The sequence below is a fragment of the Struthio camelus genome, chromosome 3 (genome assembly GCF_040807025.1).
Source record: "Struthio camelus isolate bStrCam1 chromosome 3, bStrCam1.hap1, whole genome shotgun sequence".
Lineage (NCBI taxonomy): Eukaryota > Metazoa > Chordata > Aves > Struthioniformes > Struthionidae > Struthio > Struthio camelus.
In genome coordinates, this window is record NC_090944.1 from 75824432 (window position 1) to 75968610 (window position 144179).

The following is a 144179-nucleotide window of genomic DNA, read 5'->3' on the forward strand; positions in this document are numbered from 1 at the left end:
GTCACAAACGCCTTCAAAATTTCCAGCTATTTTCTGGATGATCTAGAACTTTTCTGTTTGTTACTGGTGATTAACAGTCCCTTTTTCTCTCTAGTACAAGGTTTTGAAACCAAACTGTGGGATTCCTGTGGTAGAAGAAGTGCTACATTGTGGCTGGGGCGCTGGGCTGGGGATGGTGTCTCTGCGTCCTCGCATTTAGATTTGTTGTGCACTTAGTTGACAAGTCCCTGAATACTCTATATTTATCACTAGATCTCCATGAACACAAACCAAGTGAGAATAACATCCCTTGAAAATATTTATCTGAGTATCCAAAATAGACTACATAATTTTAAATTCATATAAGACCCTAAAATAAAAAATATATATTCATAAAAGAAATGCATAGGTAAAGAAAAATAACTACACCTCCTTTACTAAGGGATATTGTGTGATGACTGGCTGATTTTGGTGTAGAAGGAAAATCAACCCTTGGGAGGACATGGCACTACTGGAGAGAGTCCAGCAGAGGGCTACAAAGATGATTAGAGGGCTGGAGCACCTCTCCTATGAAGAAAGACTGCAAGAGCTGGGACTGTTCAGCCTGGAGAAGAGAAGATTGAGAGGTGATCTCACCAACGTGTACAAGTACCTGAAGGGGGGATGTCAAGAGGATGAGGCCAGTCTCTTCTCCGTGGTGCCCAGCAACAGCACAAGAGGCAACGGGCACAAACTGAACCACAGGAAGTTCCATCTGAAGCTGAGGAGAAACTTCTTCACTGTGAGGGTGACGGAGCGCTGGAACAGGTTGCCCAGAGAGGTAGTGGAGTCTCCTTCCCTGGAGAGATTCAAAACCCATCTGGATGTGATCCTGGGCAATACGCTAGAGCATATGGAGGACCCTGCTTGAGCAGGGATGTTGGACTAGATGATCTCCAGAGGTCCCTTCCAAGCTAAACGATTCTGTGATTCTGTGACAACAGGTTTTTGGAAACTGTCTTCCCAAGTATATTGACTGTTGTAAGAAGCATTTTGTCTGGCTTGATATTGCCAGCTTTGATCAGTCCTGATGGGAACTGAGTGGCAGCGTTTACCCCTTGTGATGTTTGGCGACAGTATTTCTCCATTCTTTTCAGATCCATATCTACATGTATGTGCATCATTTTCACACCTTCCTTCTCTGGATTTACGCTGTGGTTGGACCAGTCAGTGTTTAACATGTGGTCTTCAGTAACGTGCTGCAGCTTTTTCTTGTTATTGGAGATAGTCTGCAGTGTTATACTTTTCAGTCTTCCTTCTGGACAGAAAGGTCAATCAACCCTGTCTGCTGTTCTCTCAACTTTGCTCATTTTGTTATCGGATTTGTAGGGCAGGGGACAGGGCCACCTACAGCATGGCTCAGGGCAGGCGTGGGTGCCCTGGCCTGAGCTTGAATGCAGTCCCTGGGCCATGGGCAGAGAGTGCCTGGGTCGCTGGATTGGTGGGGCTGGCCAGGACAAGGGTGCTGATGGATGCACTCAGGGCCCTTGCCACAGTCCTAGCTGTTTTCCTTTCTCGTATATGTCTTTTAAAGGGGGAGGGAAAAGACAACCTTTCTGCCAAACTCTCCTGGTCTCTGGTCTTTGGGTTTCTATGACAAGGGCTACTTGGATGCTGAGCTGCTTGACTAATTCTATCTCTTCACTTGAATTTAGTCTCAGTAGTTCACTGTCCATCACTGGATGATCATTCGCTTTCCTTCAACTCAATTATCACTTGTTATACAACCTTCAGATGAACTCTCCAAACTACCAAAGCAGCTAGACAAAACACTAAACAACATCCTTATTCAATTCTTTCAGTGGAGCAAAGACTGATTACTTCTTGATATAAGACAAGCCTTTTACAATCTCTTGCTTCAGTGCTGTATTTTATTTGTCAGGTTGTTTGTGTGTTAATAAAGAAACTTTCTTATGAAGAATGCTGGCATTTTGCAGTTCCTTTATTGGTGTTTTTCATGAAGGGTCAGCATTAACAAATACAGCAAAAAACAGAGATGTCTAATGTCTAATAATTGTCCATGCTGCTCATTCAGATTCTGCTCCAGTCACTAGTGTGGCAGTGTTCTTTTTTGAGTTGAGAAGAATTTGCTTTGGGTGTCTCAGTGGGTATCTGCAGTTTTCCTCATGGGCAGCTGTCAGCTGTCCTTTGGCCTACAAGGCTAGAAGAGAACCTGGTCACATCAACATTGCAAAAGGGACGGAGAGAGAAATTTTATTTCACTAGCTCAGTGATGCACCTTGGGTACCTGTAATACAGTCTCTGATGTGACACAGTTGCTTTTAGATGGAAATGTGTTTTTTCCAAATTCACGTGGGTGAAATTGCAGGAAATTGAATGTCATTTCACAATCCAATTGAATTGCCATGAATGGATTCTGTTAATGCTCTGGATAACCTAGCCTGGCCTATGACTAATATCAGAGAAGACCAAACTCTTCATCTGCTTTCAGGCAGTCTATTGAGAGGTGTCTGCTGAGATACAAAGTGCTGAGATAGTAAGGCAGTGGGTATGCTCAGATACAAGGTCTGAACACGTGTGGGTTCTTTTCTGAATAGACATTGATTTTTGGCTTTAAGAATAGCCTCTGGATGGTGTAAAAGATAGTATTGGCTTATCCACTGAGATCCAAAACGTTATTCCTTTTACGCCTTCCTGAATAGGGGAAACAAGTGGAAGAGAAATGGTCGAGAGAACCAGGAAGTGTATCCATCAGGATATCAATTTCCTGGTATCTTCACAGAAGAGCAACTGAACAACAATAACAATTAAAAACCCACTTCCAGCATCAGTTAATAACTCGGCAGTGAATTAGGAGTCCATAAATTCTAGTTATTTTCCCAAATAGCATCTAAACTGCAATGTGAACAGTCCAAGCCAGCTTGCCTTTTGATACTTCAGTTCCACAAGACTGCTTTGCTTACTGGAAAACTCTAGACTTGTTGCTTTTCTCAGTTTACCATCATATGACATGTCCACAGTAAATAACAGAAACATCTAGATGCACTGCCAGTGCATCTATTCCACAAACACGCTCTTTCTTTGCCATCTTTTACTGGCTTCTTTCTCCCCTTATCAGAAACATTGTTTTCTTTTTTCCTTGGTACCTCCTGTGTTTCTTTATTCCTAATAGAACCTATTTTATTTTAATGACAGTTAAAAGGGTATCTCAGCTTGCTACCTGGTAGAGAACAAAACCTCTCCTTACTTACAGTCTCCCATCATCAGATTTATTTTGTTGTATAAGCACATCCTTTTATTAAGGACATTACTAGCCTGCGCTGTTTCCCCTTTATTTATCATTGATTGACTTGGTTATTTAGTGACAAATATCATATGATGAGTCTACTGAGGTTTACTGAAGCTGAAAAGCAGTAGTCAATTTGTTTACTGCCTTAGGAAAATGCTTTATTTACGTTTCACTTTACACAGCTTTCTTGGTAAAACAAAACGTGCACACACACACAAAGAAAGAAAACAGTAGGAAATCATTAGTTGGTACTGACAGGTCAGTGCATTGAGATTCTTCCTATAGATTCAAGACTTCCTGTATCCTTAAAGATAAAGGGTGGCATAATTGCATGTTTTTTCATGGTGTTACTGTCTAAATAGAAAGTATTTATATAAATATGGTAATTTATTGCTGGATAGTGCTGCAAATACTCTCAGAAATCGTAGCAGTGGGCATATTTAAGTACTGGTTATAAGCATATATACATATATTTTCCAGAAATTGGGAGCTGACCCACCATCCTGCCACTAAGTCAATATGGCCATCTATACATTTTTATTTCAGCTCAATTTTCAGATCATTGAAGTATTTGCCAACAAGATACTTCTCTCCAGCAGGTGGAAAATTATTCTCTGAATAAAGTGACATCATGCTGTGCCTCCCGTAGAATCCTTGGACTGTATAAGGAAGCTATAATATTGTCATTAAAAATGTTCCCACAATTCAGCACCCGATTTTCCAGTTTTCATTTAATTTTCTGAAATTGTGACTTTACTCAAAAGTATATTTGAGTGGCAAAGAGTTGCTACACATTGCAAGACTTGCAGTGGTGGTGTTTGGGTGCAGAGATTAGTTTTATTTTTTGGAATGGACATCTCTGAGAAATTGCAATGTTTGTGAATGAAAATATGCATTTTTTTGCTTCTTTGTATGGCGTCTGAAAGAGTACTTTTAAAAAACAGTAATTTTTGCTAGAGACTTTAATGCATTTTGGATTAGGCCCTTCACTTGTGAATGTAATGTATATTTGCAGATGATAAACATTTTATTTGACCTATCATTTGGTTGCAGATTGCCCTATGCAAAACCGCTGCAGAACAAATCTGCTATTGGAAACAGTGGTGTTGTAGCATTTCTTCTAAACAGAAGCATGTTTAATGGTCAATAAAATGAGCTCTTGGCAGACATTCAATTTGATGATTAAAGAATTCCTGCCTTTACAATAACAATGTTATAGTAGAAAATAGCATTAGGAAACTGACCGCACTGATTGGTTTGCCGTGAGTCATAGCTATGCAATTATGGCTCTGCAATTGCCCAGGCATGACATCATAAAGCAAACTGTCATAATACAGACTTAAAAATTATTTTTAAAAATTATAGTTAGCTACTTTAAAAAAGGTCAGTAACCTGTGAGTATCCTGTGCGCTGCATGTCTGTTACATGGTTAGACTATGTATTGGCAAGGTGAGGTTTCCATTGTAAGCCTTGTCAATCCTTTTGCTGAAATAGCCTTTACTAAGGTGAAAAAAGAAAATAGAAGAAAAGAGAAGAAAAAAAAAGAAAAGAAAAGATAAGATAAAGAAAAAGAAAAATAAAAAGTAAAAGTAAAAGAAAAATCACTGGATGGGAGACCTGTGTGATCTCTTTTTGGGGCAGAATGTTTTCTGTGGACCTAGCTTTTATCCGCTCTTCATCAAAGGCCATGAAAATCTGAAGTATGTGGCTAGCTATAGTTGACTGCTTTTGCCATTGCTCTGCCTACTGACAGCTCAGAGCACTAACAGAACCGGTGTCTGATGGTATCTTCCAATATACTTCTAATTCCTATGCGGGGCTTCTAATTGCCTCCTGTTGACTAAATCCTGCGGTGCCAAGCAGCATTAACTGCTGCATGCTGCACCAGCTTTCTAGTGACTGCTTGTTCCCTGAATATGCCCTATGACATTATAAACAAGCAAAGAGTTACTTTATTCAAACCGAACAAAGAACTATATTAGAGTAAAGGAAAACACCATTATCTCTTAACTCCTCTTTCCATCTTCACCGCAAGCTTCTTCAGTCTACTGCCTGCCTGCCTTCTTGTTTTAAGAAAATGTTATGAATAGGCTCACGTTCTTGATCTGATGTATTTCATATGGACATAGATATCAGTATTAGGGCACATTTTCTTCATTTTCATTCTTTTAGCATATTCTGAGCAGTTTCATCTTCTTTTCTGTAGTCAATCCCTGGAATTTTTGTTATGTGTATCTTAGAGTCTTTTTAAGTAGTCTGCACTAGCCAGTGACAAGTCTGAGAAATATGAACACCAAACAAACACAATAGCTAAGATTTACTTACCCTCTCTCTTCTGTCATTGTTCAAAAAAAATGTCAGTACTGCACTTCTTTACCATGGAACGAATTAAAAGTCAAAGGGAAACAACTTTCTAATCCAATGCACAATCCTGTGATTCTGAGAGGAAAAAAAGGTCTTCCTTTTAGACCAAGTGTGGAAGTCAACCTGCTGAAGCTTTTCATAAAAAAGTGAGAGACAGACCATGGTAAAAACCATCCTAAAATTCTGATGCTCTGAGGATAAGAAATATTGATATCATGGATAAATATCTTAACTACCAGTCTATGGCGCCTGCATCTCTTTATGTTCTGTTAACCCACTTTTCTAATAAGCTGTTCACAAGCTGGGGCAGAGCTTGTGCTATTCACGTGTTCTCTAGTTTTGACTCTGCCCATAAAAAGCCTTTCCAACAAAACATTCATCAAAACCTGGTGTACTTCTGTAGAATGGCTCAGCTTTGACAAATTGATTTCTGATAGCAAAAGAAAAATGAAACTTGGAAAAATCTCTGCTATCCATAATCAGCAACTTTTTCAATGTCTATCTCCAGCATCCAAAATGAAGCCTTTTTTGTTCGTTCAAACAGTACTGGTTTCTTCATCCTTCTTGGATCTAAAAGAGTCTGAGACAAAAGGTTTTTGTGGACTTTCTGTAATGAAAAGATAAGACAGTAGAAGGAGTCAGCTTATTTTCTTTTTTAGAAAAGAAAAAAAAAGGCACTCCATAAACAGGATGCAAAAGCAGAGTCCAAGCCTTACTCCCTGCTTAGTATTGAGAAAAACAAATGTCAAACCTTGGGACCAGCAAATACACGTCCTTTCACGCGGTGCCTCTGTCTCGAGACAGTGAGAAGAAGCAGTGGCAGAAGGAAGGCATTATATCTTGCTGCTAAGGTGGACTTCACAGAGTTTGGAGGTTTGGAGCCCTGAATTTCTCACTTTGTGTCGTAATTAGTAGACTGGGCTTCTGATTTTTGCCTTTTTCTTCTAGAAGTTGTAATTGTGATGCTAATTCGTTGTCTCAGACTTAATGGGCCTGTCTAAAGGCCTGCAGTTAATTCCTATTTATCTACAGGTAAAGAGATATCCGTATGTGTTTATACCATTTATATTACCATGCATTTTCTTGTAGGATCAGCATATCATCAAAGAGCATGCTGTGCTTTGTCAGTACATTTTTCCTTCCTCATTTTTGTGGTTAGTGAGGTGCCTTCTCTGGTGCATGAAAGTTCATCCCCGATCTACCTGGATGATATTTTTATCACAGCCCTCTAAGTAACCTATCCCTTTTTTATGCTTTAGCCTTGGTTCATTAACTTTTCACCTGGGGAATGTAGTAAACAGAGAAAAATCAATTCTGACTCAATCCAGCTCTCTAAACTTTCTGGAGTTCTTGTTCAACACTGAAACCATGACCCTGGAGACTCCTCTTTCATAGAGAATATATATTAACTTTGTCAGTCAGTCTGATTAAATCTCCCTCTCTCTCTTTCTCTCATGTCTTCTAGGCTCTTCTTAGCCCCTTTTTATGCCAGTCCTTACTGAAATGAGATATAGCAGAGCTACACCAGTTCTACCCTTAGGAGATGGCTGCAGATATTACTTGATTGATGGCTACTTTATTTTCCTTCTGAATTTGTTTTTACTCTCTTCACCTTCTCCTCTTTCCCTGAAACCTGTGCTATGCTCAGGTAGGAAACAGGAAACAGTGAGCAGGTCCCATTAAAAATTCACATAATGCTCCTCTGCAGCAGTAAGAACTACAGTATCCCTTATTCTGAAGTAGAAACTACCTGAGGCAGTGAGTGCTATGGTTTTAAAGGAAGTCTGAATGAGACAATACATAGGAGCTGCAAGACCAGAGGTAACTAAAGCTTCTCCCAAATACAGCACATTAGAATGGAATTTCTAAGACTTTCAAAGCAGAGGAATAACCTTTTCCTGCCTTGCTTTGTGTTCTATTCCACATAAAAAAGGCACAAGACAGAAAAACCCCAACAAAACACTGGTAGCAAAGCTTACTCAACAAATATTTAAACTTGTTAAAACTTACAGGCAAGAAAGTATTGAAATATTAATCTCATGTACAGAATGAAGCTATCTTCCAAATGGCAGTAGCCTTGACATAAGGAATGCCACCTTACATTGTGTTAGAAACCATTTTTTACTCTAGTCCATTTGCCTCACACTGTTCCCCAGGACAGGCAAAACTCAAATACAGTAGTTTGGATATCAGTATAGCATAGTCCAGGTTAACTAGCTCTTACAGAGGTGCACAATAACAGTTCATTACTGCTTCTAGTATGTGGACCGTCTTGGAGGTTAGTATATGGCCATGTCCTGTAATGTGTAGACAAACCCCTAACATACAGATGTTTGAAAATTTGTGTATTTACTGCATACCAAAGATTCTAGGAGGTTCATTCTGATCTAAACAATATCGTTTGCTGACTTCAAATAGAAAATGGGCCAATTTTACAAACTATCTCTGAATTCTCTATATGGTAAGTCCAATTCATGGGTAAATGGAGACTAAATTGCAGCTTGGGCATTAGAAAATCCTTTGTAAAAGTGAAAACTGTCAAGTTTCAGAATGTCTTTGGCTCTTAGAGGAGAAGTTCTGTGCTACAAATCTTCTTAATCTGAATGCAATACTGCTCTGGGGGGGATTCCCTATAAACTGATGGATTTATTTAAGACATCTGTGACCTATCAACTCCACCTTTCCTTCCTCATTAGTTTTTTATTCTTAGCCTATTAATTTCTTAAAATGGCAAAATATGCCAAAATGGAAAACATGAAGTTGTAGGGCCATAACTTCTGAGTTTGTCTGATAGCAACGTCGAATTTAGACACACTGTGGGAGACCAGATGACAATTGCTGTATTGTCTTTGATCTGATGGAGATAACATGGGGAATGCACAAGAGGAAAACTTGGAGACTTTTCCACCATCAGCAAACCTGAGTTAAAGGGCAGGGAAATGGACATTTTCCTAGGGAGATGGTTCCTTTGCATCCTATAACTCATTCCATAAGTACAGGCACAAACTGATTGCTACAGTAAAAGAGGCCAATAGGTCTATTCAGTTGACCGTATTTCTACTAGCAGTCAATGCCAGAAGTTTTGGAGGAAGTAGTAGACCCTACATTATCTACCTAACCGTGCAATAATATACCATAAGGAGAAATTTCTTCCTGACTCCAGCTGGTGATCAGCCTATGTTCTGAATCTATATCTTCTAGTATTTTACGTTTTGGTTCTTATCGACAATATCTAATTATTGGAAAGCAAACACATCCACTAATGTTAAATGCACCTCTGAAACACCATGCAGCCTGTCTTGGATTTTTTTATTATTTTTATTATAATATTACAGATGGTCCTAGTGTAGAATTTTCACACCTTAAAAGCTTTTTTAATAAACATCTGATGCCAAAGGCAGCACTGGAATAGCAGGTGTAGCTTTGTGTTTGCTTTTTCTGTATTTTAATCATGATTGTGAGCTAGAGATAAGAGCCGTTGTTTATAATACTGTAAAGGAGGAAAGACAAAACACTGTAAGATACAATTGATAAATCTGTATTTACAATATAATACAAATTATTTATTCTCTTCTCCCAGGATGGAAGTGTTAATATTAAGATGTGCTGTGTATGTATAGAATTGATGTTTTCTAATGAAGGCACTACTGGTATGTATTATTAGTGTGGCTTATTTTGTGTTCTCAGTAAATAACTTAAGTTACCATTGTATTTATTAGTTTCATGACCTAGCACTTCTTTTCATTGTAACTTAGCTTTAATCATTTCCCTAGGTGACCAAAACAGGTGACGGTTGAAAGAATGATCCATTAAGTAAGAGATGCACCATATAATACTGGAAATTTGAAGATATTTTAAGACCATGATTATGTCCTGGAGCTGACAGCGAGTGCAAATTTTACTGAAAGTTTTCACTCTAGAGTCCTCCTTTTTCTTCCATTTCCCCCTTATTTCCACATACAGCACATCTACTCCTAAGGAAAGTGGAACATGTTCATGCAAGACATCATGAGATGACAGTACAGAATACAGTTTCCAGCGTTGTTTTTTTATTAGCAGTAGCTTCCAAGCAAGATCTACAAACCCTAAAGAACTTGGAAGACAGAGATAAAGAAGGAAAGTTTGGAAGAAGAACCCATGAGTCAATCTGTATGCTCAGAACTAGAAAGATAGCAACAGCTGCAATGTGTCTGTTGGTGAGTTTATATTCTCCTTCTCTTTACCAAGACTCCACTTTCTGGAGTCTTGCCATGTTATTTACTCAGCATGTTAAACAAAATATGGTGCTAACGGGCAATCTGGTGAGACTCACATCAGAGAACAGAGACCGGTTAACAGGAAAGCATGAGTATGTATAGGAATAGTGCAAGTGGATGTGTGACGAGACTTTAGTTTCTTGGCCTGTGTAAGGGTTTCAGGCCTGAACATGAACTGTAAGACTGAGAAAACAGAGGCAAAGTTTTCAGTTTCTCTTTATAAATAGTCAATGAAGAAGTAAAACAGATAATTACACCAGAAACACTGCAGCAGTTGACAAACCTATTTTGATTAGTTTGGCTTAGAACAGGAAGTGCGTTAACAACCTGATTTTAAGATAAGACACAGAAGGAGAAATAGTTGCTTATGGTATTGAACTGAGTAATCTGCCATTAACCTACAACTTAGAATATGACAAAATATTCCTTTACATTTGCAGGACTCTAACTAGAGGGATACTTTAACCAGAAAAAATATTTAACCAAAGGAAAATGCCTCCAATTAGCAAAAGCAGATAATCTGTTCAGGTTAGGGGACAAAAATCCCCCATAAGAACTCAGAATTAAATTTGCTAGCAATGGAGAATGGCATAATCTCCCCTGCTAACGCTGTAACTGTCTTACACTGGCAGCACATGAAGGTTTTATATCTTCATTGAATAAGTCGTCTTTCATGAACTGAACAGATAGACTGAGTATGCTTGTACTTCATAACAGGCTGACAGATTTTCGTTGGTCACATTTACATCTGTGCAGTAGTTTCATATATATAGGTGAAAGATTTTATTTCAGCTAGTTTATGGAGAAGGCGTTAACGCAATCCTCACAACAATAATAACCCTTTTAGACTGGAGAAATATTTACCAAAGGCTGAGTCTAGACATTGTGGGCAAACACAGTCTAACAGGAGATTTAAAAAACAAGAGATTTTCTTTAGAGATTATAGTATCACAATCAGAAGAACAATATGAACGTTTAGCAGTAGTGCATGACAATATACAGTGTTAGTTCGAGAATGGGAGGAGAACAAGTACTGCAGGCTCCATACAGATAAACTAAAGCCACGAAGAATGAAGGTCCCTCGTATCAGATGCTTGCGAAATAATGCTGACCTCTGAGAAAGAGTCTTTAAAAATATACCCACATCAAATTGTGGGAGTTCATTAATGTCTAGAGACAGCTAGCTATCATGCGAAATTCAGATCTGTCAAAAGTCTATGAATGGAGCTGGTCAGGAATTTTTCAACAAATTGTTTTTTGTTAGAAAATGCCAGTTCACTGCAATCCAAGCTTTCCTTGGAAACATGGGCTATAACCAGGCTTGCCCTACTCACCTTGCTTGTGTGCTATGGGATGGGGCTCATGTTGGTGAGGATGCCAGCTCTACCTGTCGTGTTATCATGCAGGTCTCCTAGCTCCCTATCCCTTAGGGAACGGCTGGTCCTTGCTGATCCCTGACAGCTCAGACGGGGGTCAAGGCGAGACCCTCAGCTTAAAAGCAGCTCCCAAGGAAAGGAGAGACAGGCCTTGCTGAGGCTTCTTCTAGATTTCTTCCCAAGAGCTGTCTCCAAGGTCTCCAGCTACACCCTCTCTCCGTTGGCCCTGAGCTCTGACAGCCAAACCTCAGGGGTGGGCTGGGGTAGAAGGTGTACGCAGGGTCATGGCACATGTTCAGCTAGGCATATAGGAGGGGCAATCTTAAGTGGAGTATAGGCTTGAACCTAGATTTTCTTTAAAATGTCCTCTAATCACTAGAATGTTGGTAATTATGGGAATAGTTTATCTTTTTATCTAAAATGTTATGAAGGTCTGCAATCACATACCACACTGGAATAAAAAAGCCCCTCATAGGGCAACTGACTCTTTAATGAATAGTGTATTCTAACCAGCCTTAACTGAACCTTGAGAGAGTTAACACCCAAGATATGTCAGGGGACTGGTCATCAATTCAGCATCTGTCATTTAAAAGAGTAAAGAATATGGAGTACCTTCAGGCAATAGAGGAGCTACCACCAGGCTGTGATGCTTCAGAAGGAAACCCAAGAATAGTAATGCTATGAATCCAGTAGCTCGTTTGGTATATAGCCCTAACAGAAAAGGAAGTTGTATAAGTTTAGCTACAAAAGGTATCGGCTTTGGTCTGGGAAGAGAACACTGCAACCTGCACCTTTGGGTACAAGATAGATATAAAATTCAACAACTATGAAGTGTTTGGAAGAAGGCACTTTTGTGATCATTCACAAAACTTCAAAATACCCTGACACTCTAGGGCCGAGACACAAAAATAAGAAAAAATTTTCTGGACAGCCACTGCAGAAAGCAGCTACACTTAGCGGAACATACCTTTTAGAGTGCAATGCTGATGTTTCCTAAGAATTGGGAAAAGAGTTTATCAGCATGGCACAGTTCCTTCATGTTTCTGAAAAGGAGTTCAGTGCAATCTGGTAATACTTGAAGCAGGACTCAGTGTATCCAAGAAGCAGTTGATGCTGTGGGGTAGGTCAGGTTGCAAGAAGTGCTGAAAAAGTCAGTACTCTCCCTTATTGGAGGGTACCTGCAAGTGGTAGGCATGCAAAAAGCAAGTCAGGTCTGTTCACTTTAATAACAGGATAGTCACAATCAACTGCTACTTTTATTTCTGGGAAGACAATTTGGCAAAGAATGCAATCAGGAAATTGAAGGCATGCTATCTTCACACAATGAGCCGCAGTACACTTCAGGAGAATTCAGATAACTGACTGCCAAATAATAGGAGAGCAGAGCCAGTAGTGAAGAAAGAAAGAGACTGATGGAAAAGATGAAACAAGGAGGGATAGTGTCACCTGGCAATGTGTAACCATTGCAACCCTCCTTCCCATGCTCCTTCTGAGCATGGAAATTCAGGGCAAAGGTTGATGAGTTGGAGGACAAAATCCTGCTTTTCATAGTCTTTGCTGCTCTTCTGCAAAGGAGTAATAGACAGCAGAAGCAGCTCAGGGAATGCAGCAGCAAAAAGATCGCCCACTGCAACAAAAGCACTAAGTATCCAGGACTAGGATTTGCAAGTGAGCAGGTCTAAGCACAGTCAAAAACAACTGCAAAAGCAGTTTCAAAAGGCAAGACTTCACATTGTTTGGGCCATTTACCATAGTAGATATCTACAGGCCACTGTAGCTCAAAGAAGTGCTGAAAAAGGTTCTGAACAAACATAGAAACTGCAGATATCCAGCATGTCCACATAAAAAGGTAAACAGCCTATGACCTGCAGGACACAAACACGTTGTCTCGCCTACCGCTGTCTTGACTTTGATAAGAGAGTCTGAAGCCATGTGAACAACAGATTGTCACACAAGGCTGCAAGGAAACAAAAATGGAAGAAAGTCCCTTAACAATAGCAAACAAAAATGAGGATTCTGGTTTGACTACCATCACATTTGAAAGATAGGAGTCCCAGAAGACTTCAAGAGAGTTACCGATCTGTATATTGCTTTACCCACTTATGTACTATTTAATTGACTAAGGAGATACCATTTCAGAACTAGAAGTGCTTGAAAGCAAGAAGAACTGAAAACCTTAGTGCTGAGGTTACTTTAAAATTCAGGTCCTAGTTCCTATGTCAGCTGTGTATTAAAATCCCTAAAACTCCTTTAGTCTGGAACTATCCTCCTGAAGTAACCATGGGGCCCACCGAAGTTGAAAAGTGTTTGCACAAAAGATGTAGCAGCAACAAAATACCTAAAGTGAAAAAGCACAGCTGGACGGTGGCCAGAACATCTGCACAGGGCTGGCAGGTGTGACACAAAACTGAGAGCTTTCCTGCAGTTCCCTAGAGCCACAACTGGAGGCTGAGCTGTGATATCTAAGAAAACCCTGTACCTGTACATTTAAGCAGCTGAATTATTCTCTAAATTCCATTGTCTGTATTGACCACATTGCCATCCACTGTAGTGAGACTTTAGGTGCCTAAAAGTACCTCTTCTAATCTTCAGCTAAACCCTCCTCCCTTCTGCACCTACGCCCAGGCGGGTGTCTTTTGACCTGCAGAGATTCTCAGTAGCTGGCTGGACTGTGCTACCCTTCTGGAAGCAAGAGTTTAGGAAGGTCTATGCCATGGTAGAGTGTCTTGGAAAGCAAAACAAAACAAAACAAAAACCTAAGAACACAAACATGATCCTGACTACTGATAATCAAGGCAACCTAGTGCCAATCAGTATTAACAAAATGTCCCTAAATCCTGCTTTCAAATTCAGGTGTGTCTCTGTAGTGAGAAGACAGACATGTTAGTTGCCAGAAAGGCTTTCAAAGCACAGATTCAATGCCAATTTTTTTTTCTCACTTTTGTAAGTATTGCCAGAAAATTTTCATTGCAAAAATAGAGTAGAAAGCCTACTTTGTGAAATCTCTAGGGTGAAACTTCTGCTGTTTTTTCCTTCTGTTTTATTAATGGTCTTAAATATGGCTAATAATTACTATTCTTTTGAAAATATTAAATCATTTGGAGGAACAACGAAAGCAGTGAATTCACTATTGTGGAAAAGCAGATGATAATATAGGCAATATATGGTTGCTGTTGTGTTTCATGTTTTCTTTAACAATCTTATGAACCTTCCACAACATTTCTGAAGATACCATTTTGACTGCTTTTGTTTCTTATGCAATGCATTGACATTTATAGATCATTTTTTCTCAGTGAAAAGGGAAGTAGTTTGTTGTGATTTTTGTCTAAGTTGCCAAGTATTTGTTCATTAAATTGTTTTCCACTTTAAAGATGTGTAAGTAGCAAAGTAACAGATTTGTTAATATGCTTCTGACTAATAATACAATAACAAAAATATTGCCAGAATTACTCTCCCTGAAAATAGGAAATATTTGTAGTGTTATTACCATCATCCAGAAACATGAAGGAAGAAGGGCCACATTGTTGTTGTAGCAGTGCTTAGCCTCTTGAATATCGTGGAAGATTTAGTGAAAGAGCTGTTTTGCATTTCAGGGCTGTGCTAAGAAAATGTGGAGCTCTAAGCAGAGTATTATGTAAGTATCCCTACTGGCTTCATGTACAGAGCCCTGCCTTTCCTTTCCATCACCTAAGGGACCCATAGTTTATCTTAGAAAATCCTCAGCAGCTGACGTGTGTGTATAGCTGTGTAGCCCAGGCTGACTGCACATCTTTGCAAAGGAAGGTCCGTTTTGGGTTGGTGCCAGCAGAAGTCCAGCATCTTGAGTTTTCAAAAAAGGCCATGTCCTTCCCTATGCATAGCACAGTTCACACATTCTCCACTAGAGCTTCAGGCAGAATATGGTACGTTCTTCTGATAGAGAATACTTTACACACACAAGCATCTTCAAAGTTTGATTTGGAGGTTAAAAAATCAAAATCGTTCATTGAAAATCAAAATATTCCTTGCAGAGGTTCTGCCTCCTCTGTGTCTCCCACTTTCCTCCTGCTCTAGTATAAATCAAATGTTTCTCAACCCTACTATCTTCGATGGATGGGGTACGCTGCCTAGTTTACATGTCCTGTGAGCCATTGTCTTGATCCCTGTTTGCAGAGTCACGGCTACTGAAGTAGAAAAATATTCTGTTTTTCTCTGTTGCTAACTGCACTGTGCTCAGTTTATGGTTCCAACCAGTTCACATTTTTTCCACTCTTGGCCTGTGTTTTTTTGACTTGCTGTGACCAATAAAAATGCTTGTTCTCCTGAATGAAGACTTAAACTGGTGACATCTGTAATTCTACAAAATGGAGTTCCAGGTTTGGGCCGTAAATATGTATGTATGCATGCATGTATGTATAAATATTCATTTATGTATATTTATATTTATTATATATATTTAGCTGTATATAAAGCATTGTCTTCATTTTTGACAGATTTTTTTAACAGTTGAACCTCTTTTGTTTTCTAAGTTGCAGGAGAAATAATGTCAACTTCCAAAGGAAAAAATGCTTTCATAACCCATTCTGACAGATTTTGAGCAAGTGTATGTTTTGTGAGAGAGTATGGGTTGATTCATGGCCGACTAGAAGAGAAAGGAGCTCTGAGTTGGCTGTCTTGCACATGATAAGATTCGCACATGATACGACATTATAAGATTTTTTTTTAGTTCATGTAGGTCTATGCTCAAAGTGGAATTCATTTTAACATTGAAGTGGACACGTGGAAAATATGCCTTGTACAACCCATTTTCTACTGTGTCCTCCTCTTTTCTCTTGAAAAAAGAAAATGTGCGTGAACTAAAATTGTCAGGCTTTCCATATCTCTAACCCTAGCAGGAAAATGCTCACACTAGTGGATGCATCACCCTCTTCCTTTCTGTTGAAGGTGAAATTATTCACCATTCAAAAATGTTTTCTAGCAGCAGCAAGCTGTGGCTGCTGCTCTTGCTGCTTTATTGACTGTTAAGACACCTTTGAGTATGGTTGAGAGAGTGGTGAAAAAATAGAAACATTATTGTGTAATCAATTTAGTGTGTCGCAAGGTGATAATAGAATTGTAACTTACAGCAGCATTTTGTTCTCACAAATCATAAATGTTTCTTAAAGGAAAAAAACAGCACACAGACTCGCTCGTGATTTGCAATACTACTTTTAAATTCCTTGATGTTTTTTTTTAAGTGTATTTACTTCACTGATAGCTCTGAGTGACTGCCGGATCTAACCTATGTTGATTGCTTGTCCTCAGTATAAACTCCTTCCTGGGGCTAACATCTTTCCTGATACGCCCTGTCAACTTTTGGGTTAGATCGACTTGGGATATGGATCTCCTGTTGTCTTATCTCTACCTATCAGATAATTAATTAACCTCTCTGGTAAGCTTTGTATTCTTCTCAGTCTTTGATGGATCTTATAGTTTATCAGAATTGCAATTCATTAATATTGCAGACTCTTCAGTTAAGACTGTGTCCTCAGGGCTCCAAGGTTTTTCTTGCACAGTGTATGCAAGAAAAGAAATACGATCCTGTTTCTCAAATGAGCAAGTAGTGAATCAATGTTCCTGTCCTTTCTTGCATGCTTACTCCCTAATTTCCTTTTCTCGTTACTGCAGCTATTGATGCCTGTAACTTTGTTATGCTTGCCTATTTTTATTCCTACTGTTCTGTTTAGTTTGACTCTGCCATAGAAAATGTTCTCAGAACATTGGCTACTTTTATATAATTGTGTTAACTTTTATCAGCTTTTTGTATACTTTGCATAGGAGTTGAAAGCCTGAGCTGCTGTGATCTTTTGAAGTGATACTTGTTGCATGCTGGAATTTAGGTATATGTACTAAGCAGGCTGAGGTAGCAATTTAGATATATTTTCCAGCAGAGATTAATGACCCTTAAAGCGTCAGCTTTGCCATTGAAGTTTAGTGATTTGAAGTCAGCATGGGGATGATTCTTAGTCTTGCAAGCCTGTTCTGCTAGGTCTTTTCTCAGCTGAATTTCAATTTACTTAGTGATAGAAATAGATATAAATATCAGAAACTATCCTCTGAGAGGCCAGGCCAGGGTGTCAATCACTCTGGAAAAACAAGTAGCCCTTTTCTACACGCTTGAAAGAAACCTACATTTTTATTGGTGTTAAAAAGCTGGCACTTTTCATGTTTTGTGTATTTGTAATTTGTGTTCACCTTTTCAGCTGTTAACAAAAAAAGCTATCATCCTATGAGAAAAAATGTTCTTCTGGAATTTTCTAGCTCACTTTAAACTAGAAATACCATCAAGTACTGCGAGTGACATTTTGCCTGCAATGAAATTGGTGACTAAAGGAGTCCCACTGGAGCTCAGTGGGGCTAGCATTTCAACCGAAATGAAATCAGGTGGCCCACGTCCACTTCTGAACAGTGTTTTAGACCCAGTGATTCCAGCTGACATCCTGCTTTCTCTGTTCATATCTGTAACTCTTTCAAGTTCACTTTTCACTGCGGATGACAAGAATAAAAGTAGGCAGCCTTTTCTTGTGCTACAAGAATAGCAGCAGAAGCTTTGCATAGAAGCTTGAAAAACTTATCTTCTCCATGTGTATGCTTTTAGCAGATGTCAAACCCTTCATTTACACTATTTAGTTTAACAGCTGGGCAGAGTTTCCAAACGATCTACTGGTATGCAATGATATCAGTAGATGGCTGGGAATTTCCATAACCATGAATATCTACAATTGCAGTCCACTTAATATTCTCTGTAATCCTTAAGAGGAACGTAATGTTCCCAATTAAGTTGAGCGTTTATATGTACTGTGTAACATGGCCGACCATTCATATGTTGAATTCTTTAGAAGTAGTAAACCTGGATTGTACATTACAATGTGATATGACTCCCAGCTGTATGCTGCCTATTTTTTGGCACTTGGCACCACACATTTTTTTCCATTGGTTCAGATGACAGGCAGAGCCTGTCTGAGGCAAAAACGAAACAATTTCCAACTGGTGGGCTTGATAGTGCAGATGACATTAAATAATTAACAAGTTCTCTTTCAGAACCATGCCTCGTGCTTTAATTAATATCGCTTCTTAAAATAAGAAGTTGTTTACCATTGCTGCTTCTGCAAGCTGAGTGCTGCTTGCAAAAAACATCTGAGACATGACTATGCCCAGGGGATTGCTTTCACTTCATTGTTTATAATAACTACAAAGAGCTGCAAAAGCTCATCTCGCCATGAGGCGTCCTGACAATCTGCCAGTTTAGTCACCAATAATAATGAGACTGGCACAAGCAATAAGCTCAGTGCTAATCTAATGAGGGCCTGTTTCAATCGCCCATTGATATTAAGGCAGCTGCTAAGCACCCAGTGTTTAGGACATACAAACAAGAGGTATGCCTCCAACCAGTTGAAGGGTAATTACCCCCTCAGTATGGCTTAATGGGTATCCAGAAGCTGTGTCACTTTGTTTTCTTTCCCTCTCCCCTCTCAGAGAGTTCATTGAGACAAACCCCACTCAGTCGATGGCATAAATCTGATGGGGTCATCCATCTATGCCGCACTGGAGAAAAGGCTCAATTAGTGCTCCAGTGAGTGCCCATGCAGATATGAACGTGCATGTGATTTTCAGCCCTGTGTTTACAGCACCCGTGTGATGTCACTTCCTTCACTTAGTTCCTGCCGTGAATGCAATTATGAGCAGATGGGCAAATGACATGATTCCACTGCTAATGAACTTCCCTACTGGGGAAGAGGACAGTGCATTACCCTTTTGTACTTCAGACTCTTAATTATCATTCTTACTGTTTTTTTTCCTCAGCATAATTATTACACATCTTGGAATTTTAAATTCTTTTGCATAGAATTAACTAATTCCTTTCTGGTCAGGAAAGTTCTGAGAAAGTAATAGAACAAAGGTTTTTATTTTTCTATTCCTAAATGGCAACAATAATGTTTAAATATACAGATCAAAGAGAACAATAAATCTGTGCTAGCCTTTATTTGTAAATGCCATTTTCCTCCTTCCGCTGTTCCTATTCCCTTCATTTCCAATGCTTTTTTTTTTTTACTCAGCCTTTGCAGATGAAGAACTCGTAATAGTGTGGTTCATACATCAGTTTAGCTATGTCTAGAAGAACGAGTAGGAAGCTACTGATTTAGAAAGGATTAAATAGCATTTCTACTATGCTGAAGCACAAGCAAAATGAAACCTAAAAAAGGTTTATGCCTAGGTTCTAAATTTTATAGTTCACAGTAGTAAATTGATAAAAATGCATTATGTCACCACTAAAACACATATCTCAACATGAACATATCATAAAAGGAGTGATGCTAAGCATCTAATTATAGATCCCCTTTCCCCCATCTTCAGAAATAGAGTGCTGAGAGGGAAGACGGGACATCTTGCACTTCTGAGAAAAAAATTTCAGTAATTCCATCATCCCAGTTTACATCTCTTCTTCATTTTGGAAAGGCGCAGCCATATTTTCGGTAAGTATTTGCACAAACTCTATTTATAGTCCAGTGTGTGGCAATACCCAAATGCAAATTTGAAAAGAGAGTATCAGCTTTTTAGATCCAGCCAGTGACCTATTGCTTCTCTACACTGCTGCCTGTGAGCACTATGAAGTACATAAATTGGACTTTTTAGTTTCCCGCTATTTGTATGGCAGCAGTGATATATAAATCTTTATGTCATCTTTCAATCTTAGATTGTTATTGTGCAGCTAGTGACTCAGTGTTACTTTAATCACCTAAATGAGGTGTCTAAGAAAGCAAGTTAGTCTCTCAAGAATATTTCCTCTTTGTCACAGCAAGACAGAGAATGTGTCTTCTATAGAGTATGTCGGAGCATTTCAGTTAGACGTCTTAAAGGTAAACACTATCAAAGACTGTATCAGTTTTCTGATACTGAAAGGATGTAAAAAAGGAATAAAGAGGTCTATTATGTCATAATGGAGACTGTGATTGACTTTTTAGTACTGAGAAGCAATTAAGAGTTAATATCCCAATATATTACGTAAGTGCACTGAATTTTAAAAGGCTTAGAGAAAGAAGAAGAAAAAGAAACAAAAACAAAAAACTTGAGCAGTATCTGCTAACATTGGACTCACTTTTGTGAAACTATTAAGTTTTGGTGCTGCAACTTTCCAGGAGCACAAAGGAGCTTACGTATTCAAAGTACCACAAATTGTTAATGGTTTCCACTGAAACAGATGGCAACATTATGATCATTTTTGCAATTAATGCTGACTGCAGATTGTTCTTGAGGCTGCAGTCATAGTTCTCCATCTCCTGTGTTACCACAATAGTATGCAGTAGCAGAATTAATTCTGGTAACCTCTTCTTCCCCAACCTATTGAAAATGACTAATATAATTGGGAGATGGTATGAATTGCCTCCTGCTACTCGCAAACTAAGGATCTTGCAAATGAAGAGATGTCCTTCTGCTGTAACCTCGAAATTCACAGAAGACGTGGTCTCCTTTTTGTCCCAGATGATAAAATTGGTGATTAGAAATCTAAGCAAATCTTAAAGGTTTTCTTTCTGGAACGGACTATATGGCTGCATATGTTTGGCAAAATTGCAGTTCTCATTTATTGAATAAGGGAATATTTTCTGTCCATTTATTTGGTTTCTCAGTACTCTTTTCATTCCTAGCTAATCTGAGCAGATATTGTCATCTTTTTGCTGAATGCAATACTCTCACATGCTGTGACATTGAAACTGTCTTTTTAATATCCTTTTTCCACATGTCCAGCAAACTCTGTATGTACCAGAGACCTGCAGCAGGGAATACTGTAATTCCTTTGAAAATAAATATAAAGTGTCACAACCCTTTTTCCTCTTGGAACTAGTATGGTGGAAGATGAAAAGTGTGGGGGTTGTTCTGTAATGAATCTAGTTGGAAAAAGAATCAGTGCCCTAGCCTTCAAAAACAACTGTGAAATTTCTTGTGTCTTGGAGGGGAAATGTGAGGGGAGCAGGCAGGAATGTGCTGCATGCTGGTAGCACAGCCTAACTTCTGTCGTCAGAATAAACAACCTGAAGATAAAGCAGTGCAAAGACTTTTCCAGAATAGCTGGAGAATGATCAGAAGTTGATGAGAACAAAATAAAGGCATGAAAGGATTGCAGTGGACCTCTGCTTTGGCCCAGGTTGGTTGTTTTAGTCAGCAGCGGTGCCTCATCCCCCTCCCCACATCCCCTCACACACATAGATGCCCACAGCAGGCAGCAGGGGAAGCCGCAGTCCCCAAAGGAGTCAAGCTCCGCACTGCCCAGATCAGAAGGAGCTTTCCAGAGTTTCAAGTGTCAGGTTAGCAGAGTCTAAATGCTTGTTTTTTCCAAGGGTGGGATTGTTTTGATGTCAGTGGAGCTAGGAATCCTTTATAGAGTGATATCACACTAACAAGCTGTTAATTGTTCAGTTTTTTGGATACATAATTTGTTGTGTTGGGAAAATGTTCTTTCTTTTTTCCCTCAGCATTAGAGCACAGACTGTTGAATGACTTTGCTGTACAGATGAAGCCTTTGTTTTCTGGGAATCGTTCTAATAAAATAGATAATTTATAACAATGTTACAAAATGATTTTACCATTCATGAGCCATAGTAGGAGGCAAGCATGCTGCATGTTTGTAAACAATGGACATTTTAATAACAGGAAAGTAGTTTTAAGAGGATTGTATTATTACTGCAAGAGAACAACTGAGATTTAATCTACAATGCTGAATATCAAATGCTGTAAATTTCAGACTGAAAAAAGGTCACAGATAAACTCTTTTGGGCTGAGCATTACTGAAATGATAAAAGATGTAATGCGTTGAACTCTACCATGTACCTTGAAGATATCTGTTGAAAGATGTTGGACGATGTTTCAAAGTTGACAAAGATATACTCATTTGCGGCTAAAAAATGATACCTTGTTCAGTTTTATTTCTGCTACATAAGAAATATGTTAGCTAAAATAAAGTCAATAAAAACACTTCTAGAAAACGCAGCTAGAAATCTCATGTGGTCCATGAAGGCTTATTGTGACAGCCATAGAAAATGCCAGTCAAGCTTTATATTAGTATCTGCTTTCAGAAATCTGAGTGTTAATCAAACTCTAGATTATAGGGTTGTGATTTAAGTGAAACAGATGGAGCATTGGGAAAGATAGATCAAAATATACAGATGAAATTTGGTTAACCTACTGCATTTATAAATATTGAAACTGTTATATGGATTATGGAAAGAAGTTTGGAGGATGCACAAGAAATCTCATTAACATCTGCCTTTTTTGCTCTTAGGAGATACAGGCTAAAGAACCTTTTGTTTAGTCTGAGTGTGAACTGATCACTGATACTGTACATGGAAACCATATGTACTGTATACACTATATTTAGAATCATACATGTATACACGATACACTAATAGGGCTTTCCATTTAAATGAAATCAACGAAATAAATCTTCAGCAGACATACGAGAAGGGCAAACAGAAATGAAAATGAGGGAAAAAGAGTCCCTAGAGAAACATCGCGTAATCTCTTTGCATTGAGTTCATTCATCTGTGCAATGGGTGGGCTTATATCTACCACATACAAATTGTACTGCTCTTTTCATTAATATTTGCGAAAAAGCTGTGACATTCTCTCATTTAAGAGATATGCAAGTACCTGGTGTGTTATTTATCTGTCAGCTATTGACATTCATAACGTATAGTGCTTCAGTTTTCCCCTTCCTCCTTGAAGTGATGTCTTATTTATGATAGAAAAATAGAGCTGTATTTCAGGAGGTCATCTGGCTTATCTCTGCAGCTGAGGAAACAATCTGCTTTTTCCGTATAACCCAAGACAAATGTTTGTTCTGTTTGTCTTAGAGATCTTTAATGTTATAGATGTCACTACCCCTTCAATCTGCCTTAGTGCTTATCTAGCCGTAAAAGTAGAATCTTTTCCTTAATATCTAAATATCCATTGCCGCCTGGTTCATTCCATCTTGTCTTGTGCACCATCTTCTCGGGACCTCTAATCGTTCTGATTGCTGTCCACTGGAGTCTGTCCAGTTGCTCAGCGTCTTTGTTGAAGTGAGATCAGCAAAACTGTAAGTGGAATTTTAGTAGAGGCTTTACCAAGTAAAATAAAGCAAAAAGTAGACTTACTGGTTGTCTGCTTGTACATGTATCCTCTGTGCGATAGCTTGGGAAAACATTTTTGACTCTTATTCAGCTCATGATCGACTCTAAGGGCTAGAGTCTTTTACAGAACTTCTACCTACCAACTGTTATGCAGCCAATATTCACAGTTGACTATTCCTGACTAAGCGTAGTATCTTGCATTTCGGCCTTGATATTTCTTATTAAGAGAACACTGTAAGGTAGGAAATTTAAGTTCTGAGAAAAGGTCAGATATCCCTTTCCTTGTATAATAGTAGATTTTTCTTTCAGTTAGCACATACTGCTTGCTTTCATTATTTTTGCCAGTGGAACTGTTCTTTCATACGTTTATTGACTACAAAAGGAGTTGGCTAAATACAAATATTGCATAGCAAGGTCAGCATTCAAAACCTGATGAGCTTGAAACTACTCAAAGAAGAAAAAGTAGCCAAAAGACAGCAGTAGTGAAGTGTTAGTTACCTTTTCTTAAGACTGAAATAACTAACTGCAGTGTTCTAAAATTAGAGAAATGAGCTGACTGTAGGGAAGAGATTCATCACACAGCCTTTAAAATATATTGTACTACCATTTCTATTTATTATTAGTGGGTATTAGGAGACTGACAGTGTTAAAAAATCACAATATCTAGTGTTAATGGAACATTTTTAACCGTTTGGCCTTATCTTTGGTTAGCTGGCAAAATATATAGGCATATAATACTGGTTAGCTATTTCTGCATGGAAAATACATCCTTTAAGCCTACCATGTGAAACACTGATGTAACCAGAGCAGTCAATCAAATATGAAATGGAGCTGTACAAAGAAGTAATTAATTCAGACAGTAATAGACAGGAGGAAAGGCTTGCATCCTGAAGTAGGGAGATTACTAGCCATAGCAACATAAACAAACACTTTTTGATGCATTTATTTTCCAGTTATATTAGATTATTAACCAAACAGTGAAACAGATGAGGATATAGATTATATTGTATTTGGCTTATTTTCAGAACAACATTTTTTGTTGTTGATTTCTCTTCCAATGACTTTCTTGTCTAAAAGAAATGGCTTCACAATCCAGTCATTGTACACATGTACACAGTTAGCAGACTCCTCACTGCTGGATTCCTGTGCTGTTATAGTGAGTTTGACTAAACTTAGTGGAAAAAGAAACCTAATAAAATGCATTTGCACTGAAAAGTGCTACATATATTCTGGAAGAACTTCTATTTGGTTTGCATTCTTTCATTTTTTAAAACAGTCATCTTCTGCAGGAACTCTGCTCTTAAATTTCACACTGTGCTGGAGAGAGATATCAGCAGTAAAGCTTTTGTGTGCTTGTCAAATGCATTAATATGTTTTGCCAATTTACAAAACAAAATATAATTTTGTGAAAACTGTTCACCAGGAAATGGAGAGAAAAAATGTTGATTAACTAAAGGAACTGTATTTTTTTCAAGGAGATATGATACTTTCTAGAGAAACCAAGAAAAATGACTATTTCTTTTTGCTGGTGTACAGAGGATTGGGTTCATCTCCAGATTAGGAAAAATTCTGGAGATGTGATATCTGCCTGAGTGCATTGGAAATCCATATCTCAGAAAATGCACTCATCAACAATAAGCATTCAAAATAATGTGGAAAACTTCTCACCTTTTCTTTGTTAGCTACATAAACTGCACTGTTTTTGAGAAACAAGCTGCTTCTTGGACATATTCCTGTTAGGTTCTTTTTTTAACTGACCATAGCTTTGTTTCTGTAATCCTACTCTTCTGAAGCCAACAGGAACTTAATTATCAGTTGTAGCTGGAGTGAGGCCAAATGAATTTAGGACTCTGATTTTAAGTACAAAAATGCTCTGGAGTATTTTATGCAAAATCATCACTTACTCATCTGCATTTTTTGTAATATTACATCTCCTATGTTTTTAATAGTAAAGAAACTTTAATTGTCTTGGGATATGAGCTAGTAGGTAATTTTTGTTCTGTGATCCTAGTTAGAGAAAGCACTAACTAGGTGCGTGGTTTAGTTTCCATTGTGGTTCCCTTCCATGGATTTGCTCACTCTGGGTCTTTATTAGTTTCTTACCTTAAAAGCTCCACTTGTCATCTCAGGGATATTATCCCGCTACATGTGGCCAGCCTTCATAATCACCACAATGATGAGTCTTCTTTTTCAACTAATTTATTGTCACGGAACTTTTGTTCTTCTGCTAACACAAGGGAATTATTCATGGATTTTGAAGGCAGAACAGTGCAATGTTAGGACTACAATGTTTTAACGTAGTTGGAAAATGAAGGCTTACTTGCCCCTGCTTTGAATTCCACAACAATCTCTCTTCCATTATATGTTTTAATGGTAGCCCAATCAGAAAGAAAGAGATCGCATGGTTCATAACACATGGCACTGACAAAATAAATATCCTTGGAAACGTAAGTCTCATATGAGTCCAATAAGTTTGTTTTTCTGCATGGTCAAGTTTGTTACTTTTAAAGTTTACATGTAAGCTGCCAGTATATAATTGTAGATGTACAAGTAGACGTTCAGGCCTGCTTTTCATTAGACAATTCAATTATTTCTTTTTAATCTCCATCTGTAGCGTACATTCATTACCAGTAGTCAGTACACCGAAGCATACTAGAGCCAATTTTTTGCTCTTGCTAGGCACTGTGTTATTTTTAGCACCGAGAAATACATTGTATTAAGTAACATTTGTCAAAGTTCAGGAGCTAACACTGTATATCATATCTTCACTGCATCTCTTACTCTCACTGAAAGGGTGAAAAACAAGAAGTTCCTTCCAAGCTCTGCAGCAAGCTTGTGGTACTACTTTGGACAAGGCATTTAAACTTGGCCAGTGTTCCTGTTTCTAGGGTTAGTATGATTTTCCTTCTTATAATTCCTGGTTCTAGTTTCCTTTTCAGCCAGGGTGTGAGTCATCCCTTTCCTTAGGTCACTAACACAATGTACTATGGCTGCTATGCAGTTCCTTTGTGTATAAGGCTGAGGAGAAATCCTTCAATGAGGTTGCTATGGCAAAAGGCAGTCCCTGCTCTGTATTGTTAACATTTCAATGTGAATGCCATCCATGAACTCTGCTTTTTATCTTCATTTGTATAATCAGTGACTAGTTTACTGTGACTACAGTCTCAACAAAGTATTTAGACTTTGCACACTTCTTTTAGAGTCAGGCTACACCTTTGCAATCTTCAATTCCATGTAGCGGTATCTTCAAAAGAAGGGAACATTTATGGGCACCTTTCTCAGTAGTGAAGGGGGAGTAGAAGCAGTTGGTATTTTTCTTCTGTGGGTACTAAATCTCTATTTGACCAGCACATTTTCTAAGCATCTGCACTATTAGATAGCATATCTAATTTAGTGGTGTGATAAGCCGGCAAAGGCAGTTACAGCTACTAGCAGTGTGTTGTTTCATATCAATGTATTTCAGTCTCTGCCTGTGGACTGATGAGGGCCTGGTTGTATCCCAAAGGTGACACTATATCCAGAAGGAGAGCAGAAGTAAGTTGACTGCATCATTAGGCAGAAGGCCCTGTCATTCACCTGATGAAGCAGCACTGACAGCCCTGTTTGCTACTTTTGTACATGAAGATGAAGTAGCAGGAGGGTTGCTGGTGACAGGAATGGAGTGACGGGAGATTTTTCTTGTAGGTAAGACTTGTTGCAAAGGTTACTTTTGACATCTAGGGAGAGCTAGAGTTAGCAGAGTTCAGTGCAGCCAAAATCAGTGCAGAAGGCAACAAAGAGAAAATATTCAAGAATTCACACTGAATGATTTGAAAATGGGAAAATCTAAGAATAAAACAATTAATTTAAACATCAGTAAACTAAAAAATTAAAAAACTTTATTAGCTCATGTATTGGATCGGTATGATATTTCACTTCTACGCTTTCTGCCTATGCGCTAGTCTTTACTATGCATGGAGAAAAGGGACCATAACCCTTGTTGAGGCTGCTGGGACCTTCCGGCAACGGAACAGTTTTCAACATGATTTAAGTTGAGAGAGATGAATTTACCTGTAACTTGTCTCCATTTCCCTGTTAATCAGATGACACCGAAAAGTACTGCATATTAGACTAACTGGTCTAACTCTTTTCTAGTATGTTGCTAACTGACAGTTACATGTTGCAGTCCTTATAAATGTTAGCGCTTTCAGGTCTCATTGAATTAAAAGGGACTTCACAGTGATAGTACTGAGATTTCATAGTAAAATGAAAAATTCTGAAGGCAATATTTTATGGTATATGTTATAGCTGGTCACATCTCTCTATACGTATAAAGGCAATAGCTTTCTGTTGTACTGTCCTATTTAAAATGAGAAAATATATGATCAGATTTGCCACAGTGAATATACCACGAAGGTGATGAAATGATTTAGATCAGGCTCTATATGCAGCCCTCAGCTCTAGAGAGAGATAAAGTTTTTTTGGTATCAACAAAACAAAACCAAGGTTCTTAATTTAGAGCGCTAGTGCATCTGGTTAATATTTTTCTTTTCTCCCAATCTGGGATTCTCGAGGAATGGAAAAAAGCCACATCTACAAAATCAAATGTTGTGTAAAGAACAGCGAAACGTTTAAAAATCCCTACAGTTCTATTTCCTGTCCATTTCCTCTTCCAGTTCATTTTCATGAAAAAAAAAGGCACTGCTGTAGTTCTTAGTTTTTTCAACACCTACTAACTGGTTTAAGCTGATCCTTTTTATAATATCTACATAACAAATGGCATGAATAGTTGAAAACCAATCAAATTTAAAAGTCTGACCAATAGGAGATGAGAACTACCATACTGGGTCATCCCAAGTATCCTGTCTGTTTCTGACTTGGGCCGATAGCTTATACTTATGGAAAAGAGTAGGACATGCAGAACTTGTAGAGTAATCCTTCTCTTCTTGTGCTCTCCAAGCATTTGGCCATCAATAGTTCCTTGGCTTTCAGAGACAGATGTTTTATATTCTAAACTATTGTGTTTAACAGTCACCTGTCAATTTTACCTTGCTTCCTGCCAATAAGATTCATCACTGGTAGAATAATTTCATATCTTGAGATACCACTTTGCTAGGCTGAGAAAAGGGTAGCTAACCAATTCATCTGGCAGCAATGACCCGAAAACAAAGATCTTCCTTTGGTATAGCATGGACATCATCCAGACTATGAAAAATGGCAGACGTAGTAAATAATGCAAAGTAGTCAAAGAGGAGATGGCTATGTTATTCCTGCCCTTTCAAAGATGCATCAGCTAAGCTTGCACTAGAAGCTTCTCCTACCCCAGCTCTAGCTCTAATAACAGTTATAGGTTACTCTATAATTAATTTTAACACAGATGCAGTCTGTAAAACTCATATTCAGCTCTCCAAAGGTTGTTCAAATTCAAGATTCTAGTTCTGGGCCCCTGTCTAGTCATGCTACCTGTTAGGGAAATTTGGAAGTTAGTAAAAGTTAAACAGTCTTTTGTATGTTTCTGCTCTTGTCCATTTAAGTACTTTCAGTGTTGCATAGCTATCAGGTAAAATGAGTCTGCAGAGCAATGAAAGGAGAAAATCCATTCTGTATAATAAACGACCAACCCCTGTTAAGACATTTATTATATCGTCACTTGTGAGGAGATACTGGACAGTGTATGTGTCATAACAGAAGGATCATCCATCTTGTATCCTTGTCCATATATAGCTATGAAGTATTTAGGTGTGTACTTACACATCCACATTCATATAATGAGAGATGAAAACCTTGGCTCACAAGGGACTTTTCAAGCCAACAAGTCCATTCCCTACTGCATAGCAAGACTGTGCACATTCCCTAAACCTCTCTGGGTGATGTTATCCATTTAATCTTGAAGACCTCCAGTGAAGATGATGACAAAACCTCCCTCTGCAGCTTATTCCATAGAGCTTAGATAGTTCTTATAAATATTTTTTTAAATTTAATATACATATTCCTTGCTGCACCTTCCCAGTAAACCTTGCACTTCTCAATAAGAGAAGACCAAGCAAGAATAATTGCTCCCTGTCCCTTTTGATACATCCCTAGCACATTTAATCAGTTATCATGTGTCCCCATAGTCTTTTTTTTTTTTTTCGTTTTTCTAAATGGTTTCTTGTAGGGCTTGTTTTGTAAATGTGTAATCAGTTTTTGTTTTTCTTTGAACTGCCTAATTTGTCTGTCATTTTTCAAATGTGATATCTAAAACCGAATGTAGGACTCCAGTGGATGCTTAATAAGCACAAAGTAGAATAGAGTAATTAACTCACTTGTTTTTTAGATTTATTGCTCTTCACACAGTCTAATACACTGCAGTATTTACTTTCTCTCCACTCTTATTTGGTGTGAAAATGCTGCTTGTCTGCCTCATAAGCAATTCATCATCCACCACAAATTCCTGTCCAGGTGCACTGCAACCTACCTGGTTACTCCCATTGCCTCCTATATTTGAACAATCGATTATTTTTTGCCCTGTGAACTTGACTTATATTTTGTCCCTACTGAAGATGATTTTTTAGTTAATTCCAGTTCTCAAAGCTAGTAAGACACCTCTGTATGTATCCTCCAAAGAGTTTATTGTCTCTTCCCAGCTTCAGTTCAGCTGTGGTTTAGTGTGTGTTCTGCCATATCCCACAAAGGGGCTAATGAAAGTATTCAATAATACTGGACCTAGAATGGAACCCATGCGCAAACTTTCTTATCATTCGTGTCAGTACAAGACCAGATGCGTTATTAGTTACTTCCAATGTTTGACTTGCTTTGGTCAATTGAGACACATTTCATTCCTCCAGTGTTCCTGTTGACTTCAGACGAAGTACTTGTAAAATAAAGTAAGTTCAGTGTAACTTGTTAATTCCTTTTTTTTATTGTTGGTAATCAGCTGAATAAAGAAAATGGTACAGCCTTAAGCTGGTCATTCTGTCAAAGCATCCCTAATGTGGATCCTAACAGGTAGACTTCTGAGTCATGTTAATTTCTAAGCAGAATCAAAAGTTCATGGAACTCTGTAGCTTGCTAAAACAAGGTATGAGACTGAATTTCTGATTCTTTTGTGTGTGTGTGTCAAGGAGAAAGTGTGGCTGGGGGAAGAGGACAAATTTGGAGGAATGTGATAAAAAAAAGTACACGTTGGCAAGTTTTCAACCTTCTGTTTGTTCAAAGATGGCAGGTGTGTTGCTTGGGAATTTCCATGTGGCCCAAAGGTAAAAACTGGATTGATTTCACTTGTACTTTGTACTCATTTTCTTTCTAAAAGATTGCTTATAAATTTTAATCCTTATGAAGAGAGATAGGTCATGAAATATCCTGTGTTGTACTAAAATCCTTAAAGGTGTTCATCCTTTTGGCATACTTTCTTTTTTTACTTTTGCAGGAATGTTAGGAGGCGAGTGGGTTTTTCCCTTGGCCAGCCAATAAAATAAGTCATATTGTGTTATTGTTAGTAAAACTTTTAAAATAAATGATCCTATAATGAAGAAAGTATGTCACAAGCACTTTTGGAATGCGTTTAGTGTTCAGTTGCCTCTGCAGTCTTCATGCTGTAATGTCTAAAATCTTATGGGTATGATAAAGGCATCAAAAGCAATGTCCAGCCTGCAGTTCTGCAATTGCGTGGCGTTTCTATCTGATAAAGGTCTATGAAAATTAGGGAACACCACAGGCATGGAAGAGAACCTAGAGGCAATTCTCCATCTTCTTGTTGTGAGCTAGGGTTATATTAAATTATGCCAATTGATCAAATACATGAAGAGGAATCTAAAAACTTTTATTATAGATTATAAATGTGTGTAAACCCTATTGAAGTAGAAAGTTTTCCTAATGCTTAACTTAACATATTTGCAAACAGTGAAATTCTAACTGCTTATACTTCCAGTGACTATAGAGGACAATTAACCAGTGGCCAAGGGTCACTTTTATTTGCTTGTGTAAACATAGATTCATGTTCATAATTTTAAACATCTATTTTAAAAATTACCTGTAGAATCTTTAGTGAAAGTATTGTGAGAGAATGATTAGATTTTGAATTTATGCTTCCATTCCTTCGGGTTCATAATTCAGTGATTCTGAAGACAAGTAAAAAGAAGTATGATGCCATTTTTGCTGGTGAGAATGTATATTTAAATATTTGTACTTTTCTTCTGCTAGTCTGAATCCAATAGTACATTGTGCTGACCTTCTGTACAAGTCTTATGTGGCAAACAAATTGTAAAACCTTCTTATAAAACAGACGGACCGTACACTGGCCTCTGTTTGGGGATGAGACCAAGCAAACAAAAGAGTATTTATTTTATTTTATTTTTCAGTGAGGTAGTTTTGAAGGTGTAATATTCTAAGTGACAGTAAGTTTATATGTACATTCCCTGGGGTAGGGGAGCTTAGAAAACCATTTGATGCATCCTAAATTTTATGCTATCTCTTCTCTCTTTTTTTTTTTTTTTTTTGGATACTATACTAAGTGTATAGGTCAGAAGTGAAATGGTAAATTGTTTTATGTTTTTTGTAGTCTGGCTGCTGTCAAACAGAGTGCATTCTTTAGATTCTTTGCATACAGCATCTCAGCCCCAGTCTCACTGAGCTGAAGTTATTGAAGCTCTGCTGAAATAAGTGTAAAGGAGAGGGTACTTAAGTTGAAATTTAACAGCAAGTTTCATATTATCATGTAGCAGGATGAAAGATTCAGAAAATGAAATCAGTGAAAGGTGGACACTTAACTATCTCTAAGGTTTGGTCTTCATTTCTCTAAGCCTCACTGGAAATACTACTACATGCTCAGGCTCCTTCTGCCTTGTCTATCTAAACTGTAAGCTCTGGCACTCTCTCTTATGCAGCACCTAAAACTGAGAGATCCTTGTCCTGACCACAAAAATTGATACAGATGTTTGGCTCCTCCAAGTTTACTTGAATTTCCAGGCTGGAATTCTTCTCACATCCACTGAATTCTGACAGCTTACTAAGGATATCATTCATCTGGTTGGCTTATGCTGAGAAGAATTTTGTTATTAGTTATATAAGATTATATGTTAGCATGAGTGTCAATAATAATTGACAAAAGAAGGTTTCCTCGGTTAGTTTTCCAAGAGAAGTCCAAATCAGCCTTCAGAAGGATTTAAGCACCAATGCTCTTTATAATGAGTGAGGAGACAGGTGTTGACTTCAGCAGTCTCTATTTAGACCACTATTATTTCCTGAGTTATTTATTCAGTACCACCAGCTTCATTTAAACAACAACAGAAAAACTCAGGAAACGTTTCTCCAAAGTGTGAGTACCTTTTCAAACTTTTGAAAGTGGAGTTTTGGCTTCTAATGCAACAAGGAATTTTCTGAAAATATAATTTCCAGTCCTTAAACTATTGAACATAGACATATTGTTAATTGTGTATCACACGCACTCAAAAAGAAGAATGTAAGTAGCTTATCATATGGATGTCACCTGGGAGTCTATTGTGGAGCCAAGATTTGGATTTAAATATCCTTGAACACAAAATTGTTTCCACTTTCCTGACCATTTCTTTTATTAAAATATATATATGTATATAAAATGTGATCTGTATTTTATAGCATTCACAGTGCTTTTGTCCTAGTAAACAGCCAGAAGAACTGTAATATCAAAACCCACAAGCCTTAGTGTTTGCTTATGCTTGAATTTGTTTATGTCACTTTTTTATATAGCTTAAAATGATCTGCAGCCCAGTTCCTAAGGCTTGTTGAAGCTTGCAGTACAGTCATCAGAGAGAAGTATCATTAAAAAGCAGACAAGTACAGAAGCCTCTGAAAGTTTTCTCTGAAGAGAAATAAAGTATATTTTTCCAAATGCCACTTCTTGCTGTGAAGATCAACTTTTCTCTGAGCAGCAGTTTCAAATTCTTTACTAGTTTATCTATAATTGATGAAAAACACTACCAAGCAATCATCTTTTTGGTGTCTTCTAGGTATCCCCAGGCAGTTTGCTGTGACCAACAGGCCTTTTTCAGTCCTAAAAAGCTACTTCTTAAAATAGTAAAAGTCAAATTAAAATAATATTGATTTGTCAATTATATAACTTTTTTTACATAAATGAAAGCTTTCCAAGTCCTTCTCTTCCTAAATTTTCTAGTAAGCTGCCATGTTATTTCAGTGATATGATAGCTATATTCAGTGCTGAACATCACTGTTGTCAAATGTACTGATAGTTCCTCTGATGTCGGTGACAGAGAGATTGTGTCTTGACGGTAAGGAAAGCAGATGCCTTGGGCATGTTGAAACTGAGAAATTAGATTCCCCTAGGAGAGCAACCATGTGAGAACTCTGAGCAGTTACCTCCCAAGTAGGAACTGGTGAGCTGATTTATAAAAAATGAGAACTGACACCTTTGCTTAAAATGAGAGCCAAGCACACAGAATAGTTTGCAGAAATGTATATGTATTTTTTTTAATATATATAATTACGTTCATCTGTTTACGTTCTTCTGCTTTCCTCTAGGTAGATTTAGCATGGACATATACTAAAGAAGAGCTCCTCAGTATGCTGCTTTGGATACAGATGGATTGAAGGTACAGGTGACCTTAAGTTCACTCTTGTGTTTCTATATCAAGAAATTTGATTAAATATGCAAGCATCCACAGCTTTACTACTCCATCAAGCTTTCCAAAATGTACTTAATGTTTCAGTAATTGCTTGAAAGTGGTGGGTATTCTGGTTCTAATCCAGCAAACCTTGGGAGCCTGCATGTAGCTCTCAGCTGGCCCTGGGGATGACTCTGGGTCCTGGAGCTGAGCAAAGGCTGAGGGGTTTGGCTGGAGTGGCTGCTGGAGTGTCCAGCAGCATGAGGCTGCAGAGATTGTCGTTCTGCTTGTGCAAGAGAGAATGAAGAGGCTGTGTGTTCTCTTCACCTGTTATTTGGTCCAAAATCAGATTAAAGACAGATTCCACCTCTTTAATCTGCTCTGCAGACTTCTGTTTTTCCTACTAGCTCCGTTCATTTCTAGCATTGCATAGTTCAAAGAGGGGACATTAACCGTAATATTTATATTGCTCTTCATAAAAGATTGTTTTGCACAGATCAGTATCCTTTACTCTGCAGCATATTATCAAGCTTCCCAAAGCATAAAAAAATATTTTTTAAAAATTTATTTAGTTTTTTTTCTGGTAAATTAAATTAAAGGCTTGTTAAAATTTTATGCCATGGTGATTACTTTAGTACTTTTCAGGGGCAGGGGGAGGCACAGATTCTATTCCAAAGTCTTCTTAAGAGAGAAACCAGGTTTCTGCCATTTGAGTCTATCCGCCTTTGCTTGTCTGCTTCAGGAATTAAGGCAACTTCTAATTGTTCTCAATCAGGAATCTTATCTGGCAGATAGAAGTATTCCACAACTGCAGCAAATTTAGCATATTTCCATAAAGTATTTGGTACTGATGACTTCAAAAATGATTACAATGAGTTGCACAGACCACTTGTGTGAACCAGCAGAGTTCAATGTCATTAAATTTGATGACAGATCTATTTGAATAGAATTAGTTTATTTTAGGCTTATTGATATCTCTTATTTTCATGCTACAACATGACAGAACATGAATCTGAAGTACAAAAGATGAAAACACATAGACTCGTCTTATTGACTCAGTTCCGTGACCTTGTAAATAGGAGTGGGCCTTACAGATTGTGACCAAAGGATCTAAAGCAGATGTAATTATTTTAGTAAAAAGCATTGCTGACTGGAGGCAGTATATTTCCTGTTTCGGGTCAACATTTTAAGCGTTTTCAGAAAAGTGAGGAGTCTTTGTTTAGAAGTAAAATCTGATATAAGAGATATAAGCACATGCCACGTGTACTGTGATGTTTCAGACATTGGGAGAGAGACAGAAAAATGGGAAAGAAATGAGAGGGGAAAGAAATGAGAGAGGAAAGAAATGAAGCTTATAGCGAAGGCAGAGGATAACCCATATCTATGTTATTTGTTGTACATAAGCCATGGGAAGACTATTCAAAGTGAGAGAAAAATGTAAGAAAGAATTAGTTTTCCCAGAAAAATAACATACTGAGGAGATTACGTTGTGAAGAGTGAAACACTGGCTAGAAATAAACCTGTTTTGGTGGTGAATATTAATTTACTGTTATTATTCTAAAATATTTCCAGTGAATCTTGTTTCTTAGGTTCTGTTTCTGAAATTTTTAAAATGAACATCAGAATAGTTTTCCGTGGCTTGGCATGTTTCTGAATACCCTCCTAGGACTCCATCCAAAGAGCATCCGTGTATCAGCTGTAAAGCAGGACTGTATGTTGTTGTGAAAAATCTGACTTTAGAGTTGTTCATGAGAAATGACTGAAGTACACTACAGAAAGCATCTCTCAGAATTTTTTAAGTGAACAACCATAGTTCTGCAATAAAGTGGTTTTAGTTTCAGACACGAATAAAAAAGATGATGAGTGAATCTCAGAAACTTAACTTGGAAAATGGAGGAATTAAAAGATTAGTGCTATATGAGTCTCTTTTTCCATCCTGGCAAGCCTGGGATTCCTTCACTTGTTATTGGGTACAGGCTATGAGAGAAAGTGTATAATGTGCAAAAAGGGCTAATAAACATGGAAAATAATTAGAATTAAGTGCATATCTGTATCTCATAGAAAGAGATGGGATTATTTTCTTTATTTTAATGTTTTCAAATGTAGCTTAGGAAGTTATAGCTGGGAAAATACATACTGACTGGCTCTTATCTCAGGGAATAGAAACTCAGTTTAGAAAAACTTTAAAAACTCTAAGCTTTTAATCTTCATGAATCTAGTTTGGTTTCCACAAAATCACTGGAAAAAAAGTCTTCCATTGCCTGTACAGAGTATAGCCTTAAGTCTCTAGAGCTTAACTTCTTCACATTGTTTCCTTTCATTGCTCTACCTTTTTCACAGCAGTTACTTTTCTCATACTTCCTTAATTCTTTTGCAATTTAAATAGTGGCTAAGAAGGATATTATCCAGTCAAACAGCTTACCTGAGCAAGAGTATTATTTAGCATGTTTATTCTTTCCTTCAAATTTTGAAACTATAAAAATATTTAAAGATTGATATAAAGAATCAAATGTAAGTATCTGATTCAAGAACCTGGGAGCTATAAGAGATTTGAACTATTTCAGCTGGAATCTGAATGTGACTTTTGATATTTTATCATTTCAATTTTTTTAATGATGCAATTTTTTATTTTTTTAGAATTATTTTAAATCATAATCAAATAAAGTGAACCAATACTTAAGGATTGTCTCAATTTTAACATCAGAAACATGATGATTCTAGGTATAGATTTGCATTCATCACTGTGTGTGTTTGTGAAGGCTGAGGAAGTACATCACGATACATCAATTTTTTTCAGGCAAGCTTGTCAATAGCAAGAAAACTTAAGAGTCTTAGTTTTCCTTATTGCTAAATGCATTCTCTTAAAGGGTTTTTCTTTTCTTAAAAGAATGATTAAGGGAAGACAGAAAGATTTTTGAAGCACAGTGAGTGAAGGAAAAGTGCAAAGAGGCAAAACTATAAGAAAGTGCTATCTGTACAATAGGGACACAGTATTTTAAGGATGGGCTTCCACTTTCCTCAGCTTTTCAGGAGGATGAGAGTACACGTGTTCCTATCCATGATGCATGCATTCTGTCCACAAACCCACAAACCTCTAGAGCTGTGGAGCATCTGAAACTCCTTCCCCACTGCTAATACATTTTATTAAATTTATTTTGTTTAAAAAAAAAGATATTGAGATCTACGCCCTCTAGGTGGGAGTGTTATTCAATTGGGGCAAAAATTGTACCCTTTTACAGATAAACCCAAACAAAGGCGAATCTCTGTCCTTGTTTGTGTGTTATTTTAAACAATGTATGATGAATTCTCTTGTTTCTCTTATCTGAGAGAGTTAAGATTATGTAAGGGAAAAAAGTAGCTGCAAGCACAGAATTAAGCCAGTTGGAAAGTCCTTATTCAGCCATAAAAACTTTAGACCAACAGCAGCAAGACAGCTGTGTTGAAAACAAGTATGTACGCTCACCCAAGTTCTGCCTTTGAGGTGGGTGTCTCCCAACAGGTAAGGGAGATGGAAATAAGGAGTCACTGCTGTTTCCATTAGGATCTCATAGGATTTCTGATGTGTTTGTACAATGTAGCATTGGCAAAGCAAATAATTACTTCCTGATTTTTCATTTTCCTTTTTTCGTACCAAGCTCCTGTACAGATCTGTGATACAGCAGAGAGTGCCCGCAGAAGGTTTTCAGAGACAGGGGAGAATACACTACTATGGCCATCTCCTTCACTTTTTTTTAATCTAGGAAACATTCTCTCCTGGACGTTTTTCTCTACACTTTTTCCCTTTCAGCACAGTCTCAGTGTAAAAAGCCTGAGATCTTCAGCTTCTTGATGTTTGAAATATGTAATAGAATGATGTAAAAAGTGGATAAACATCTGAAAAAAAGTTTTCAGAAGACAATTGGCTGAAGTTCTCAAACACTGCATTATGGAAATTTATTTCTGGGAGAGAGCAATTTCCAACTGGGCTGCTGCAGGAAATTAACCCCTAAATTAATCATTAAGTCTGTTCCTGTGATCGGAGGCCCCAACTTTCCCTCTGGATCTGCACTAATTCAAGCTGGCTGCAGCATGAGCCAATTTTCATCAGCAGCTGAATTGTCCCAGCTTAACTTGTGACAATTGCCATCTTTCAGGTGCAGCTTCAGCTATGCAGGAGAAGGAAAAATGGATTTTTCTCATCTTTCCAGGATCCTCAGCCTGGCTAGCAAAGAAATAGAGGAGACTTGGCTGAATCTGCTCTACTAACCTTTTGCAGTTCAGCTTTTCCCTAATATCTAACCAATCCTCAAGAACATTTTCGCTGTCTATTGGCCCTTGTAACCCAGATTCCAGGAACTATATCTGTTAAGAAGTAGAGGCTGCTTTACTTCACAGTCTCAATTACCCTTAGAGAAGACAGACATGATCTGCTTCTCTGTTACCTGCCTTATGTGGGCATCTAATGGCCAGAGCTAATATCACTGGGAAAATCCCTTAGGAAAACAAAGCAACAGGCATCTCAGTCAGGAAGTAACTCGTCACCTTTGTTGTTACTCATCAATAATTGCCTGACTCCTGAGACAGCCTGACAGCCTGTAATGACCTGTTCCAGGAAGGACATTATTATCTGGCACCATTAGCATTAGCGCTGGGTATGGCAGATGCCATCTACAAGGATACAGAGCCAGATACGTACAGAAGGGCAGGGAGTTAAAGGGGAGTTTAACTTTTATGCTTTGTGAAGTAGAAGAGCAGATTCTCTTGGAAACCCCTTTTAGAGAGCCTTGATCCTTCTCCTTTCTCTTACTTTTAAGAAAGAGGGAAAAAGCAAAACTTAAAATCAATGTGCTAAACTAGACATAGTAATAGTGAAAATGGTCTAGTCACATTTTTCTGCAAAGCTGCAGCTGAAATATTCGTGTTTCATGAAAATTTTAAAGGATCTGTTTTGTACTGAAGATATGTGTTGTTGCTTAGTAATGAATGCAATCAATAATGCATGTATTGACAGAACATATGAAAGTGAACTTACCTGCAGTTAAATTCGGAATGGATGCTTACAGCTGGAGAGCTATCCTTTCAAATGTTTCCCGAGGTCTTCATAATAAATCAGGGCATGTGAATTTCTAATTGTATTTAAGCCTGAGAACACAGTGTTTTGCGAATTGTGTTACAGGGTATTTTCAGTTTTGTTTTTAAGTACAGGTAACCATATGTGCGGGAGCCTCTTAGCTGTATAGTCTCATGAATTTCACCACTGGCTCGGATATAGCAATAATAAACTTTGCCAAATCACAAAAGGCCTAAGTGTGACAGAATAAAGCAGGAGAATATTGATTTGCCTTGGGCATTTTGTTTAAACTCCTACAGTAGGCAGTACTTACAGCATTTGAGGATTTCAAATGTTGTCTTTCAGAATATACAGTATTTTGACTTTATTGAAAGAAAGAAAGGATTCTCTTTGTGGGTTCTTGATAGAGAAGAGGGAGAGGAAAGAGAGAAGAGAAGGCACGCAAGGGAAGGCAAAGGGAAACAAGGGAAAAGATGGGAAAGGAACTAAGGGGAGAGGGGAGGGGAAAGGAGAGGAAAGTAGAGAAGAGGAGAGATCTGTATGCTGTCACTTTTTTCAAAATCATCTTTGCAAGGAAATCTTATTATGACCACAGCTTCTGCTTAATAACTGTTCGCTGCTCTGTCTCATTAGTCACTATTATTTCTCTGTTATTTAATACAGAGATCTCCTTTCCTGTCTCCTTTTTTTTTGGGGGTGGTGGTGGTGGTGGTGGTGGTGGTGGTGGAAGGAGGCTAAGCAAAGTAGAACTGGGAGCTTTTCTTTTTTCTTATTACAGAAAACTACAAATCTTCCTCATAAAAAGCATTTTCAGTTGAGGACTGTTTCTATAAACACTGCTTTCAAAACCAACTAATTCATAAAATATCTCAACAGAATCTTTCCTAGAATACCTCATCTCTCAATACTGAACAAAGCTTTTAAACTTGTTCCTATTTATTGATTGTGTCAGTGTTCCTAAATTAAATTTAGTAATAACTTCAGAACTTTAAGGAGAATATGGAACATTTTCCTTAAAATTGAACATATATTAATGACTATTTTAGAATTTTTAAAAGAAATATTGAAAGGTTATTCTAAATCAAACTAAAATCAGGATCCCAGATTGCTCTTAGGAAAGAGGGAGGAAGCATTAAAAAATTCCAGAATCTTGGTCTTAGAATTATTAACCTCCAGTGTTATATGCTCAAGTCATATTCATAGGTGTTGGTTTCCCTGCCGAAGTTTACCTCTTGATTGTATAGAGTTACTATTCACTGTGCTAGATGCACTACTTGTTTTTAAAGGCTAAACCATGGCCTTTGCCTTTTGCCCGTTCAAGAAAATGTAAGAGAACAGTAAAAATGTACCAGAAACTTATTTTCTTTGTGTTTACACAGAAACGCATAGTAAATAATATCTTTGCTACATGTGGTAGCTAATGATACTAAAATAAATATTAAATTGGGCCAAATTTCACTGGCATATGGGATCTTGAACAAAATTCAAGCATCTACAGAGGTCATTTTTAAGACACTACCTTTTTTGTAATTGCTGTTGCCTTTTCAGGCAATAATTTCAGACAGTAATTGCTATTGCCTTTTTTGCTTTTGTGTAAAGCAAAGTGCAAATACAAAAAAAAGTCCACAGTGCAAAGTTCAGAAAAAGGTGAAGGACTTCAGAAAATAGATCTTGAATTGAAATATGAAACATCATGATGATATGAAGAGATGCAAAAATGCTATTGATGAATAGACATGCTGAATCAAATTCCAGTGTCAGTGGTAGGAACTTAAACATCAGAATCCTTTTCTGTGATAACTATTTTCCTTCCAGGAAAGGCAGATACCCCATCATTTTACTACTGTGGTGCCATGGTCAAAATCTAATACAAATTCAACAGGCAACTTTTTTTTTTTTTTTAATTAAAATTGATTGGTTGTTCTGGCTGTCCCTCAATAAAACTTGCAAATACTGGAGGGCAAATATACTGGTTACAGTGCAAGTCATCCTGTTGAAATTGATTCCTATTAACAATTCAGTGGAGTGAAGAAGACTTCATAAGGAAGCTGTAGAAGTCTAAATTTCCTGGGAGTAAATATTCTGTTTGGTAATAAACACAGGATCAAGTAGAAAAATAAGGATGTTGTTTCTGTATCTCTTAAAATACTTTAAACAAGCACTTTAACTTCCCTGTGGAAATAAAATGTTATAGCCTTAATACTGAGAAGTTCTTTAAAGACATGCACATTAAACACAGCAAAATGAATTTATTTCTTATAAGAACATGTACAGGTTTTTCTCTTTAAGAGAAGTGACTTCTTTCCATTGAAAACATGTTTCATTTTAGAATCTACTGATAGTTTTTGAACCAGCCTCCGGGCACTTTGGACTTCAGTAGTGTCTCAAAGGACTGTCTAATTTAACAAATATGTTAACCATAATTCACCACTCTTTCTGATCATAAAGTGGAACTCTCTGTTTATTCTGGTTTTAGGTCTACCTAAGTTAGAAGGCGTATAGGTTAAAATACCCAGCTGCTGTCTACGCTATTGCTTCTTTGTCTTATGGATCATAGGAACAAGTAATGACTGCCTCCTGCACAGTGGGCTTTTCTGCATGTGTGGCACCCCCCGCTGCATGCTGGCTGCCTCGACCCACGCATGGGCTACAAGAATAGTGAGGGCCACAAGGGTAGGTGTTCTCAGGTTATTTCCAGACTACTGGCTAAACTGTAACAGGTGCCAACCATTTCATTAGCTACTGTTGCAAGTAGATAGGATTGGGACTGTTACCTATTTAAAGGTAAGCATGTGTGTATTTGCACATTGCCCTTGCAGGACTTTGCAGACAGCTCGTACTTGCATGTTTTACCTTCCTCCTGCAATAGTCTAGAAGCATGTATGCAGTCGGTTAGTTGAACTAAGGTGCTGGTGGCTTGCTAGGCCACAGTAGCTCAGTCATTTGTGGTCCACTGCCCCAAACTACAGACCTGAGAGACAAGGATTGCAAGTGGAAATAGAAAGACCACATAGCAAGACAGTGGCAAGAGAAAGATCTCACCAGGGCTTTTCCTGACTCCCGTCTCTATTTTGCCAGATCTGTTCTTATCTGTCATTATTACTTGTTTTAATATGTATTTCTAGAATATTTAAAGTAGAAATAGTAGACATTTTTCCAGATCTATCCGACAGATTGGGAGGGAGAGAGAGAAAGCAAGTCATAGAAGTTATGGGAAGGTTCTCTAGCAAATTATGGATTTAATGTTAACATGTAGCGGAGAACAGAAAAGGGTGGGAAGTGATGGTTAGAAAGTGTACTGAAATACATGGAACAAACAAGTATATATAGGAAAAAAATAATCTATGGAAATGCTGTGGACACAGAAAAAGGAAAAAGGCAATGGGGATTAGGTGGGGAATTACAGTAACAAGATCCTGTAGTAGCTAATTGAGATGACACAGGAATAATAACTGAGAAGCCAAGACAGAAACACCACAGTGCCGTAGTAGTTTATTAACATATGGGAGAGAATTTGTCTGAGCTATTAAGTTCCAGCTGTAATAAATTCTAAGGGCAGTGAATCCTCAATTAATTTTTCCAGAAAGCCTTAGAGGGGCTTCAGGGCTTGTCCAGATCATTAGGATTGCTTTACAGGCACATAACAAAAAGATTATGAAGACGACAATTTTCCAAGTAATCCAAGACCAATTCAGTGCCAGTTCAGGCAAGAGCTGAATATTAATAGCTCCTAAATACTAAAAGAATTGATTCTTTTCCTCCTTCCAGCTCAGAAAAAAGATCCAAAATCATAAATGTTTTAAAAACACCCTTCTTTGTTTTTCTAACCACAAAAAAACAACATGTTCAACTATGAGCACTTAAACTGTCTGCAATAATAATGCACGTTCAAATGGGGGCAAAGGGTGTTTTCTCTCTCCATGCACAATTGTGTTTTGCACATGCTAGTTGGATGTTTAAGTATCTTGTTATATATGTAATCAGTCATGTAAGTAATCACCGCTGACTGCTCCTCGTCTATGCATACAGCTGTTTGTGTGCTACATTAAAAAGTTAAAAAATAGTTATAACTTTGAATAGCCCTGGGATGCCTATTGTGCCACAGCTAATGATACAAACATACAGCTCAGACTTGTAAGAATATTCAGTGTTATTACCTTAGGTTACGGCGCAGAGGAAAGACTTCAGAAGAATTTGTCTGAGGTGACCTTTTAAAAAGCAGTGACCTTTGTCACGTAAGGAGATTATTCACAATTTTCCAGCAATTTCTCTGCTATTTAAAGCAAAAGCATGCCTTTCACGCAGTTCTAGGGTACCCTACCAGTGCTCCAGGCTCAGCAGTTTCAATATTTCTCTTGTCCATGGAAGTTCCCTTTTGAGTTATAAACAGCAGCCATATCATCTGGAGCACTATCTTGATATCATTTACATGTTTTACAAGACATATTGTGAATGTATTTTCCCTTCCTCAGCCCTCCCTCATTATTCTCAGACAAGACCTACAGAACTCTGTTAGTAATTTCTAGAGATGGGAGCGGATTTGAACATTGGTGCCAGGCTAATAAAAGCTTGCGTCGTATTTTTTTAACACAAACAAACGTATTTCTCTAACCGCAGAAAACCTTCACAGATGTTAGCTGCTCATGGTATTTATGCAAAAATCTGGGGTCTACAGGGTACAAGGAGTCGATACCTAACTGCTAGCCTGGAACAACGCTGACATTTAGGACAGTCTGTCCTAGGTCTGCTCCTTGTATACTAGCTCTCCCTCCTATTTTAAGCAGCAAAACAGAGCAGAAATGCTGATATTTTAGCAGAAGCCACTGATAATACCTGCCTTGAATTTCTGGTACGATGGAGTAAGTGAGGGTAAAGCTACGTTTACTGTCTGTCTGCAGCAAAAGGATTAAAGCAGGCTCCACAGAGCTGCTGTTCCCCTTGCTGTGGCTGTGTATTAGACACGGGGGTAGACAGGGGCTCCGACTCTACCCTTCTCTCCCTCCCGTTGGTGCTCTTAGAGAGGTGATGCTGGAGTGCAGGAAGAGGGAATGGGAAAGCTTCTGATCTCCAATGATTATGCACATCTGTACTGTTTACTCAGGGCTCATAGCAAAGTTATGACTGCAACCTGACTTTGGAAGATCTTCCCGTATCTCTGTCAGAATATGTTGCTACAAGTTAAAGCTGGAGAAGAAAAGGTAAGGAATTCAGCAAATAAGGGGCAGATGGCCAGTTAGAGCCTACCAAGAGAACAGATTGTCAGTTTAGAAACTCTCTTCTGGAAAGTTACAAGCTGATAGAAAATGATCTGCTCCTTGTAATTTGTAAAACGACGTATCAAGTTCTAGCTGTAACTAACAATTCACTTTCTGTAACATAAAAATTATTTATAAACATCTCTTCAGATGAATGATACTATCAACAAACATTATTTTTGACTATTAAAGGAAAACAAACAAAAATGCTGGGAAGAAGGCATAACATGCATGTATATCAGTAATTATGGAAGATGCTGATTGTTTGTCTAATCATATTTACCAAATTCTTGGTAACTAGAATCCCTTTATCTTCTCTCTCATGGCACTACTTCACTGCAAACTCTGACGTTGGGCAAGGTTCAGTGAACTACTGGAGAAAATTAAATGGTTATCCAAAATATCCTTTTTAAGCTCACAAAAGGCAGGTTAAATTTGTGCATATTAATTTTTGTTCTGAGATTTGAGGTTTGTCTGGAGACTTAGTAAAATGTCAGAATGAGCTGCCGTTGTTTTTCTCCTTTCTTGTACGATCAAAACCAAAAACATCGTACTTCTGAAGTTGAGGCAGGTTCTTTTCTTATGGCAAAGTGTCTCTTACATGACAAAAATCCAGCAAACTGCATAATGCATTTGCTACATTTTAATAAACTTGCACTGATTTTGCCAATAGTAAAAATTTTATTCACACAGTTCTAATTGTAGTATACCAAAACAAAGTGCAATCTGTCGTCTTCGTTTCCAGTGTGCTTCTTACAGAAAAGGCAATTTTGAACTTCGAACTATGTTGTATAACCTAATATAAGCATGTAGAGAATGAATCAATGAAAGCATCTTTTTCATTTTATGCATGAATTTAATCTGCTAATATTTGCTTTTGTGCTCTATGTCAAGTCAAAGAGTCATAGTTATCTTTTTCTTGATAGCTGTGAAGCATGCACATTATCACATTAATTTCTAACACAGTTCAATTACATTTTTAGGTCCTGATGTCCTTATTTGTATCTATAGGACTAATCTTTTATATTTAATCTTGAACACAAAGCTACAGAATCTGTGGAGAAAGCCACATGAGCTGGGAAAGAAGAGACCTTTTCTTTCTGCAATCCAATTGTCATTAATTAGCAGGTCCTGTGGCTGCTCTAGAAAATAGGCAGTGAGTCTGTGTAGGTGTGCATTTCCCAGTCAAGATAGTACTCTAAAAACATGCCCCACTTGCAGGCTTTCCAAATGACAGTGTTAGAGGCCTCTCTAGCTTTGAAAGCAGGACACATTTTGGTCTAAGTAACTTGACCGAAATCTCCCAGTAAGAAGGACCAACGTTTTGTGTGGACAATGAAGAGAAATAGTTTTGGCTTACTGTTGGCAAAATGAGTTCATGCAACTAAACTTACCTGATATTCACCACATGAAGAAGATACTGATTCGTCAGTTATCTTTGACTTGTTCTGAGGCTTTTAAATAATAGAGGTTTCAAACTCATGGAAACGGTATTAAGAAATCCAAATCAAAGTCAGGCACTTAAATGTTTATTGTACTCCAAGTTTTACGGGTGGTCCCTTAGGGGAAGATATTTGGGGGGCATGTATCAACATATATTGTGTTTGCCTGCCTTTGTTTATGTATACGCATTCACACATAAACATACATACATACGTCTGTAGCAATCAGTGAGCTGACCCACAAGCCAGTATAAATAATATCAGCACTTTATTAGGCGTGGACTACTGCAACTTTTTCAGTTCCATTTTGACCACACAGTTGAAGAATACAGAGAGACTCCAAACAATCTTGAGAAATGTTATTTACTATAACCGCAAGACAAGTTTATATATGACATTACAACGCACTATGGGTTGTTAAATAGTTGGGGGGCATTTCCAAGAAAAAAAAGATTAACGAGCAGCAAATACTGAATAAATGGAGCTGTACTTAGACTCCAAATCTCAGTTTACACTTAGGATATACTGTAATAGTCTAAACTTGTCATGCAGCCATGAAAGTGCTAAAAGCTTTCAAAAATAAACATATCCAGATGACGGAAGCCACTTTATCCCAAGGGTAATGGATCTTCGTATTAAATACAGTAACATATCTATAATAAAATGTATGGAATATGATATTTCCAGAACCATTTACAGCACACTGTGTAAAGGTGTGTGAGGAAGCTATAAATACCTCAGTCTTGATAGATGAGCTTTTGCAGAATCAGGGCCTCAGTTACTGCTTTTGCTGTGTGCCTGTTTTGTAGGTGTAAACACCCTGGAGGTGGAGGATATTCACATCTGAACTAATTGTAAGCTTGCCAAAAAATGTTCTTTGGGAATTCTGTTTTAATTGCTTTTTTGAACTCTTGTCCAAGGAGTTGTTCTCACCTTGTTCCTTGTGTATTGTTGCCATTTACCATTAATGGGAGTCCTGTACCTAGAGTGAAGGGAGCATAGCTGTTTGGCTCCATTTAGGTAGTTTCTGCTCTTGCTAGAAGCACCATTTTTTTGATACAGATTCTGAGGTCATTTCCGGGTATGTGCTCACTCCTTGTCAAAGCAAAGTCCTGCTCAGAATGTTCTGGTAATTTTAGTTGTTCACTTTTCATGTTGCTATGACTATTTCATCTTTATATTTAAAGTGCTGTATTTCTGTGGAAAGCGGCTATATAAAAATAGCATTACCGAACTCAGCTCTACCTCCTCTAGGTATTTGGAGCTGCTGACCAACATAAAGTGTTTTTAGTTTCACTTCTTTTAGCCCTGCAGAACCAACACAGGTAAGACTGTGTCTGAGAAAATGTATTTATTCTATAGATCTGCTAAAACATTTCAAATATTTTTAACTTTAAGCATTTGCATCAAAACTAAAAACAAAGAAAATCCTCTTTGATCAAGAATGGAACAGGGAACTACTCTGGACTAGTGTGTATTAATATACTATACCAATGCAAAATTACATTTAGCCTTCCTTCACTCCCTGCTGTGTGATTACTTATGTCTTCATAGCTCAGATAGTTTTTTATTACAAGAATTCTCCTGTTCACAAATTCTTTGGGGTTTAGATACTTGCTGCTGCTGTCTGCAAATCAAAGGGCCCATAAAAAAGATTCTTCTGAATCCACCAGTTACTCCTGTCTGATTTACAGATGGGAGCCTTTGTCAGTCTTTGGGGCACTTCTCTGTGTGAAATGTCTTCTCTGAGCATCTGGACATTCTCCATTTGGGATATCTCTTTTCTAGTAAAAGCTGTACTTTAGGATCCTAGGCTATGTCATCAGTTAAGGTAAACTGAGACCACTGTCTTGACTTCGCTGAAGAAGAATCTGACCCAGAGACTACACTTTTCTACAGTTATCAGCATGTTATGCACTCAAATAATGTATTAAATAATATCTGAATGTCACTGGAGAGAAGAAACCTGTTAAGTGAAATAAGTTGCAATGATCTGACTTGCTCAAATTCAAAGGAAACTGTAGAAGTATCTGACATTTAAAGTTAAGCTTTCAGGTACAGAACCCACATTTCTTCAGATCGTCCTAATTCTCACTGACCTTGGCAATCCCACAGGGGCTATATTTTCCTGTGGATGAGCTATTTTAGAACAAGCACCCTGGTGCATTGAGCACATTTTTAATAGCAGACTTACGGCTATACCTGCCATTTCTCTTTTTGCAAACCAGTCTTTAAAAATAGTTATTGTTAAAAATAATATGCATAACAGTCAGGACACTCTTTTTTCTGTCCTAACTTTGTGAGTAAACAAAATATATTTTATTTTTTCCTAATCTGCTGTAGCTCCCTGGGGTCTTAGGCTATGGAGGCTGCAGCAATGCCCAGGCATCAGGTAAAGTGGAAGACCATGAGCAAGCTTGATTAGCCATTTCCTGTACATATAAGCAAGATTCCTTTTGCTCTGTGATCACTGAGACAAAGACAGTCGTTTGGGAAAATAAAGAAAAAATATCTCCCTCCCCATAGACCTTGATGAGGTTCTTTTTTCTCTACTGTCGTGGGTGGATGATTCATAGAACTAGCTCTCAAAGCGTATACTGAGAACTGTGTGGCACTGGAATCCTTAAAAGTGCTAGCATGTTTCTAGGCAAGTGCAGGGTCTGTGCCAAGAAAATCCACTGCAAAGGCAATGATTAGAAACATATTTACAGATTGGAATGAATTTTTAATGAGTATCTTAACACTTCTGTCAGACGCTATATAGGATCCTCTCTGGAAATTCTTACTATTCAATAACACTGACTACTCTGAGTTTTAAAGAGGAAGCGCACGCAGAATCATATGTCTGGCATCTTCTTGCACCCTAATATTACTGAAAATAACTCAAGTTTTGGCAATCATGACAGATGATACAGTATAGTGGAAAAAATGATATACAGTATGGTAAAGAAAGAGCCAGAGGAGCTAGAAGAAAAAAGAATCAAGCTTTGAGGAAAGTCAAAGAGTGCAAAAAATGTGAGAGAGATAAATTTAGAAAGCTGACAGGCCATCAGCACAACAGTATGGAAAGGAAGGGTGAAAAATGACACTTGGAAGATCTGGCCATAACAGCCATAATAAAATGCACAAATGGGCATTCTTCCCATACAGTCTTTCTCCTTCTAACACTCGAGCTCTGCATGTCAAGGCCATGTAGTTACGGTAGTTTAAAAAAACAAAGAAAGCCTAGTTAAACTAAAGCCTGCTCAAGTATATGATATATCTCCCTCAAATGGAGAATTGCACTGTGTAGCAATTTCATCTGAGTGAGTGAGAGTCAAAAGGGAAAAAATGAAATGAGAAGGAAATGAAGCTAAGTAATTGGAGGAAAAAGAGATGTCATGAATTGGAAATGAGTTTTGCTTTGAGGTGCTGACTCAGATGCATAGCTTTCCATAAAAGCTACAGTAAGAATAAAAATAGAGCAGAATTTTACTTATGAATAATAATAAAAAAGACTTTTATTTGCTTCATGTGCTTCAGATACCCAATTCTTCTGCTTATGAATAGGAAAATAGAAAATCTGTGCAATCCTTCTTTTAGATTTTGAGCTTTAGTCTCAAACCTAAAATCTGCAAATAGGAAATGAAATATAAAATATCAAGCTTTCTTTCTTTCTTTCTTTCTTTATAATAATTCAGAAGGATGGCCAAAGAAATATAATTTAAACAGAAAATGGGACATCACCTATAGTCATCTTTATACAGACGATCAAATGGATGCATACCAGACCCTTTCTCAGGCTTCATTTAATAAATTTGTCAAAATAGAGGAGTACACATCAATGCTAAAGGAAACAGTCAAATGCATTTTAAAGGGAAGTAGTTGGGCATTGGTACTTGCTATCTTTTGCCATATTCTTCAGAATGTTAGGATTTCTTGCCCTGCTTTTACAGTCTGGAATATGTTTGCAGTATTTTCTTTGTTTATTTGTTTCCAGTTTCTAACTCTTCTCTTCCGGAGTTAACTATTTGTTTTTCCATTTTCTAGATATTGTCTCTCCAGCCCTTTCTACATTACTTTTCAAACTTCTTTCTAGTTTCTCTCACCACTAAATACCTTATTCTATCTCTCTGCCACTTTTACCATCCTAATCACAGGTCCTGTTGCACAAAGGATGCTAAGACAGATTCACATGCATAGTTATTTTAGATTTATAACAAGACTTAGAGCTGGTGGCATACAGGACTGTTACAGTAACAGTTATAAAGGAGTGAGGGGGCAGAGATTTGGAGGAAAGGAGGAGGGGAGAGAGTAAGGGGGAGAAAGGGAGAGAGAGGAGGAAAAAAAAGAGAAAAGAAAGAAAAGAGAAAAGAAAAACTGACCAGGAAAGAGCCCTGATGGGATCCTCATGCAGAGCAGAGATGAATGTCCCCATCTGGGTACCTTTTCCTGTGCAGCTAAGGCACAGGGGGACCTAAGGCACCATGCAGCAGTCCTATGTCATTCTTCCCAAAATATTTAGACCATTCTATGTCTAAAGGGTCAAAGGGCTGTTTGCCCCAGAAGACACACTTATTTTTTGACTTTAGGAGGTTGCAAGACTCTGTAGAGGTCCTGCTCTTGAAGACCACTAGGAATTCTGGCAAAGCAGAATATCTTCCAGGTATTGTTGACTTTCTGTCACGTCATCATTTTTTGATGTTTTTAAGATGGGTGTTTCTAAGGAGCTTTTTCCATGAGCTCCCACAGCATTTTTTTTTTTTGTTCCAGAGCTTACAGCCTGAGTTCCAATGATTCAACATAGCTCCATTGTCCTAGGTGCAAGACAATTTCCTTGAACTATGTAGGAACATTAGTTAACATGCCAAAAAGTACATGCATCAGGAGTTTACTTTAAGCTGTATTCCTCAAACACTACTTCAGACCTTCTCCACAGATGGTTTTGGAATAATTTCTTCTTCTGAAGTGGAATCCGTGTTGGATGTAGACATGAGAACGCTTTCTTCCTGGCATTTCTCTAAAATACCATGTAAGGGGACGCACACAGACAAACACAATCAGAGCACTAATTGATTAGCGAGAGGAGCATTTCAGTTTCAGTGTTGTCTCGTGCTAGCTGTCTCATTCCTTGTTCTCCTTTTCTTTTCAGTATGTATACTTTATAATAGAGATCCAGTGGAGCTGGGTATTATATTGTCAAGAAATCATTCATGTACTGGGAAACACAGCTCGGAGATAAATCTACAGAATTATGGTTGTCCCAAACAAGAGTGACAGAGGATTCTGAAATGTGGAGACAGCTTATAACCATTTGCCATAAAATCTAGTTAACCAAAGTTCCTTCTCACCACAACCAAGGTGCTGGGATGCTGCAAAATTGCAGTTCTATTTTTGGCTGACTCAGAGCAGGGATTTGAATTAATGTATTCTGCCTAGAACACCTGGAAAAGCAGGTCACATAGTCATTTTTATGCTTTTCTTTTGCCTGATGAATATTTTTAAAGTCTGTGAAAAATGTTATGGGAATGAGGAAGACCTACCTCTACCAAAATATTTGAGACTGCCTTGGTAAGCTCTATGCGCTGTAAATGATCAGATCCAAGAGTAAACGATCATACACCAAGAGTTTTGCATATTGACCTAATGCATTTCATACCTTCCATAACTTCACAGAGCCCTGGGTTATTAGATAAAAAGGTAAAATCAGGATACATTTTACTGATCTAAAATGTGACTTCTCTATCTTTATTTCAAGTATGCCAAAATAAAAAATGCTGTTTCAGATTGAACAAAATATTTTCCATGAACCCCAAATGACTGGACTTTCCTTTCAACAAAAGGGAAAAAGAATTATACCTGCCAGAATGAAAAAAAAAAAAAAGACCTAAAATGAAATATTTACATTTCAATTCAGCCTTCGGATAAAAGGATGCATCTCTTGAATGGCTGTAATATGTAGGTCTGGTTTGAAGAGCTGCTGAATATCTCCTCTCTAATTGACTTTAACTCAGGTGCACCAGTAAAGGCTGAGGTACTCTGCTGTTCTGAGAATCACCTCTGGAACATTAAAAAGCTGGAGGCACAAATGTCAGCAAGTTTAAGCAAACAAAGAGAGAGTTATGCTAATTTACACTAGAAAGAGCTCAATATAGTGTTTGTTGCCAGGCTCAGAGATGTGTTGCAAGGTTTTGTTACCTCTTATTTCCTTTTTTACAGTAAAGTAACACAGCTAATAATACTCAAGTCACCTTGTGAGTCGTATTCATAGAGTAACAATTACAAAACCAAATGCTCTGTGGCTTTTGTCATTCTAAAGTAATTACTCAATATTAATAACCCCAAAGGTACCTGAGAAACGTACCTTTACAGAAAAATATGTCATAACTATCACGGAGGAATTCAAACTTTAAAACCAATATATCCATAGGATAAGATCTGCCTTCAGTAATACCTAATTCAAAATTTGGACCTACTGCTCTGAATCTATACTTGTACAGAAATAGAAATAAATGACTGTGTTTGAGTGTATCAATGCAGCTTATTGCCAATTTATGTGTCTGATTAGAGGGAGAAAACTATCTACCCAAAATAATCTACCGGACCTCCTAAAATCACAACAGTGAATATAAACGGCACTGAAGAATATGACACAAATTAGCAATGAAATGTGGAGAAATTCCTGTAATGGAAAAATTAGGAATAGTGACATAGGAGGTGTTGCAAGAAGAAGGGAGAGCAGGCATAAATTTAGGAAATGATTTTACAATTCTTGCTGTGACAAGTATGTCTTTTGCCTTTTCTGCAGACACATATATTTCAGTGTTAGGAGATATATCCAGCTCTGCATGACACTTAGGTCACCCATTATATACAGAGGAAGAGTTACCTGCATACATTTTAATTCAAAGAAGGGAGTGAAGGGTACAGAGGATATTGGCTAGTATCGAATCCTGAAAGCTCTAATCTACCTGTTCATTTAATGGAGAGTTGCTCATGTGTGGAGGGCACTGGGAAGTGCATGTACTACTGAAAAAGATGTTGAGGATTCAGGAACACAAGAGAATTGATGCTAATGAAGATGACAGCTTGAGTGTCTGGCTGCTGCATAACGGCAGACTACAACTGCTTAAATATCCTGAGTTAAAGCCTTGTCTTATAAACTGTGTTGGACAAATATGAGACAGACTCTGCATGCAATGTGATGTTGGCATCTCCAGAAAAAAATGTCTGAATAATTGAATCTAAAAGATCAGAAGAGAGCTACTTTAAAGCACTCATGACTTTGTGGACGACTTTGAAATGCAATCTGTTAGGACATAAAGTTGCATAAATACTTCTAATCAAATAGAGTCTGTATATCTCTTCCTTGATTTTTCTTAATTAACAAAGGAAAATTGAATGAAGATTTTAATAAACCCCAGACTCTCTCAGCTCTTTCCTTTACCCTAAAGAGACAATCAAGGGTAGATGGAGAAAGTCAAGACTCCTCAGTTCGTTTGCCTTCCCAGCATTAGTTTCCTGACGGTATCTTATTTAAGTTCGAAATGTTTGAGTATGGATATTTTTCTGGTGCCCTGTGTTATAATTTCCATTTTTTATGTCCTGCTTCTTCTCTTTCTATTGTGATTTTTGCTTTTTTCCTTCCTTTTACCTTTTTATGTACGCAAATGCTTATTCAGATTCCTGGAGACAAAAGCTATTCCTGCAGTTTGCCAAAGAGATACTGGTTAAGTCTGTCAGAAAAATTTGTCTCTAGCAGCCTAAAACTAGGCATTACCATTCCCCAGGCTCACTTTGCATCATTTAAGAAACATAGCCTAAATTCTGAGATTATCTGAGACTTCTTTTGTGCGGGAAGGGGGGGGGGGGCACTGGGAGAATATGTCTGAATATGGCTCCATCTATTTGCTGCTCCCTTAGGAAGAAAACACTCAGTTCTTGTCAGATCTCCCTAGAAGTGCTCATTACCAGGCAAAGTTAATGATGAAAACAATATGCAGTTTTTCTGGCAAAATGAAAGGTGATGCTGTTGATTACAAAGTGGGAAACTTTCTTTAAAAAAGAAAGCTAAATGTAAAGAATACAATTTTGATTAATGTTTCCACTGGGGACATTCCTTAGCTCCTACAGGGTCAATTTCCCATCTTCTCCAATAGTTGGCTAGCCTTAGAGAGTTATTACAGTTATCGCTTTTTCTTCACCTAAAATTAATTTGCCCTTTCTAGTTCTTCTCTCTTAGCTTATTTGAGGGTTAATTACACATTTGCCCACACATATACAATTGAAGCATCATCTGAACCATCTAAAACTACATTTGTCTTAATTGAAGCCAAAAAGTCTTGAAGCCTTCTCTTTCTTATGGACTGAGATGGAATATGGGAGTATTCTCTGCTCTCCCTTGTGTTTTCTCATCAGATCTCCCTTCTCTCTCTCTCTAGCTCTCTCTTTTTTTTTTGGTCAAATTAGTAATCTCGTTTTAGGATATAGACCAATTATGGCTGATATGTGTAAATATATATATATATATCCCCTCACTTTAAGTAGCTTGATTACTAATTTCAAATAATTTCTTTGTGTCTTGTGTCTGCTTTTTTTCCAAAAAAGGAAATGAAGGAATGAAGGAAACCTCTGGAAAGTACATTTCTGTTACTGTTCATAATTACCACACTTTTTCTAGTTTCAGGTTTTCTCACAGTTACCATATTCTCAAGACTCTAGAAAAGTGTATCAATCCTCTAATCTTTAGGAATATTCGTTATACAGACATCTTTACTTGACCTCATAATTCTGGATTTCCACATACTTATCAAGGCTAACTCTAAACTATAGAACTTGGAAATGACTTTCAGAAATTGGATATGACTTCAAAATAGCTTTCAGATCTGTGCTTGCATTTATAATATGCCCTGATTGCATGTGAGAATGAAGGTTAGTTTTACACCACCCCGATCTTTTTTTCCTTCTTCTCTGCTGCACACATTAGTTAACTCTGCAACCCAAGCACATGGTATTTGGGGAACCGCAGCATTCTCTGCTTGATACCCTGGCTGGTTAATTGATGATTACAGAGATGATTCTGTTCCATTTGTTCTTTCCCATTCCTGCTTACCTTCCTCCTCCTCTTTTATGCTCTCTAAAATAACTTGCTATTTGACAGTAAGATTACTCATCTGGTTTGTAGGATGAGTGTTCACTTTCTGCTACAAAACAGGCGTAGCACTGCTATTGAGTGTATTGCTATTGCAATATTGTTTATTTTGGATTTGTGGCTATTTCTGCACTGAAAACTTCAAAAGGTCAGCTTTGTCCCAGTACGAAGTAGGAAAACTTTTGAAATCACAACCTGGAAAAACTTTTTCTTGCCCATTTCTATTTTTACGTTACTTTTTTTTCTCTCTTAAGCCTTTGGGGGCAACTAATCTGAGGTCAAAGGCTCAAATAATCCATTGACACAACCATTGCCAGCTGCCTCTTCTGCTAAGCTCACCAGATGTGAAGTTCAAACCACATGACTGAAGATCGAAATAAAGCTTTAGACTCTCATCGAGTAAATAATAGAACATAAAAAGTCTCATTCACAAACCTGGATTACGCATTGTTCACCTTAACCACCTCAGATGTGAGGCCGTTAATCGCAATAATTCAAGGAACCCACCCCAAAGAGTGGAAAAGCCCGAAGTTTTTCATAATCACTGATAGAAGAAATTGTACTTCATCAACTTAATCATGCATTACAGAGAGTAAATGATAAAAAATTCAAACCAGCTAGGCCATGGCAAATCATGGCCTATATATATGGCAAATATATAAAACACAAAAATGCTGATTATGTGCATACAGAATGAATTTAAAAGCGTATCAGAAATGAAACATAAATATGTAATATTAGAAGTAAAAATTGTTTCGAAGAAACACTAGCAGGGAATTTTTTTATTAGGATGGGAATTTCATCTATTTTACTGAAGTCCAGTAACCAATTGTTGAGAAGGATTCAGCCATCTGTAGATGGCAACCTGTGCATGCCTCGTCCTAATCAAGGCAAGGTTCATAATCACTTGTTTATGTTTGTAAGATTTTATTAGAGTCTGAATAAGAGAAAAATTATGTTGACTACTTTGGCTTTAGCTGTTTCTTCTAATCTTTTGCCTTTAGAAGGCCCAAACACTTCTGTAATTCTGCTTAGACTAAGTAAAGAAAAATATATCTAAGCTGCTTGTCTTAGTTACTCATAATGCTAAACTGCTACTCATATTCTTTGCTTATTTTATCAGTAATGGCTATTTTCTACTGTTTCCTATATTATACTGTACTAAGTACTATATCCAGGCATATTGAAAGAGACAGAGTTAAAATAAAGTCTTCAGAATGTGCATAAAGTTGAGCAGGTTTTCTTGTCTCTCAAAGCCTTTAGGATAGTAGAAGCTAGATCATTACCATCCATTTTATCAATTACTGAATAGGAAAATCATTCAGTTTTATGAAAGATGTAGCTGGAGACTGCTGAGGCATAAATGTGCTGAAGAACTAGCTCACCCATCATTATTTCAGAGAAGGAAATCAGTCACATAACTTGGGTGGGAGGAAGGGAAAGGAAGGCAGAAATTGATGGTAGAAATAAGATAGAATTTAGAAGGAACCTGCCAAAATTTTGCAGAAAGTATATCATGTTTGTTCTACAGGAAAAGGCCAGGGTATTCAATGACGTCTTCACCTCTTTACTGGTAAGATCACATTGCAGGAATCCCAGGACCCTGAGACGAGAGGGAAAGTCTGGAACAAGGAAGATTTACCCTTGGTGGAGGAGGTTAGGGAACATTTAAACAAACCTGACATTTGCAAGTCCATGGGACCTGGTAGGATGTCCTCATAAGAGCTGAGGGAACTGGGAGATGTCATTGTGAAGCCGTTCTCAATTACCTTGGAAAGGTGAAGCCGTTCTCAATTACCTTGGAAAGGCCATAACAATCAGGGGAAGTTCCTAAGGATTGGAAGGAAGCAAATGTCACTCCTATTTGCAAGAGGGCAAGAAGCAGGAACCATAGAGGCCTGTCAGCCTCACCTCGATCCCTGGGAAGCTGAGGGAGGAAATCTTCCTGAAAACTATTTCCAAAAATACGAAGGACAAGAGTGTGACTGGGAGTAGTCAGCGTGGATGTACAACAGGAAAATCGTGCTTGACCAACCTAATAGCCTTCTACAATGAAACACCTGTGGCTGAAGGGAGGGTAGTTGATATTGTTTACATTGACGTTAGCAAGGCTTTTGAGACTGTAGCATCCATAGCATCCTCATTGAAAATCTGATGAAATAGGGACTGGATAAGTGGACACTGAGGTCCTGGATAGGCTGAAAGGGTTGTTTTGATCAGCAGGATAAAGCCCAGTTGGAGGCCAATCACTTGTGGTGTACCCCAGGGGCTGAGACTGGAGTCAATGCTGTTTAACATCTTCATTTATGACCTGGATGCTGGAACAGAGTGCACCCTCAGCAAGCTTTTAGATGACACAAAATCTGGAGGAGTGCTTAATATGCCACGTGGTTGCTTTGCCATTTAGAGGCTGGAGAAATGGGCCAACAGGAATCTCATGAAGTTCAACAAAGGGAAATGCAAAGTCCTGCATCTGAGGAGGAATAACTCATTGTATTAGGACAAGCTGGGGGCCAAGCGACTGGAAAGCAGCTTTGCAGAGAAGGACCTGGTGTCCTGGTGGACACCAAGTTGAACATGAGCCAGCAATATGCTCTTGTGGCAAAAAAGACCAGTGATGACCCAGGCTGCATTAAGAACCTGCGCTGGCAGCAGGTCAAGGGAGGTGATCCTTTCACTCTGCTCAGCCCTGGTGAGGCCACCTCTGGAGTGGTGCACCCAAATCTGGGCTCCCCAGTGGAAGAGAGGCATGGACCCACTGGAATGCGTGTAGTGAAGGGCCACAAAGATCGTTAAGGGACTGGAGCATCCCTTGTACAAGGAGGGAGGATCTTATCAACATATATAAATACCTGATGGGGGGAGGAGAAGATGGAGTCTCTCTTCTCAGTGGCACACAGTGACAGGAAAACAGCCAGGACAATGAGCATAAACTTAAATATATGATATTCTGTTTAAACATAAGAAAAAGCTTTTTTTACTGTGAGGGTGGTGGAACCTTGAGCAGGTTGCCTAGAGAGGTTGTAGAGTCTCCCTCCTTGTCCATTCAAAGCCTGAATGGACATGGCTCTGAGCAACCTGCTCTAGCTGACTATGCTTTCAGCAGAGGTTTTGGACTAGACGATCTCCAGAGGCTCCTTCCAGCCTCGGCGACTCTGATTCTATGTTCAAAGGTGCTAGTTATAAGCAGAACCCTGGCTCTAGGTGTCTATACACAGACATATGAGAGACTGATCTCAGCCAGAAAAACAGTTTCAACCTAAATCTTGCACAATCTGAGTTTTAAAAATGAGCTTTGCTCAGAAGGTTTTTAGAATGCAGTAGAAGTAGTTCCTAAATTCTGGGAAGAGATTAGCAAAATTATGTTGGAATTTCACAGAAACAATGCAACAGATAAATAGTGCTATTCGATGTTATTTCTGGTTTATAGCTTGGTGTTGTACCCTGTCTAGAAACTGTTCAGAATATGTTAGGAGACCTTCATCTTCATCTTCTGTTTCCTTTAAGCCAACAATTTCAGTTTTCAAAAACTGTTGAAGCTGAGCATCCTTCCTCATTTCCCGGGTCTTATTTATCTCTTCCAAAGTTTCACATTATGAACAGCTTTTAGTGATCATTTATATTGCATATATATTCCATTTTACTCTCCTTATAAGCATGTATTTTCTTTTCTTATATAGAAAGCATATAATCTATTTCCCCTTTCCTTCTCTTCACACACACACAGAGCAGTGTCTTGTGCCATTTTTTATGTTTGAAATCCAAAAGTAATGCATTCATATGAACAGCTGGGTAACTTCCATGCTGCATGCAAATCAGTTAATAAAGTAACAAGCCCCTGAAAAAATGGGACAAAAACCTACAATAATTCAAACTGTAGATCTGATACAAACCTCTTATTGTTCAGAAAATTGTGTTCATTGTCTTTTTTTTTAGAAAATTCATTACAAGAATTTAAAAAGGAGATGTATTCTTTTGCATTGTGGCATGTTCAGGAACTCCATTTTTATGCTGTAACTGTATTCAGCTGGGAACGTGCAGTGAACCAGCAGGACAAGGTTCATTTCAGAAACTTGGCAAAGTAGGACAGTGTCCTACCAATGACAAAGGAAAAAAAAATTTAAAGAGGTATGCTTCCATTTTTCTATCTTCTTGTGTGTTTGTTCATATTATGATGTAAAGATGTAAATTTAAGATAAGTGCTGGCCAGAAAAAATAAAACTGAACATAAAAATAATGCTTTCTAATGCACAAAGCTTATTTCATATGATGGAAGTAGGGGTGGGGTATGGACTTTCTACTAGTTGGGCAAATTGATAGGACATTCAAGATTACATGTACAGCAACTTAGAATGATACTAAAGAAAACGGTGATGTTACAATTCATCCTTTCACCTTAGCACCGAAAATGATGCAGCTTCTCTGAGTTAATTCAAACATAATTTGAATATTGGTTAAAATCCAGACAAGTCAAAGAACTGAAACTAATCAGCCAGTCATTCCTATTAAGTAAGGATTTTCCTGGATATCCAGAAAGGGTGGCATCTAAAACAATTGGTTACTTTTGAAAAATTCTTTTGAAATGCTGAAATGCTCTGCTTACGTGCTGCCTTCCAGGTCTCTGTAAGACGTGCAGTCTGCTTCACGGCTCTGATACAAGCATGGGTTCCAGCTTCATCAGACTTGTTTCTAGCAGATAGGTTTAACATTGACATCATCAGCAATGATATTGATACATCACACCCAAATGGTCAGATATCCCATGCACTTCGGAAATTATCCTGACCTAAAACTGCTGATGTCACAATTAAGACTTTAAGATTTTTAATTTTTAAATCTCAAATTGAGGGCTATCATAGATTCACCTCCTCTGTAGCATGACATGTACACAAACTCAGGCATGCATAAGCAGCAGTGAATTTTTTAAGCAAAATCCAAGGTGCTAACAGAAACTTAATATGATGTCCATGACTCACGTTGCAGTTTACTGACAGCGTCATTTTTAAAGGCCTGGTTTATGGAGGTCTCATTTAATCACCTTACCTTTTCTATATTTCGGTAGGTGGCTTTGCTTTTCTTGTCTGATTCCTGAGGAGGGACTCTTAGCTTGGACTCATTCCTTCCAAGTTCATACATTGCACTAAAATGGATTAGGAAACTAGCTGCCCCCAGCTTTCTGTCTCATCCTGCTTCCCTAGTAGCCAATGAATAGACATGACGCTTTTAGATAGTGATTCAGGTCTCAGGTGAACTATGAACATATTGTTTAAATGCCTTAAGTTAAGCAGGGAAGGCTCAGACCTTATTGACTGAGTTACAGGAGAGGCAGCTAGCCCTTTGGAAATGAGCCCTGGTGAATGACTAACTATATACTTATACAGTATGTCATACAGCTACATCATTAACCAGAGGAAGAAACCTGCTTTGGTTCTGCAAAACATTTCGAGTTGAAAAAGAATAATATTTTGGCAAGAATTACCTTAAGGTCAAAGTATTCCTTTCCACTATAATTGTATATTTGCAGTGGTATTGCCTACGCTCATGCCTAAGGACTTTCTAACTAGTAGTGCATATTCAGTGGCAGGAGAATTCATCTCATGTTGAATGTTGAAAAATAAATACGCTAAGTGTAAGATATTCGCCCTTTACAGCCAGTGAAGAGGCATTTACAGATGGCCTTGCATCTCATCAGTTTTAAGTATCTATTTTAGCATGAAACCAGTGGCCTTTTGGAAATAAAAGTGTCTCCCCAAGAAAGGAAGAATTTGATTAAGAAATCCATGGGCAACCTGCTTATATACAGACAACTAACTTTCAGATGTCTATATGAAGTAAGATGCATCCAATAATAGCTGTTTGTACTTTAAGAGCTCATAACCTGAGGGGGAATTTGGAAGTGAGATCTGAGCTCCTGATATCTTATTCCCACAAGTTCATAGCATCATTGTAATTTGTGAATACCTTCTAGCAGTGGCAAAATCGATGATATTCGTCATGTATTGGCTGATCATTCCCAAATTATGGATTTTTATTCCTAAATGTTCTCACCTTTTGTGTTTGTGTCATGCATCTTAGGAGTAATGATATTTGTCCGTGGGTAGCTTTTCTGTCTCACTAAAATTTGGTGTGTTAATGTTGATGGCCTTTTTTTGCATTCCAATAAGAAGGCATGATGCATGTAGACATACAATAATGGGATATAGCTGATATTCTAAAAATCATCTTATGAAGAGCACTGCAGTACTCAAAGTACAGGGCTTAGATTGTTGAAAATTTTACCAAAGGGTTGCATAGAAAAGTGAGACAATCTAGTGAAAACATACCAGAAGGTATTCTTTTTCAGCTTTTGCTATTCTTTTTATTTCAGTTTATTTTTCATCAAACCTGCCAGCAGGTTGAGGGAGGGAATCCTCCACCTCTACTCAGCCCTGGTGAGGCCACACCTGGAGCACTATGTGCAGTTCTGGGCTCCCCAGTACAAGAGAGACGTGGCACTACTGGGAAGAGTCCAGCGGAGGGCTACAAAGATTAGGGAACTGGAGCGTCTCTCCTATGAAGAAAGGCTGAGAGAGCTGGGACTGTTCAGCCTGGAGAAGAGAAGACTGAGGGGGGCTCTGATCAATGTGTACAAGTATCTGAAGGGAGGATGTGAAGAGGATGAGGCCAGTCTCTTCTCCGTGGTGCCCAGCAACAGGACAAGAGGCAATGGGCCCAAAGTGAAACACAGGAAATTCCATCTGAATATAAGGAAAAACTTTCCTGAGAGGGTAACTGAGCACTGGAACAGGTTGCCCATAGAGGCTGTGGAGTCTTCTTCCCTGGAGATATTCAAAACCTGCCTGGATGCAATCCTGCTCCAGATGCTCTAGATGACCCTGTTTGAGCAGGGGGGGTTGGACTAGATGATCTCCAGAGGTCCTGCCCAACCTTGGCCATTCTGTGATTCTGTGAAATCACCATGAAAAATTAAAAGAATACTTTAAGTTTATATTCTATGTTTCTGTACTTGCCGCTCCAAAGAGATATTTTACAAAGTAATGGTTTAACTCATTTATTAAAACTAACTCTGCCACCTGCACTTTACTGTGGAGTAGAGTCTAGCAAATAATTTACTGTTGTGGTGGATTTTGTTTGTAGGTATTTTTAAGTGGCTATCACGTTTCTGTAAACCTAGATCATTCACAGTTCATCCTAGAGAGGAGAGACAGGGAAGTGTGCAGATGAAATACCTCCGTAAGCAGAGGCTGTGGAGAGGATCTGCTGCTGTGGAGCAGAAACAGTAGCTTGGGGTGGAGATGAAGTTTAAGGCTTGCATGATGGGGCAAGTTTGGATGTCGTGATTAGAAGGTGAAATCCTCATTCTGATGAAATAGACAAGAAAAGTGCTATTTAGTTGGAGTAAAAATTACTCCTTGCAAATATCGGTTCCGAAGTAGAAAAGTCTTCTGGCTGTATTAGTTTTTTTTTTTTTTTTTTTGGACAGGGTTTGTTTACTGAATAAATGTATTGAATCAGATTTACTGTCTCTTGAATCCTTTCCGGCCAACGTTTAGTTTATTTCCTGTTTTGAGTATACAATACACCAGGTGCATGCAACAATCTGCTTTAAAACAGCAACATCAAAACCCTTCTGGATTTTCTGATTTTCTATCTCTAGACTAATTTGGGAATTTGGAAAAAATATAAGAAAAACCTGTGGTTTTCTTCCAAAAAACCAAAAAGATAACCTTAAAAGAAAGAGGAGAAAAAACCAAAACAACCTCCTCGCCAAAAAAACAACGGAACATAGGTCTTACATCAGCAATTTCAATTACGAGCAAAAAATGAGGTGGTTTGTCAATAAATATAAGCAATAAACTGATGGGAGTGATAATGAATTAATAGAGTGTTTAATTAATATGGAATTTGAGTTAGCAGATAGGGGCATATATAGCTGAGTGCTGAAGATCAGTAAAGCAATTAATTGAATTTAATAAATATCTGGGAGTCTCAAAAGTTCAGGAAGCTGGTATGGTAGTTGACTATCTGACTGGGTATGGCATATTAATAAACAGATATAGCATCTTTCTGTTTCAAATCTGAAGATAAGAAGAAATTCACATGAGCACTGGCAGTGGCTCCTGCTGATTCTTTTGACACTACAGCATTTAGAGTTAAGCCAACCTCCCTGCTGCTTTGCAATGCAAACCGAATGGGAAAATTAAGGGTAAATTACCACCAGCACGCATGATATTGTAGGCAGTCTCAAAATCTGCTCCTGGATGCAAGATCAAAGCATTTTACTTTCAGCAGATGTAACAGGAGGCCATTATGAACACTTGTCTAATGAACCGTGTCCAGCTCCATGAACCATATCCAATCGTGCAGGTTTTGAAAATACTGTGCAGAAGAGTTTGCTGCAGTTACGTCCAAGATGGGATTTTTCTCCCTATAATATTCCTTTTCATTCCTTGAATCTTCACCAGCCTGAACCTTGCTGACTTACTCCAAGAAAATGCGTAAAGATTATTGAGTGTGAGCGTGGGGATACAGGGTAGTATACGCACTACAACTGTTGTGGAGATCTTTATCTGGAACACTGTGCTTCTGCTTCCAGTACCTCCCTAGGGAAAGACCCCTCCAATTTATCAAAACTACAGTGGGAATGAGCAGCCCCGGGTTCTTCTCTGAGATCCCCTTTGGCTGAGCATTTTTATTATAATATGCAGAATTATCTCGTTAAACTACTGTTTCTGCTATAGGCATTTGTTAAACTCCTCTTCTATACAAAGCAGATAAAACACATTTTGGGACATGTAGCTGTGCTCTCACAGAAAGCCTTTACATAGATAACACATACAAGAGTCTATGGCGAGGATTGCGCTGTGCTCTGAGGTTGTATCAGACATTTTTGTTTTTTTACCCCAGCAGGGTGGACTGTTAATCAGTTTTTCTTCACTAAGAAATATGATCAAAGTTCAGAGTTAATTTCTCCAAACAGTTGAATGGGCAAGGCTTGTTGTTCTGAAAGGGGCCCACGTTTGCTCTTCTTGTACCAATTTCAGGTTCACTGCACACTGACAGGCCCATATCTGCATGAGAATGTCACCTCGGCGGCTTGCCGTAGCCCATCACTGCGGCACAGCCGTGGCATCAGCTCGGCTTTGCAACGAGGGTATTGTTCGGTGTTGGAAAATCCCTCCCTCCTGCTGAGGAGTGGCTCCTTGTCAGCCCATGAATTTTACTCCACCAGCCAAGTTCAGTCTGCAAATGACATCCTGCATCACTGCACCCCGCAAAAGTCTGCAGCCCCCAGGATGTGCATCTGTCTGCCTGTGGCAGCTGCCTGGGGCTGGTGTGATGATGCTTGGCAAGTTCAGCTGACTCCAACTGGCCTCGTACCTGAATTATCTCCTGTCAAGCATCAAGTCAAGTATGAGTGAAACTGCAAATGGGAGTCTATTAACGGTTCACGTTTCTCCACTGGAATGCCACAGATTAGAGAGGTTTTCAAAAGACACTGCTGAATACGGAGCTCTGTAATGCATCATCTTTTCCTCTATGATAATAGAACTTTGTCTTTAGTCAGGTAAATGTTCTTTTCTTGCAATGAGGTCCGAGGCCTTGCAGCTGCAGCCTGTTGAACTATGGGCAGAGCTGAGTGTGAAGAAAGAGACAGATAACTTTCATCATGGATCGACTGTTTGCAAGATAAAACTGCAATATTTTATAGATTTATCATGTGAAAAATTTCATATGAATAAAATGGAGAGTATTATTTCACTACTTTATTACAGTTCTCAGGTTAACTGCACTTTTAGCTTCTTTATGGCTCAGAAGTATCCCTTTATTTTGTCCTGTAAATGAGAGCTGCATTTCTGTAAGGTTACCTTCTTTTTTAAGCAGGAAAACATGTGGACAGTATGCGTGCTAGATGAGCTGCAAGAAAGGCCTTTTCTGAGTTGCGAAGTCCCGTAATATCATTTGTATTTTGTTTGATTTTTAGTAGAGATGTCTAGGAATTGTGAAGTTATGGTAAATTAACAAAAATGAACATACTTTTGGAATTCTCTGGTACTGTGTGAAGCATTAGAAAGACAATGGGGAACAATTCCTTGGCCACAGTCAGGTGGTGAGATTATGAAGAGAAAAGGGAGAAATTCTTTTTTTAAGGCTTAGATTCTTTCAGAATTACTCTTTTAGAATATCTAAAAATCTGCAGGGCTAGAATACATTATGTGTATGTATATTTGTCCGTGTTTGTACAATGTTTAGTATGTTTCTTTTTATGGCACACATGCAGATATGTGACATGAATACGTAATGCACTCTGTTATGGTCCATGTACACACGCACGCAGAAATGCAGTTTTTTGCTTTGTGTTTTTCCTGATGAGTGAAAGGAGCTTTTTTTTTAAAAAAAAAAAAAAAAAGAGAGAAAAAAAAGAGAAAAGAAAGCTGGACAAAGATAATAATAATTCATTTTACTTTATCTCAAATTTCTTTTATTTCATTTTTTAGAGAATGACAAATGCCCAGATATCAAATATCCTCAAATAAAGCTACATCGAGAATTTCCTATTAGTCATGAATTACTTGCAGAAATAATAGGCTTTCATTTTGAAAAGCCATAAAATGCATCATTTCGCTGCAAGGTGAAGACTGAACAGGACATAAAGGTGATATTGACACCAAAAGCCCTTTGTCCTCTCCAGCCTTTCAGTGGGAAAAACTGCATGACCCCTTTGTACTAGGTGCTTTCTCTTCCATATTTGCATTCAGAATTTGGATCAGAGAATTGACTTTTTGCTAATCCCCAAGGTACATTTCTACAGAAATGAAATGCCTAATAATTTGCATGGGAAAGATGTTTTAAAAGAACGTACAAAGTGATGAATATTTAGAAAATCATTGCTTTATAATGGTCTGGGTGCCATCCAGTTATTTTTAATGTTGATGTCTTAAATTAAACAGCTCTCTCTTAAATTTCAGATAAGCCCGTGCCAGAACCCTTAACTTGGATACTCTTTACATTCAGAGCTTTGGGAGGTCAGATTTTCATTCCCATATCCAAATGCGGCTTGACAGTTTGGGAATCTGTCTATGTATAACTTTTGGTTTCTATTTGGTACTGGAGATGCTCCATGAGTCTGTGTGTTAAAAACTGCAAAGTGCATTTTGTGTGGGGGACAGATGTCCCTCTCTCTCATCTGTTTGCCTCTTTTTTGAAATGTTCTCCCTGTTGCAATTTTAAAGAACAGTGATGCAGGATGACATAGGAAGGCTGTTAAATCTTGATGATACTCTTTTCAGGTGGAAGCCCCTTTGGATAAAATATTGACTTCTGTTCAGGATAAAGCAGTTTGACAAGTCATAACTCCAGAGAGTTGGCAACCAAGCAACAGATCAACTGCTGGAAAACTCTGATCTCCTAGTGATGCTCATTTGGGAACCTTCTGGCAGGGAATTCTCTGAGGGTTGGTGAGTCCAAAAGGAAGAAACTAGCATCAGAAATCTTAAAATAAAGACCAACAGGAGAGAGAAGGGGGAAATGAAGGGATTTTTGTGGTTGTTGTTGTTTTAGTTTGGGAGGGAGGGGGGATTGAGAGGGAGACTCCACATCTTGAAAGAAGTCCTTATATAAGGTCATGGATCCTTGGAAGAGTCTGACCAATGCCCACTAGTTGTAATTCTTGAAGGTTTGGAAGAAATTGAGATATTGAGTGCATTTCTTATTTTTCATTGCTCTTTATAAGTTTAATTCAGATACCTCAGCTCAGACACTTAGTGTCATTTGAGAAATCCTGGGTTATCTATCTGGGACATCTATGTGGGGCTGATATATATATCACAGGACCCAAAGGGCTTACCTACTCCCCTTTTTTTGGAACAGCAGCAGGAGATGTCACAAAATGTGCAAGGATGTTTCAAATGGCACTAGACACCTGTATTTATGCAAATGAATCCTGCCCTATATATCTTGGTCTAGCTGAATTTAAATGTGATTAGCTTGAGCTGTGCAAACCTGGTGAACCTTTTTTTACTACCGTAGAAACTCGGTTCTACCTCCTTGAGGAGATTAGCTGTATAATAATGTTGCTCACAAAGGATGGATCCCAAAGGAAACCCATTTTTAAATTGTGGTACTGATTCAAGACACCAGGGTACCTGGGTCGTGATGTTCAATTTCTGCAAAAGAGCAAAGAACCTAGGCAGTGTGCCAAAGATGCCATTAATGAAACTCTGATCTCTGAAATCTAGATATTGAGCACTGCTCTAATTCAATCTAACCAAAATGTTCATTTGAACCTAGTGCAGATACTACTACATGCTATATGCTACACTCTTAACATCTGACAACCTTATATTTTTATTTTTTTGCCATGAATGCCTAAACTACATTTTAATTCTTTATTTCTTTTATTTTATATTTATTAGATGTATTTATTTTTCTCTAAAATGCAACTCATTCTGTTCATTGTTTGACAGCAAGCAGTGAATAAATTATCACATAAGACTTTAGAAGTGGTGTAAAATGATCTCAAATTCGTGCATAATTTCTTACTATGATAAGGCATATCTAAGGAGTAGAATGTAAAATAAAAGAAATTGAAAGAGTAGGGTGTTGTAGAGGGGAAGGGGCTGACCTACACATTTTTTAAAATATATTCTCAAAAGACAGCTGTAAAAGGATATAAAATAATGAACATTTTCACAGAGAACAGAAAGAAAAAAACTGGTTGTTGAAAATTTCAAGTAATAATATTTATTTGTCCCAAAATGTATATTTTTGTTTTTCCAGCAGTATTAATGGTCTAACGGAGGAATGAACTTTCCAGATAAACTACACCTTTCTTGTATCCTTAGACCATCACAACTGTAACTGCTTTACTATTACAAGCATTTTAAATTGATAAATTGAATACTTATGAACCATTTCAATAACTTATGAAGAGCTATGAAAGCTAGAGAGAGAAATTTTGGAAATATAGTATAAAATCAGTGATGGAGGACTCCTTAGGATGGCAAGAATAATTAATTTCTAAGTCCTAAATAATCCTGAAAGATCAGGAGAGTTATCAGTATAATTCATTGAATACATTAGAAAAGATGTTGTAAAATACATGAGAAAGATATATTGTAATGAATACTAGATGCATGCCTGCTTGTAAGTTAAATTCAGATAGCTGTTCTTCAAAAAAAAAAGTTCTATTGCATGACCCTAGTTTATGCAGAATGTGAATAAGGGATTGTTAAACCAATGTATTTTTAGTGTATCTGAAATATCTTATGAGACTGCTTTTATATTTCTAAAGATAGACTCATAATACTAAATTTATCAATGGTTATTGTGCTACATTGATATTATCAGAAGCTAGTATAGCTGATCATTCAGTATATAATGAAATGCATAGCAATTTAGAGTTACATTTATAAATATAAGGGCCTGAAAATACCATTAGGGAAATGAGTCTCACCTTTTGTACAATGTTAGTTGGAGAACTTTACCAAAGAAATTCTGAATCATGTCTATAAACTGTGAACAGAATATTTTAACAAGTTATGTAGTCCTGATTTAAAGTGATAGAAATTCTATCACATCTTTTGATAGATTACGCCAGAATTTAATTATCCTCCAAGTGGAAAAATATATGTATTTACTTCTGGTTTGACTGTGTCTAGGTTTGAAAATCTGATGTAATTATGCCTTTTTATATCGTATTAAAGATCTCCTTCCTCTTTTAAAACCTCTTTCTAGCATAGGTGCTTTCAGAGCCTGATAAACTTCTTTAACGGGCAAATAGAATAGATTGATTTGTTGATTTTTTCCCTTTGAAGTCATATTTTATTTTTCTGCCAAATATTTGTCATGTTTCGTGAATTTTGAGTGATATTTGTCCCGAATTTTTCGTAACTTCTGAATTTTATTCTAATTTCTCTACGTCTGTTTTGAAATGAATCTTCAAATTGCTCAAACCTATCAGAAGAGTCTAAATGTTGTTAATAATAGTCTCACTAATTTCATTTACAGAACTAATACTACGTAAGTGTGGAAGGTCACATTTACTTTGTAGCAAAAGCATTGGTCTGAAAGCCTCCCAGTTATAGGCAATAGCTACCCTCTTCTAAATGAGGATTTCATTTTCTACATTTAGATATATGACATGGACTGCACAAAAGCCTATTGTTCACTAAGCCTAAGGAACTCAGTTTGGTCTATCAAATTGATCCACATTCATCATTACCTATCATTCCTGTTCTCCTGTTGTACATATTGAGCAACAATATAGCCTATTATTCATCACTGGAGAATAATGTGCAATTTGACAAGAGAAAGAATGGCTGAAAAGTCACTTCAGCAATGATATTTCCAAAACATTCCTACTGGTCTCATGGAATATAAATATCTTTGGCAGATGATCAGATGATCAGGTAGTCAGAAAGTTTAGATTAAATAAGGAAAGATGGACTGTATTTCTTCTTAAAAGAGTACAATGCAAGGAGGTCATAAGAGATTGTTCTCTTTCCTCCTGGAGGAACACAGCTATCATGTAGGAAGGAAAGAACGCAGTGAGCCTTGGCTCCATTGCATTATGTATTAATAAATGTCTTTGGAAAAAACAGAATAGTTGGCAATGAACAAAGGCTGCTCAGCTCTGTATGACTGAGTTGCTCCAGGAAATGTTTTTCTGTCTCTTCTCAGTCTCAGACAGCTCTAGCTGGTACAGAGTAACCTGGCTAATTTATTGGCTTTTCTGTTTAGAATTGACTAAACTGTAAAATGCAGTTTAAAAAGCCTAATCTCTACTGTGTCATTCTGCTCTGTTATTGATGAAATTCTACATGGGTAAACATAGGACATCATCCTATTCCAGTGGATACAAAGGAGGAAAAAAAGAAGAGAAAGAAAAGAAAAATATTAAAGAAAGAGGAAAAGAAAGTTTAGCTAGCAGAGATATCCAAGCTATTCAATGATCTCAGTGACCTCAGCCTGGAAGTCCTTCCTGGACCTTTTGTGTCTTGAAAGGACTGCAAATTGTATGTGAAAGAGCAGTGCTCATGGAAAACAAAGGCTGAAAAGTGGTCTTCCAGGAGGAAAGTAGTTTTAAAGGATTCCTTTATCTGTGACTTTTAAAGATAGATGGAATCTCTTTCTGCACATTAATTACAAATGGAAAGCTAATTCACCTTGGTGATGGTACTATTGTGAAGCAGTTGCCTATGAAAACAGAAGAGGTCACCCGCAGGAGACAAATTTAGGTGCCTGAATAATAACAAAGCCATATCTGAACACCAAATTGCTGTAGAGTGCTTTAGATTTGTATCTGTGATGTATTAATACCATCAGTGCAGGCTCTATGGCTTGTCCAACACCAGCCCGCTAGCCTGAAACAGAAAAGGCAAAACACCCAGCACCAGTGGTTGTCCTGAAAAGGCACATTAATCCTCTCAGCAAGGCAGCCCAACGCATCCGTGGATTTCTAACTGACACAAGAAGAATGACCGAGTGTCTGTTGTACAGCTGTTTCACTCTCTCATTGCAAGTAGCATAACTCAAATTTATTTGGATGTCTAGTAATGCTGCCCTGTGGGATTTTTGATGGTTTCTTTTCCAATAGTTCCCCAGCTGCGACAGGGGCTAACTGAATCTTGCATAGGTCCAGGGTATGTTTGAAATAGCTTTTACTCCTACTTTTAAAGGATAGTAAAATTCTCCATGAATACAGAGTTCATGGAGACCTGATTCATACTCTGCTACATTTTGGTTACAGAAGATGTCTTCACTTTCTAAGTCCTGCCAAGTTCGGACTAAATGCTGCTTACGTCTTCAATGGCACCCTGCTTTTTCATTGCTCTCTTTGTTTACCTTACCATTATGTTTGCTTGTTTTGCTGAAGAACTGCTCTGCACTGCCGTTGTATATTGTAGCTCTTCCTTATTTTATTGCTAACCCCAGCACTATGCATAAAGGACTGCTCCACAATGAATAATTAATCTGACAAAGTTAGCCTTTTCAGATAGATTTCCTTTAATGCCTTTGTTACACAAAAGTATTTTTGGAATGTGACTGAATTTTACACTGTATTAACCATGCATTTATATGACTATTCGCTATTTATAGTCGTCAGAATGTGCTGGTTACTTGTGAGAGACTAGCTAAGTTACATGTTATTGTTTCTGTTTTGTATTTGGCTGTGTGCACAAAAATTGGCAGCCAAGTGCTTGTGTGTGCATGCGCAGAGCCAAATTTCTGCGCTGGCAAAGTTCCACGGTTGCATGGCCAGAGAATTAGGCCCTTCGAATTCAGTTTCTGTGACTCTTTGTACAGAGTTTAACATTTACTCTCCATTAACGTTTATGCCTGATCAGCATGAGTGGAAAGAAATACATGCACAGCCAAACACATTTGTCTTAAAATTTGGTTAAGTAGTCATGGACAATTGCTTGAAACAATAAGCCTTCTTCTCATTTGTCATCAGTGATCATTTGTATTAATATTAGAATTGTGACTTTTTCTTGTGTCCAGGATTGATTATGTAGTGAGGCATCTTAACTTTTATTGAAATGCTAATCCGTAAAGTGGTGTTTAAAATCAGTGCTCTTCCCTTTAAAGCTGGCATTCTCTTGCAGATAATGACTGACTGTGGATATGTACTTGAGTTCAACAATAACTATTAAAGCTTTCAGAGAGCTCTAGAGTTGTAACTGATTTTCTTTTAATAGTGACACACACCATCTTACATTGTTTGTTCATATTCAGCACCCCTTTCAAACACTAATTACTCTATAAAAAACAACCTTGCCAGATGGATCAATCATTATCCCTACCTTTGAGGTAAGTCTAGAAAGATATCTTCAGAGTAAGTTTTTCATTTCAGTTGTCTCAATTTGGAGCTCATTTCATAACACCTGGATGTCTTTATGTCTACTCATTTGTTCATCCCAAAATGGAAGCTCTCCCTATATGAAAACTCTTTGATGTTCTGTGGCTCTAAAGTGATGGCTCTGAATCAGTTGGAGAAGCTGATTTTGCACATGCCTCAAGGATTAGCAAAACCGGACAAAACTAAGATATTTACGATTCCCAGTTCTGGGCTCAGCTTTATGTGTATTATGCCTGTCCCATAATGTGATCTATCCAGTTTTAATGCAATTTTTGTTCTGCTGAGTATACAATTAAATTACATGAAGTGTACATATATCAGAGAAATTAGAAGCATTGTACAGTAGTACCAAATTTATTCATGACATGGCAGGTGGTTACTATTACTGTTTTTCCATTACATAGTCCCATTTAAAGCAGATATCTTCTTCTTGTAACTTACTTCCCTGGCTATATATATTCAAATACCTCATCAATGGCAAAGAATTTATGCATTAACAGTTGTGAAAGGGAAAAAAGACTGTCCAAGATTTTCAAAAGTGGTTTCAGGTGTGTAGTTTGAGGAGCTTGGTTGTCACTGTATGAGTGTTTAAGATTCCTAAAAGTCTTGTGAAGTACCTGTAACTGAATATCCAAAATAGAACCCACCTCTCTTCCCCATAACTGTTATTCACTTTAGGAAACTGTGATATTGAGCTATACATCTAATCTAACCTACCTATGTATGTATGTGTCTGGGATGTACGGATGCCATTCTAATCACTTTGGTCTGAATGACTGCTCTGACATTGTCATAGTAAGAAGATCTCGTTAACCTACCAATATAAGGGCTGGTAAATACATATTTAGTAGGCTGTAACTGTGTCAGCTTTTACGTTGCTTGCATTACTTGATATATAATAGTATTCTTGAGGCAAGATACACACCTTTGCTGAGGCATCTTATTTCAGTAGAAAATGTTTCCACTTTTGTCCCCCAGGATAAAGACAGAATGGTCTGACCCCAGTGGGGTATCTCTGAGGTAACCTGAGGAGTTTCTAACTGCGGTACTTTTAGGGCAAATATTAGAGTGATTTACATGAGTTTATTGAAGAGATATGCGAAGACGAATCAGAAAATTCTGGTATAAGAAGCGAGTGTCTGTTGCAAGTGTATGGTATTTTTTAATATATAGCATAATTTTTTATATAGAGAATATTTTTTATATATAGAATTTGTTGTTTTCAGTTTTCTCTAACCAAATTGTTAGCTAAAAAATACATTTCTTATTTACTATTTAATATCAGTATATACAAAAGTTTTTCACTGTGGTAAGTCTCAGATTCTGTATATACCCCAGAGAGTGGACATAATTTCCCACAGAATGTACAGTGATATTAGCCTCAAAATGCAGGAATCAGGAATTAGCTAACATAATATATAGGCACCTCACAAGAAAAGAGCAGAGACCTGATCTGCAGCAATGCTGGAACTGGAATCATTAAAGTCGTTAGTGTGGTGACATGGGTACTCATTAAACAGTGCCACAAGGACAGAATTTCTGGGACAAGTAAGTCTCTCTTGATGGCTCTGTCCCACCCCGTTAAGTGCTGTGCCTGATGTTGGGCAGAAACAGTGGAGAAGAACAGCCCTTTTAGGGGAAGGTCAGTAGACCAGTCCAAGGCATGGTGCTGATGGGCTCACGCATAGTGATGTCTCTGTTAGTCTGCAGTGGCACCTTATCTTTGCTTCCTGCCACAGGCTTTCAGAAGAATTTTGCCTGAATTTCTAGCAGTAAAATGAAGATCAAAACAAGTAACAATAAGGCAGCCAACAATCAAACACTGAATATAAAGAGTTTGGGAAAACTGCCCTCATCAGCACTGAAAGAGAATGTAAAATGGCTGTCTCTTGGAAGATACGGGAGTCAGCTGTCTTGTCACCACAGAAAGATAAGAATTATCACACCCTTAAGAGAGTCAGAGGGCTTGCTGCTTTCATAGCTTCAAATCCAGAAATTAGTAGAAAAATCCTGATCCTGACTTTGCTAATGGAAGCATATCAGTATTTTACATCTAGCTTTCCTCCATTTCCACATGTTCTCCCAGTGCTTAAATGTGAATTGGACCATATTCAAAGATGTGCAACAGAGAAAAAGCAATATTTACAGCTGTAACTACTACTCCACTTGTGAAGCCTGACAGTCTTTTCCTAACCCTCACAAATAACCCAGTTATCTCCTTGACTCAGCTTGTAGACACATTCAGAACCTAGCTGGACTTTCTTTAAAACAGTGTCTCCCTCCTACAGTCTTTATCACACTCTGATTAGTAGCTGTGGTATAGACCCTGTTTTCCAGGAAAACTTATTCTATAAATAAAAACAAATTTTCCCAAACTGGATATCATCTTATGCATAAAGTATTTTGCTTTGTTTTGTTTGTTTTATTTGTTAGTGTTGTTGGAAAAACATTCATGTCTCCATTTCAGGTTAATATCTGGCTACCCTGTTATATATTTATTTTAAGAGATGCCTTTGGTCAGCTTTCCCTTCCCAGCCCAGAGTTTAGTTTCCATAGCAAAAAGGCTTCCCTATTCCTATAACTAGTATTTTACAAGTGGTTAGCAAATTATCTTGGCATATAGTATATGTTTGGAGACAAGATATCATTTGCTCTAACTCCAGTGTGAATAGGTACTTTCAGTGAGATAGAAACACCTAAAGCAATTGTTTGACCCAAATTGCCCCCAAGGTGCACACTAATCCTGTCTGAACAGGTAAATCACGAGCACTGTGACAAAGAAATCAAAATGCACTTACATCTTGTGGCTAGATTCTGTTGTGTCTAATAAGGTGCAATCTCCATCTGAAGCTTTTATGCAGTTGGGATTTTCATAGCATCTCTTTCCTTTGTGGTATTGCTGCTAGGCTAGGCCTATAATTGCTGCTTTCTCCTCTGTTGGTGCATTAATCAGGTCTCTCCCCTCTTGGGTAGCCCAGGAACAGAATAGCTTTGAGAGCCTTATCCTGCTGTAATTTTTTTTTTTTTTTAAGTCAGCTAACTGGAGACTTTCACATGCACAAACACATGCATATTATGCTCATGTAAGCCTCATAGCCTTAGGAGACCAGCCTACAAAGCACCCATCCCTAGGAATTTAACACAGATGAGATCTTCATTTGCTTGGACAATTAGGTACATTAAGAAACTCTCTACTGAAAATAAGTCTTCTAAACATGATCGTAAGGGAAAATCACCAGTGCTTTTTACTACACAAGCAGTGACACACTGAGGTTTTAACTCTCAATGCTAACAGATTACAGAAAATCTGTATGTGCATCTCTGCTTTGTAAGGCTTTCTTTTTATTGACAAAATACAAGGATGTTAGGTCAGATAATACCAGTAGTCACAGTAATGCAATGGTCTGATACTTTAGTCTGTTGGTGGTGTGAGATGCTGCTAAGGTTTTACAGGATGGCATTAGTTTCATGAAGTTGTTTAAAGATTGCTGCTGTATTGAAATTGTGTATTTATTGCTATAAAACATTGAAATTCTAATTGAACCAATTTAAAGACTCACAAAAAGATGCCTGAGGGTGCTTACTGAACAGGTCATATTATTTACAGGAACTTGGAGCAGTCTGCACATAGCCAGAAACCTTTAGTCAGCTGTGGAACTACAGAAATGGCAACTGTTGACTGGCGCCGGTTTTACCATGCTATTTAGCAGAAGATGGTTAGAAACTTTGCTATGTAAAACAATAGCACTGCAAATGTTCAGTTATTTATTATCTTAGGTGCTACACAGTTATAAAAAATGTTCTTTCCTGAGATTAAGTTATTCATTTTCATTGTTTTAGAGGTGCTATTCTAGAGCTGGACTGTGAATTCTATGGTACAAATTCAGATATGAAATTATAGACATTACTTTATTTAAAGTATCCTCTGAAGATCTGCAAAAATAATTCAAGATTTTTTAAGATATTAGGCTAGCAAGAAAATAGAAGTTTTGCCCGGAGAAAAAGATGTACTATTATTCAGGAAGTGGTTAGATTCTTCTCCAGTTTTGTTTCCTGCATAACCGTACAAATTCATTTAAAGCCAATAATTTCAATGTTTTTTTGGATATCGGTCATACAAATGTTGCACCTCTGAAAGCATATACCTTGGCAGTCAGAGAATGCTGAAAGGCTTCAGATTTCAGGAATCTTGCCAAGAATTTGTCATATAAAATGTAGAGCAAACTGCGACAGGCCCTGCAAGGATGCCTCCTCAGTAGTTTGCAAATAAAGGTATTGATTTCTTGATTTTAATTGCTTTTTTGCTTGTTGCTAGCATACCATGGATCCATACGTAAGGAGGCATACGGCAGAGTGCAGTGCCATCAGTTTTTTACTCTTAGACTGGAATGCTCTTACTAGGACCATTCATGCATTCCGTAAGACTTCTCAAAATTGAGGAGGGGAGGGGAGGCAAGGTGAGGAGAGCGAGATCGCCACCATATCACCTCATCAAGTGTTTTGTTAGTACTGAATGTCTGCCATTTTTTCTGCTTGTATGAAGGGGCAGGTTATTCTGCAGCCTACTTTTCCCCCTCATTTGAAATAGTTTGGTATCTATGGAAACAATGCATTCTGTTGATATAGTCGTCAGTTGGGGAACAGTAGTGCTCCTGTGTTTTGTAAAAAGCTGTAGCACAAGTTCTCTAAAACTGTATGAAAAAGGTAGTTTGCTCCTTCATGTTTATGCATAGAAATCTATTCTGTACTGTACTCAGAAATTGTTTACTGACCTTTGTATTCAACACCGTTACGTATTTTATTAAAATGTCTAGAATCACTACTCAAGATTATCTAACATATAAAATCTTCTGTGCATATTTGCACTGCTTACACCTGCCAGCATTTGATGATCCAAAAATTCATGTCCATGATTCATCAAACCCATTGATCTGTAAGTGCTGATTGTACTCTTTATGCAATATATAGTTCCTTTGCAGAAGTGTAATTGACATTTCTCAAGGATTTCTAGGATTTCTGGTCTGGGCACATTTGTAAAACCTAGAGAATAAAATTAAAAGCAGTAGGATGGTAAATCGCTGCTAAATTGATAGCTATGACTGTTCCCATGCACCCAAAATAATATATCAGTTACTCATCTTGCTCTAAATGAAGATGATTTAAACAAAAAAAAATCTTAATCGTTTGTCAGTATCACTTCTGTCTGTAAAAAAAGACAGAAAGATAATCCTAGTTGGAAATAACCCCTCTTGCAGCCTTCAGAGTATTTATTTGAAATTTTCCAGTGGTCATTTCTGAAACATTTTAACACATCGTTTAGAACTCTTAAAAAAGAATAAAGAAAAAAGGAAAAGTGAAAGAAGTCGTAGAGTCTAAAAGCGTAGATCTTACTTTATTCCTGTTTTTGAACCTTCTTGCCTTCTTTGTTTACAAATTGAGACTATACTACTCATGTCCATTTATTGGACAAATACTGCCAACGTGTTCATTGTCATTGTCGTTGTCCAACTGACTAACAGTTAGCCTTAGTAGCCTTGCTCCTCGCTGCCAAATGCACATCATGACCTTTGTCTAAAAAAAACACAAGCCACTTAGACAAACTAACACAACCTAGTGTCTTTCTATTAACCTTAAAAAAATAAATAAATAAAACTGAGGATTTCAGCTAACAATCTGCTTAAAAACCTATCCCCTAGTTGAGGTAGACGTTTTAAAATGTAATTATAAGCTGAGAGCCATAATCAAGTGATTGTGTTTCAATAGCTCTCACAGGGATTGATTCGTGGCCCTGTGCTGTAACTTCTGTATTGAAAACTTTAGAAAAAAGGTATTGAGTTTTTACTGATGCAGGTCCAGCTAATACAAGGATGGGAGGAATAGTCAGTAGTTGTGATCTAAATCAATTTGTTGGCCAGCTAAGCAACATGTAGTTTCTTAACTATATAAGGCCACATATGTAGCAACAAATGATGAAGTCCAGTTACACGATGGAGAACTTTACTCTGGGAAAAACTAACTGAAAAAGTGATGGAACAGTTCTCAATTCTGTAATATGAGAAAAAGGGCTAACATAACTTTTACGTATATAAAGATAAGAGTAGAAGAGGGAGACTATATCCTCTCTCATGCTGACAGTGTTGCAAATACTTTTAGTATCCTATACTTCTCTTGTCTTATATTGAGGCAGAAAATATAGTGAAAAATTGGATAGCATTTAGAAAAACACCATGAAATGTCTCTAAATGAAAAGTCAAAAGACCTTAAACTTTTTAGTTCATCAAGATAAAAATGCCAAAGACTGACTTGATCATAGTGTATCGATACCTATGAGGAAAAAGAGCAGTATAACAAGATAAGTGAGCTGGAAACTGAAGCGAGATGTGTGCGGTTACAAGAAGCCAGGTAAATATTTTCTGCGGAAAGAATAATTAATCACTAGAACAACTTATCAAAGCCTGAGACAGATTATCCCCACCACTGAAAATGTTTAAATGAAATCTGAAAGGTATTTGATATCATTTTTAAAATATAGGCTGTAGTAGTTATTCAATTCAAAAGAGAAATTAATTCAAGAAACTCCTTTGGGAGGAACCAAGCAGGAAATCACAATAGATAGTCGTAACAGCTCCTTTTTCAGCCTTCAAATCAATGCATCTTAATTGTCTTCAAACCCATTGCCTTTTGTTGCCCCGTTTCATTCACCATATTATCAGTAAGTATGTGTATATGTATAGGTGTGGCTTTTGGAGTTGGCAATCCCCAGTGGTCTCTTACATACTGATGTCTTCTGTTTAGAGAATTGTGATTTTAATCCTCGGATTCTGAAGAAAGACCTAGAGAAGGTAATAAAGGTGGGTCTGGAAGAGAAGGGGCTCCAATACGTTCAGCAGCCAAATAGAAAGTTCCCTCTGAGAAGCCGTAACGGAGGAAGTGTGATATCATGTGGATAGTATCAGTGAAGCTAAGGAAGTTAGAGTAAATTGATCAAAATTTCCATAATTTGGCTCTGAGAAAGTGTTTATATCCATTGAACCAGTGCATTCATGACTGTGTCCAGTCCCACAAGTGCAGCTGGAACCCCCGAGCTGTTAGCAGTCTGTGCAACATAGTTTGCATTTTCTTTTTGGACACTAATATAAACATGCAAAGGTATTGATCTCTCACTGCATGTGGCTGCTTCATTTTATACTGCAGCTGACAGTCATAACATTCAGTCTTTTTTATGGCTATGCAGTAGGCCTATATGTAAGGGCATTTGCGGAAATCAGCCTTTTTCTGACAGCAGTTGTTTCATCTTTAGGAAGTTCTGTTTTAGTGATTTAGATATTTCCTTCCCTTTTCCCTTAATAAAATGCAACCTTTATTCATAATTCTTAAATATTTATAAATCTATTAAATTCTTATATGCGCCGTAGTCTCATCGAAGTAACCCAACAGGTCATGATTTCATGGCATGCTCTACAAGTAATCTTAAGGGTTGCAGTTACAGAATCACAGAATCACAGAACCGTTTAGGTTGGAAGAGACCTCTGGAGATCATCTAGTCCAACCTCCCTGTTCAAGCAGGGTCCTCTAGAGCATATTGCCCAGGATCACATCCAGACGGGTTTTGAATCTCTCCAGGGAAGGAGACTCCACTACCTCTCTGGGCAACCTGTTCCAATGCTCTGCCACCCTCACAGTGAAGAAGTTTTTTCTCAGGTTTAGGTGGAACTTCCTGTGGTTCAGTTTCTACCCATTGCCTCTTGTCCTGTTGATGGGCACCACGGAGAAGAGGCTGGCCTCATCCTCTTGACACTCCCCCTTCAGATACTTGTACACGTTGATGAGATCGACATGTTTCTGCATTGTCTCAAAAGATAATCTTACTGTCTCGTTCCTTACCCCTCTCTTCCAGCTACTTTTTTTTCATGTTAAGGTTTCCAAACAGCAAAATCAGAACTTCATGGTGTGCAACTAGTTAGAAGTAAGCTCCATTAAGTGCAACTTAAAGGAGTTCCCATTTTCCAAGCTCGTGCTTTTATCTCTCCAATAGGTGTAGTCTGCTAAGAGTCAAAAGTGGGTTTTTCAAAAGCAGTCCTATAGCTCTTTGGCCAGAAATTCTCTTCAGGCTCTTGACAGATGAGCTGAATTCAAGATATACACATTTCTGATTTCTTTCTGCAGGCAAATTATGTGTCATAGTTATCAGAAAACTTATGTATTTATAGGAACCATTTTTACTGGATACGATGGAGTGCTACCTTTACAGTTCAGCACAGTCAATAAAAGTGGCATTTTTGGAGTGGATTTGTGTTATAAGTATTTTTAGAAGAATGAACCTAAAGAAACACAGATATTCTGCGTGGCAGTTTAAGAAATTTGAACATAAAGACTATTAGGAAGCCCTTTCCCAAGATTTCAAAAATTTTAAGTTATATTTATTCTGTAAAACAGCTACTTGAATGAATTAGTCTTTATGCATTCCTAAAGAAATAGTCTCAAAATCAATAATACTTTATGTGGCAGCACCTTTACATAAAAAACTTATTAATATCCTTATAAGCGCTAGTTTTTATGATATTCTGGGAGAAAAAAAAGTCTTCCTTATTGGTTAATATAACCAATATGTAACTCCAGTGAAATCAATGAAATTGAGAACAGAAAATAGGTTCAGAGACCGGAGGAACACAACAGTGCTGGAACTTTTGTCGGTATGTTATACCTGAAGGTACCAACAATAACATATTAGTTATCTAACACTCAAATGAATGGAAGTACAGTACATTCATCTGGACCGCTCAGTTTTTACTAAAAACACTTTTAGCCTTGACCTAATATTCTATGGTATGAAAGGCACGGAGAAATAAAAGCTTCTCTGACAAACATTTAAGTGCAACTGTATTTTTCTCATTTACTTTCCATATCTGTGGTGTGCTGGACTTTTCTGTCAGAACTCCACTTGATACAGGCAAGTATTAACTGAAATGAACTGAAAATACCCGTCTGCACTCAGAATCATTTCACAAAACTGACAGCTGCTCTTTTCCTTAGAGTGTAGACTATTCAAAGCAAAAAAGGATCTTCTGGAGAATCCTGGCTTAAGAATTTTCTTCAGTAAGTAAAATTTGCAGGGCTGATGAGTCTCTTCTATGGGAAGAGCAAGAGCAGAAGCTACTTCTGCGATGGCAACTGTTTATAGCACACACCAGCCGCTTCCCTCTCCTGTCGGTGTAGGGCTGTTCACGACAATTTTCTTTCTCAGACCTCTTTTGTTGAAGCCAGCTGTAAGAGCACTTCCACAGGAAACTGTTGCACAAATATAAGCTTTTGTTGTTTTGCTGCATTCCTTTAGCTTCCCGAGTGCAGCTCAAGTGCCCCAAGGGCCGCCTCTTCCTAGTTTCAAATATCAGTAAGTAGCTTTGCTCTTTCCATGTATATTTTTAGCCAAGTTAAAGATGCTCTGTTTTGTAGAGCTCAGTCCATAAAATATATATAAACTGTGCTTAGCCTTAGACACAATGATCGCAGAGCTGAAGAGCATAAAGTCAAGCACAAGCATATGTGTTTTCAGCACTGAAAGTTAATCGGTTCTCCTAAATTCATCAATTCATCCTCCTACCTGAAGCCGTTCCCTGTTCTTCTGTAGGTAAAGTTCTAGTAGTGTGGAATCTTTAGTTGTCCTCCTTTGATATACGTTATGCAAAAACAGAGAAGTACCACCAATTATCTACCTAATAACAGGATGTCTTTGAATTAGCTTTTGCTTTGTACTAATCTGACATTATTAACTTTGCTGTCTGCTATAATCCATATATGCCCTAGGGTGTCAAGAACAAGAAAGGAAACCTATCAGATAATGCTACAGCCTTAAGTTGCCTGCTGAGAGCTCTGGAAAAATTACCTTAATGGCAAATGGTGGGGGGGGGGGGATTTGTTCTTGACAGTTATGCATGAGGAACTAGTCTTGAAATAGCAGCTGAAGGTAAATGAAAGATTTTATTCTCAATCTGGAACAGATTGGTACAGATTAAGTTTGTCTCTTTATACTAAAAACAGATTCAATGATGTAGTTTCTCAGAGAAAAATATATGTTGGAAATTACAGAAGTATCCTTGCAAATGTTTATTAGTGAGAAGATTTTGGTGGAAAAGACCTCAAGACTTATTCGACTCCCAATTCCTTAGATGTTAAATTCAAACTAAGGTACATAAATATCTGTGGGTTTTGAGCCTTAGACTCTGATTTCCCAACTTAAGATATGTGTAAGGACTTTGCAGCACCATTGTTTCATCTTGATTTTCACACAGCCTGAGTTCAAAATAACAGGCAATAAAAACCTGTCCAATAAAACCTACTCATACCTATAGAAATTCTACTGTAAACCCAAATATTTATGCATATATTTATGTATATATCTATGTATAAAGAGTTCTTACTTCAGTCTGAAAAAACTGAAAAGGCTGAAGGAACATTTATTTCTCTGTAATCTTCCATTACATTCTCAAGGCAAGAGGAATTGGTTTTTTGGAGCAGAAACATGTAAAATGACACATTTCCTTAAATTACCACATCAGAAAAAATGGATATTTTCTGCAATACAAAAATCATTACAGCTCAACTGCAAAAACTTCAGAAAAATATTCAGAAGAATCATACAGCTGTATTTGCGATATCTTAGCATTCCCCGTTATAAAATATTGCTTGCTAGCCTACGGTCCTAGGCTGTTTCATTCACACAGAGTTTAGGCCTCTATTCTGCAACAGTTAATGGATGTGTACACTCTTTGTACGTTCTTAGGAGTTTCACTGATGTCAGCGGAGCTGGTTGCAGCATCGAACGTTAAGACAGACGTTATTTTTTTCAGGAGCTGCTTCTAAGCCTGTTATAGCAGGGCACACAATTAGGTTAAACTGCACTCTTAGTGAGGTTAGTGAAGCCCTGTTGCCTAAACCATTGTGATGCGGCTGTAAAGGGTAGAAGAATTTGACACAATGGATAAAATACTTTAAGGGAACAGGCTTACAGTTTTATTATGTAGGAGAAAGCAGGTTAGGCAATTAAATCATCTTCTTTTTGGTGAAAGTTATTATTATTTTGAATGATGCTGTGCCAGATATGAGTCTTACTGGTTTATATTGTATAACTGAAAATGTTCTGACTCATTTCAGCCAAGAACATTCTGTTTATTATCTTACTTCTAACATTATCTGACACTGTAAAACTGACCTTTAAGTGGTCCCCAGTGCACTCATACTCTTTGTTCTAGGAATATAAGGAATCTTGAATATTGTCAGCTGAAACAGGTTTTTTATATGCTTTATTTTTAGCAACACCTAAAGTTCAGCTTTCTCTGAGTGAGAGCATTGAGATTTCAGGAAGATCAAAGCTGAGCCAAAGAAGGCTTCAGGAGTAAATCAAAATTTGAAATCTAGCACTGTATATAAATTAAGTTGCCATTCAAGCTGTACTCATTTATACTGTGATTTGTAGAAGCGATTATTATGGAAAGAATAATGCATTTAATTTTCTTGTGAATTACTTTGTAGTACATCTTATCTCTGTGAAGTCTGAATAATCAACAAGAGGATCAGTCTCTTTCCTTAAAAAATGCAATGGCAATCTCCTATGGACTTTAGGAGAGAAAAGTCTTGCCCAAAATGCACTGTTCAAGATAAAACTAAACTCATGCCTATTAACAAGAAAATAATTTTTTGTTGTTTGCATACTTCAGAAATATTTTTAGTACTTTATTGGAAATATTGAATAGAGAGTCTTAACTGTCTTGAGGAAAATCAATCACGGTTTTTGAAGATACTAGAGGCCAATATTAGAGGGAGGAGCTTGATTCTTAAGTAATAATAATAACTACTATAACTGTTATGAAAAATATGGGCCTTTGAATAAAGCCAAAGATGAATAATACTGGGATGCCCATCATGTAGTATTTGTGCACTTTAGGGTATGTTTATACTACCATTTGAACTTGAATCAGAAGTACACTGCAAAAGTGAATGTCCTTGTCCTTTCTGGCTGTCTTATGCCTTAATTTACAACATGGAGTGGCTTAACGCCTGGGAACTGGATTTCTTACAAATGAAACTAGACTGGAAGACATATGCTGAGAGCACTTCTGACATACTCCAACCATTAGCTGGCAGTCAATCCATGGACAAGACTACAACCAGTACTATGTAGTAACCCCTCAGCCCCAATCAAATGCCCTAAATCTCTATAGTGTGGAAATCAGGTCTTCAGCATTTTCACTCAGTAGATGAGTTTCTGTTGCACCATTCCATCTGCAACCTTAGTGTACTTGCATCATCTTCGTATCAGGTACCCTTTTGAGTTTTGAACTTGAGATAGAGTCAGATACTATGCCATTGGGTGTCAAACCTCAGAAAGTAAATGCAGAGGGCCTCCTACTGTATAAGCTAAAGGGCAGAGCCAGAAAGGGAGTGACATGCTTAACATGGGACATAGGCAGCGACTGGGATCTCAAGGACAAATCAAATCTACGAGCAGTTGTTTGGCTGGACGGGAGAGGTGCCCCAGGATGTTTTCTCTGGAGATGTATAAAGCCCACAAGGTTCCCTTTCTTCTTCGAAAGTTTCTCGAACACCAGACTGGGCTGCCTGTCCGGGTGCAGAGGATGCTGCCTCTGGGCTCTGCCCGGACGCAAAGCCTAAATAGGTTGTGGCACCTCTACTCAAGGCTCTCAATTCCTCTTGGTAATTTGGGCAGCAGTTTGCTCTGACATCATCATTCTGTACATGGAATTCTAGGCGAACTGCAGTGAAAACTACTCCACATTTCTTTATGTTCCTTTCTGGGACAATTCAACCTGTGGACATTTATAGTGTTTAAGACAAAAAAAAAAAGGCAAAAAAGACAAAAATAGAAGAGAAAATTGGTTCTTCTTTCTTCCAAATGCTTCCATGTTTATCAGAACAAATGTCTTTGCATTTTAAATTAAATTCTACAACTTGTCAAATGAGAATAACTTGAGGTAAAAGGTGATTCTGAGTGATGTAATGCTTAAAATCTCTTCATTCAAAGTTAAGTTTACAAAATCAAGTTCTCAAAAGGTAGAAATACGCTTACTAGAATTAATTCCTCCACAAAATCACATCTGGCCTCTTCTTTGAAATAGTCAGTATTGGCCAGTGACAAAGAGATTCCAAGTTGCCACAGGCCTGGCTTTGTCTCTGGCCTTAGCAGTTTAGTAGTCTTAGGGCAAATGCTTACTTTTATCTATAAGAAGTCAGTTTGTCCAGACAAAAATGGAGATTAAAAACATTGGCCTTATTTGTTAAATGTTTGAGATAATTGATTACGTATTTTGTATAGGAATTAGCTGGTATTATACACTTTATATCTTCATAGCATTCCTGAGAATTGGGGTAGTTTTCTTATTTTCTAAAAGGGAGCTGATTCAGTCGATCCATCTGTTTCATTTCAGGCATATATCTCAGTTCAAACAAAACTAGAAACCTATTTCTTTTAATTGACCCTAAGAAGTGTAGATAACAAATTCAGAAATGTCTGCACTGCCTACTTGTAGGTAGACCTATTGGTCTACCTATTGGTAGACAGCGTCTATGCTGTTTTTCAAACTTAGGCAAGGAGGAGTAAAAAGAGCACAGCTAGAGCATACCTGAGAAATGATAGTGGTAGTAGTTTACCTGTCATAACAGAGGATATCCAAAGGAGATAAAGCATCCAGCATTTCAGGCTTTTTTCATCACTCATAAAATATCACTCATCCTTTTTGCCTTGAGTTCCTCTGCCTTTTGCTGTTACTTTCAACACTTGGAGTTAGAGTGAAATTTGCAAGAAGATTCAAACTTCCACTTAGCAACTCCCTGAAAGTAGCTCCTAGCTGTAAAGAGATATCTTGGGGTTGATGAGATCCTATCTAAGAGGTAGCTACTGAGTAGCAAAGGTCTGATTAAATGCCATCTAAACCTAATAGGTTGTTTTAAAGATAATAAAGTTGTTTTATTTCAACTGAATCTAACCTTTCAGCTCAATATGACTCAACATCAACTTTTTCCTCTTGTATTCCATGAATTATTATATTTTTCTTTTAACAGTATAGAAACTACTAAATAATACTTACAAGGCCTTTACGCTTACACGTTGAAATAATTGATTTCTACATTTATCTTTTATTTTAAAATCCTGCCCTAACTGCCTAATTTTAAGATTTCTGTAAATTAGATTTTTGTGTTATGGATGGTAGAATAAGATGAAGAACCATAGTTAATAGTCAATTGATCTTTAACTTTATGCACATCTATCTCCTGTTAACTAACTGCGTTTTCATGTAACTAAAATGTAAAATGCAATGAAAAATATTGTAAAAACATAATTGTTGATTTTTTTTAATTTTTAAAACCTATGTGTTAGTAGAGATTTTCTTGAACTTTAGTATTGATCCTTTTGTCTTTGCTGGTATATTACCCATCTCAAACCATTATCAGATACTTAAAGAATAATTTATTATGCTCTGAAAAGCATTTACTTCAAGTAAAGAGGATAACAACATTGTTAAGATGGTAGAAGATGTCAGAATTTAATGAATGAAAAAGTGCAATGAATATTGGAAGTTCATTAGAGAGAAGCAAACAAATTTTTAGAACTATTTAAAGTATTTCAGATACAAAAAGTGCATATATCAGATATCCCTATTGCCAAAGTTGGAATCATTTCAGTACATAGTTTTACAAGTACACGTACTTTCTGTAGGATATAACTACTCATGTGGATTTTCTATATAAGGAAAGTTCTTCTGGTCAACACTTGGCAAAGTTCTGTGTATCTGTAATATTTTTTTTCTTGTAACATTACTTATGTAAACATGTTTTGCTGGTTTTGTTAGTAGAGAAATGATAGCATATTCCTATCACTCTTTGGGCAGATATCTATAACCTTAAAATCAGGTCCCTCTCTATTGGCATACAACAGACAGCACAGACTTTATTCAGTAAAAACCAAAGTAGCTACTCACAGTTTTCACTTGAGACCTCCCACTTCAATTTCCATTTCCTATCAAAGTATCCACTGACTAGTATCAGTGTGTTGCTGGAGATATTTAGGTGTGCTCTCCTGCAAGTTCAGAGAGGGTACCAATGACTTTTTTCCCTTTAATCCTGAAGAAGGGTTTATTCTTAAAAACACAAGAAACCTGGATGTCAGAAATGCAACTGGTAAATTACTTTTTGAGAGGAGGAGAGCTACTGGAGAGGAAAGCTCTGAGAATACTTAACGTGTAACAGTAGTGCAGACACCCAGGCCCCTCACAAATTGTTGTGGAAGCTGCAGCCGTTTTAGGAGGCAGCCTCACTAGGACAAGTTGGTGCAACAGTTTAATAGTGATGGTGTGCGGCTGGGGCACTCACCGAAGTGAGAGGGAAAGAAACCCCACCTGGCTTCTCTGATGAGTACCCTCACCACCAGGCTTTTCCTGATGCTTTCTAGCTCTCTCAGAAGAGATCTTGAGATGCTCAGCTGAAGCTGAATAAAGAGAGGAAGACTCATGGGCTAGAAAGAAGTTGACTGGCTTCATGTATGGGGCACTGAAGTGGGAGATTGGTCTCCTGCACTCTGGGCCTATAGGACTGGTCCCACTATTTTGTCGTTGCCTACTTCCAGCGCAGTCTGCATCAATGGTGAATTTCTGTGGATTTTAATCTGAATCGAAACAAAATACGTGAGAGAAAATAGATAGATGCAGATATTTGCTATTGAGACACGGTGTGAACAGTGATTATTTCCTAATATTAAACCTCATAGCATTGCAACAGTGCATGAAAGCTCGCAGCTGGCACACAAGTAAGAATTACGAAATCAAAGCCAGGTTTTTCTCCTTTGATTTTACATCCATAAAATGCAGTATTTTATATAAAAAAATAAGTTTTTAAAGTCAATATTGCTTAATATTTGTGAAGTTTTTAAAGAGATGCTGATGGAAATAATGTCATTTTTTAGTTATTGCCAGAGGATTTAAAATATGTTATATATTATATTATATGCTATATTAAAAAGGTTTGCTAAATGGCGATTTGTCCTGTCCTCACCAGAGTCCATCACAAATCTCTAATTAACTTCCAAAGGTCAGTATTTCATCTAGCGTCTACTGAATGATTGCTGGTTTTTCTACTTTAATCTCATAATGACATATCATTATTTGTATTATTTTAATGCCTGTTGTGGCAACTTTTCTGATTTTGTATACAGTTACAGAAATAGGTGATGTGATCTGTTAATTAATGCACATCATTCTGTTGCTGTTTTATGAAGCTTAAATCCACTGCATCAGTGAAATACATAATGAGTTTAAAAGTTATCCAATTTATTTTCCATATTGTCTAAATTACATACACTTTTAAAATAAGAAATCTCACTTTGTAGTAAAGTGATATTATATTTATCTATTCTGTAATCATAGTTTACATGTGTGTAAAGCATAACTAAAATGCACTGATGTAATGTAGTAAAAGTACAATAAAAGCACTCTAATTTCAGAGTGGTTTCATGCTCATTGAGTCAAAAGGAAAACCCACCCTGTTTGCTAAGCTTGAAGTTTTGCTTCTGAAATGACTGAAAACAATTGGTCCATTATGTATAGAGTGAATCTTGCTTTTATTTCTCCGTATAATTGTTTTTGTGTTTTTTCCTCCAGAGAATGCCATTTCCAGGGCTGACAGGAAATCATCTTTATTGATCTTTATTTTAAGAATAATAAGTCTTCCTATTAAGTCTTTACAAATGTAAGTGGTTCTCATTCATTTTGCTGTTTATGTCTGTATAGGCATAGGTGGAACAATAACTGTCCATTACTCTTAAGAAGTAAAGGAAAAAAAAAAGAAAAACCCCATAATTCATATCATTTAGTTCTTAAACCATCACTTCTAGTTTTCAAGCCAATTTCTTATACATAGGTTTCATTGAAACAAAAACCTCCTTGCAGTCAGCATTCATTTCTTTGGATATTCAATGACATCATTTGTAAGGCTGATCTTTCTTCCTCTTCCATCAGGTAGTGGAGAAAAGCAACAAGTCATTGCTATTAGGATAGGATTAAGCCTACTGTATATCAAAGTCACACATTAATTTTCACAGCCTTCTAACCTATGGGATTTCAAATGAATGGCAGTTAAGAGTGAAAGAAATGAATTGTCATTCCAGATTCTTTGCTTAAGCAGCATTCCTACTCTTTCAAAAAAAGCTGAACTTTATGTCTGCGACAACTGTGTACCTAGGAACACAGTGTAAGGATTAACAGGTAACTGTCAAATAACTGGACTTAAAGATATTTTGTTGATCAAAAATAATCCTGCAGTGTTCTAGGAAATAATTGCTCAGATTTTCTGTCTTTTCTCATTAGATATCTCCCATCTTTAAATTCTCTTATTTTATAGTGCAATTTCTAAATAAGTCTTTTCACCTCTGTAAAACCTTGTTTTGTCATTAACTCTACAAGGTCTTCAAGAACATTGTCTAATATGAACAATACTGTAGAAGTAAACATATAGCAAGACAGATGTTTTGCATATGATTTTTAATTAAGACAATATTTGAGCAATTTTATGACCTCCTCAATGTCAAAAAGGAAAATTTTACTTGAGGTTTAATTAACGTGCTAGGGCTTATATGACATTACAGCCACTCATTTTACACTGTTAGATGCTTACTAACAGTAAAAACTATCTCATGCTTAGTTTTATATCCTGTGCTTTTTTTGGGGAAAAAAAAGTCATGAGTAGATTTATATCCTATGCTTATTTAAAAAAAAAAAGTTAATTCTTACATACATTCTTTTACTCAACTGATACCATCGCACAAATGGCAGAAATACACTAGAATTAGGGTTACATGAGGATTGGAAGTTTCTTTACGTTTCAGTTACTCATAATCGTCTGAAACTTCTTTTTTTTAAAGTAAATGTCTAGGCTTGGTGCTTACCTTAAGACGTATGTGTGTTTGTTTAGGTGCAAAGGTAAGAAATTTGCCATTCTAGTATTATCTTTCACTTACACGCTTATGAGTTATTTCTCATACAAAATTTTCTAAAAATAATTTTGTAAAACTATGTGCTATATTCTGCCTATGCCATAAAATTGATCTTATAGTATCTAAATTAAATTATTTTCCTATGGGTAAGTAATAGCAACCAATAGTAATAGCATTAGCCCCTAAAAGTTTTATAGTGTACCATAACATAAGCATTTTATAACTTATTTTCCACTTTAAATCTTCCTTCTTCCCCTATTTTTTGGACAACAGCCACACTGAGATGGTTTGTACATTTCTTCACATAGTGACGAATCACAGGAATTGTGAGACCTAAGGTGGGATTTAGATCCAGACTAAGACACACACACAAAAGGTAAGTGACCACCTACCTTCTTGTGTATCCATCTACAAGTAAGCATCTAGCTCTGTTTAGGTGTCTAGCTCTTGTTGTAGTCAATGGAGACTAATCAGTTTAGGGCATAGGCAGTCCATCCTAAACTAAGCAACTATTCAGGACACCTCCCCGCCACATAGACATCTACCCTGAGCTGTCCTGATCTCAAATTCAGTCTTATCCCTTGGCCTTTGTTCAGGTGTCTGAACAGAGGTGTTTAGTGACATTTTGTATGCCCTTGGTTAACCCATGAAGCCTCTAGCTGCTGCCTTCCACAGCAGCAGGAACACATTCTAGGGTGTTTCAAATGACGTTAGAGCCTAGACAGGAGCAACTGAACCAATGCGCAATTCTTCTCCCAGCACTGACATGCTTGGCGGCTCAAACAAGTCCTTTAACCCTGGTATCTGACAATTTTTATACCAAGATCTGGTCAGGAAAACTTTATATAAACCTCTTAAATTTGGACAGGAAAATTTCAAGGAAATGCCAGGTGATATATGCTTTTAACAATCCAGCCCTGGCTAAGAGACTGGATTATACATCCATGAAATAATGAAATATTGCTATGGGGAAAACACCAATAATAGATAGATCACGCATAGGTTTTTGGATAAAATATCCAACGGCTGGGGGATAACCTAGTAAAATAACTCGGAAACAAGAAAGCTGGCTTTTTGGTTTAATTGAGAAAAATTGGGAGTGTTGTATTGTACAGGTAACCTGTACTCTGTTCTCTGTGGGGAAATAAGGATGAGTCAAGAGAAGCTCCAGATTTTCTTACAAAAATATCTCTTTCATGACATTTAATGTTCATGAAAAAGGTTAATCCAAACACCAGGTATGTGATCTCTCCCAACATAGAAAGCATTTGCCTTTTACCCAGCCCTCGAGCCAGAATCTTTGCCACCTGTGGGATAGGATGTAGGTCAGTGTTTGACGTCACTATTTGGCTTGAATATTGGGATTACTGTTAGGCTGAAAAGTTCCTGACATTTGCTAGTAATGTTTATTGTGGCATTGATGCTTGTTAATGAAAAGAGGATATAAGGTCAATTTATTTCATGCAGACCAGAAAACAGTTACTAAGGGTAGCTACTTTTGATCATGTACTCCAGATTTTATAGCTACAGCCTAGCAGTCAATGATTCTGTATTCATGGCTCATAAAATCTAACATCACCCTTAACATAGCTGGAGAGGTCAGGTGAACCATACTTAAGAATGCTTCTCACGTATATTTTCAAGAATGCTAATCACTCAACACTGATTAAAATCAGAGAAGCTGCCCACTTTGAAAAAATAATATATCCTGAGAAGCTTTAAATATGCATGCAAATTAGTTACACAAAGATGAACCATTGTTAACTGGAGGTGAGACAAAACCATTGTCTGCACATTTTTGACTTCTTGGGGTGCATACCTTGTACAGATCTCGCATGAATGTGTTTACAAAAGATTCTGGCTGCATGACTCAGCACTCAAAAACTAGAAAAGCCCAAAGGAAAAGGTTCAAATCATGCTTCCACTTAGGCATTGTCAAAGTCAATTGCATGATTATGCAATTAAATGTATGCAATGTAAAGATTTGTCTACATACCGAAGGCAAATCGTCTTTCTGCTTACTTTTTTAGAGAAACGATTAAAAGTCTGCAGTCCTACTACAGAATAATATTCTGTAAATGCTATTCATTCTGAAAGTTTGCTCCTAAGGGCACTGCCTTCCCTCCTTGTCCCAGCCCTAGCCTCCCATTTCAGCCCAGTTCGAGACTGTTAGTTCCTGCCCTGCCGAGGCTGCAGCAGTGCCGCGCTCCAGCCTTGCCTCCTGGATGGACCTCCCAGACTTGCGTTGTAGCTTGTCTCTGGCCCTGTCTCCTGCTGCTCCTGACCTGATTCCCTGAGTGAACACCGGGCCTGGGTCATTACTTGCTGTATTGTTTAAGACTTTTCCAGAAAGACCTCTTGTAAGAAACACACATATTATCACATTGTGGGTGGCATTTTGTAGTAGAGCTACTCCAGAGTCAGAAATCTTTCTTGTCTTCCAAGCATATTTATTAAACATGTTTTTCAGCAGAAAAATCACATTTGACATGCAAAACACTTTATTATCCAAAAGTACAAAATATGTGGATTTGTGGGAGGAGAAAAAATAGTTTGGAGAGAAAAAAATAATGGAGAGAAAATGTTTTGCCTTGCTTTTTTCTAAGATATTTAATTTTACTAAGAAAAAAAAATGAAAACAAATCCTTCACATCCTTTCAGTAAACATCGACTCTCTGTTTTATATACTTTCTAGTAAAATATGTCCTGGGTTCACATTTTTCCTTGGAAGATTTCTGCATTACTTTTGAACAGGCTAAGGGACCTTGCCCTACATATCTTATGAAGGGCTTAGAAAAGCCGTTCTTGATTGCTTGGGCTTTCATTTCAGGATTGTATTTCAGTGGTAATTCCTAGATCTAAGGGGGCTGGAAATCATTACTGGTTCACATCCTCCACCGTATGCAATGATAATCAAATCAGGGTTGAGGAGCAGCAACACATACAGTTTTCTAAAAGGGGATATAGCTGTCAGCATTCGTCCAAGTGTACAGTTTCTAGTGTAAATTTGCGTGTTGCACCTTAGCAGCCTACCTTACAAGGACCTCCTAAAAAAGTATTATAGTCCTTTAAATTACAGTAGTGTTCACACAACTACAATGCACATGTACTTTGTCATGAGCCTGCCTAATGTTTCTTTCCAGCTAAGGTGAATTAGAAAGCAGCAGACTTACTGGATATATGGACATTAGATTTCGTTCTGATTAAGAGCCTGGTACCAGTTTTGACAAGAAGATATGCGTATTCAAGTATATTATGATTTACAAAGCCATCTCCTGGCTTGCCCAGTCATAGCAGACCCTTAGCACAGTGAAAGGGATGCCTTTCTCACTGCTACATGCTTTTCCTGCATGTCCCCCATGCACCTCTGCACTCAGCTATTTAAATGTAGTGGACAAAGAAGTTCCATCCCACTATGTCCTGCATTATAAGATTCCCCTCTGTCACTTATGGACTAAACTCAAGAGCCAGCAAAACACAATTTGAAAGTGGAATTAGAGGCTTGGATTTCCTCCTCTTGGAGATAATTGTTACCCAGTATGGATTTTATTTCCTTTCAAAAGTCAAGCTGAAATTCAGCTGCTGCAACTGTATTCATCCCTTTGCCATCTCAGCAAGTTTGTCCTGTGTAAATATTGTGATCTTAATAAACAAATACTGAAGCACAGCTGGTGTTGGCAAGATATTACTGTTAGGTTGCTGCAGCCCTGCTATCACCAGTGGATGTTGTTAATTATTCTCAGAACTGGGAAATATAGAGGAGAGGAATGCAGGGGAAAGTCAACAGAGATTGAAACAAAAATAAGAGTGTTTTCCTCCATCCACAACAAGGACATCTGAGCACCATGGAGGCAGGCATTTCACCTAACTTGGTTATGAATTGTTTCCTTATGAAAACAAGATTTAACAGTGATGCTAGCATAAAGCTGTAACTATATATTAGCTAATTAAAATTCACACCATTTCTTTGGGAGAGCAAGTAGTGAAAATTGCAATATTTTAAAAAAAGGTAAGGAAAAATAACAAAAACAAAATAAGCCTGCAAAGATGTTAAATGAGTGGGTCAGTTGGGAGATAGACTCCCTTTTTTTTTTTAACTCTACTTTGCTAGGGGCATGCTACCTTTGGGCATAAAAGTGGTAAATTTGGTCGGCTGCCATGATGAGGGAGCGGATACTCCTCAAACATACGTAGTCATGAAGCGGAGAAACAGCATGTGAGATGACACCTTTCTAGCTGGAAAACAATTTTTATATTTTCATTTTTTCAGTAGATAGCAGCTGAAAAGAGTGGCTACATCACTCGCTGTAAAGCGTACTTGCATTTGCTTTTCAGATTGTTGCTGCCTGTCAATACTGATGCTATTTTGGCTTGAAGGTGTGCTATTGGCTAACTGAGCTAAATACCAAGTAGCTGAAATGGTGTACAGCAACGGTTTCTTTGCTCACTTTTGAACATAAATTTGTTCCAAAATTAGTGAGTAAAATTCCCCCACTGTTAAAACTATTGAGTATATTAAGCAGACATTATCTTAAAAGTTCTAATTATCACTTCTAGAGAGGGTAAATTAAAACTAAATATCTGATGGCTATCTCTGGACACAGCTTGCATATGTGAGTAACTTCAGCTCCAGTTAGTGGAGGGAAAAACCATAACACACTTTCCACTTCTCTCTTTCCTTTTTTTAACTTTCAAAATCCATTTCAGACCAAATAAGAAGCCAGTCTAGGAGTTTCCATGATTTAAATTAACTTATTTGATCATTCAGAATCTAACAACTTATACGGTTTATATTTAGAGCAAGAATTATAGAGAACATTCAGGAATATTCAATTTTAGGAAATATTGAGAATATTAAGTAAGCAAATGAAGAGGCCCTGTTAGGTTCCAATAAAAGCAACATAGCAATAACAATTTAGGGGTGAAATTTTGCTGGGAATAGAAGGGATCAATGTTTATTGAGGATTCAGGAAGAGTTTGGACCATTATAAGCAGACTAAAAGGGTGGGAGTAGAAGGTAATGTGATAAAGATAGAAGTATCTCTGAACTTTGGTTGCAAGGAAAGGAAAAAGCTAAAGGAGGAATGTGGAGGAAGCATAAAAATATAAGAGTATGTATGTCAGTCATCAAAGCTTCCGCCACTTAACTGAGATAATTTTGTTGCATTTAACACGTATCCTAATTTGAGTAGTTCAAAGAAATTAACTAAATCCTGTGAGCTTCTCCTACATGTATTGGGAAAACTTATACTTGAGCTTGGTCCATTGTAATAGAAAACTTGATTTTTTTGGAACTGAACTTGATTTAATGTATCCACTTTGGTTTAATATCATGTAGAATACTATTATAAGACATGATACAGAAGTGTGACTTCAGATGCTATTTAATTCCTTTGCTAGCAGGCACAGAGTTCCTGGTCTAAATACTCTTGTGACTGTTATAAGTAAAAAGTTTTGACTAACTACATCTGCACCAGTGAGACAAGAAAGATTCCCTCAGGCTCTTAATGTGTTTGGAATAGTTAATTAGTGAATGCTATTCAGAAGTGAATCCTAAATCAGTGTTATTTCTTGTTTTCCCACTCTCCTTTTTTAAATGGTGTCTGAAGTGAGAGGGCTGCAGTTTCAGCTCTCATTTAGTAATTGAACATTTTTATTTACTGGTAGGCTGTCGCCTCAAATGAGAACACAAACTGGCAAGGGAGTTCCCAAGCCAACATAATGTGCATAACAGAAAACAATAAAAATAGTTTAAAATAGGCTCAATGAGGGAAGGCTTCATTATGATACCGGAAGAACTATTAGTCAAAGGGGAAGGTTCTCATGAGACAAGGAGAAAGCTGAGGCATTTATCTTTTTTTTTTTGGAACTTCCTATATCAATGAGAGTTAAAAAAAAACCTTTCACTTACAGCGTATTTAGCAGGGTTTTCTGAATGCATGTGTGTAGCATTCTGAAGTTTACTATATTTAGAGTAGAATTTCAAAGGATATTTTAAATGTTTCTTTTTCTCTTTCAATAGACTTTTGTGTCACTGTGGTACTGTGTTATCTATTTGTTTTAGAGCTATGATGCTTTGCCTTTGCAGTTACAAACCCCGAGCACAGCTGGTTCTAAGCCGGATCTCAGCTACGGAGGCACGGAGTTACGCCTTTGTAAATCAAGTTTCTCAGAATGGCCACCAAACCATCTCTTTCTAGAACTGCTTGCTTATTCCTTATATTATATTAGGAGAGATAAGTCAGTAAATGGATTACAGGGTAGCTGGGGAGAAAAGGAGATGATCTTTAACATACAACAAGCTAGAGTGGCCTAATGATTGAAACAGAAACCAAGAGAGGCATTTCAAAATGTAAATCTGGTTTGGCTATTGTGACAGAGAGAAAGTCATTTAATTTTACATTGGATGTTACTTTTCTCCAGAACTGAACTGGGAAACAACACGTAACTCAAGAAATAGAGTTTGAAGCGGTTATTGAAGTTTGTCTGAAATCACTGGTTTGGCTTGCAGTGGCAGCCAAAAACCTCTGTAAAATTCTGCATCATTAGGAAGGCTACTGGGAATAAGACAGAGATTGACAGTTTACCACCCCACAAGACCTTGATGCACCTACGTCTTGAGCATTGTGGGCAGTTCTGGTCTCTGCATCTAAAGAAGGACACAGTGGAGACAGAAAAGGGCCAATTAAAATGATGGTGGCAATGGAACAGCTGGATTATGAATAAGGGCTAAAATGTCTGGGATGCTTCAGCTAGGAGAGAAAGCTGAGGTCCCATGAGAGAAAGCTTACAAAATCATTAAGGTAGCATAAAAAGTGAAAGTAGAAGTCTTGCTACCAAAGCCTACAGTAGTAAAACCGGATGTCACTTGGTGAAAATTGTAGGCGTTTGATTTAACATAGGTAAAAAGCATACTATTACCTCCAGGTAGTGAGCTTCTGGAATCTTTTGCCACAAAGAGGTTTTGGAGGCAGATGATATCAACATGTGCAGAGAGGGAGTAGATAAATTATTGGAAAGAAGCTCCATAGAAAGATACTGAAAGCGAGAGGTAGGGATGTACCCTGCAACATCCTTACTACAGTGATTATGGATGCTGGGGGAGTAGGAAGGAGGAACTGCAGGAAGTGGCCAGGCTTGCATGCTCTCCTTAAATAGTTTCTCCTACAGCCACAGTCTTTATTGGTTTCCACTTAGACAAGAGCCTAATAAAATCTTCAAGTCCTCCAAGGAAGGGATGGGGAAAGCTTACGGAGAACAGAACAGGGAGGAATCAGGTAACTGTATGTGGCAACAAGTGAAATAAAGAGGGTGAGTGTGAGACTCAAATGATCAAAAAATGGAAAAAAACATGCAAATGTGAGTGGAGGGATACTAGTAACAAACTTCACCATTTCCTGAAAGCATCCAAGAAGCTAGTGGATGCATCCCAGTGGAGCTCTACTCAGAGATGTGAGAAAATAAGGGAACAGAAGCAGATTCCACAGTCACTGACATCCCGCCTGTCAGGCCTCCACTGCCCAAAACTGGGAATGGCCAAGTTTACCAGGGCCAAGAGGCTGGTGAAAATGTCACACTACTTTACTTGCTGGGCCCTTGGATAGGAAGGTGTAAATAAGAAGGTGGTAATGGGTTAACATTTCAAGAATTATTTAAAAACAGGGTGGGAAAGAAAGTGTTCTAGCTCTCCAGAGGCAGGATTAGGTATGAAAAAAGGGATAACAAGGAATAAATGATTTCACAAAGGTACAGGGTAAGAGCAGGAAGACAGGGGAGGTGGAGGAAGAATAAGCACAAAAAAAGAGGAGGAATGTATGTGCTTTTTTTTAAGTTTATTTGAAATCAGTGAGTTGAAGGAGGGGAAAAGAATGGTGAGGCAGGGATAAGCAGGACAGGGGCTTGGAAATGCAGGACTCTGCTCTGCCTCCATTCTGAAAGTCTTTCTGTGAAGACAGGGATCTCAGGATCCAGCTTACTAGAGAAGAAGCTGATCATGGTGCACCATGAGGGTGTAAGGAACAGGCATAGCTCACAGAGTGGAGCTATGGCTCCAGCTGCATGGGTGATGCTTGGGCACAGGTTGGGTGCCCTGGAAGACAGTGGTCTCTGCAAGGCGGTAATAGTGTCTGGTTGTTTTGCAGGGTAAGCAGGACTGGAACCAGTGACCCAGTGATATAGCTGTGGTGCCACAGAGAAGTGTTGTCCGTAGTGGCGATTACCACCATGGTCACCACCCTAATAGTGATGGCTGTGGTGGTGGAAGTTTGAGCTGGAGTGGTTTTGGTCTCCTTGGTCTGATGTAAAATGAAGATTATATCTGTTTACCTCAGCTTTTCTGTGAAGTGATCTAAAATCAATGAATAAGCAGGTGGCTTGGTAAGTTCAAAGGCACTTTTGTGTAAGGGAGGGAAAAGTCAAATCTTTTTGAAGGCTTTCATTGATTTTTTTTAAGCAAGGAGACAGAAGTGATGAGATAGTGATTATCATACTTTACAGAAATTTCAATCTGAACTTGATAAATGGGTTTTTCTTCTAGGATTCAGTCCTGACTGAAGCTGTTAGCAAATTTTTCTCATCCCAGTTCTGAAGTTATGTATTCAGCATAAGCAGAATTCTTCCAAAACACTCAGAATTTACATCTACTGAAGAATGTATCAGCTTCTTTAATACACGTTTGTACAGATTTCTATGATATCTACCTTGCATCACTGTACTCTTGTCTTGGATTTCGTATGAGATTATGACACAATGATGGCAAAAACCTTTCTAGTAGTATTTCACTCTTTGACAGTGCTATGACATTATCTGTTCAGGTTTTGCCTTCTTAGCTTTCTTTTCTGCTTCATTTTCCAGAACATGGAAGATCTGCTTTAAAAAACACAACTTCTTATGCAGGTATGGGGTGGTGTAGACTTTTAGATACTTATGGATGCAGAGAAAGGTGGGGTCATCTTTTCAGGAGATTGTATTTTAAGAAATGGTTTGTAGGATAAATATGTGGTTTAAAATTATATGATACATATATAATATTGTCCAAGTTGGATATTGTAACTAAAAAAAACCCATAAATATGTCTGAGTTACAAGGATTTCCTGTTTTTGAGGAACTGTCTTGGTGACCTAGATAATTGCATGGGAGCCATAAATGTGTTCTGATTTCAATATAATTATCCATCTACATTTTCAAAGCTTTTTTTTTCATACACAATAGTGATGGGACTCAGCTGCTTCAGATTATCTGCCATGGAGTTTAATTAAAATCCTCACTAACACAGTGCACATCAAGATATTCGAAACTATGGTGCATCCTGGCTTGCACAAATTTCCGTAGATGAGTCAGGGGCTGGCACACTTCATCCACAAAGCTTCTTTAAAATGTGTGGGTGTGTAGGGGAGAAAGAGGAAAAGAAAATGCATTAGTGGACAGGAGGTGAAGATTTCACTTGTTATAGACAAAGAAAAGAGTCTAATTAAATTTTCATTGTGTTGCATAACTGTTCCCCTTTTTACAATTCATGCTACTTTCTTTTAAGGAAGTAACTATGTCAGTGCCTTGACTAAAATCTGACACTCTTGAGAGGTAATATCAACTTTTCATATTTCCTAAAAGTTCTGAATAAAATGACAGGGTGAAATCTAGCAGTCCTCAGACTTACTCATGTAGCCAGTCTTAGGTGCAGAAATGGTGCACAGTCTGTGGGTTTCACATCATCAAATCTTGCTGATGGCAATTCTTTCACCTGTAGAGTTCAGAGTCCATTCACATAGGCATTTCTGGCACAGGCAGTCGTTCCTGAATGTCTCCACTTTCTCGTCAGGAAGCCTCAAGGTATGACAATGGACGATTTCCTCCTGCAGCTCTGTCTTTTGGGCATTGCACAATTTTATATGTTTGCAACTGGCAGTATTGTGGACAGGGTTGCTGGTGATAAAGACAGAAGTGGATTGGGCCTGTAATCTACCCAGTGGCAACCTACCAAAAACGATTAGATTTTCTGACCAAAAAGGAGAGAAGAAAAGCCTTTGGAAATCATTAAAACCTAATGAAATTAGATTTAAAGAGAAATCACGGAAATAAAATCACTTAGGCAGAGTAGTTGAACAGATAAATGGAAATGAATAGTGTGGAACACAATTTCTTAAACTACACTGTAGGTTACAAAGCATTTACTTAGAGTGTAAGGTGATTTAACTTAATCTGACACTACAGTTTCAAAGAGGAATAAGTATAGAATTAAGTTAAAGTGTATGAGAACACAGAGAGTCTATGTAGTGTTACAACAACTTAATTAATTTAGAGCAAGATATATGAGTGAATGTGTTTGCCAATTGTTTAAATGTAGATGTGGTTCACCATATAACTCTAGGTGATAAGGTAATAAACTTAGCTGGTATCTATGAAGAGCAGGTTGATTCAAGTTCTCAACTGTGGTGGTAAATGCAACAGAAGTTTGCTTTTCTTTATAAATGATTACAGGCAGAAAGAAAGAAAGGTGCAGTAATGAATGAATTGAAGCTGTAATGGGTACTGACAGTGTGAAAGAAAAGCTAGAAAGGTGACTATGTGCAGTAACTAAGCTACAATTTTGCGTTCTGTAGATTTTATGCCTGTGTGTGTGTGACTTCTGATATGTGTAAAATCTAGCCTTACTGTATCTTTATTTTTTTCTTCACTGAAGTTAATCCAGCTATTTTCTTTATGCTGATTGGCTGACATTAGCTATTAGTTAAAAAATTAAGCTTTGAGGTGAAAGAAGAGACAACTAGAAATTTCTCAGGAAGGACTTGGAGCAGTTTCCAATACTGATCTTTTCCGTTAGAAATGTACACATGCCCAAAGAGGCACAAGGATGGGGTTGGGATTGCCATAGTGAGGTGTAGTATTGCAGGAGGCAAGGAGAAGACTCTCTGCTTTGGGTTCCTTTGTTTTTTATACTGTTCTAAAAAAATAGCACAAGGCCAGGGAAATAGTTATGATTTACCATTAAAAATATATATATATGTTTACATAACATGATATATTATATATGTAACAAACGAATTAATAAGGAAGCAATGACATTTCATTGCAGGTGGAATAAAACCTTCAATTGATCCAAAACTTAATTAAAATTACAGTGAGCTTCAAAATAACACCTCATATCATAAAATGGATGATAAAAATGAGAAGCATACAATTATTTTGGTTGTTCCTCAAGCAGTTTAATAAAATTGACATGAATCCACAAACATTTCTGAAAACTTATTCATCTGAAGTTTTCCAGTGTTTGCTTATCATCGTCTTTGGAGAGGAGAGGAGACCAAAGATGGGAGGAAAGGAAGAGATTCCATATGGAAAAATCTTCCTGTTTTTCAGTATTCACTGCTTGTAAGCTTGCTCATTCATAAGCCAGGAAGACAAGACAGTTGTGATTTGTTTCATTCTAAGATACCCCTGAACATGCATTTTGTACGTGCACAGCTGTCAAATATATTCATTGATTTTTTATGATTGTGAACTGTTCGTCAAAAGTTCCTGACTTCCTTAAGTATATCAATAATTTCTAAATAGACATATATTAAAAGACAAAAAAAGAAACAAAACAGAAATTTCAGATGTTTGTATTTTTCAGTTTAAAATGTCGAAGCTGAACTGCATTACTTAACTTTAAAGCACTCTATGAGGTAAAGGGATATGGTTTCTTTCCTGTGATTTGATGAATCTTTTTCAAATAGCTAGCGTGCTGGGTATCAGAAAGCAAATCTGATAATTCAGTGTTGGAACATTTCAAATCATAAAATGAAAATTACTGTTTTTCTTGGTAAAAGTGCTGATTAAATCCAAGTAAGTGAATAGTCATAAAAGAGACGGTTGAAAATAATTCATTCCAATAGTCAAGAGAATAACTTATGAAAAATATTTATATATTTACTATTTCTTTAGTTCAGAATCAACATTTCAGTTAATTAGAGGAAATTACAAGTTAAATACTGTTTGCTACACAACTTTTACATAATGTAAAGGATACACAAAAGATAAATAAAAGTTTCCGGTATAACGAATGATGTTTTCGGCTTTCTGTAGGCATCAAATCGTTATGTATGAAATAGTCCTCTCCATTTGTCCATGTCTGAAACCTGTGTGTGCAAAATCAACCATGATTCCTTTCGCATCCTCTTGAAGCATATATTTATTAGATTACTTCAGAGCTGGGTGAGTCATGATGCAAGATGACCACTGCAGAGTGGGAGAGCTGTACCACATGGCATTTGGCTGGACACCCCTTTTAGATATGTTTTAATTTTTTCTTTCTCTAGTGGTTGGTATTGGCAACTTCAGGTGTTGCTCTCTTCTACATAGAGTAGCAGATCTAATGAGCAAATGACTTTGCTCAGTTTGGTAAAACGCTCTCTTTGATATTCTTTTTATGTATCATATAACCGGATAAAAAGATAATTGCCCACCAGCATTGGTTTATTGATTTTTCTTTTGATTGACTTCTAAAACATCCATGTGTTTAAGTATTTTATGCTTCAAGACTTGATTAATTTATATTTTAACCCTTGAAAATTGAGAGTTATGCAAAAGTTTTTGGAGGATCTAATTACGAGAAGACTCACAAACTCAGCCACACTATACACAAAAACCTGTCTTTAAGGAATTGCAGCCATTGAATTTGATGAAGATCAAATTTCAACTACTTCATATGAATTCCCTGAAAATTTTTAGGTATGTTAGAATAAGCGCCTTCTAGCCTTCCCCTCCTTACTAGATATGGTTTATGTGATACTTTTTAAAAAGCAAAAGAAGTGGCATTTACAAGGGCAGAAGTTAAATATTCTGTGTGTCTACCACTAAAGAATCTATAATTGGTAAGTTCAATATTTAGAGAATTTTACCCTTCTAAGTTATAAAATAACTAACTAGAATGTTTTAATTGTGTTTTTTTAAGATTATTGGCCTGGTTCCCAGATTTCATTATGGTAAGGGAGCTACTGGTCTTTTAAAGTCATCAAATACATGTCATAAAACATTTCTGTCAATGCTATAGACTTTTCATGTTCTTATGGTGCAAAAGTAGGGATTTCTGGCGTATTTAACTTAAAGCCTTGCTTGTATAACATGAATTTACATGCCTTCTATTTACATTTATTCTGCCTCACCCTTCATAACTACTTTTATTTATTTATTTGTTGTAGAGGAGGGGTTTTTTTAGGGCTTGCAATGCTGTCTTTAGTTAAACCGGAGTATGCTTTAAATAAATAGGATTTATTTTTCCTTTCAAACTTAATTACTTCTCAGAATCGTGATCAATTTCCCGCTTTACTTGCTTGAGGGAAGTGACACTGTAGGAGACCCTTATGCATTTGCTTTGTAATAAGCCTTTATTCATACACTTCGGGCTATACAAGCAGCTCCTATGTGCCAGTGTGTGTGCCAGTGTGTGTGTGTGGCTCCAGCCAGAAGCCTCCAGATTGGAATGCTGATGATGGGAAGCAGAAGAGCTGAGGAATGAAGCTCTGTTCAAGGAAAGTAATAATCTAGCTGTGAGTGTCCACTGCTCATATTATATAAAATAAAGCTGCCTTTGATGGTCTTTTTTTTTGAATGGAGATTTCTTACATAATAACATACCTGAAAGAGCATCATTCCAGTCTTCGTCTAAGAGTATTATGGAACAGTAGAGCAACCATTTTCTCACTAGTAAAAAGTGAGGAGATACTACTTTGAGATCATAATAACTAAAGGGCAGTGTCTGGCTTTAAATAAAGTCAATTTTAAAGCATAATTTTAGTTCCTAAGGAATAAAAGTTTATGAAAAGCTACAAATAAAATACATAGTTTTGCTATGATGAAAATTCCTTCCATGACCAAGGAACTAATCATTTTCATAATAAAAGAAAAACCTTTGCTTTCTTCAGGAGAAGAAAAGGAAGGAAAGGGATTTACGGGGGGAAAAAAAAATACAAGCATTAAAGACATTGTAATCCTACTGGAAAACAATTTAGTTTCAGCATTACTGGCTTGTCAATTTTACTTGTTATCCAGAGTGATTTTCATGGTTTGACTTCTTTAAATGGACCACATCATAACTATTTAGGGGAAGGAACAATCTTTGCGTTTTTCCACCAAACTGTCAGTTAACAGAAGTGGAGAAAACAGAGAGGGCCATAGTTGAAGACTTCCTCTTGAAAATAGGAAAAGTTCTGGTCCTTATCCAAGCACAGTAGCTTGTAGACATGTTGATTTAAGTTTTAAAGTAAAAGTGAAAAATTGTAAGTAGATAGAGTAACTGACCCTACAATTCCTTTTCTACTCTGTTTCATAGCTTTTTTTTTTTTTATTTTGGTTGCTTGTGTTCACATAGGAGAACAGGTTGAGTTTGTTTTATTTTAACCTCAGTCACACAAAGATAAGCATTGTGAAAACCAAAGGTTAGTAACAAACACTGGATTAAACTCAGTTTCCATTGGGCTTTCCATCTCATGAACTGTAGTGTCTTAAGAGATGCAATGTAAGTTGTTAAAAACTTTGTTTTGAATCTCTCCTGTTATAAACTGTTACAGAGGTATTTAAGGATAGGCTTCACAGATTCTAGAAAAGGAAAGAGCGAATTCGTTAATGAGATTTTTTTTTGTCCTACTGTGCCATTTAATTTACTTAAAGTGTTAGCAAGTTGACTTTTTTGTCTATTGAACAATGACAGAAGACTTTCTATCACTTCCCTTAGGCTAACAGAGAGCGTTGCAACAGGAAGTTTTTCCTGTCATCTTGATCTAAATTTAAATTACTGTGTGCTTACTATGGGATGTACTTTCCCAAAAGGTCTGATATTTCAATTTAAGAGCGGGGTGGCACATCCGTGAGACTGGACGAGCTGTTTTATTCTCCAGAGAAGGGAGAGGGTTGCGTAAAAACTTTGTTAATTATCCCTTGGAAAGCACGCCAACTTCAAACCAACAGACATTTCTGTAGAAGGATTATACAGAAATGGACATTAAAGATCCAAATGATTTACCGATACAGCTTATTTTGACCATTTATTTCCAGGACCAATTAATCTTCACATAGATTTAAGGATTAGTTAGGTCCACATCAGTATTTTTTAGCAACTCGAATGTAGTACTCCTCTGCATTTGCCAACACCCAATCTGTTGATGTTTATAACTGTTCTTACAGTTTTAAACCTATTACTAGTTTTTCTTTATTATTTCCCCTGCAGGTGCTTATGTGAGATCCAGTCTCTGCTCACGACACTAGCTGTAAAATACAGAAGGATCCTCGTCCTTCTCTAGAACGTAGATACGTATAAATTATTGCTCATTGCGATTATATAACTTGTTCACAAGGAAAACCTAGTAAAAAGGTTCATGTTTTGGTTAAGAGAAAGTAGTTCTTATTTAACTTAAAATAAAAAATAATTAAAACTGTGACTCCTGCTTCCGATAGAAGATAGCCTTAAATCATGAGAAATGTGAGCAAGATTCAAAGTTTGATGGTTTATATTGTCTTCAAAATACAGAGATATTAAAAGTAATTTAAAAACAAACTAAATTATCTAATCTTTCCATTTAGCAATTACTTCTTTATTTTTGTTTGCAGAGCAGACATTTTTTATTTTTCCACTAATGGTTTCACCTTCCCTTCTACAACTTAGTGAAGCAAGGTAGAAATGCATGAGGGAAGAAATCATTTTATTCCTTCACCTTGATCACTGATGTGTGGGAATTCCCTAAATTCCCATTTCCTTTTGTATGGATATTGTCTGTTTAATGTTACTATTCACATATTATAATTACATAATGATCCTTTTATAGTTTTGACTCAAGCAGAGGATCATCTTTCTCTGTGGTATGTAATAGAACACTACAGTGAGATCCTCAATGGGAGCTTTGTCTCTGAGGTCTGTCAGTGGGGCCAAGATTCTGTGCAACAAATTTGCTTAGGGAAGAGGACAAGAAAGAATGTGGAGATCATTATTTTTGCAAAGATCTTGGGAAAGTTTATGACCTGAATATCCATGCATCAGGATGCTGCTGATAGTTTAACATTTGAGTCTACCTGATGCTCATGGCAAATATGTTTTCATTAAATATTATGTTATAATGGAGAAACATATTTTGAACTAGTCTTTTCTTGGCTGCATATTTCCAGTACATTTCTTTTTATGGTATAGTAGGACTGTAAATAGCTGATTTTTCTTGTATGCTTTTTAGTAAACACACCCATTCTCAAGCACAGTACTACCATCTCAAGCATAGTACTACCAGTCTAGGTATTTCCTCTTGTCAGCATTCCTGTCACTCATCATATTTAACACCTGGGCCTTCTCACTTCTCTGTTTACAGCTTTTTCCAGGTGTGAGTCACATTCACAATCTACAATACTTTGTACAGTTACACGAACAATATAGTTAAACAATATGCTTACTCTCTTTTTCTTAGTAATATCTGAACTTTATATTTCTGAATAATGACGAAGACAAATATGCACTTTTACACATTATCTATACTGGCAGAGGCTCACAGGAAAATTGGACAAATGTGTAGCTCTCTTAATAGCAAGGATAGGTCACTTTGAAATTCCATTTGACGAGTCTCTTGATAATTTCCAGTGTTCATATTTTCCTGTGAAATCTCTCATGATACATCTCTGATTTTTCAATATTTCTGCTTCTCAGTGTTCAAAGTGATATCTAGATTCTGATATCTTTGTTTAGGCTGAAAGGCTCATCCTTTTGTCTGGGAGCAGGGTGGGGCAGGGGGGGAAAGTAGCATATCTGGAATTCATCCAGGTGAACTCAGATGTTGGAAAGTTCTTAAATGTTTAAATCTCAGCTAATCATCAAAATTAATGGAAAGGAACAGGGACCTTTTCAGTTGAATCATTTGTTCTGTTTTTTTAAAAACTAATTTAGGATGAGATTAATCATTCTCTTGAAATTCACACATTTCTGCACACTGAATATAAAGGTTATGTCAGGTGACTAACTAATAGTAACACATCTAACTTTTAGACATCTAAACACTAGGTATGATGAAGTGTATCCACAACTGGTGGGAGTGGGAATTGTTTGGATTTTAAGAGAAAAATCTACTAAGATTTCAATCTCCCTGCTGACCAATGAGGGGAAGAGTGGCAAAATCTGTTCTTCCAATAATTTGATTAGATAGCTTAAGAATGTTAAAATTTGGTCTTTATTGAGGAAATCAAAAAGGGAGCATGAAGTGAAAAAAACACTTATCTGAATTTTTAAAATGGACTTCACCCAACTGCAGTTTGCTGTCACTGTGGTTTACTCATAAGTCTGGATGAGAAAAATAGCCCATCCTTAGGCATATGCTCGATAAAATGGGAGGTGTACCAGAAAAGTACTGTCTCAAACACAGTGAAGGCACGTTGTGCTACTCTATCCAAGACCTGAACCAATCATCAATTTTTCTCTTAATATGTCAAACTGAAGTGCCTCTGAAAGTCTGGAGAAAAATCTTAGATAAACGTGTTACTTTACACAGGGTTGAACTATTGATGGTATAATGTGGCTGCCATATTGAAGATTAAATTTGCCATTTATATACTAAAAGTTAGTCTTGCTGAAAGAATAGCAGAGTATTTTAAACAAGCAAACATATCTGTATGCCTTTCAGGAGCCAAATTAGTACTTCTGCACAATGCTTCAGACTGTTGCTCCATGTAGAGAGGCATATCATACCCACAGATATCTTTTACACAGTGTTAAGTGGGATTTGACACTGTCAGTATTGAGGTTTGAGTTTTTCACAAGAAAAGCTTTCATCAGTTTGTTAAATGCCACCTTACTCTTAAGCACAAAGTGAAATAGTGAGTGTGTTGGTTATGGCAAATTACAAGTAGCTTTTTTTCTTGTCCTATTTTGCCATTCAAGTACTTTCTATTACTAGTCTTCTACTTGAAAAAAAATCTTCATTATCCATCTCCATGTGAAATTCTGAGATTTGCACATATTCCAGCTGCCAAAGAACAACATAAAATGAATTTTGGAAAGAGCAACAAAATTTGTTGTAATTTTAAACTGTGGAGTATGGGAAAGCAATAGCTTATGGAAAATGATTTAGGGAAGAGTGTCCTGGACTTTTACCCTGGACAGGAAGGACAAGGTGCAGTTAGCTCTGAAGGCCAGAGCAACAGTGTGGGCAGGGCACAATCACTAAGTGAGAGATGTCCTACCTTAACAATGTCAAATGGTAACATATCAGGATAATATTTTCTGTTTCTCTGCCCACCTGTGTAAACATCTAGCTATGACACAGGGCAAGACAACAACACAGGCAACCCCAGTCATAACTGCTGTTTTTTCTTTTTTTAATCTTTATGGTATGCCCCAAGCCCCTGCATGCTGTGTGGCTTGCCGTTGTCTGTTTAAGAAAGAAGGACAGACAACAAACACATGGGTTGTCAGTAATAAAATATTTTGTGGAGAGCATACAGCTGCTTCTAGTTTAACAACTGCCAGCTGAAAGCGTTTGTATCGCCTAGAAAAAAAAAAAAGGAGAGAAAGGTTATCTCTGAGAAGCATAGCAACACTGTTTCTAGCAAATCGTTTGTAAATCTAGACATACGCTATAAAATCAATAAATCTCCTTTATTTATTGTCCTGCAATGCGCAATACTTATTACATTTCCATCTATTCCGGAGGTCAAACTACTTGATTTCATCCTTTGTAACTAAACATAGAAGACTGACCTAAGAAATCAAAGAGATAGCTAAGGTACTCATTTGAAATATATATTTTGTATAATCTAATTCTAACTCTCTGATATTTTCCACCCTTATGTCCCCCTCTTGAAGGGAGTTATGGTGCTTCAGATCTTTGATCATCCCCTCAGTAACTGATATATTATAAAGGACATCTGTCGTTCTCTTGATACTAACTGCTGCTAGTGGCTGCCAGCCAAACAGACATCAAAACCAGTAATTTATCATTACCTCGTTATCGTCTCTGAATGCTGAAGAAGTCCTGCTCAAAGGGATGTATGTGGAGGGTGCGAACCAAAGCATAAACTGAACATTTCATGTTGTAGAATATTTTTGAACTGCCGCAACTGCAGGCAGTTCTGTTGCATAGAGCTAGTCAGGGCTGTGCCAACAAAGGTTTTTATTCACATAAAATCTGCAAGATTCCTAGAACGGCCTACGGGATTTTTCAGCTATATAAGAAAAGTGGGGTACCTCAGGGTGAAATGTAAATAATCACAACGCTGACGTGGGGCCTGGCCTAGAGCTCAGCAACAAGAGCTCAGCTGGCTGGTCCTACCCTCCATTGAAGGACACCTCTTGTGGGTTCAGGCCACATGCACGTCCTGGCCCACATCAAGTAGGAGATGACTGTATCTGTGAGGAGCACTGTTCTGTTGAGACTTTAAGCAATTCTGGGATTGAACAGGTTGTTCAGCTGTGGGGAACATCTGATACAAAGAACAGATACCTCTGAGCAGGGCTTTTTCTGAGCTAAGAGAAGAGGTTAGGGTTTATGATGCTCGGGCCTCTTCAGACTTGGGCTTTATAATGCTGTCTAAGCTCTCCGTTAGGTACCTAAATCTCTGTATTAGCCAAATTCAAATTTGAGGAGTGCTATCCATCAAAGACATTTTAAATAAGTGTTATTTCTTTCTCTGGTCATCTGCCATATTTTACTTGGCTTTTTACAATTACTTACGTGCTGAACAAACCGCTCCCACAGAGAAATTAGGGCTATCTTTACAGTTGACAGTGTTGCTGGTAAAATCAACATACTCCCTGCCCTCCTTAACATAATCATAGAGGTATTGCTATAAAAACATTCAGACTGATACTGCTAATTCAAGTTCATTGCAATGACATAAGCTATATTGGTGTTAAATTGCATGACTATTCTGATGAAAACTCACAGGAGATACTGATCCAGTTAGGCTGATAAATGCTATAAATAGGCCACTTTCGGTTTGCGTTCAGTCCTCAGTGAATAGAGCAGGGCTTGAACAGCACTGGAAGGCAGTAGGATTCGGTATGTCCATGTTTAGTTGAATTTACCTCCCTCTGATAACTGTCAGTTTGGAAAATTAACAAACAAAATGCTTTGGTTTTATATGCTTAACTCTCATATTCTGTATATTTCATATCTGCTTTGGGAGTATAACATTCATGAGAAAATGAATTCAGATTTCTCTGCCAAGGCTAAATGATGCTGGTAATGGATATGTTACTGGAAACAGACCTATGTAGCAGCAATGACCCAAGCATGCAATATAGGGATATAAGCTTTCTTTGACGAAGATTAAATATTAGTTTTAATTCTAATGGAACATGTGAAAATGCAATTAATAATATTTCATTATCTGAGCTTTAACAACTGGGTAACAAACTCTTGCTCCTTGTGTTGCACGTAAAATACTTCATTCTCATAAGACTTTCTTGGATTCACAGACTTTAAAGTCAGGCAGCATACCACACCTTTTAGTCTGACCTCACATTTGCCAATAACTTGTGTTTCGCTACAGTGTACCTGGCAAGAAGGGGTGGATACAGGCTAATTTCTAATGTCTACCCTGCTGAAGTCAGGGTAGGTAGATGTTGCTGACCTTGGTCAATCCCTCCTGCTCCCATGCTGGAGCTGGCTACTCCCTTGATAGGGCCTATGCAACTGCTGGTGTTGCCAGGGCAGTAAATGGGGACAATTAAATGATCCAGGTTAAAAACAACTTTTTTTCTCTCTTCCTTTTTTTTTATTTTTATTTGGCTCATTTTGATGATTCTTTAGTGAGGATTGTGGTCCTGCAGATATTTCTACTGCAGGGAGCAGCAAGTTGCAGTGCAGGGATGGGGACAAGCCACAACAGATGAGGGATGAGAGGAAAGCAGGAGGGGAGATGTCCTAAGAAAAGATTTCTTCTAAAAAAGAAGTTTAATTCTGGCCCTGGCCCTATTAATAAGTTTAACGAATCCAAATGAAATAGCTGTTTAGGAGCAGGCTAGCATTTTTGCTGTCTTTATAGTCCATAGATACTGCAGGTTAATAAAATTAATAATTTTTAAATATTTTTTGATTATCTCAAACCTAGCAGGAGGGCATCTCTTATTGTATGAAGGTTTAGGCAGGGAAGCAAAGTTATTGAACTGCGGTTTTTCTTACAAATGGTCTCAAATAGGATCTATTCTAGGTAATACCTCATCTTTGCTGTGGCTCTGAGTTAGTATTACTCCATTTTCAGGCACTTTCTAGTTATTATCTCAGAAATAGAGACTTATATTTCTATTTTATCCTAGTTTTTATATTTTTTCCTTTTTTGATTCATTCATACTGATATTTATAATGTGAATTTCATTGATAAACTTTTAATAATGCTGCAGTAAAAAGCTTCAGCTTTACATAACTGACTCCTATGACGTGAAAAAAATATATATACAGCACAAAGAGGCAATATAAGATATTTCGATACTTCCAAAGTGCCCACACTAACGCATAGGCATTTGAAATATCTGAAAATATAAAGTACATAAATAAGCATAAAAATACAATAGTAATTAAATTTGAGATGCTATTGAAAAGTCCATGAGAAAATTAGAAAGTCTGTATTTTATATACAGCTGGATGGTGTACCATGGTACTGGTAAACTTTGCAGTGTTTTTTTTTTTTTTCTCAGACAAGTTCATATCCGGACTCTTTTGCTCCTCTCTTTGGTTTTGATCATATTGACCCATTTTATTTTGACTTTTGCTTCAAATTACATCAACTTTGCTCAGTTTAATATAAATCATTATTTGTGTTCAGTATTGAGTACAGACTTATCTGTACTGATGTATGCTGGATTGACTATTATTAAATAATTAATTTTGTAGTTCCTTAACTGATTGGCTTTGTTGTAGAATGTTAATCCTACCATATAATCTCATATCAAATCTTTGGCTTTTAGTTATAATTGGAACCAATATATATTTTGAAATACGTATCATAATTTTCATCGAGAAGGAGAGTTATATTTTCTAGTGAGTAGTAAATAAATTATTGACCTAAAAATGATAGGAAAATAATAACATTTACCCTGAGATTACACCACTTTGAGGCAAGATTTAATGGGAAAAAATTAGTATATCATCATACAGTTAAAGGTAATATGAGATGAATATACTCAGTTAAATCAAATTAAATGTATGGAGGCCAGTAGATTTTGACACCTCCTAAAATCCTTTGGTTTTTGATTTTGCAGTCATAGTGATCTTGTTACATAGGACTATTTCATTTTACTTGAGTTTTGGAATATAATAAATAACTTGAAAAAGAACATCACAAATCAACTAATTAAGTGGAAATTCAAATCAGCTTTCACAAAAACAGCGGTCTCTCCTCTAACATCATCTCCAAATTTCACGTTCTTGCTCCAAAGTATAGGCACAAGGTTTTACTTAGAAATATAATTGTTTTTGTACTGACAACATGACTCTTACCCTAATCTCATTTTCAGAAACATCTGAGTCATCTTAATGGAAACTATTACAAAAAAAGTCTCCCAGAAGCAAGGATACAATGATTTTTGAAAGAATTATTAGTGAAGCTGGGTGTCTGCACAAAGCTGGTATGGTCTTCAGCTGCTTTTCTCCTTTCTGCCTTATTTCTTAACACTGGCATCACAGCCGTACATTTCTGTGTCATTAAAATATAGTTGGAGGGAAAAAAAAGTGAGGAAATTAACAAAATACCCTTCCCTCCACCAACACACACATTATCCTCCAAATTATCATATAAAATGGCTATTTGAGTACAGGATCTATCTTATCATTTGTCACCCATCAGGACATCTGGAGTTTGATATGATTGTTGGCCATACCTGTGCTTGTTCATTTGGGTGATGCTTTGAAGATCTACTCATGTTTCCTTATTCCCACTCCATGTCAGTCCTGGTCTTGGTCTTGCTTTCCCCCATATGTCTTTAGTAGCAAAAGGAACAAGAAGAAGTTGGGAAAGACAACTAATTTTAAACCTTTGTTATTGGTCGTTGATTTCCAAAAGAGCTGAAGAGAGGTAGCTGCCAAATTTTTGTGCTTTCTCCCCTTAAAAATCGCAGGAAGGTTTGAATCTCTTAATCTCTTAGCTTTTTTTTTTTTTTGGAAAATCTTAGCCTAAATATTTTATAATCTAGAATCCTTTTAATATTTTTTTTAAATGATTTTCTATCTCTAGTAGTTTTTAGAGCATCCAGTATCCAGTTGTACTAAACAGAAACGGAAAAGGATTTCTGGCAGAGTACTTCATTTTAATGCTAGGAGGACTGCATGCTAAACGTATTCTAGATTGATTAACTATCAGAATGATACATATAGACATCCTCTGCTAGCTTGGAAATTAAATAATCTTGACCATTGATCTCCAACAGTAGACTACATCTTAAATATTCTGTTAGGAATTGCTTGATTTAATTTGTATGATTTGTTTTGTATATTCTTATTTACTTATGTGCTCTAGCAATATATCACAGGAAAGCCATATGGTGGCCATAAACTTGAACAGATTATGTTCAAGAATTTTTAACTCCAAAGTGATGTTAAGTAAGTTTCTATTTCATGCAGATATATTCTCCAAGTTGTTAGATTGCTTTCTAGGAAATGAATGTAGGTTTTGCCCTCTAGTTAGATGTACTGGCAAACTAAATACACACCTTTTTATGCTGCTGTTGAAAAAATATTTTTTCATTGCTCTCTAAAGTTCTGCTCATACATAAGATAAAGCACATCACCTCAGCCCTCCTGAAGCAGTGTGTTTTCTTTTTAAGTATCAACTCTGAGTATGTGATTTCTCTTGAGCAACAGCACACTAGAAATTGCTGCTAAAATTATACCTATGTAAGAATAAAAATAAACATTTCCCTGTCATTTTGTATATTTATTAACATAGATAATGTTGATTTTCTATTTGTAAGCCTTATGCTCTCAGCTTTGCAAAACAACTGTGTTTCTCTGACTCTGTAGACTCTTCCTGTACTACTTAAAAATTATTCAATTTATCTTCTAGCCACAGAGTAACCTTTTTCATATGAGGATGCTCTTACAAGGTCTGCCAAAAATTCTTACCACAGATAAATCTCTTATATTTTTGCAGTGCCTGAATATCAGCCTTTTAGCAATCATTAAGCTTGTAGATATCCATTCTGATGATGTTTTAAGGGTGCCTTTAAATCCCAAAATATCAGAAAAAATGCAAATAGAAGGTTCAGAGCATATTTTGCTTCCAATTATTTGACACTATAGACTAAAATAATTTACTCTTTCATTCTGAGAAGATGGGTATGGCCTCTGCTAGAAGTTAAGCATGTAGTGAGTTATCTTTTTGATGTTTTCTCTAGAATGTGTACTTTTTTCCATTTGAGAAGCAAATTCCAGAGCAACTTCCAAATGATGATAAGCACCTAGGGAAAGAGAAGCAATACCAGTAGAATTATAGCATGAAGCATGTGCCAGAATCTCTCCATGAATTACATTTATTGTGGATTGGCAGCTTACATGAAAGTTTAGAAATTTAAAGGAAAGTGTGATTTTGTTTTTACATTTTTTCCTGCATGGTTTCCTAATATAGGAAAGGGAGTGTCTTCCTTCACAGGACGTTCAATGAGTTTAGCTTCAGGAGGAAACATTCAAAGTATAATTCCTTTGTACAGTTAGAACATTGGCAATAATGTACCTCCCCCTGTGAAAAAGCCCATAATATTTCTAACAACAAGGAGTGTATTTCCTTAAAGACTAAATATTCAGTACAGTATGTCACATACAAAAAAGAGTTTGAAATGTTGTAGCAGAAGTGCTGATATTCCACCTATATAACTTGCTTTCATTATCCCTGTTCAGATACGGATCCTGCTTTAAGCTATGAAAAATAAGATGATGTGATACTGTAAGACACTTTGCATAGGACTCATCTGACTAAAGGTAAAGCTTAATTTGATCTATTCAGCCTTGGCTTTTATATTTCCCGTGGAGATATTGTCAGGATATTTAAGGAGTCACCACAATAGTTTATCTCATCAAAGTATATATCTAAAATAGATCGTTCAGGGAGTTACACACACTGACAGTGTCTATAAGTCTTCACTGAACATAAAAGGAACCTAATGAGTGAGCAGATGTCTTAAGTTAGTTGATTCTCACCCATTGTCACTAGTGCCATGCTTGCAGTGAGTTCATTTGTTCTCCTGTCCCCAAGAGAAACAGAAAGAATTGTTTGGGAAAGCTGTGGAAAACAACAAAGAAGGTGCAAAGATTGAATGTTTGGGAAAAGCTTCCTAAAAAAGAAGGTGTGAGGGACAGCAACAAATGGAATAGGCCAGTTGAAATAACATAAGCTCTGTTATTTAACTCTTCCACCAGACAAAATACTAAACCAGTGCTGAAAAATCCTAAATTCACTTGGAAATGGAGTGCTTATTTACTTCTAAAACTGCTATATACCAGAGCAAGAATGAATTACTGTGCTTTTAACAGAGGTAAATTGTTTAAGTCTTTAATAGAAATAAATTCTTGCTACCTAATAGAATCAACCCCCTTTTTTAACGTATTTTGTGGACATGAGCAGTTAAGCTAAAGATTAGGGCACTGGAGCATCTCTCCTATGAAGAAAGGCTGAGAGAGCTGGGCCTGTTCAGCCTGGAGAAGAGAAGACTGAGAGGTGATCTCACCAATGTTTGCAAGTATCTGAAGGGGGGGTGTCAAGAGAATGAGGCCAGTCTCTTCTCCGTGGTGCCCAGCAACAGGACAAGAGGCAACGGGCACAAACTGAACCACAGGAAGTTCCACCTGAACCTGAGGAGAAACTTCTTCACTGTGAGGGTGACTGAGCACTGCAACAGGTTGCCCAGAGAGGTAGTGGAGTCTCCTTCCCTGGAGATATTCAAAACCTGTCTGGATGTGATCCTGGGCAATATGCTCTAGAGGACCCTGCTTGAGCAGGGAGGTTGGACTAGATGATCTCCAGAGGTCCCTTCCAACCTCAACCATTCTGTGATTCTGTGATTGCACAAGTGTCTTTGTCCTCCTCATAATCACTGCAAAGATTACTGAACAAAGTTAGCACGGATAGACTTCATCTCATTTTCTATATTACTTAACAATTGTAATGGTGACATGTAACCCCGAATTTTTCACTGATGCAACGAATTACTTTCACATCCAAAACAGCAAACATATTCAAAGTCCAATATCCCCTGAAGTAAACTGTCTACAGTAGTCGGAGAAGAATTTTCTAAAAAGAGCATGCTGATGAACATTGCTGTAGTCATGTAAGTCTGCTGTGTGCATTAAGAGAGTTTATTGGAAAGGTATGTGAACACAGAAAATGACTATTTATAAGTGATAAATTATTAGGGATAGTAATATCATTTAATTTCATAAGCTAATATCTCCACATGCATTTGTTGGCATGTTGCAAGTAGAAATTGCAAGTTTCTCAGCAGAGAAGGAGGAAGGAGCTGAAGATTTTCTCATGAAAGTAAGTGGAGCTACTACATACAAGTGAAAAATAGAAAGTCTGTAGGACTCTAGTGTGTTGACTGAAACGTGACACACAATTTAAAAATAAAGTGCTTTTTCTTTCTAACCTAATTGCAAGATGTACTCTTCAGATGCACTGAAAGTCAGAACTAGTTTGTGGAGAAGACCAATAAAAATGTTATTGTCTAGTAAATACAGCAGTGGGATTTGAACTACACGGGTAGAACAGTATCAGCACAGAAATCGTGCTGCTGAAACTTAAGTAATTTGTTGGTCAGCAGTGTGGGGATTCTTGGCCTCACAGGTTTTATCATTAAGGGAAGAAAAAAAAGAGACTGACAGATAGGATATTTTACATCTGTAAGGTGAAGTATTATTATGTCTGAATTAATTAAAAGTTCTGGTGTTGGAAGAAAGATGTGCTTTGAAAGATTTTGGCATTTAATATGAGGATGTGTTTTTTCACTGACAAAAGAAAATTTAGCTTTGTCTGATGTACTGTGCTCAAAATTTATTTGAGGGCAAAATAAAACACTGAAATTGAATTTATTTTTAAAATAATTCACTCAAGCAAATGAAGATGCTAAATTATATAACAGCATGCCTGTCTTTTTCTCTTGGCAATAAAGGAATGGGATTTGTAAAAAGAAAAAGTGCTTTGCTTTCAAAATGGAGGGTCCAATTCACAAAAGCCTTCTATGTTATTTGTGCATGTGTACTCAGCCTACTGAGAAAGCACGCTGGAAGTGATTGTGGTCACAGTCCTGCCACAGTATACATATTGATTTCTAGGGTTCAGTTCAAATGTGTAAATGCAGCTTTAGTATTTATTCCATTCACCGCCATTTGAGATGCCTTAGGGTATCCTGTTAGCTTCAGAAAGGTGCAAGTCTCCCCTCATTTCAGTGTCATATCTTTCTCCCTTGCTAAATGTCTTAGTTACATTAAAGACGCCAGAGAGTAACCTTTAGGTAAGTGAATTGAGCTCAGTGTCTCTCCTCTCTGGCTGCCCCAAGAGTGAGATTCAGTCCTATGTGATGGTCCCTCCTAGAGCTTAAACTGTCTGTAGGCCCTCAGATCCAGATTTGTGTGGTATTCTGGGTGTCTATACATTATGCTCTTTCTACACAGGAAAACATTTACAGTCTATCATGACGGGCATTTCTGGTTCAGGACTATACCTCACTACTTTACCTCTCAAATTTTATGAATTTCAGTGAAATTTAGATTTTTCAATGCATGTCTACAACATAGCTCACAAAAGCCAGCTCTGGTCCCGGGAGCTTGGCCTCAGAAATAGGCCAATATAAGCTGAGTCCTCGAGTGAGTGTGCTATTTCTGAGTCAACACAGCTAGAGCGCGTCTGGACCTGAGCCTGTAAGTCTATATGGCATACTGCTGTTAGCATTAGCTTATGATCACTGGGCTGCATTGCCTAGCACAAATAAGCCTTCAGATTTTGAAGCTTGTTTTGGAAATGCCACTAATGGGAGAAGAAGTAGCTGCAACTCTCATATATACAATTTGGATTTTATATCCTTCATAATGGACAAACTGGTTTCTAAATACACATAATGAATGATCACTCATTATCCAGTAAAGGGCGGCTAATACCCTTATAATTGTGTTTTGATTGACATTAAAGTAGAAGAAATTTTTACTCTAAATTTTTACTCTACCTTTCCTTGTCTTTGATGTGGGTATTTCATATTCATTTACATTAGCTCTAGAAAAGTGCAAACCTAGCACTTGGTAGCAAACTTGCAACCACTTGACATTTGCTTGAATAACAGAATGGCAGAGGGAAGTAGAAAACTAAGTCGTTAATTGTTTTTTAATTTATTTTATCCCATAATAAAACTGAACCTCAGTAAGACATAACGGCTACACCTACACTAGTCAATTAAAGAGCATTAAGAAACCTTCCTGGGCCCTGGAACTTCAGTGTTTATACCCTTGATTTGTTAGAATGGTCCCTGGCATGTTTTTGGCCTGGAACAATCAGCACTCTCAAATAATTAGCAGGCATGGTTTGAGATTTAGCACAGACTGGGAATTGTTTCAATGAAAACTATAGATGCAACTATTCTTTTTGGAGTCTGTGCAAGTTTAATAGGAAGGACATAGGTGTTTGACACATACTGGCCTCAGTGACTGTGAAGAATATAAAGAAATAGCCAACAATTATTAAAACTGCAGGGTAATTAGACTTTTACTCCTCTATGTTATTTATTTTTTGGCCGCTTAATGTCATTACCTTTTAAATTAAATTTACAGTGTGACAAAAACAGTGAAAACCACACAGCCTCTTTGTCTGCACAAAATTATGCGTTTGCAGTCAATTTTCATGCCTTCTTTGAAACCTTTTCTATGCAAGTTTAAAGCTGATTGGCCAAAATTAACCACAAGCTCCAAGGCAGAGACCCACCACTTCTCTAGATAACAGTATAATAATATTTCCAGTTTTGACTTCTATCAATTTTTGATAGTAGGAAATATTTACTTTCAATAACCACTATGTCTTACAAGCTTGATTTTCGTGTCACAGCATGCTTATAACCATGGCCATTAAACATTACACTTTTCCCCAAGACTGTTTTCTCCTCCTGCTAGCATCTTTGGGCCACACTTTTTTCATTGGCACTTCCAGAAGTCTAAATAAATTACATTTAACAATTCTTTATTCACTATTGTTTCAATCTTTTAAGCAATGCAAGGCTGAAGCAGTACAGTTTCCTTCTACAGAAGCTCTGCTGATTTCTTTTGTATTATGCTCATTTGTATGTTTTATAAGTGTCTCTAATTGTATTTTCAGCTAATTTACCTAATACGAAAGTCATGTTCACTGGTCTATAATTTTCAGGCTCACCCCTATCATATTGTTTAAGGATAGCTACAATACTGGCTACCCTCCAGTCTGCTAGCACAATAGCGGAGATTAATGAGAAATTCTGTATACTCAGTTTGCAATTCTGTCACTTCTATAGGGATTTTCAAAGGTCGCTAATGCAGTTAGGTACCCAAATCCCATTAACGTTTATTGAAAAATGGGCATTGTACTCCTACAGCTTCTCTGGAAGACTCCTAATTTTAAGTCTTAAGTGCTCCTTGGTGAATCCTATTTCATCCTAGTTACTCAATGATATGAATTCATGGTTTGGCATAGCACCTTTCTTTTTAATGTATCATCATTTTGGCTATATCAGCAGTGAGGTGTAACTCAGAAACCACAACTTCTTCTTTGTCCCATATGTAAAGCGTAATGTGGCGATAATATTTAGTGTCTTCCATTTAACCCTATTCTGAAACAGCCAGAGACTTAGACCCTTCCAGTTCTTGCTAATTACTTAGTCTTGTTCTACATACCTGAAAATGTCATTAACTTTGTTAATCTTTTCCATATTCCTCTTTCTTGCATCAAAGACTTCCTTCCATCTGTTGTATTCTGTTATTCCCTGTTTGGTTATTACCACATGATGCCAGTATTATCTACGTGCACTGCAGCCGTTCTAACCTGTTGCATCTCAGTGAATGCTTTCAATTTAATTCTTCTTTAATTAAATTAGAATTCTGATATTTTGGACCTGACTTAGAGAACTGAAGTTGTCATTCCACTGTAGGATGTTAATAGCTTATTTCTAGTCCTCTGAGTTCAACCATGTACAGCATCTTTTCTAAAGAAGCCAAAAGGTGTTTGAACAACATTACTAGGGAACTTACATGCCTATATTGAATAATAAAGGACAGTGGTAGAAAATTAATTTGGGGCAGCTCTTAAACTAGCTGTTTACAGTCTAGAGTGTTTAGGAAACAGAAATTAATCACAGTTCAGTATGGAGGGATGTAAATTGCAGCTATTTTGGAGCTAAAAGGTAGACAAAAATCTTTCTTGTTGCAAAACAATATAAGTCTGACTGTCAAACAGAGAATGTGTCAGAAGCTCCCCTTGAGTAAACTGCCGCTGAAGCAAAATCACAGAATCACAGAATGGCTGAGGTTGGAAGGGACCTCTAGAGATAATCTGGTCCAGCCCCCCTACTCAGTCAAGGTCACCTAGAGCAGGCTGTCCAGGACTGTGCCCAGATGGGTTTTGAATATCTCCAAGGATGGAGACTCTGGGGAACCTCTGCCAGTACTCAGTGTCCCTCACAGTAAAAAAGTGTTTTCTTATGTTCAGACTGAACTGCCTGTGTTTCAGTTTGTGTCCGTTTCCTCTTACCCTGTCACTGGGTACCTCTGAAAAGGGTCTGGCTCTATCTTCTCTACACCCTCCCTTCAGATATTTATACGCTTTAATAAGATCCTTCTCTTCTCCAGGCTAAACAATCCCAGCTCTCTTAGCCTTTTCTCATATGAGATCTACTCCAGTCCTTTAATCATTTTAGCAGCCCTTCGTGGACTACTTTGGTAGAAATTCTTACCTTCAATGCACTTTCACTGATTTGTTGGAAAAACAGTAGACTGACTCCAGCCTCTTTAAAAAACAGGAAGAATCTCTGAAGCTGATGATGCTTGTCTGCTTCTATAATGGTACAGACTGCAAATTACAGAGGTGGTTACAATTGTCTATAATTAAAAAAAGAAAAAAAGTAAAACTGTAAAAAGAAAACCTCAAACATCCAGCTTGTCCATCCCCCTCATTTCTTGGGAGTAGTTAAAAATCATCTGGGAAAAGTTTGTTACAATTCTATGTGACCACTATAGCTGCAAGACACAGAAAATATTCATTGATATATACCAGCAGAGTGGGTATTAAACTTAGCTTTGGTATCCCTAAAGCTACATGAGAAAAACTTGCTTGGATCAGTGCCATGCAATCCACATGACACCAGTGGATAAAATTTGACATGAAATAATCATTATCACTGGTGACAATGCATATATCACAGAGAAAAAAGATATTACTTTCAAATCTCAGCCTGAATAGTCAGGACTAGAACTGGTAAGTACATTTTCTTTCTTAAAGCTGTTAATTCTGAGATAGAAATTCTAAAATATCCTAACTAGATAGTAGGAAGAAACTACTTTAATACTACAACTAGTATTCAATACGATAAGCAACATTCAAAACATAATTTGATGTTTTTTGAAATCAAGTATAAATATTTGCTATTACAACAAAAAATAGAGTCAGTTTTTTTTTCTGAAAATGAATTTCCAACTCTAATAATCTTATCGTTGTGTTTTGACTGGCTTAGGAAATTATTATTTTGTTACTTTTAGATAGGATAGTGCTTTTTTTTTTCTAATTTACATCCACTTTGTAGAGATAGGATAAAGGAGAATAGGGACTTTTTGACTTTTAATCAGGAGTAAAGAGCAACTTCATTTGAATGATAGGGAAGATACTGCTTTTCAGTCAGCATTCTTCTCAGTAAGAATTGACTGAATTAAAAAATAATGTTTGATTACTGAGTGTTTAGCATGGAATGCTTGAAAAAGATTTCCCAGAGGCTTCAGTCTCCCTGTAAGTACATGTTCTTGATCAATTTTTTTTTTTAAATATTTTTATGAATGATCTTAATTCATAATTCTGACAGAAGTACCCCTGCAGGTAGTTTACTGGTTTCAGTAAAAAAGGAAAGAAAAATCAGGGAAATAACTTTCTTGGTTCCCATTATAACATGGCTTGAAGGAATTGCAACTACTGCATTTGCAAGTGTTTCACTGAAAATTTCTGGCCCACACTTATCAATATTATATATTAGAAAGCTAAAATCCACCGAGGTCAAGAGCAGGGTTTTCTGCCATGGAATTTAATAGAAACAGGATTGGAATCTTATCAAGCCAGAAAATATGTAAAAGTAAATATGTGCCATCTTGAGGATTAGGGGTTTTGCTGAGATGGGTTGGTTTTTAAATTTGCCCATTTGTGTGGCCGAACAATTTTTGCATATGTTAAAGTTGGATATGAAATACTGTGAGATAGCAGTTGTCAATCTGAAGCCATTTGAGAATTCATCTATGAAATATTTGTCCGTATTAATTTGTTTTATGAATCTTGCCAAAAGCTCCGTGATTTAGACTATAATCATTATGTGCAGTACTATAATACCGACATTTTTTCCAAGATCCTTGTGATTTGAAGACCTAAATTCTACAGAATGCTTTTTGTTAAGGTAAATGAGGCTTCTAATAATGTATTATAGATTTAGAGATATGAGATGAAAAAGAACTCTGTTTCCTAATTTTTAATTAATATTTGTTCTGCTCCAGTAGGAATGTATTTTAATTCTGTGCTAAAGAAAGAAAGAAGACACTTAAAAAAGCATATGCATTCATTACTGCTGAAATCAGGGCCTAAATAGGGACAAAGCAGTCAAATGAAATTGAATGTTAAAATGTTATTTCTCTGCATCAGCTTTTCCGTTTCTATTTTAAATATTGGTTGCAGAAGCCAAAGCAAATATACATTTGCTTTGCATTGCAAACTGACTTGACACATTGAACAGAGAGTTTAATTTGTTTTAGACAGAGAGAATGACAGTTCCCATAATATCTAGCTGTCGTCATAATGTCTAATAGTTTGAAGGTTTGTGTTATAAGCTTTAGGTCTATGATAACTACTTCTAACATCTACATGCCCCTTCAGGATTGTAAGTGCATGAGTAGCAGCATCATTAATGGCAAAAATTATTTCCTTATTTTAGATATACAAATGGTGATCATACAAAACGATGTGTATAAATGTATGTATATATGTATGTTACCTTTCTGTTTTCTATGCTAGCCTACATCTGTGCAAAAACAAAGCAATCTTTGGGTCTTCTGGGAGATCCAAGGAAGCGTCATTTTGAAGTCCACCAAATTTTCTTTCCAGCCTTCAACTGAAAATATTAGTTAATTTTTTTGCCCTGTCCATCTTTCCCCCTGTAGAAGAAAGGAAGTTCAGTTCATACTTGCTACCCTCTCAGAACCTTCTTAACAAATATTTTTCCCAGGAGGGGTGCAGAAAAAAGTGCTATTGAAGTCTCTTGTCTATCATAAGCCTTGAATTTTAATTTCCCTTTACTCCTTCTTCATCTTTATATTTATGTGATTTAGGAAAATAGAAGTAAAAATGACTTTCTGGGTTTTCAGATCCAGATGTCCTGCTTGTGAACAATTTCAGCAATACCATCCATATCATGCTATTTTATTTCAATTTTTCTTTCTGTTACCTTTTTTTTCCCCCCTGCCCTACATTACTTCTTGCTTTGAAAAACAAGCACCTCTCTCCCTTGTGTCATGCTGCTTACTCTTTCCTCCACTGTATTATTTGTTTTGTAAGCTGTTTCCACTGGTTTGCCATCTCTTTTCTCTCCCTTACAAATCTTATACAAAGAATATGACCGTCAACCCTGCGGCGTAATAAAGACAGCTGTATCACAAGGTCCTGAGAAACAATTGGCATAAATGGGTCTCAGCTGAAGTTTTATTCCCTTTTAGGTACTTCTGCCTGGCAGTTATTGGGTAGTAATGGCAGTCAAAAGGCTAATTCCAAAGGCAGATTTTGGCCTTTACAGCACAGTTGTACTCTGAAAAGTAAAAACTGACATGGTAATAGTCTGTATCCAGTGTATCTCTGTGAATCTTCACTAGATATCATCAGCTGACAAAGAATATTAGCCTAGAGAGTTCTTTCATTTTCAGACGCTATCATCAGGAGGAAAAAAACTGGGACAGCTGCAGTGGGCGGCAGATGTTGGGGCTGCTGGTGAAAGACTGGACCCCTGGCTAAACTTGGTCTGGGTGAAGCTAGTTGACCAGGACATTGAAGATTACTAAACATGACATGAGAACCTGCTGGACGTGAGACAACAATGTAAGAAACTGACAAAAGCTATGGAGAGCTCCACGAGGGATAGCTGGACTGCACAAATTGGTAAGGCGGGGGTTGTGTGAAAAAGGGCTGAACTTCACAGGTAATTGAAAGGAATCTTTTAGGGAGCAGAGTCTTGCAAAGCTGACAGAACCTAGATGCTAGTATCAGTTATACCATATAACATTAAGGTTACTTGTGTTACAATATCATAAATACCAAAATTAGGTATGACTGCAGCAAAACTGGGATCATTAGGAAAAAAATAAGAGATGGGTTGTTTATTTAGGAGGAGACTGGGGTACAGAAAGGAAGGAAAAAGCAGGGTCAAGAAACAGGACAAGGGATAACAAGGTATGTAAATATGTGATAGGCTGTGTTGGGGTACCTACTGCAGCCTAAATCAGGACAATAAGCCACCTTGTTGTTCTGACAATATCAAAAGAGTCAGATCTTCTTCTGCAGTAAGGATGACCAGGGTGGTGGCATTTTCCCTGGCTAGCAGGAGACCACCCAGATAGGTCGATTGAGCATCCTAGTATCACCATATTGGTACCCATTCCTAGCCAGGCAACACAGATACCAACCACTTCCAGACAGCTCAGATACTGGTTTACTTTTCAACTCTGTTATAAACATTTTGTATGGCCTTTGATATGCTGTGATCTGGATTGCTGTATTTCTTTCTCATGCTTTTTATATCTTCTTTCTCTAAATGGATAGCTATTTTGTGCATGCACTGTATCTCTTTCTATAGATACGCAGAGATGTATGGATCATTTATTGCCAATGGCTCACCAGGCTCAATTTCTTCATGAATCTATTTAATATGCATCATGATTAATTAGATTCTCAGTTATGCCTCCAAATCTCTGCCACTCCTAATCTTGACCTCAGGTCACCTTTTCAATCTCATTGTATTGAATATCATTGTGCAGCTAGAATCAGCTAAAACCTAGTAAATAAATCATCTCCTATGAGAAAGGAAAAGAAAAACCTATGATTAGGAATGATTCAGTGTCTCAATATTTGGGATGTCAACAACAATTTTTGAAGGCACCTGCATTTGATAAAAATGTTGTTTTTCTGCCTTTGACAACCAGGGTTTAAGAGACGTTTCCAGTTAGTCACCTAAAATGGAGGCTTTTAATCATTGGTCACTTTGTTCTATAATTTAATTCAATTTCCTAAACAGTACACAAGGAAGAAAATAAAGTGGATTAAATAACTCTATTGATCTCAGTTATATATTTTTTTAAGTATAAATAATGCTAAAAAAATAGAGAATAGAGTCGTGACTGGTGTAAAAGTTATGACCACGATTTTGAAAGCAGATATGGAATTAATATATTGAGGAGACCATGTGACCTCTTTGCACTCTCAATTTCTAAAGTAGAATTTAACTTATGAATTCATATTTAAAACACAGTCTGTAACTGTCTATTTAGTACACTGCAAAAAACCCTTTCAGGGTCTCTCAGTTACTAGAAGAGTAAATTTTGAAACTGGTAGCATCATTCAATTTATACAGATATCTATCTTACTTAGATCAGCTTTCCAGAGGTAATGAAGAAGATCATTAAAATTGTCTGATCTTCTCCATAAGCTTTTTATGGCTCTGATTAAGAGACTTGGGAGTACTATGCTATGCTTGAGGGGGTAAATTGACTCTTTGTTGCAATAGCCTTATTAATTAAGCCTGCTAGAAATCTGGGAGTCTTTACTGTATCTGGACTGTTTGTAAATACCTTAACTTATTTGAATGTGTATATGCTTTCGATGTAAACTTTGTCTCCTTTTCTCCCTTTATCCTAAAATAGTCTTCACTTCTGGAAAAGAAAAAGAAAAAATAGAAAGTCAAGATTTCTGGTTCAATAAATTGTTTGGATACTTTTATGCTAACTATACTTCTTGAGCTGGTTGAATTTGGAACACTTATTTAAAACTTTCTTGGAGGCAAATTGCATATTTTTCTTGTTTGTGGAAAGTGTACCTCATAATTCTGCAGGTTTATGTATTTTAAATATTTTCCATCATCTTGGACACATGTACCCTTACAGTTTCTCATACAGAAAAAATATATGACAACTAGAGCTGGGGTATCTTTTTTTTTCCCAAAAAAGTTTACTTGAACTGAAAATTTTTAGGAGATGCACCAAATTCAGAATGAATTTAAGAAACTTAACTTCTCATCAAACTGAGAGACTCACTCAACAGCGAATTGCTAAAAGCCTAGGGATCTATGTGCTCATTTCTGATTCTGACTGGAAACCTAAATTACAGTATCTATCACTTGTGCCTGATTTGGCTGTAGAGAGGGAAACCTTTCTGAACTTTTTCTGTTGGAACTTTTTGTATAGGTAATTAAGTAATTGTTGTAGTGGGCTCTGTACTGAATCTAACTCTTACACTTTTGAGCAATGGGCACTTTTCTCGCTGGTGATGGTTTGTGTGTGTGTGTGTGTGTGTGTGTAAGAACCTATGAAAATATGATATTTTTCTGTTTAATCTTGAAAACATTTATTGAATGGGAAAGCTATATCCGGCTGAAATCTAATGATAGTGTGCTAGTGTCTGTAACAAAACAGAATACCATTCTGTTGGTAATTTTATTTTTAAATTCTTTTCCTGTCTGTACCTCTATCTAGTTACAAATTAGGATCCATTTGGGGAAGGATAGATTAAAATCATTAATGGAAAATTCCACTTTGAAACCATAATGAACATCCCATATGAAATAAAGATTACCAAACAATGAAAAATGCATATGTTAGATGGAAGACTATGTGAGTAGGAAACAAGGCAGCATCATTTTCAAAAGTATGCTTTAAACTTATGCGCACTCTAAGTCTCCTATATATGACCAAAGTGATCTAAAATGCCACAGGGTAAATATAAAGCAGGTGTCCTAAGCCTGTAGCTAAAATTCCAGGTTTGTAATACTATTTTCCATATAATTCTTTTTTTTCCTTCTCCTTCAAAGAAGGATTCACATTAATAACTCTATTTTTAACTTCACTGGCAGTGGAACAGGACATAGTCCTCTTTGGGAATTATTGATTCAAAAGCTAACTCTTGCAAAAAGGAGGAATGAATTAGGCATCCTGCTGACATCTGGTACTGGCCAAAGGTCTCTGCACCAGTTCAGAGGTGATTTGCACAATGGCACAGTTGTGGTATTGCATTCTGAGAAAGAAGATGCCTTGGGAGTTATTTTTATTGAGTTTATGTATAATTTCCACCTGAAACATTCTTTTTTATTATTTTTAAAACTAGAAATTGAAATTACTTCTAGAAAATTTCCAGCTAAATAAGGCCCTGTTCTGAACAGCTTGCTGCTTCTGCTCAATTTTAACTACACAGGGAAAAGCCAGCAACATGTATCTGCTACTTCAGAATGGCCACCCATTTCCTAGCTGTCAGATGGCAACTGGAAAAAGCATATTCGTTGCCTTTATCGATCTTAATTCAATGACTGGTACCTCGTTGTTTACTCATTCTTTTAGAACTGAATGGGTATCTCTGTTCCTCTCATGAACCTGATATTAAAAACAACAACAACAACAACAACAACAACAACCAGTTGTCTTAAGTGCCCTGAGAATACAGGATCAGTTGATAGAGTTATATCTCCCCAGAATAATGTCTTGTCAGTGCATCCACCCTTCCTGTTCTCCTTCGTTTCTTGTTCAGCTGCTTTTCCTCCCTGTTACTCTCCAAAGCTTTCCTGCAGAAGGGTGGGCTCCCCCTTTGACAGAGATCTGCTGGTGATGGATACCCGCTGGTGGGTCCAATACGACGAGCATCACCAATGACAGAACTCAGATGGAAAAAGAGGGTGGAGGATAGGGTCTCTTACCTCTTTACTACCACATTCTCTTTCAAAAAAAGTATCTTTAGGCCTTGGAGGTAAATGTGGGATCTTAAATTAGCAAGCATACTAGTGGCACCTGAATTTGAAGTAAATTATCAAAACTAAGTTATTGTCTGTTTTTTTTTCCTTCCTGGATCAGATTTACCTTCTAATTAGATACAATTCAGAGAGCTGGGCCTGTTCAGCCTGGAGAAGAGAAGACTGAGAGAGGATCTCATCAACGTATTCGAATATCTGAAGGAAGGGTGTCGAGAGGATGGGACCAGACTCTTCTCCGTGGTGCCCAGTGACAGGACAAGAGGCAACGAGCACAAACTGAAACACAGGAAATTCCATCTAAATATGAGGAGAAACTTCTTTCCTGTGAGGGTGACAGAGCACTGGAACAGGTTGCCCAGAGAAGCTGTGAAGTCTCCTTCCCTGGAAATATTCAAAACTCATCTGGACGTGATCCTGGGCAACGTGCTCTTGAGCAGGGGGGCTGACCTAGATGATCTCCAGAGGTCCCTTCCAACCTTGGCCGTTTTGTGATTCTGTGAAAAGAATTTTTGTACATCTGCAGCCTTATAAGAACATGTTTTATATTTTTAATCTCACTTTTGTCTTTTCTTTGCATACAGCATGTAAGAATCACTCTTATAAATTTACATATTTCATTTTCAATATGCTGTTATCTACTTGATAAAATGGAACAGTTATTATTTACTGTATTATTTACTGTAAAACCCTCTGATTTAGCATTGAGTCAATCCACAGGAAGAGAATTCATGTTCAAATTCTGATTTAAGACTTTGTTTAAAGTAGTTCAGCTCAAATGCTCTTGAAAATAAGATGGTTCTTCAGCTATGGTCTGTAAGATACAGGTATGCAATGCTAATGAGGGTGTTTGAAGACTTCCACAGACATCTTGGAAGAGTCTATGTCAGCCCTGAGGGCCCTCCCGAGCCCTTCCAGTCCCTGCCTCCTCCAGGCTTCCCCTCCCCATGCCAGCCCTGGCCCCATCCCAGCCCCAGCCCAGGGCCATCAGTCGCTGCCCTGCAACGCCGCACCAGTGCCGGCTCCAGCCCCACCATGGCCCAGCCCCTGCCCACACATGAGACCTTCTGGCCCCCTGGCCCCGTGGTGGTACCTGATGCCCTCACCTGGGGCTGGGGCTGCCGCAGCTGCCCCCAGGCCTCACCAGCTGCCCCGACACACTGTGAGCTGCCAGGAGATAGTAGGCCAACTTTATATACTTTATGTACTCCCATAAGGGATATAAAGGGGCGCAGAGGAGGTGGAAAAATGCCTTGGAAATCCAGATCCCATGAATGATGCACCAGGACCTTCGTGCCCTTTGCTCCAATGGGTCTGAGAATTCCTTGTGCTTGCTTGCTGTCCTCAGATACCCATAAAATCAAAGTAAAATAGGGGGAAAAAAGCCTTGTCTATTCGAATGTACAAAACATAGTTGCCTGCTATGTGCAAGTTTCAATTAAAAAACAAAAATCTCCAGCCTGCATAGTATGTTTGCCCTCATTTAAAATAGAATCCTGTGAGCAGAGGCTTGGAGTGCGTTTTTCACTTAGCAGCTTTATTTCACCAAGGTCAGAGCTGACGGCTCAATCATTTGCTTCCTCTTGCATTATTTGCATCCAACCAAAGAATGAGATGCACTTCAGCAGCAGGCTCACTCATTTGGAAAGCCGGTCATATGAAGAAAATTCTCCTTTTCTTGAGGGAGTGAATGTTTTCGCATCTCCTTAAGTGCTGTTTAAATGAATTGCTGTACTCATTTACTCATGTTGAAGTAAATTATAACAGATTTTCTTCCTTCCCCAAACCTAATGCTCATTCTTTGTACAAAAAGAAATCCAGTTCCTCCTATTTTAAAATGACATTTTTAAGAACTACATGGAAAATAGTTCATTGAAACAGAATGACAGCTATAGTGTGTAGAGTCCACAGCCAAAACAAGGAAAATAGTACATGTATTTACAGCATTTCTCAGACTAGAAAAAACTACACGAGTTGTAAGTTGAACAGCTTAGACAAATGCTAAACAATATGGAACATATTAATTGTATGAGCATGTTTAAGTTCTCTGTGGTATTAGGTTTAAAAGGAAGCTAATGATCACTCTCTGTCAAATTTTGCTTCTTCCCTCAATGGTTGTTTTTCTGTCATTTTGGCTTTTGGGACCATTCCTCACCCTGTAAGTGAGAGCCATAAATTTTACAATGAATTTTAAATCCCCAACGCTGACACCTATTACGTCTGCTTACTTGAGAAATGAGCTGGCAGTTTAGAAGTGTAAAACATGTCAAACAAGTGAGTCTTACTCTTAAGACTACAACAGGCCTTCAGAAAGACTTCTGTTTTTAATATGGGATTACCTGTACAAAAGCTCAAATCCTTCCCATTTGTGAGATCAACAGTGTTTCATCAGCAATTACCTAATATTCTACTCTTGGTAAGGAAAAGCCTCTCACTGAATTCAGTTACTATCAGAAATGTTTATAAATGAGCTTTTGTTAGACAAAGAATTAGAGGAAAGTTGACAAAGCATCTTCACTGACTCTAAAATATAAGCATCTGTTCAGCCATTGCATGAAACTGCAAAGGATTATAATAGAAATCACAGGTCTGTCATGAAAGACAAGTGACAACCCTCAAGTATGCCAAAGTAGAATCAATTTTGATAAATTACAAAGAGAATTATTAAAAGAGGAAATCATCCCGAAATTTTGTGAATAGGTGATGATTTTCTTGAATACAGACAGCCTAAGAGAATACTAGTATGCAATGCAAGTTGTTTCTTAAAATCAGTAGCTGAGAAGTTTTTGAATGAGTTGACTTCAGAAACTGATGAACAATCTCTCAGAAAGAATAAATCAGTTTTATGCTAGGCAATACAGTAAACATATTCAATGTCAAATTCTTCTTCCTTTGTTATACCACAATGCTAGTGCTTCATAATAAAGTTTTATTGTAATTTCTGTAGCTTCAATGTAAATCAGAAATTTGACTTACTGAATAAAAAGCCTCTTTCAAAAATGGGATGTATTAAAAAAATAAAATTAGACAACATTGTTTGAGCTTACTTAGTGTTTTATAAAGCTTGCGTGGTTTGTGGTAAGATGCGAGGAAGTACTGTACTGATGAATTATTTGTAAATGATCATTCTCTGAAAATCAGACTTTTTGTGTGAATGTAGCAGGTGCTTTCCATAGAGCATGGATTGAGAGATGTAATCTTCTTCTTTTTTTTTTTTTGTGTGTACAGTGGTGAAGAATTGGTATTTCTTGTTACTTTCATGATAACCTTTTAACATCAGACAGGGCAGCCTTCTACATTATGTCAATAAACAGTCTCAAGCAAACAGTGCCGACTAACAGAGCTCAGTCATACATGAGTTTTGAGCAAAGTTAAGTATACACAATGTGTATACTTAGTTCATTGCCTGTAGCTATAGAGAAATCCTGAGTTTTCGTGGTTCTGTAAAACTAGAGGAGGTCTGCTGGACACGGTCCAGGGAAACTCGCATTGGTATAAGCATTCTTGTTTGTCTTCATGACCTGTAGGTACATGCTGTCTCATTTCTGAGTGTCAAACTGGTTTCTATTATATAATTAGAGCTGACAGAAGCTATTTAATGCCAATATCGTATAGAGTGTCAGGAAAATATCTTTTTTTCTTGCTAAAATTTACAGAATTCCAAGTAAGCTTTGTGTCCTGAATAAGAACAAAAAGTCACAATGCTCAAAATTTTGTTGCAAAATATTCCGAGCAGGTCAATCAATACTTTCTATTTCAAATTTTCCCTCGTCATTCCTTAAATTTTTATTATAAATTGAGTTTCTACATGAAAAATAATTTTCAGGTGAATGCTGAACATTTTATTTTCAAATTTCCAAATAGTACATTTGGAAAGCTTCAGAACTTCCTTTTTGTTACACTATTCAAAGAACAAAGTTGCAAGAAACTATCTTTTGCCGCAAAAAACACAAATGTTTTTGATGAATTGTCCTTGTCATAGGAACAACTTCTCACCAATTTTAATAATTTCTCAAATTGCATTATATAAATATTTATTCTATACACTTAAGCACTGTCCATAAACTGGTAGCAGTAGTTATACATCTCTTCCTTTCTTATGTACTTAGTAAAATTTTCTAACTGATGACTTCTTCATGAATAGATGCACAAGACAGTAAGGTTTATGGAAAGAAATATAGCTCTCCTAAATCCCAGGGCATTCATTATTTTTCTTTAGTTGCATAACTTAAGCTTTATAAAGTTTCTTTTTCCATTTGTAAATATTACTTATTACTTTAATGCATCGTATGAGTGAAATACTTTTATGGTTATGAGAATTTTCTACTGTGAAACTTTTCACAGTTCTGCATTGTTCTGTGTGTTTAGGCTTTCCACAAGTAATTTTGCAATAAAAATTTGTTTAACCTAATTTTTCACATAAAAGGAGTGTTATGACTAGCATCAGGTCTTGTTAATTATATCTACATGCATTTTCACATTTTTTCCTTTACGTATCTTAAGAATAGCTTAAGTTTTATAGTGAAACTTCTCCAGTCAAACTGCTTACAAAGCTGTGTAGTGTATTAAAGTAATAGTAATATCCAAAGGGTATTTGAATTAAAGGAAAATAAAAACTAAATTCAAAAAGTATCTATTTTCCGTATTAGATTAAAAGCATGAAAGTAAAAAGGATAAGCTATAAGGGAAAAGAAGCAAAGTTGAGCTTATTAGGAAATGAATGGAGGTAATGTCTAGAGGGGAGAGAGTTATAAGGGATAAAAAGATGGAGGAAAAGGAACAGAAAACAAATTCCAAAAGCACTACATTTTGACTGCTTTCCAGCCTTAAAGCAAGTAGTGAGATGAGTACACATGTGTTATGTGAATATATGCTGGCATAAACCAGGACAAGGTTAAGAGGACAAGCCAAGGCCTATATTTTGGAATATCAGCTGTTTCGGTTTAAAATCAGTGAACAACTGTATGGTTTCTTGACATATAAAACATTAAGCAAAGCCAACAGGAGACTTGTGTAGGTGAGCAAGGAGCTCTTGACTAAACTCAAACACAGAAAAAAGTGTACCAGAGGTGGAAGCAAGGTCAGGTGATCCAGGAGGAATATAGAGACACTCTCCAAGCATGCACGGATGCAGATTATGAAAGCCAAAACCACTAGGAGTTGAATCTGGTGAGTGACATGAAGGGCAACAAGAAGGGCTTCTACAAGTACAGCCGCAGCAAAAGGAAGAGCAGGGAAAATGTGGGTCCACTGCTGAAATGGGCAGGGGACCTGGTGACGAAGGACATGGAGAAGGCCAAGGCACTTAATGCTTTCTTTGCCTCAGTCTTCCTGGCAAGACTGACCTTCTGGGATCCCAGGCCCTGGAAACCAGTGGGAAAGTTATGAGTAAGTAAGATTTACCCTTGGTGGAGAAGTAAGATTTACCCTTGGTGGAGAAGGATTAAGTTGGGGAACATATAAAGCAATTAAGTGTACGCAAGTCCATGGGCCTTGATGGGATGCACACGTGAGAGTGGAGGGAGCTGGATGATGTCATTGCAAGGCTACTCTACATTACCTTTGTGAGGTCATGGTGATCAGGGGAGGTTCCTGAGGACTGGAAGAAAGCAAATGTCACTCTTGTCTTCATGAAGGGCAAGAAGGAGGCCTGAGAGGCCTTTCAGCCTCTCCTTGATCCCTGGAAAGGTGATGGAGAAAATCCTTCTGGAAACTATTTCCAAACATATGAAGGGTAAGAATGTGACTGGGAGTAGTTAGCATGGATTTACAAAGGGGAAATCCTAATTGATCACCCTAATAGCTTTCTACAATGAAATGCCTAGCTCAATGGCTGAGGGGAAAGCAGCTGATGCTCCTTACCCTGACTTTAGCAAGCCTTTCAACACTGTCTCCTATAACATTCTCATAGACCAACTGACGAAATACTAGGGCTGGGTAAGTGGACGCTGTATAAATCCATGATGGGTGTGAGTAAAGAAGAGGGATACAGAGTCTTCTCAGGGGGCATACAGTCACATGACAAGAGGCAATGGGCTTAAATTGAAATACAGGATATTCCATTTAAATATAAGATTTTTTAATGTGAGAGTGGTTGAACACTGGGACAGGTTGCCCAGAGAGGTTGTGGGGTCTCCATCCTTAGAGATATTCAAAAGCCAGCTGGATACAGCTCTGAGCAGCCTGGTCTAGCTGACCCCACTTGAAGCAGCGTGGCTGGACTAGACAGTCTTCAGAGGTGCCTTCCAACTTCAGGGACTCTAATTCTGTTATCCTCTAATCTGATTGGTGTTGCAGAAATCAGCATGCAAACACTCTGCTACGTCAGATGATAAAAAACATCCTTCCTAAGGGAAAATGCAGTGATGAATAATTTTCTTTTTTCTATTTAGCGCCGCATACAGGCTTCTATAATCAAAAGCAACACTAAAATTCCAATCTATTTTTTCTTTATTTTCCCCTCAATACATAGAAAGGCTTAAGAAGATGTTTCTGCTCATTGGCAATCCTTAGCAATCAGCTGGATTTCTGCCTTAAGCATTAAGGTTTCTTAAGCTTGTTTTCAGCATTCTCCTAGAAACAGAACTGGATGTATAAGGTTCACAATGATATACAGTTATGGCATCACTGCAATTTCATGATCAACTGTCTTATCTAGAAGCCTTACCTATGCAATTAAACAGATGAGGTGTAGAAGAGATCTCCCAGAAGCATAACCTTAGCTGGGACTCTGAACAACAGGGGGAACTGGATATCTCCAGATAGCGACTTATTCCACCTAAGAATTATTATTTTAGGATGGGAAAAATTACCACTGGGAGATTTCCATCTCTCTCCACTGGCAATTGAGACTATATTCTCTTTACTGACTATAGTGGTTTAGAAAGGTTATCTAATCTTATTAGGTAAGTTCTGCGAAGGGACATGAACTCCATCATACTGAAGACCTGCCAAGGAGATTGAGAATTTAGTAAATAGAAGCTAATGGGCTTATCATGTAGCTGTAGCCTGTTTTTTAATTCTATCTTATGGCCACCTTTGTGAACAGGTGCTCTAGAAAAGTAACTAGCAATTAATTAGCAATGGTAATAGTCTAGCACTGGTATAGTCTGTTTTGTGTAGAGTGAACGTAATTTGCAGCCAGTTCATACTTGTTGGACAAACAATGGGCCCTACAGAAGCTTTTTTCTCCTCATCTTTTATTTGTTTAAGTCAGGAGCATTCATACAGAGTTCTTCAAGCAGTTTTTATTCACTTTAGTTTCCAGGAAATACAGTGTATATCTGAAGGTGGTCAAAGGTAGTGTATTTCAAATTCAGCTTCAGAATTTGAATTCTAAGTCTTTGGGTATTCATATTGACATATTGGTCCCAATATTATTTCTTTTATATTGAGCACATTATTTTAGTAAGAGCTGCCACTGGAACCTGCATTCATTACAGTTCATTGAACTATTCAGGCACTCAGTATGCTTGTGAGTTAGCAGTGAATCACTCAGAGTTTGACCTTTATTTACTTCTGAATAACATTAAAAACTGCTGAACAGGAGTTCAGATTGTAAGCTTTGCTTATTCATACACTGCTAGTCAGCAAAGACACATTATATTATTTCCGCTAATTCTATGACTGAAATATTCAAAGAGAAGATTAAAGAACAAATCTGTTATGTCTTTCTGGTAAATAGCTCAGCCTTAGAATGAGTTCATATGGCATTTGGGAAGCTTATTGCCTTGTGAACATTTTCAAGAGTTTTCAGAGAACATTCATATGATCTTACAAATCTCTCACAACACATTGGACTGGGAGTTTTTGTAGTGGGAAGGGGGGAATCACACACAGAGGTTTCTTCATTCTCTGATAAAGCCCATGCTGAAGCTGTTGACATTTACTTTCAAGATTAGAAAGTAACAAATATCTTTGGTACTTCCCAATATGTTTTGAGCTCTTTGGTTCGAAACACTCAGTTTCTGGGTTTGTTTGTTTTGCTGAACACAGACTGGGCATAGTGACACACTAACTTAGACACCTCACTGCATCTCCAGAAGTGTGAATTGTTTTTGCTTCAGACTCAAGACAAAAGCTGCTTCCCCACTAATATCCCAGCTAAGGATTCCATACAATTTGGGTATGAACTCTAAATAAATGGATCTTGCATGTGTTCAGTTGTCTATAGAAGATAATGATCCCTCATCAGGATAGCCCAATGGACCAAGGTAACTGAACATGGGACATGTCAAGTACATGTAAATGCCCTGCGCTCAAATGACCCTCTCCTTTGTCGTAACTGAAGTTAAATCTTTCTTAAGCATTTACCCAGGAGACAGCAAAAATTGATTGCATAGTAGCAATGATCTTTAACTAAAGGTTGAACAAGAATTCATTGGAAACATCACAGATGATGAAAAGCATGGGAAGAATGTTGCGTATTAGATTCTGTCCTTACTGCAGATTCCGCTGTATAAATAGAAGCTATAATTCAGGTGAGGGGGAAATAAAAGGTTTGCATCTTGCAGTGACTTCTTGGCATGTTTGAAAATATATCCTTGATTTGTCTTTGCGTTTCTCACAGAAGTACAACAGACCAAAACCATGGTGTTCTTATTGATTTTTTGCTGTTTGACAGAACTGCTGAGTTTCAGTGGCTTTCTGCATACACCTACAATTAATCATTCAGGTAAATGGTGTCCAGCCGCATGTAACCTTACGCCACTACATTTGTTCAATGTTTCCCGCCATGTGACAGCATTTATCTGATTAGCCTCAAAAACAGGTATAGGCCTTTGTGACAATAAAGAGAATCCTAAAAAGGATTAACTTCTTTATATACGATAGCGTTAGATGAGATATAACTAGCATTCAGTTCTACTTCATTAGCATTTCTATTCAAATCCTATTTATTAGATACTTCTCTTAGCAACTGCATAAGTTACAGTCTCCAGGCAAATTGTTCTATGTTGTATCATCTTGTTAATTACGGCAGATGCTGCTTCACAACATTACCATGAAAAAGGCAAAATTTTCAGTGCAGCTCTACCACCAGTTAGGTATAAATATGCTTATCTGTCTAATCAATGCAAACTGTATTAAGGAGTAAAAGGCCAGTTTGAACTGACAGGAAAAATTTTGACATGTATAGACATGGTGGAAGTCCATGACATTTACATGGACTGTGGTGGAAATCCCTTAAATCCTCTCTGCAGTCACAATCTGCAGGATCCAGTTCATAGCCAAGGTGACATGAGGCGAAAGGTTTAAAAATCATACCCATATGCCTTGCCAGTTCCTCAGTGGGCTGTAAGAATTTGGGCCAGGCTACCCAAGAGGATAGCATTTGAAAACGTTAATGCGTTTAAAAAGATCAAACAGAGTTTGTCAATAGATGTCTTGGACCTCTGAACGCTAAGATGTTCATATAATGTAACCCTTACTCTGCTGGTTTAGGTTTACCACAGGCAGAGATTCTGGAAGCAGGACTGTGCTCAGGCTGTGTGAGTGCACAGTGGTTATTTGTTGGCTGAGGTGCCTGTTAGATAGGTATGTTGCCTAATACACATATGAGACAGCTGCAAGTAATGTGCTACTAGACTAAGCACTAACAGGCAGGTGCTTGATGAGTCTCTGCTGCCCAGACAGCTGTCAGTCAGGGGAAGAGTTTTAGCTTTGGGACAAGGTTCTTGCTGTCTTCCATCTTTTGTTTCTCTGCTTTTTTTATTAGCATTTTATACTGTTTCACACTGCTATTTTTCTCTTGATTCTCTGACCTGGTAACTAGCATTGTCTCAGTAACTTCTCTTCTGTCTTTGTTTTTACTGTTCTTGTCATGCACATCTTCAGCTTAGATACATTCTCACAATTCAGCCACAATTTTTACAGTAGAGCTGAGCCAAGATCACCAAGTTGTGTTTCACAGAACTGAGCCTTGGACTGCAGACTGCTGAATCCCTCGGCTGTAGATTACAGTAAGTAGACATTTATAAACGTGGGTGTCAGAGAGTTGAGTGTGGGGACAGGGAGACATTTAAACACACTTTACTTACTGTTTTGTCACTATGCTAGTGTCTCCCTGAATCTTTTGAGAGCGTCAGGCCCTCAGAGGAAGGCTGAATTTTTCAGGAGTAAGGTAATGTAATCCTCACTCATATCTGAAGAGATTCAGTCAAATGCTGGAAATTTCAAAGGAGATCAGACGGAAATTAGAGGCCAAACTTTCTTCTTTTCCAAGCCTTTAACCTGCTTTTGAAATTCCACTCAGATTTTTGGGCAAATGAAAATAAATTAATTAAAACTATTTTAAAGACTTCAAGAATATGAGGCTGTAGAGAGTCTTTTAAATTCTTTAATACAGTTTCCCACTTTCTCACATAATTCATTCATTAATTAAATAGCCTTAATCTTCAAAACTCTTAGTTTTTTTTTTTCTTTCTTGTTCTAACTTTTCTTACTAGGAGGCTTTGTTTCAGAACCTGAGTGTTTTAAGAGTTGGGTGCTTCTTCTAATTTCCCACTAAATTTATTTCCAGCTGTTCACATCCATTTGTTCTTGTGACAGCCCTGGTGTTTCACTTAAATGGTTCTTTTCTCTCCTGGTGTTTATCCTGCTGATGTATTTATAGACTAACATCTATTCCTTCTCAGCCTTTGTTTCACTAGACTAGACAAGTAGAGTTTTTATAACCTTCTCTTAAAAAATAGTCACTCTCACCTCCCCTATTACCCCACTAGTCCTTCTCTACCTTAGTTTTTAGTTTCACAGTGAAATCAAGGCCAAAGCTAGAGACAACTTTCAGAGAGCCGAGATTTAATTTATCTCTAACTTTTTCAGAAGTAGTGCTTAAGGATAAAAAAAAGTAAAATTTTAGGTAAGTAGCAAGGTATACAGGGGAATATCCTCTCCAGTGCAGAGTCTAATGCAAAGACTGTTCCATGCTTCATCATTTTTGTTCCTTTGAATATTGAGGTTTTCTTTTTTGTTTTGTTTTACTGTTGTTTTTTAATGCAGAAAAAATAGTTGAAGGGCAAAAGACGATAGTGATCAAGGAGACTTTGGAACGCTGATCTCCACCTTTTAAATTGTTGATCAATTTAGCATTTGTATGTACAACAACTACCCTTAAAAAGGTTAATACATCAGCAATTGCTAAGGTTCTCTCTCAACCAGCATGTTGAGCAGTTGAGATGAGCAGTTAATTTGGTGGCAGTATGAGGGTGTATGTGCATGGGCAGGGTGAGAGGGCGAAGAGGAGGTAAAATGTGAAAAAAGGAACTGGTGCCTCAGACACTTCTGCTGAAAAACACTGATTTCTTTGAAGAGAAGCAGTATAGAAAGATTTAAACAGAACTGGGCAGGAGAAAAAGCTCTTATGAATTGCAATTGAATTTTGTCCATATTTAAAAATCTCGCTTCTGAATGTCAGTAAAGTGAAAATGGAATTTGTTTTTAGTTTTCTGTTTCTGTTTAAACATTGTTATGTGCTCAGAGGACAGAACAATCTTTATGGCCCAGGGATGCCTTGCTACAAGTGTGGGAAATCGCTTTGACTTTTCTCAATGGGAGAAGCATGCTGACTCCCAGGATCCAGGACAGAACAAAGACTCTGATTGTACTTTAGACAGAGGTGCATGTAGCCTCAAGATTTCACTGGGAATAATATCCTACTTTGTCTTGTGAGACCTCCATCATATTCTCTCAGCCCTGTCATATGATCACCAGACAGCTGAATGGGATAAGCATGCCATTTTGCTTTTGGGTTTGACCAATTACTTGCTGTCCAAAGAAGAGCGCAGATAGACAGCTGATACATAAGTGGAGTCTCAGCCACACAATAAACAGAACATATCCTTAGTTTGGGGAACAGAGGGGCTTGTTAAATGAGGAAGGCCAGTGGTGAATGGTGAGACTTGGACAAAAAAAATCTAAACGAACAGCCATGTTTCCCTCTTCACTGTTTTCTGCAGCCTCCATTGTATCCTTTTCTCTCTGTAGCCAAGTGACCTCTAAACCTTGCAAACAGCACACAGGGCTTTTTTTCTTCCTTCTCTATGTAGACTATTATCCTTTCATCTTGAAAGGTCATTGGGTATTGGCTGAAGAAATATACCACTTAGCTTTGAGTGTTCTCCCTGTTTGAAGTGATTTGCCTGTTTGTTTTATAAATGGGGGTCTGTCCACAAACAAATTGAAAATGAGTTAATCGCTTTTTCCAGTCAGCATACTGTAGGTGTAGTGCCATGAGAAGAACAGGTTAATCCTAAAGCAGATTGAAGTACTTCATCAGCCACATGCAGAGCTCAGTGATCTGGTGCAGTGATGAGGCAGCTGGAGATTCTGCACAAGCAGGTACTGCCAAACTGAGAGGAATAAGCTATCGGAGACATTCCAATATTTAAACTTCAGAAATACTTACTAAAATGAGATTTTTTTTTTGCATTAAAAACATGTGAAGATTGTATACATAGTTCAAGTATCATACAGATAAATCTTGACAAGTTAGAGACAGCATTACATTTATCACTCATACAGGACAAGACATGACTGAGGAATCTGAAGTATTGCCTGTAATTTTCAAGTACTGAGGTGGAATTCTTTTCAAGTATTTTTTACCTACTTATGAAAGATGCTTTACTTTATATACATGCAGGTGCTAAAGTACAGCGAAACTGTACACAAAAGAACAGTTTCTCATCTGTGCACTTTTGTTATGTGAAAGAATTCTTAAATCGGGCTCTGGCTTCCATGAAATGTGTGTGGGCGGGGGGTTCCTACTAATACATTACAGGATAAACCTGTTTCTATGTTTAATTAAATTATCATTTTAGTGAATCCAAAGAAAGGCTGACAGATTCAAAAAATAATGGCCAAATCTGGACATTATTAGAGTAGTAAAAACATGCATAGCACTTTAGTGAGTGGTCTGTGATTGCTAAGGTTGGGCCTGTATCTCAAAAAGCAGGCACAGGGCAAAAGCAATCTTCATCTGGTGTAAATTAGAATTATCTTCTTACTCCTGTTCCTGTATTATTTACACAAACTTGTATCTATTATCAGATCAAGCATCATCTTATTTTTTTCATCTGGAAAGGAAATAGAGCAAAAGAAGACCTTCAGTGAGATTGTGAGGGACAGCTGGAATTTATGAAATGTAAGAAGAGGAGGGTGCAAAGGAAGCTGTTGTGAGAAAGAAGAACCTAAATATATTGCACCCATCTATCAAGCAGTTTCAGTGAAGTAATCTAAAAAACAACACATAAGAAGTTATCAAGCATTGACTTTTTATTCCAAAACGCTGTCACCACCATCTGTATTAGTTGCCAGAGCGTCTTGCAGCCAGGGAGGAAGAGTGTATGTCTAAGGCAGACAGAAGGACCCCTCAATGTTAGAGGTGGTACTTGCCACTGGCAGTAGAGGTGACTCGACAGAAGGATGTGAGTCATGCTTGAGATGCTCTCTTTATGGTCTTTATTTTTTATTTTTTCTTCCTTTTGAAGAATTGGAACCTATACATTGTGTGCAAGTTTACTGTGAAGCAATTAATCCTTGGTTCAATGTCAAGCACTTAAGTGATTTTGAAGACATATTGATATTCCAGCTTGCTGTGGTGTACACTGCAGAAAGCTTAAAAAATGCCTTTTCCTTGGAAAGATGCTGTGTTTTTTCGTCCATGTTTCATACTGCAGCTCAGAGATCATGAAAGAAAAAAATGAGCCATTGGCACTGCTTCTGCTCTTTAGTCATCACTTTGCTTTTCAGGGCACTGGAAATTAAAAATATCTGAGTGTAGGTATAACATCCCTGACTATTATATAGGATAAAAAAAAAATCCCTTGAAAAGGAGAAGTCTCTCTTTTGTGTTCATGCTTTTAGGATATGTTGTTCAGAGACCCAGAGAATAAAGGATTTTGGATCAATGGGAGTATCAGCTGACTCAAAGCTGCTGAGCAAAATGATGTATTTCACTATAGACAAAGTTATCTTCTAGAATGTTAGACAAATGTGCACTGCTTGCTATGGCAGCCTGTTTATAACCTAGAAGAGTAATGGCATCTCTATGCAGCAAGAAAATTTCCCTATACCAAACTTTTTTTTTTAATAAAAAAGGTTAATGACAGCCGCTTTTGACTCCTGCTATTATGTATTTTGATAAAGGTTTTTCTATGTTTTCCATAACTGCTTTTCAAATAAATAGCTATATTTCATAACATCTTTTTTTTTGTTCTTCTTTGTTTAAAATAATGGTTATAATTAATAATGTTTAGTAACAGGCAAAACTAGAGTTATGCCTGCTATATTATGAAGTAGCAGTGAGTGGCACATAGTCCCCTATGGAATCAAGGGACTATAGTTGTTCCTGTTTTACTGGAAACTGAGTCATAGATGATAATGATGATCAATTTTCGCAGACTAGCTGAGGCCATCATATGGTGGAAGGAAGATATTGAAACAATACATAACACATTGTCCTCAAAGGACGGCTCATTCTTATGAGTTAGCCAGGATGACAGGAGTAAGGAGTGGTAGTTACCTTCCAAATGCCGCTGTAGCATAGAGAAGTCCAAGGGGTTTCTAGCAGTATATAAATTCTCTTATTAAGAAAGTATGGTTTGTTGAAAATGAATCTATAACAGAGAAAAGGTCATTTCTGACAAATGTATTTTGTATAAAGAAATTATGACTTTTACAATTATCAAAGTGCCATTTCACATTTTCAAAAGGTAATATTTCATTTTTGGTTGTTTGGACCATTTTGTGTTTTGAAATTAAGTTAATTTACAGGAAAATATTTTTAAAGATTGAAACTCAAGCAAATATAGCATTTCCCAACTAGTGGAATGGAATGGTATTTCAGTCATAAATTGAGTAACTTTAAACTTTGGATTTTGAGGATTTCATATTTTCAGACTCCTTTTGGATAGGAATAGAAACTGACAACTCAAAAGTTTTACTGATACTTTTTTCTCCAATTTAAATTAGATGTAACAAATACACCAGTCCTCAAATCTGCTTCTCTGACTGCTTAAATTGGTTAATAAAAAATCTGTTTGCTTAAAAGTTATGGTGTCTAATCTAAGCATTTCCTTCTACTTTTAAAAACTCCTAATTTTTTTTTTTTAATTCCCATTAATAGAAATTCTGCATGGGTTCTGGCAGGCATCAAAAGGGAGGAATTAAAATATAAGGATAGGTCCTTCTCTCAAAGTATTTTTAGTGCCTATGGAAGCCAGAAAAAACTTCCCAAAAGAGTTTATTTTCCTAAAATTTCTGACTCAAATGGCAGACTCAATCATTTTGCATATTATGAAACTACAATCTTATTTTCAGACATAAATTCTGATTTTTAACTAAACTCATGCAGCCACCATTCAAATCATTGATACCGGTTTGGCTTTTAACATTTGCACTGCATTAGGAGGAAAAAAGGTAGCAATTACATTCTAGCACTCTTGGCTTAAAAGACAGGTGGATTTGACTTCAGTGAAAGTGTATAGTCACTAGAATGTCACTTGCAATTAAAGAATTCTACTGGACATGTCAGGATTAAGAGACAAAGATTTCAGTAGTCATCTACTGGAAAAGAAAATTGTATCTGAACAAATGCAATATAGGGATTGGCAGAACAATCCTCTTGGCATCCTTAGACAATCAGAATGCCTCCTGATTCCCGTGCAAGGCAGATTGAGAAATGAACAGTTGCAGATTTTTTTTGTAACCATCACAGTAAAGAATACAACTTTTTTCTGCGGAAAATTTTGATTTTGAGAAAAAGGCATTATCTGTCAGAAGACCATTCTGATGGCAATTTCCTGACACAGCTCTAACTCCAGGTTATACTAGATGAGAGATTTGTCATAACGACTGGAGACTGTTAGTGCCACTGTTCAGAAATTACTCAGAACTGGGAGCTGTCAGTGTGCTTAGCTACATTCAGTGTCTGACCAGCACAGCTGTTAACATAAGGTCCTGGACAGCAGGACAACTGCATGGCCTTCGTGAAAGCCTCTGGAAGATATATTTCCTACCTAAGGTACTAAAAAGGGCTGGATGCACATGCTGGATGCACACTTTTGGGAAAGATGAATTCAAAGTGGGACAGATAGGAAGAAATTAGGTAATTAGGAGAGAGAAAACTTCTTCTACGGGAGCTTAGAAGAGCCAGCAAACTAAGGTAAATGCCAGGAAGCTAGAAGAGCTTTGTCAAATTGCTGTTGCACAAGATTGTAAGTGTGTAGATACACAAAGAATATATTTAGTCTGAATATTAGAGGCTTTCAGAGGACTGAGATTTTTATAACAATCTTCCTACCTTCCAAAAATCTAATTAT